This window comes from Molothrus ater, chromosome Z (assembly GCF_012460135.2).
Source record: "Molothrus ater isolate BHLD 08-10-18 breed brown headed cowbird chromosome Z, BPBGC_Mater_1.1, whole genome shotgun sequence".
In the NCBI taxonomy this organism is placed as follows: Eukaryota; Metazoa; Chordata; class Aves; order Passeriformes; family Icteridae; genus Molothrus; species Molothrus ater.
The window spans coordinates 33,806,097-33,935,288 of NC_050511.2; the positions used below are offsets into that span (position 1 = coordinate 33,806,097).

Sequence of the window (129,192 nt, forward strand, 5' to 3'; positions counted from 1 at the left end):
CAGCATTATGACCTTACTCCTTGCACAGTCAGGATTTTAACACAAACTTGCTTGTATTTTCAATTCCTTTGATTCTTTAACAGTTTGTATGTAGTCACTGGTTTTTAGATGCCTAAAGATTTGAAAGAGGAATGTAATTGCAGGAAAACCCCAGCATTATCAGAGTAGAAATATTTTAAGCAAATATTTCTTGTCCTTCTCCTCCTGAAAAGAGATAGGCTTTATTTCTAGGTCTTGTTAAAAAGCTGTATCTGACACTTTCACAAACCCACTCTTTCCTAAACAGGATTCAGATGTTGCATTCTGACTCTCTGTGAGCAATGATAAAAGTTAATAATTTATTCTTTGCTGTGATGAGATGGGTGATGTCTACTTACAGAAATTGCAGTTTTATAGCATCAGCTCTCTAAAGGAACATATGAAAATACATAATCCATTTGATGGAAGATTCAGGAAATGGTTACTTCCAGTCAGAATTATACTGAATAATAATGAAAATACATCTGCTGCATTCACAGGCTTACATTTGACTTCACCCAAATTTCAAGACTGGCAATATTAAAGTAAATGAAAAATGCAAGACTACCACTTTGCAGTACAATCAATTCTATGTTTTATCTCAGCCTGGCTGAGGTAAAACATAGAATGTAAGTCAGATAGAATACTGAAACAAATGTGAAACAGACATTAGCATCCCAAACAATAAAACACCTAAATTTTTTTATGTTGCTGCAATCTCCATCTCTGTCTCTACTCATCAACGACTGCAGATTTTACAGTAACGAACCAAGGCAGTTGTACTATTGCATCTCTTCTTTACACCTTTTTTTTCTTTCTCCCCACTCCATCCCACACCCCAGGGCTTTGTTCTCACTGTAGTTATACTTCTCTTTCCTCTCTAGTCACAGTAGCATTTCTTGCTGCTCAATCAAATGCAAGGCTCTTCGAGTGAGTGTGCTTTGATGTTAATTTATCTGTCCAGACACAGACCCAGCCTTGTAAATATCATTGGTTTAGCAGCATTAATACACTGATTAACTTCCAAGCATGCACAAAAGCACTGCAGATATATGTGTTTTAGTCCCTGTCATCTGTTAGGAAGGCTTTTATGCCCAGCAGTAAGACTCCGTACAGTGTATAGAGTAGCCTCCTGGTGTACACTGCATTCTACTGTATACTGCTTGACAATTAAGAAAACTATTGGGGCTCATAAAAACACATGCCTCACACTTGTTAAACTTTGGAACATCTCTTATTTTGCTGCTTATTTCTGTAGCTCCTCCTAGCTCCTGCTGTGGGTGAAAACCTGACAAAATTTTCATCGTGATGCCTAATTTCTGTAAACCACAGGCCAATGAGCAAACACAAAACAGACTCTGTAGACTGAAACAGGAGTTTACTAAATGATAGTTTGTCATCAATCTGCAAGTGGTAAAAGATGAGATATGGTGTATCCGAACAAATCAAAAATCTACCATCAGTGCAGTGTCTGGAGTAAGATAATGCATACAACAAAACCTAATGAATGAGGCAATTTTCACTTCAGACAATTCTACAGTTTCCCCATCAATTTTGCAAACTAAGTGACAGGTCTTGGAACAAATGGGTCATTCAAGAGACCCCAAAGCACTGGTACAGCTCCTAGAAAAGGAAGATTATACCCAGTAAGGACCAAGGACTCAAACTAGATTGTGAAAGTACTTTATTTCACTGTGAGAATGGGAAAGAAGAACAATGGGCCAGGCAAAACCCAAGAACTTGTAATTTCCTTCCCAGAGACAAAAAGAAATTTTAATAGAAATATACTGGGCTCTCCAAATGTGCTGTACTGTGTGCATTTTGTTTCTGAAATTGAGAGCATAGACTTTTCTAAAAACACCAAACCAATGAAGAGAGAGAGAAATGATCAACCATTTCTTACAGTCCAAAGGCTGAAGACTGAGCACAGATTTAGTTTTACCTTGGAAGACTCTCTTCACTTTAGTGTATGAGAGGAGGAAAGGAGGCCCCTTCCTCCTTTCTAGCTCTTTTTCTTTAGCATGGACTAAGACGGCCTTCAAATTTAGATGATACTGGAAGTTTTATAAAGCCTCTCAGCTGATCACAATTTGTAAAAAAAATTAAATAATTTTTTTTTTTAAGTTGTCTACCAAATTGGACATCCACTTTCTGAGGAGGAAAGTTTCTAGTGAGAAAACTGTCTTTGCTACTGGATACAACTACTGCTCTAGTAACAGTGACTCATGCTGAGAATTACTCTAGATATTGGAACTTACTGCTAAACTCTGTCTGGTCCAAATTCTCTTATATAACTGTTTTAAACAGCTTTATGCTAAGTAAGACTTCAAAACATTTGTTGCCAAAACACTTTAACCCATCCCAAAGATCAATGCTCATAGACATTAAAGACTTGGAAGGGTATCTTCTTGTTTTTCCTTTAAGAGAAACATGAATGTCTGATATTAGGTGAACATAGTTTTATTTTGTTTCCATATACAAAATTAGATGAAAATAGCTAACTTTAAAATTTAGATCAAAACTTAGTCACTCTAATTCTATCAGAGTTTTGTGAACAAGTCAACGCACACATTGACACCAACAGTCTATTTTCTCTCTCTCACTGAATTAGAAAATTTAAGAGTTTAAGGATCATCCACAGTTTGCATGAAATTCAGCACTGATTTGATACTGTAATTGATGTTATCTCTCTTTTATGCCTATTTATCTAGTTTTTCCTTTCCTCCACCCCTGTTCTCAGTGTACAATAAAGCTTATCTGGTATTTTAAGGGTAAAATGATTCATTTCACCATTTCTAAAAAAACAGTGCAATAGTTGTACTAGAAGTATCCCCTTCTGAAACTCAATGAGTCTTTACTACAAGACTTAGAAAAGTCCAAGTGGACAAATTTCCATATACATCTGGTATACCTAGAAGACAGGAAAGTTGAACACACATTTGTAGACCAAAGGTTTTTAAAGTTGCTTTTAGATTACCAAACATTTTTATATAAAACAATCAATAAAAATTGAAGTTTATCCCCTTTACATGCACCCCTTTTCCCTTCCCCATCGTCACCTGCCTTTTGTCAATAGTAAAGTTAACATTACACTCCCAGTCCTCCATCCCCTCCCCAATTGCACATTAAGACATGGACTTAAAAGAACAACAAAACGCTTCAAGTATGCTTCATGCCAATCATCAATAAGAGTCATAACATTACTGAAAAAGTACACTTATTCTTCAGAAGCCTAAGGAGGACTTCCTGCGGAGTATGATCAAACAACATTTTAAATAAGAAAAAAGCCCCCCAACCCAATATGTATCGTGCCCTTTCAAAAAGAGTAAAGTGTAAAATTTTCTTTGGACTTAAAGAAACAGTATTAAGATTTACCATCTGAATAAGAAATAACCCCAATAGTTTTTCAGTGCTGCACAAACTGTGCACATTAAACAGTAAGTCATAAAGATAGTACTGTTTAGCTCTACACATAGAGACTACATGTGGCATAATAAGCATACACATGACATACTGGCCAGTCTAGCAACAAGATACATTTATCAGTCTGGTAAACCTGAATAAACCTTTGCATCCAGAAGTAATTTTAAAATTATTATTTTCTCTTGTCCTTTAAGAATTTGAATTTTTCATATAAAGGCAATGATTTCATCAAGAAACCATCAGCAATATGAGAGCATGAAGCATTGATGTGAAACTGAGTATACATCCTCTCATTTGATCATGCATAAACAAGGATCCTGATTTCAAGAAATAATGGATGGTATGAAAGAATACTCATATTTATAGACAAGAAATTCTTCTGGAAACACAATAAGGTTATCAACAGATACCAAAATCTGCAAAGTTTAAAAAGCATATGTGCATGTATGTGTGTATGTATACACATATACACAGGTGTGGTACACGTGTATATATAAACACACATACAGATGATATCATACATGTATTTTATTTCATGTATTCATTTAAGTGTATAACGACATTTTTTCTTCTTTTCAAACAAAAGGTTTTAATTTAGCAGTTGTAAAAAAACCAACTAAATCAGAAAAAAATCCCCAAAACAAACTAAGCAGATCACTTACTATATGAACGAATAAAAATGTTATGCAAAAAGTTTTATGGTAGAAGTGAGTCACACACAGCAGAAGAGTGTTGAAACTCAAAGTAATAAATAGCTCCAAATTAAGAATTTTCTACAACATTTTCTTTAAAGACAGGACCAGTATTTTTTCTTTTATCATGAGCTCCTGCAGAACACCTTCACTCTAATATATATTTAATTTTGCAACATTTAAATGGACACAAAAATGTAGACTGCAAGAGTTGCCAGATTCAGGACAGTATACATAGCATTTTTTGTTAAAAGTCTTATTGATTTATTCACTGAGGCTAGACAGCAAGTCATATGAACCTATTTGGTGCACTTTTTAACCAGTCAATATCAGTAAGTGGATAGAATCAAGGACTTGCAGTCCACCCTACTGTGGTAGACAGGAAATGAAATACAGGACCACTGCTTGGTCACCACGTTTGTATCTTGTTTCCCAGAACTGCAGAGGTGGAATCAAGACTGTAGTGTTTTAATTGACTAAAGAAAGATAGCAAGAAGTGGCATTTCAATGTGAATAAGGTTACTAGGCTTGTGAAAGTACTGCATCAAAATAGCACACAAGGGACCCCACTACTTGCAATATCTGGTAGTGTCACTCAGTGACTCATTGACTTTAAGATACATGTATGCAATAATAAATAGATCAGTTATGTAGTAAGGCAGTGTGTTGAACATGCATTCATCTTGTGGACTTGAACACCACAGAGAGAGATACATGATATCATACACATTCATTAAGAACAAGTATTTTTGTTTGTTTTTCTGTGTTTGTTTTTCAAGGCTACCCAGGCAAACTCTTCCAGAGCATTTTCTTCTTGAGAAGAGTGGTCCTCTGAGTCTGGTCACTTTTGCTCTCCCTTATCAAGAGACTGGCTTTAAGGAAAAAAAAAAAGCTGAAGAGGTTTTTGGTTTTTTCCCCCTCCATTTTGGTCACATCATTCTGCATACATCATTTAAAGAACAGTTTTTGACACAGCCATATGCTGAATCCTCAGGAGGTTCCAGATGTTTCCAGATAACTCTGTAGTTTACGGACTGTGGTTTTGTCCAGTGAACAAAGATCAAAGTCAAAGGTTGTATTTGTGATATGAAAGTGTCCAGTTTCTTCTATAAGATTTACTATCTGAAAGAAAAGAAAAGATGCAATTTTTTGGAAATTCCAGCAGTTTTACACGCCTGCTGTTTGTATAAACAAGTACCATATGAAAGGCCTAACATGAGCCAAATTGCCCCAATACTTGCAGATTTAACCATTATCCTTATCATTCACTTCCTTTCTGACATGCATTATTGTTCAGATTATAGTATCTTGGTTTATTTTTAAGATCATCATCAACCATAATGTCAGCATACCCATCTGCTGTTGCTGCAAACATTAGCATTGACAACATATTTTTCAAATGTTCAAAGAAAATCTGCTTATTTTCTAATTCAGTTTAAAAAATAGGGGAGGAAGGGGCAACAGTATACCCTTAAGCTCAAACAAATAATTAAAAACCCCAGGTAGATCTCTGGAATATTTATTATGTGCATAGCTGCTAAGCAGGTTACATTAGGAAATAAATTACATAAACCTTTCAGCAAACGAGGAAAAGAAATAAATCCTTAGAGAGTCCAGTCCCTATAAAAAAAAACAAACAAACAAAAAAAAAAAAAAAAAAAAAAAAAAACAAAAAACCAAGAGATCTTACATGAGCTGTTAGTTCACATAGTAGTAATCACTTTTTGAGTAACACAGTTAAATCTTTTTTTTTTGCCAAATAAACCATGAAAGGACTCCCAGCAAGGTCATAACATCACTTAGGTTTCAGTCATTTGACATAGTCCCAGGCAATTGGCTCTACATGTCCTTGTGACCTCCACAGATTCTTTCCAAACTTAACCATCCTACATTTCCATGAAATCAACAGTAGACACCTAACTTGTGCATTTCTGCAGTTGTAACATTTTTAGTCATTAAACTGTAGTCTTTATTTTTGAAGAGTGGTCATACTCAACACAATTGCTATAAAAATAACTTCAGATATTTCAAGTTCCAGGATGCATACCTACCTCAAAAAAAACCACACTGAGCATCTTGAAAAAGCCAAAGCATTATTTGTCAGAGAGGGCTAACAAAGTGCCAACACATGGCTGCTATAAATCTCTTATGTGTGGTTTCATTCCAAGAGACAGACATGCCAAGGGCACACAGAAAAGCACTCCACCCTGCAGTGGCCTCTGGGTAGCTCATGGACTCAAATAACAACACTGCTCTTCTCAGTCCTTCCAACCACCCCTCGTGCAGCACTCAGGCTACACTCCAAATCCTGTCTGCAACCTCCAATTTGAAACACATTTAGTTCTGGGGCTTCCACATACACCTCCACTGAAACACTACTGCGAGATACTCCTTGATTGTTTTGAGCTTTATTACTCTGACTGCAATTCCTTTTCCACAGCTGGAGGAGATAGAGATGTATGCACACATGGGTTACAGAATGTACCTTAAAAAGACAAATCTGTTAGCAATAACCAACTTCACAAAGAACAATTAATTTAAACTAAGTATTTTGTAGATTTCCACCCTCCATGTCATTACATAAACAGATATTTTTTCTTCTCAGACCACAGAATTAAAGACTATGTAAACGATAAATGAAATATGAAATGTGTATTGTCAGGCATGGAATGACACAAGCAAGAACAGATAAAATAGAATGGATACAAGATAAAATAATAAAAGGGGAATGCTTGTTACAATAAAAATCTCCCTTTTCAATCACCCTTTATTTTCAAAGATGGGAAAATATAAAAATAAAATCTGCTTAATTTGGTTTACAGCTGCCCATAATTCTGAAAGCACCTGGAAAAAAATCTCGCTTTTATTAGCACACCTCTTGTACCTCTTGCTTTCAACTTCTTTTCCATATAGGAATTTTTAATCTAAAATTACTAACTTCATTTGTCCACTTGTTGATTCACAGATTCTTGCAACACTTTTCTATCCCCTACTGTTGTTCTGCAATTGACATGAGGAAAAAAAATAATGCAGCGTGAAAAAACTGATTGATACCAGAAGCAAACTTTGATACGTATTATTGTTCTCATTTTTGCCACTCTCTTGAGCCTCGTCTAAGAGAGAAGCAAAGGTAAGTAGTCAATCCAGCCTCCTTTTGTAAAGTCTGGAATCTATTCTTGGGCTTGCTATCTGAATATCCACTGATATCCACTGAGGCAAATAAATGGCTGCACAAGAAGTTTACAGAAGCAGTGGCCAAGAAAATACAGCTACATTTAACAACTCTGTCTATCGCTTCCTTGTGTTACTGTGGAAGAATACTACCCCTAATAAACCTCACTGCAATATACTTGATTTTAGAAACAAAGATTATGTGAAAGTGTTAACACATGTATTTTTAAACAGTGCTGCATATTTTAAGAAATGGATAAGGACTTCTATTGATCAAGTTCTGCTTTTGGCTTTTAAGCTCTAGGTCAAGGGAAACATAAACATTTTAAATATCCAGCCCCCAAGAGATACAGTCGCTATGTCCGGGCACCTGGCAAATGACTGAAATGAACCCCAAAGGCTTTAATGGATGTACAAAAATGAATCAAGATAAACCCAGACAGCCCAATGAAAAACACCTGCCTGTGTGCCAGTCAATGAGGAATTCATGACTTACAGTATTAGCATATGCATCCTTGTGCTATTCAGAAATTCTTCAAAAGAATAAAAGGTTGAGATTAGCTGCTAGGAAATCTGACAGTTGTAACATTAAAAACACGGCATTAAAATGTTTTATTCCAAAAGCTCAGGCTGCAAAGAACAAAAATATCCCATTTGTTCTGCTGTATAAGCTTTGCTTTTCTGCAGTAAATTATGTCTCTGTTTACATAATGTCTCTCCAGCTCAGTTTCATCATTATCCATCATAGTGTAACTATTTATCAGCCTTTAAACAAGCAAATGAGTGTGTTTGTATAAGGAAGCCAAAGTGCAACTAATGACAGTCATTTTTCAATTTATGGAGGGTTTTAGGCCATGTGATAGTTTCCAGACCTCCAAGCTGCCCCTGGCAGAAAATTCTAAGAAGATAGTTGCCATCTGAAGTTAAGCACCTTCAGAACATGAGCAACCTAGTTTTCAGCCATGCTACAAACTCCAATTTCTTCCTTAAGCCTGTGCTGCCTAATGCACTGGCTTTTGGATTTTTAACCAGCTGAAGATATGACTTCTGATGTCACAAAACAAGACAAAAAGTTACCAGAAATGTTGCTGCCTTTCATGGGGTCGTGCTAACATTTTCTTCACTGAAAATGCAGAGTTACAAACACTGCTTTAGCCAGCCAAATTCATTTGAATATATTGGATATGCTGCATTAATATCTGATTTCAGAAAAAAAAAGAAAAAGAGAGAAAGAGAGAAAAAAGAGAAAAAAGAGAAAAAAAAAGAGAAAAAAGAGAAAAAAGAGAAAAAAGAGAAAAAAGAGAAAAAAGAGAAAAAAGAGAAAAAAGAGAAAAAAGAGAAAGGCCTCATCACTGTGAATTCAAACCTCTTTCCTTACAGTGAAAGATGTGGTAGAGGAACTTCTTTGTAAACATGATTTCTGACCAACATCTGTCTTGCCACAGCCCAATATTCCTATAAAACCTGCTCACAGGACTGATTTCTTGGTCAAATGTTCTTCACATATCTTTTCCCTCTCAGGCAATTCTTGTATGTTTGTAAGCAGCACCTAACATCAGAATTATTTCATTATGTATCTGGGCACTTGCAGTGTAGTATCACATCTCTCCTGTCTTCTCTCTTTCTCAGCTTCCTTTAACAAAGTGTCTCAAAGAGAATGCCTCTATTGGGAAAGAGCCACATTCACAAAGATACATTTTTCTCATTTCTCAATTTGGCTGCATTCCTATTTGCTGTCATGCCTATGGACTTGGTAACAACTGAGATTGGAAAAAAATTTAAAAAAGAAAATCCTTTTCATGTCCCTCAGTGTAAGTTTAAAAAGCCCATGCTTTTACACTATATCAATGCCTTCACTGTTCTTTTGCAAGTCTTTGAAAGTCTCTGTGCAAGAGACTTACCTGCCCTAACATAAACTAATAAGATGACAGCCGCCATTCAGCCGCCAACACATGACTCCATCACCATTCCACTTCAACACCAACACTTCTAAAACTCTTGCAGCTGTCTAGAGTTTTCTGTTGCATATTTTTGCATTTGATCCCTCTTCTCATGCAGTAACCACAATCCCATTACGCAGTTTTACACCTTGATGTTCTCACCTTTGTACTTCTGTACTTCCTACAATCTCTATGTATTTCTTAGTATAGAAGTTTCATATTAATTCCTAGAGAATTTCTCAGCTCTGCATCTTTTGAATTTCTGTGCACACTGGAAGTATTTTACATTAACTACATAGCTGCAAAGCAGTAAGGACATTTAAGATGGGATGGAAGATTATTTTTAATGTAGAGAAGCACTGATTCTCTGCAAGTTATCCATTCAGTGTTGGGAAGATATTTCTATAAATGGATAAAATCATATGAATTAATGAGTTGCAGAATGTTAAAGGATTAAAGGCTTTAAAACTAAGCTGTGTTTTGTTTTACAGCACCATAGACCATCCACTAGTGCAGACAGCCTAATAGGTAAGTAATTTGGCTCTTCCACTGACTCCTGGTAGACTTCTGTAGCCAGCATCATGGTGTTCCCAGAAGAGCTGAATCCCTGTCCCAGCCTGCACAGCCTAGCCATAAATCCAGCTTTCACTGGGGCCGTACCAACAGCCTGCAAACGCTCTGAAACACGGGAAACAATCTGCAAGAACAATTTCCCCCAGGAAGGCAACACCAGTTCTACATCAACCAAACTTTCATAATGTAAATAATAATGTATAAGTAATCATGGTTTACAGCATTAAATGCCTCACTCCTAATGCAAGTTGTGAGGCAAAGTTCATGAATAAATGCTTTCTCTGGTTTGACAAATTGTCTCAAGAGGGGAAAAAAAAGTTTAGTTTAAAACGCACAAGAGTATACTGCTCTTTTTCATTTACTCAGACTAGGATACTCTAAAATTTTCAGCTCAGTTATGTTTCTCTTCACATGACTTTTTCCTTGTATTAGTAAGCTCCCACAAAGCTTACTATAACAGTACTCTAATATTAGAATGAACACAATTTAGGGGACAAACCCATTATTTTTCAAATAAAGACAAATAATTCATCACCAAATAAATGCTGCCAGTGAGAAAGACAATGAGGTGTTCGACTTGAAGGACTTTACTTACTTGGAAAGTATTTCTTAGGATGGCCTAATAATTCCAATAGGAAAGTATTTTGCTAGTCCCAGCCCCTTCTAAGATCAGGCTAAGTTGTGGAGTCAGATCTGGCTACTCCAGGCTTATCCTGTCAGGATTTCAAAAGCTCTAGACCATCATCATGGGAAAAAAAAGAGAAGGTTTCCTGCTTGTTTGTGTATTTGCTCTGTACAAAATGTTTTGAAGTTGATTTTCTTTTCCAAAATTCCACAATAAGCCACGTAAGCCCTATGGTCTGAAGGCTGTCCAAACAGCCCCAGTGAAAGCTGAGTTCATGTCCTGACTGTCCAGGCTGGGACAGTGGCTCAGTTCTGCACTGGTAACAGCAGTACTGGCCACTGATGTGAATCAGAAGCAATACCATTTGGAAGCTATGCGTTGGATAACTGGGGAAATGAGTGCTCAGGAAGCAAAGACAAGGTGGGATTTTTTACAGATTTTTTTTTTTTTCCAGATTCAGTTTTAATGTGAACTCTTTGAGAATCAATGAAAAATGTGAAGTGGATAGGGTGTTGCAATTCCTGTATCTTAGCCTCCTTCAAAATTATTTCTCTATGTAGATAAAAATTTGGCTCGGCTACCATTCTGAAAGCATGCTTTGGTTCCCTTTGTAGAAAAACGAAACTTGGGAGGCAACAGTACTTTAAATATGAAGGGTAACCAACATGCATCACTGTGTGTTATAAGATGAAATCTGACAAAGCTACCAAAATTCATCTTTAATTAAGAATGTCCTTAACCAAGATTTTCCTTTTCAATGACCTCTCAATAGTTTTCTCATCTTTACTCACAATATGGAGCCTGAAATAACAAAGCAGTTAATGCTGGAGTTTCCAAAATATTGTTAACATGCTTGGTAGAAAAATTTAACAAGTGGTTGCAATCTTTTAGAAGTGGCAAAAATTTTCCTCTTTACAACATCTCTAAAACATAATAAAACCATCTGTGCTAAAATTGCATCTACATTGTTGACCATGCTTACTGTTTAATCTTCACAATTTTCAATCCAATCCAGTACCTGACAATACCACCGAAAGCCAAGAATACTTTCTTTGCTCTTACCATTGCATAACCTTTCAATAAATTTGCAGCCTTTTTGGTTTGGACACTTTCATATTTTACGCATTCTAAGACTTCAGAAGATTCAGGGAATATATTATGTTTTTCTTCAAAGTGGGCTTTCCATTGAATTTTATATTTTCTGCTTCCCATGGGAAAAAACCCACTTCAATTGCTTCTGAGACAAGGCTGGTCATTTTAAGGAAAGAAGCAACAAGATTTTTATCAAATGACAGTGCACAGCTATGTCCATTCTCCCATCCTGCTTTCACAATTATTGATACAGCATGTTAAGAAACATAACAACAAACTGGCGAAAAATATATCTCAGGCATTTTTTTTTTTAAATTTGTCATTTAGAGAGACAACACAGTTACACACTTAATATTAAATACCCAAAACTGCAGTGTAAGAGGTAAAGGACTTCTATGGACTTTACAGGCTTGAAGGCTACGAAAATTGATAGCAGAGTTTTTAACCAATAACCTAAAAGTGATTGCAGAGTTTTAAATGAAACAAAATAGAAATAGATGTGACTTAAGAATTTCAATGAGTGCACTGTGATAGTGCATGATAATGCTTCTCACCTGCTGCAGTACATGTCTCTCTCTCAATGTCATTAATCTTCTGTGGAGCTCTACTAGTTCATCAAGATATGCCTAGAAAAAAAATCCCCCCCATAAACAACTTGTTAATTAAGTCATAGCAATGTATTCATAAACTTCAGATGTCTTCAAAACCAGTATAGAAATCTCATTTTAAATCTTGGAATCAATATCTTGAGCTGGAAGAGACCCAGAGGGATCACTGAGTCCAGCTCTTGGCTCTGCACAGGACAGCGCCAAGGGTCACAGCATGTGCCTGAGAGCATTGTCCATTCTCTGAGCTTCTTGAACTCTGTCAGGCTAGTGCTGTGACCATTTTGCTGGGGAGCCCATTCTGGGGACTGGCCACCCTCTGGGTGAAGAACCTTTTTCTAATATCCAGCCTCTCCTGACTCAGCTTCAGGCTATTGCCTTGGGTCATGTCACTGGTCACCATGGAGAAGAGATCAGTGTTGCCCCTCCTCTTCCTCTCAGGAGGTCTTCCCTCAGACAATGAGTTCTCCCCCTGCAGTCTCCTATTCTCCAGGCTGGACAGACCAAGTGACCTCAGAGGCTCCTTCCCCTCTAGGCCTTTCCCTATGTTTGCAGACCTCCTTTGAATGCTCTCTAATAGCTTTAAATCCTTCTTACAGTACGGCACACAGGACTTGAGATAAGACTAAACTCTTCTTTGAAGTGTATTTTTTATTAATAGTCTGGCATTCTCTAGCTTAATACAACAGAAATATAATTTTTTGTGTTTTTTTAAGATAATTCACACTGACAGAAATCTTCATAGGTGGTCATTATTTGCTGATAATCTCTGTATCTCAACTGTGCCAGAAAGCATCATAAGACTGGGGATGCCAAAACAGCATCTTTAGAAAACATATTCCATCTTTCTACATAAGAACCAAACCCAAAGACTCAAAATCAAATCAATCATTTTCTCTAGAGGTACGTAATTATTTCTTCTGTGTCAACGGGGAAAGAAAGACTAAGCAAGATAAATCCAAAGGTAAGTTCTAGCGCTTCTTCCCTGGGATGTTAAACATGTCTCACCTCTCCACCTTATTATCAACTTTCTCCTTCAGAAATGGCTACTGAGCCATTAAAAACTTTTTTTTTTTTTTTGCTTGTAAGCAGAATGAGATATGGCACTCAACCTAAGCAACCAAAATGCAAACCAAAATATCAGAGCACTAAAAATCTAGGTATTGCAGATAAAAATCTAGACACTAAAAATCTAGATGCTGCAACTTCCATCTTTTGCCTTAAATTATCATCACAAAATTGACACTAATACCAGTAAAATACAAGCGTTCAGAGAAACTTGTCCATAGTGGGCAATTGTGCTATGTTCGCTCACGGAAGGATTGAGAGCTCTTGCCGACAACCATTAGACAGATGTAAATCAAACTATCTCAGTGTTAAACTGTTACAGTTGCTTCATGTCACTTTAGTTAACATGCTTAATCACACTGCCACTTCCTAATGCACAGCCTTCAGAAAGGATTCTGGAAAATAGATTTTCTTTTTTCCCCTGATTCATTTGCGGGCTAGGAATACATCTGTGAATTTTCATCTACATCTCATTCCTCTGTGAAGCACAGCACAAACTTATGGTGGACAGTAGATAAAATAAATAGATGGAAGAGTCCCAACTGGTGAAATTTGCCAAATCACCTGATTGAAAAGAAGGAAAAAAATTCAAAATATGAGAGAAGATACAAGAATTATAGAAAGAAAACAGAAAAAGATTTGCATCTAAAGGAATTCAAAGCAAACATGTATTAAGATTTTCATTCTGTAACAAAGGTTGGTATTTGGTAAGCACATATTCTGGAGTAGTTTATTGCTACAGTAATATAGTATTTATTGCTATAGTAGTATCATATTCTGTAGGACTTTATTGCTCCCTCATTGTTATTTACCTTATCACAATCCCCATTCTTCATTTGTTTATCTGTTTTGTTTTGCTTTATTGGACTTTTCACTTCTAAAATCTGGAAAATAAAGAAAATTCTGTAAAAATTAAATGCATCACTGGATATAACTCTATGTGGAAAAATTCTGCTGTTAATAAAAAACAAACTCAAAACTGAGCTTTTCATTCTTTAATCCATAGAACTTACTCATACTTTTCAGAAAAAATGGTAACTTACAGCAGAAAAAGCCAACATACTGGAATGAGGTGATAATGATATTTTTAATCCTTAAAAGTAGGAATTTTACATCACTTAAAGCCTTCTCAACACTTTTTCCCCCCCTATCTTTGACATGCTGGGAGGATAAGAGGTGATTTGGCAGACACAAAATAATGCTGAGGGTGTCCCCAGTGTCTTTGAAATGAAACATTATCACTGTACTTTTCCTCTTCCTTTTTTCCCCCCTCAATACTATCTCTTTTCTTTGACAGCAGAGGTTTTCAAACAGTCCTTGACTGTTTGACTGTATGAGTTATAACTGAAAAATGAAGTGATGGGCAGTAATTACTTTTGCACTTATATGGTACCCTTCCTTAAATGCCTCTCACACCCATTTATTATCACTCATACAAGCCAAGATTGCTTCATCTGATACTGAAATAGATTCAAGAAGAGTACATCAACAAGCAGCAGGACACCATGCTTGATTTGAAACTTTTAGAACTAAAGGCAGAAATATTTGGGGGAAAATGAACTGTTGATTGTTCTTTACATTTTTTCAACAGACACACTTTTTTGAAGTTAAAAGAAATATCACCATATCATTCCTAACCTAGAATATAACCAGTTCTTCTGAAAAACATCAAAGAAAACTAAGTAATCACAGATAATGGGAGATTATGATTCACATTTCATTTTAAGTGAGACTAACATCACCAGCATGATTAACCCCAAAAACCATACCCAACAGCCACAACACAGGATAAAACTCAGTAATTAAAACAAGGAAATAAAGCGTGTAAGAACAAGTCCTCTAGAAGCCTTACTGACGTTTTCCCCCAAGTACTCTCTCGTTTCTCCTTCCCTTGGTACAAATGATTAAATTGCATATGTCTTCCCCAGGCTGGCCAGCATCTTAAAAACATAGCTGGCAGACAGCTATTTTCCTACCTAGAGAAAGTGACTGTAGATCTGAGTTAACCTTACTTGATTTAATTAGCCAAGAGTGATGAATGTTCAGATTCAAAACATACATTTTTGAAGAATAATTGTAGTAATTCTGTTCAACACCCTCTAGGGTTTTTTCTTGAAAAAAAACCCACCCAACCCTACAAAAAACCAGGACTTCAATCATGGATTCAGTACCTTTTAGACACATTTATAATTTTCACAGGAAGAAAATTCTTGGTTTCAAATAGAACTTTGTCAAGAACACAGTGTATTTAAAAAAGCAGTTTCTTTGCAATGCTCTTGATATGCAGCTTAAATTTAACATCTTAAGCACTTTACAGATGAGATACAGCACTAATCATGTCTGAGGAAGCTAATACAAATACAAACTCTGTCTTAGCTCTTCAGTTCTATAAAGGAACTTGGTTAACACAAACCTGATTTCATCAGTAAAAGATCATCCTGGCAAGCAGCACTAAGGTACCAAGAGGAGATTTCAAATGTAGCTACAGTCCACACAATTTGAATTCTCACAATGGTTCCCTAAATTTCCAATTTGCAGCCTGATTATAAAATTTAGCTCACTTAAAGAAATGGAAGAAGGTATGTGAAGCTTTGTTTTTTTTTTTAGTAGACACACAGCTATTGTTTGGAGTTTCTAAATGTGGAGATAGACCTTCTACTACATCACCAACGGGCAAAGGAACACAAAAGATGTGACTGAGTGGGCTGCTGATATTGAGACTTACAATTACTTAACAATTGCATTGGCTCTTTAGAAATCAGTCTTCGTTAAACAACAAGCCAACAAGACAGATTTTTTATTTTTCTTGTGCTTATGTGGTTAGTAAATGCAACATTCTTCACCCCTACAGACAGCTTTTTGACTTCAAGTCTATCTCTTAAATAAAACTTGTAACTTTTATATAGACAACTTAGAAGAGCCTACAGTGGTAGAAAATATGAATATTTTCTGGACATGAAATTACCGTCTCTCTGTGCACAAAGTACTTCCTAGTTTGTGGTTTTTTTCCCCCACAATGTATTTGAACTTAGCTAATATTTGGAGTTTGTACTATAGCTTGTGCTGGAAATCTTAATAGAAAAATAAAGACAAATAAATAATATCTGCCAGATAATTGAAGCAATTATTGAAAACAGATATATAAAAGACCCACCTATTAAGCTCACCCTCTAAACCACAAACTTGTGTGCATATAGACACATTTTAAATATATCACAACTGTAAGTAGCCAGTATGTGTCCTAACAGCTTTACATATGATGCAATTGATGCTGGGAATGAATCATGTCTCCTTAAAATAACTGAAAAATGGTGTATTTTATTTTGTAAATAATGTGAGTTTTTATACTTAATTTTATACTTACTATGGGAGAGGTACTTACTATCCAAAAGCTAATTCTCATTTGTCCCTGGAGTATTTTGCAACTCTAGGTAATTTACTTTATTTTCTTTGAAAAACTAAACTACCCTATGTTGCTACCTGAGAAATAACGTTAGCTCTTAAAAATCTAGAACAAGTACTCTGATGCAAAGTAAAAACTATTGTGTCTTCTACTGCAATAAAAAAAAATACTGTATCTTTCTAGATGAACACTGGTGGGAAAAAGGAGAAGAGATGCATCAATAAATTCTTGAGACTGATGCTAACTCTGTCTGCTGCTTATACAAATCCGAACTGCATTTTTTACCTGGCTGTTGCTGGTTTTCAGTACAGATGGTGCTGGATCATGACGCAGTGGTGAGGAAGCTGAGCTGCTATCACTGTCGCTGCCATCACTCAGACTAACCCTGCAGAAAAAAGAGCCACAGCATTACATCTGCAGACAAAGGGCTGTCAAATGGGGTGAGCCAACCTTGGACTTTGAGGTAGGGACTTACAATTACCAATCCCTTGCTAAGCAGGCTATTGTTCATCAAGGTCACATGGAAGAGAGGCATCTGAGCAGGGCTGCACTCTGGAAAAAACTCTTTGTAGCACAAAGAAGAAGGCTGCCTGTCTGCACTTGGCTGAGTTAACAGCAGCTAAGTTTACAGAAATGGTTAAACACCTACAAAATTCAACTGCTTCTCCCTATCTCAGTTCACAGCTATGTCAGAGAAGGAAAGTGGCCTTTAGGGATTCTTTTCTGCTCTCCTAAAAGCTTTCCAAACAGCTGTACATCCCACCTGAATACATGTTTTACTGAAAAGTTCCTTGTTTATTGTCAAAAGTTAACACAGCTTTTCCTGATTAAAATTAAAAAACTTAGCATCTCAGAAGAGGTCACAAAAAAAGCCCAGCTCCTAGTCAGTTTCACCTTTCATTCACTTATGAACAACAGAGAATATTTTTTGTTGGGAAAAAAACCCATTAGTTAATTGGGACAAAATGAAGTAGAAAAAAAACAACAGCCTTAAAGTTCCATCAAAAAACTGAAACAAAATCTCCACACAAGGAGACAAGCTGAGCTTGAAACAATCCTTTACACAATCACTGACAACAAGTTCTCAAACAGCTAGTCATCTTGGTCTTTTTCTCCTTGATTCCAGCTGCTAAAATACACCAGGGAAGCAGCTGCATTCATTAAAGTTTTCCTGTTATCTTCCCATTCGAGCAGTAGCTGACACTGCCACTCAGGTGCTGTGCTCTAACAGGAAAATCCTCTGAATTACATAAAGAACCTAATATGTAGAATGTTTGAGAGACGCAGTTTCAGTTTCTTCCATAACTTTGAACACAATTTGGATGGAGCTTCAAGCTGCCTGAACACCAGATGAGTTTTGGGATGCTTCTGAAGGTTGCAGCAAGGATGCAGAAGCTTCTTTTAAAAAATAAAAAATTAAAAAAGGTTTTTGACAGATGCTTGCTTTACCCTCTGATGCATTTTTATGCATTATCTACTCTATTCAGCACAGAATTTACTTGAAATTCAAATTTCATTGATTTGGATTCAATTTAACAGCTTAATGTAAAACTGGTAAGCAAAGAGGTCTTGTGACTATGTATGGAATAGCTTATTCAACAGTTGAAGGACAATTTTCTCTAATTTAGACCAGGGAGTAATTATAACTCCTCGTCTCAAGTCACAATCGCATGAAATTGAGTAAAGTCAAGCAAATGAGGATCATCATAACCGTATTGATAGTACAGGAAGAGTTTGTATCAGGAATGGCTAGGTGTGTTAGTGTTTAAAAAGGGCCCTTTTTTGTGCAGATGCTTTAGAAAGAGTGATTTTTCTGCCCATTTGCTACTCAGCACTCTGAGAACATCGGACCTTACTTTGTTACTAACAAGCACTACACGTCTTGGTCAGCAGGCCACTTTCAATCATGAGACACTCACCTTCGACTCCTGCCTCCTCCTCGTATATTTACAGGTTGTTCCAACTCAGAGTCATTGTCCTTGTCATCTGCTTCATCTGATTCATCTTCATTATCATCTGAATGCAGATCTTTCATTATAGTCCTCAATGGACCTAAAACAACAGAGACAATAAAAATCAACGAAGTTTACTTCCCAGTATTTTGGGCAATTTACCCAGCTTTAAAAACCATCTTCCCCACATAGTGTTGACAGACGAGAGTCTTAAAAATTAAACAAACCTAGTAATGCACTGGGGGATTATACTGCAGGGACCTGTCCATATATTCATGAATCTTTACTCACATGAGCAACTCTGTCAGCTTCAACAGACTTACTCTTGACAATGAAGTAACTCACATGTTCAAGTGTCAGAACAATTTGCACCCTGGACCATAGCTGAAGTAAGTAAAATACTGTCACAACAGGAGAAATTGACATGAAATATATGCTTACTAAAAGCATGCTTCTTTTGTATTGCTGGGGTTTAGTATTTTCTGCTTTTTCATTATATGTGAGTAAAGATCTACAAGGACATATTGATCAGTATTGGTACATTTGTTAGGTTAATCCATGTATGAGAGGTTGGTTCTAACAAATCACTCTGACTAAATTGTACTGTACAATTTTGTCTTCTTGGTTTCTATGTATATTACCTTCAGCTGTTCCCATTATTTCAGGGTCAATTTCAAGTGGAGTAACTACTTCACCCATGTTGATAAGTATGAAGTGCATCAATACCATCCAACACCATGTTATCATTTTTCCTGTATTAGCAAGAAGGTACGAAGCTTAACTTGCTCACAAAACTGCATTGAACTCAGTTTGGGTTTTGATTTTCACTCTTTTTACTCTAAGAGACAGTTACAGAAAGAAAAATATGTTTAATAGAGCGGGGAAGTGTAACACTACAGCTACTTGAAATAAGAATGGGCAAAAGCAGATTAGAAGAGGGAAGAAAGTAAAATGTGCCGGTGCCATAGAACATTTATCTATGACGTATAGCCCGTCTATGACATGAAGCAGCAGTTGAAAGCACCAGTGATGGCTGTAAGAACAGCAATTACTATTATGGTTGCAATTCCTTCAGCCCAAGAAACACAGTACTAACATGAACACATTGAGCCAGAGATGAAGCTTTCAACTCTTTATTTGCTATGGCAAAACTGAGTCAAGGACTGTCCTCCCTGGTCACTGCCAGCAGAGAAGGGAGACATCTGTCAGTCATACTCACAACAGGGTAATGAGTATGACAGTGCTCCCTTCATGGGGGAGGGCAGTTTTATGGACTGTTCCAGACATAGCAAAGTTCAGGCCATAGGCATTTTGACTAGTTTTGTGCAGGTGACTTCCAAGCTGTTGTTTGAAATGATTTATCACTAAGGCTGCCCTAGAACTTTCTGTAAATTGACACAATTTGGACAGTTCAGAGAAATGAGCCTTTTCTCTGTTTTCACACCCTAGGAAAGAAAACCATGGGCAAGTTCCTGGTTGACCAGACATTTTTATAGGTGACAGTATGGAAGTACATCTTGTCCAGGCACCCACAGCTGATATGTAGAAGCAGCAGAGTTGTGCTCCATTTTCTGTCCCTGTTTGAATCTCAGGAAGACAATGCTCAGTTGCAAATGACAACTTGTAGTCTGACTGAATAACTTACCATCTGACCCTTGAAGGAGGGAAAGGGCTTTTACAGAAGCAGTAATAAAGAGAAACTTGGACTCCTCAGATACATCCATCACTGACAGCCCCATCAGCATTGAACAACTTGTCATTCAAACAAGTTCTCACTTAGTGTAGGAGCATGTCTGGGAGTCTGAAAAGCACACTGCTACCTAGCTTTTCAGCAGACTTTTCTACCAATCAGCAAAGCATTAATTTTTAGGTCTTTTTTTTCCTAGCATGGATAGCACATGCTTCTGCTTCTTGCACATTTACTCTAAAATTCCATAACCACCTTTTTAAAGGTTTGTGAAGTTGTTGCCTCCTAAGATATCAGAATAGTTAAGGAGAAACTGAAAATTAGGAGTTGCGCATGAGCAAGTTTTCTTCGTAAGGAAATAGATAAATATCAAAGTAAGCCCCAAGGACAGAAGAACTTGAGGAACCTCAAGTTAGCCCACTGTTTATGCAAAAAGAGGTGAAAAAAGTTCATGCTGTGGTTTTTTGACACATGAGTGAGCACTGGAGTCTAAATGCAACCGAAAAAGAGCAACAGTCCTAGCAAGTAACTTCCAGGTAAGGGGAAAAGCATGGCTTCTGACCAGAGCACAACATACATCGTGAACATGCCATGGTATGCCTGGTGCTCCATGCCTTTGATATACAAATGCATGGCCTGGACAATAAACATGCTTAGTTTATTGGGGTTTCTGGAACTCCCAGAAGGAAGCAGAAACCACTATTTAATGCTGCAAAAAAGAGAAGATGCATAGACTATTTGCACTTCAGAGCTGTTGACACGAGAGGACAAATCTCCCATCTATTCTAGAGAAGAACTGAAAGACAATCTGTGATACCTCTTGTATATGATCCAGAAAAGATGGATGGGACCAGTCTGCTCAGAAGAAACTACTAAATTTTTTCCCAGCAAAGATAACAGATGCAGAAGTGGGTATCTAAGTCTTTTGGCTTGTAATGGACAGTTCACACCACTAATGTTTTTGTGAGAACAAAAATAGGGGTTCAGCAGGAAGTGTATCTGTTTATTGTTAGGTAAATATTAACTGCCTGAAGCCAGTCATTACCACCATTCATTTCAAGTTTTTGCCTTCTTTCACATGGGATAACACTGCCAGAAAACATCAGAATATCAGTACCAGTCACCTACAGAAAGGCACTAGGATAGATATGCATCACATAATCATGTACAAATCTATTTAAAGTCAGTGTGCCTGAGGCACTAATGTATTGTCATAACCCTAAATCAAGTTTACCATTGAGGAATATAAATGGCTAAAACAAACAATTTTGTTAAGTCAAAGACTGCTTTTTTAATGCTCCTTATCCAAATAATAAAACAAAAACTCATTAAGAATGTATCGGTTGTACAATCTTATAACCCGGGGAAGGAAGCCAACCAGGAACTAAGTAGTTTAATAGATCATGGAGAATGAATATCAACTTATTTACAGAAAACGTGCCTTGGCAAAGCGTCCAGGAAGAAAAATGCATTCTTCATTGAGTTTTAAGTAAACTGAAAGTATTATCCAGAAAACCAAAATTCTAACTTTAAATCTAACCATCATCCTTCCCTGCCATGTATTTGAAGTAAATATTGTGTGCTCTTAAAACTTCCCAGTAGTATGGAATGCTCAGAGCCTTTGAAAGGGTTTTAATAAATACATCTGTGGGTTTCTGTTGGCTGCCCATGGGAAACCACACTTTTCCAGGGCTTCAGATGGAGCCAGGTGCCATGCTACCTAACCCTGCAGAAGGACAACTCAGAAAGACAACCTCTATTGGGTTTATCCTCTGTTAAGTGACTGGCATGTATTCAGTCCTTCAAAACAACCAATAATCACACCCTTTTCTCAGATTCCCAGTTTCTTTCTCTCCTTTTATTTTGCCCTTATATCCACATCTGAAAACAACTTGCAGGAAAGTCTCTAAATCAAAACTGTGGCCAGTTCAGGCAGTGAAACACAGAAGAAAAGAGGTCATGAGATGCCATGAGTTCTGTTTTTACTGGCCCATTCATTTCACACATTCATTTCAATTTCTTTTCTTTTACTGATACCTTGTTGTCTGTTGTTTTGAGATGGTGTAAAACTGGAACTGGAACTGGAGCTGGAACTGGCAGGACTGGGCTGTTCAGACTTAAAAGAAAAAAAAAAGAAAATAAATAACATTTTAAGAGAAATTCTTTTGCCTAGAAAAACTCTTATGGTTAGTTACTGCCTAAAACATTCTGTCAAGAAAAAGAAACTGTGGGGCCAAATAGTACTCAAAGACCTTAACTTCAGGTGTCAGTGAGGCAAACATTGTGGAAATTACTATTACACTCACCATACACACACACTACTACATCATGTCTAGTTCTTTGCTAAAGTCTAACAACTAGTTTCCAAAGCCTTGTTTGAAAGATTATACAACATGAAAGCCTAAATGCGTTTATAATGGACCTACGGCATCTCTGTCATACTGGAGATGCAATGTTTTTCAAATTAGCAATGACATTGTGGAATTGAAAAACAAAAGACCTGAGCAGACCACACTAAATGCCAGAAAACCTCAGACAGTTTTCTTTTATCTCCCTTAGAAAATAAGTCTTAATATAGGGATTCATATGAAACTTTTATGCTATGACTGAAATTCTCCTAACCCTTTTCATATGTATCAAAACTCCGTAGACTGTAAATGTGATTGAATCAGAAGGTATGCTTGGTTACAAAGAGAAATTATCTAGAATTTACAAATTACAAAAGAGAACTGGATTTTTAAACAGGGCTATTAAAATCAGTGTGTATTATTTAACAAACAGTTCTACACAATTTTTTTCCTACTATTATTTAAAATGTGTAAATTTCCCTTTAGTTTAATGAGGAAGTCTATTACTTCATAGAAAAATTCTGTACTCTTTTACTCCTCAGTACTGAAGAGTCTTGCTTCCTGCTGCCAGGTTGCATGTCTCTATATACTTTCTGGCTGATTCTTAGGCTCAATGATACATCCTTGCACATTCATCTGTGTACATGAGACAAAGTATGAATCTGGTATGTGGGCAAAGGGGATGCTAACAGAGAACACAAAAGAAGTGGCCATACAGAAGGAACAATGAAAATCAGATTAGAAAATAATGGTCTACTATTGAAAATTAAACCTGCTTATACTTTAAATTTTATACAACTGTGTATCATATTGTGTTATCCAGGCTAACCAACATTTTCTGACTCTCCTGGCCTCATGATTAAGACAGAACAAAATTGTTCTCAAAAATGACAGCAGAAATATCCTGTCTGTAAAACTCAGTTTTCACTACCTAAGCCTAAGAGTTGCTTTTTCCCCATAAATCAATCTATTGTTGCCCTTCATAATAGAGCAGGCAGATTTACTGCCTTTTGTTGCCTTTTCTCACGATGAGAGATGCCTATTTGGGCAACAGAATACTTGAGAACAACACCATTAACATCTGCTCTCCTTAAATCAACATCAGCTCCAGTTCTCACAGACACATAGTCAAAATACAAACTCTGTACCTGACTGTGGGTGTATGCCACTTATTTACAACTGAATTAATCCTGTGCAACAAAACCCAACCCAAAAAACAACACAACCCACTCAGAGTACCAGGAGAGATTCTTACACACTACACAGCATCAAACCTTTTTGAAACACACTGCAGCATTACTTGACACTGCTCTGAAAAATCAAGCATTTTTGAAAAAAAAAAAAAAACATTTCCTTCCTAAATTTCTGAAAAACCTTACAAGATTTTTAGCTGTAAAATAATCATGATAATATGAAACAGACTGCAGTGATGAAGAACAAGTGTCCATGCAAACTTTAAAGACATCAGCAAACTAAGCTCAGTTGTCTAGCTGCAGGCTACTCTTAAACATCTGGTTTATCCATCAATTTCTGCTTCTTGCAGCAAAATTACTAGCTGAGAACTGGTTTCTGCAGATTTCCATTAACTGTATTTTTTCTTTATTAATTTCAGCATGAGCTTTAACTTACCTAAAATTCATTCCCTCAAAAAAAAAAAAAGGCAAATACTAAAAGGCAGTCATATTTGGCTTTCAAGTGCTACAAGTCTAAAAAGAAAAAAATCAAATAGGCACAGAAACTATTTAACTATTACAAGTTCACTACTTTCTTTTTTAACTAGCTTGCTTGAAATGAAAAAAGGAAGAAAGGCCTAATCTCATTCTCATTATAAGGCATAAAAATACCAGTGAAGTTGCTCTGTACCAAAATTTTCTCCCAGTATTAACTAATTGGGTCAATATCACAAGAACAAATGAATATAGATACATACAAAGTTGTGTATTTTCCTGGTAAAAATTTTGCTCTGCTTTAGCAAGATCATTTTGAAAATTCAAACCACAAAATCTTAGGAAACACATTGATCATCTAGACTTATTTTAAAAGGGTTCCTAATAACTTTGGAAACTATTTACTTCATTTCCTTAAACATCCCAATCTGAAAATTTATTCCAAGGAATATAGATTAGCATAAATATTAAAACTGTTAAGTATTGGAAATGAAACCATTTTGGACTGAGAAATCTGGGTGAGAACACATATAGAGGAAACAGTTGCTTTTAACCTAAGAAAGAATGTTATCAAAAGAAAAGATTTGCCTTTTCAGAAGGAACTAAAAAGATGCCTTCCATATATGAATATGGACTGGTGCCAACAGCACCCATGCTTCTAGTTAACAGTGGGTGTCTTTTATCACTTAAGCAATGCTTTTTGACACTTTTACAGATTGTTAACCCATAGACTAAGGTATTTATGGCTTTATGCACTTAGGCTTTCTGCTCTTATTCACTGGTTCCTAATCACAAAATATTTCTTTTTTAATAGGTCTGAAATTAACTAAAGCCTATCTTTCAACAATAAAAGTTTAAGATAGTATCAGGGAAGAGCTTCTCTCATATGACCTTTTCCTGTTTTACCAGGTTTCTCTTTCTACAGAGAAGCTAATGAGAGTTTGGGCCTGAACTGTTCATTAGTGCAATGACCCCATATGATATATTGCATTCTTAGTCTGCTTTGTTTTAGTGCTCTCACAGTGATGCACAGTAGACAGTGACTTCTTTATTAGGCCTGATTGAGGGATCCTGTGCTTTGAAACTGTTCAGAAAAAAGGCAATTTTCCTTGGCCCAAGTTTTCTGTAAAAAAGGACTTTTTTACCAGTGATTTTTCTAAATCACCTGCCTTCTGCCATTTTCAAATTCTTGTCTGCTTTTACAAGTAGCTCACTCTTGAGCTGCAAACAACTTTCAGGCAAACCCACCTGTTTATAGCAAAGGATATAATGGAGCTGTTTCTGTAATATTTTATGGTTGTCCCAATTTGTACAACTTCTTGGGGCTGTCTGGTCCAGGGCCAGTAGCTGGACTTAGATGATCCTTGTGGGTCCCTTCCAACTCAGGATATGATTCTGTGACTCTAAAAATAACCTCCATCATTTCAAGCTCTGTATTAATTCTTACATTAAGAAATATAAGATATCTGTATGTGGGTGACAATGGTTTTTCTAGCCTTTCCCTGAACCACTCTTTAAGGAAGCTTACAAATTGTTTCTTGAAGTAAACATGAAGTGGTGTAGCAAGATCTCATTTCATATCAGTCAGTCTACATATTTCTTTTTTTTTATGCACGACAATGTAGAGATGTATGTTTCCCAGTGCTATACATACTGAGAAGTCTGTACACTTGAAACTACTTATACAGCTGAGCATTGCTTCCACTTCCACTTTGTGCAAATTTAGAATTTCAGGGAGGAGGAACATGCTCCTGCAGGACAAGCCTTTTTCTCTTACAGGACTCCTGTACTTGCAACATCTACCGCCACTTAAGTGACCCGTCAGTGACCTCAGCTTTCAGTAGAATAATTCAACCTATCTGCAGCTCACACAAGAGGTTCCCACTGCACATCAGCAAACAGCTTTTCACTGCAAGGGTAACCAATCATAGGCACAGGCTGCCCCTGGTGATTTTGTCATCTCCCTCCCAAACAGATATTGAAAAGCTGTCTAGACAGGATCCTGGCACCCCAGCCCAAAGTGGCCCTGGCTAAACAGGGCTGAACAGGGCAAGCAGACCAGATGACACTCAGAGGTACCCTCTAACCTCAAGGAGTCTGTGATTCGTTGAATTTGAAACACAGCCTTAATTTAAAAAGTAGCATCAAGAAAAGGCCTTAATCAAATCTTTGCAACTATTTCCTCTGAACAACTGCACCAAATCAAGTGGGATTTGCATTTCCTTACAGACTGTCCTACTGAAACATGTTATTTAATTTTGAAAGAAAATCCTTTTCTTTCTGCATTGATGAATAGATTTTATTTTATCTATATAAATCAAAAGTAAATTTGAGACAATGCTAACATAAAAACTCACAAATAGTCTAGATTTAGAGAAGATTCATGAACAGGAGACTGAGTAAAAAATGTGGATAAAAATTCTTTTGCAGAATATCATACAATAAAATTGAAAGATGAAGCAGTAGTGATGATTGTTCTATAACCTGTAAGGCATTTTTCCTGAAAATACCTTAATGGAAAAGAGTGGCAGACACATAGTAAAGCAAGCAAAAAGTACAGGAGGGAAGATCAAGGTTTGCCTTGTAGAGTAGCTGAATACTACAGTTTCCATAGATTTCAGGACTACAAGATAATGAGTAAACTAAGGATAAAATAAACTAAAATTGTGTATGGCCACATGAGTATGAACATGGTCCTTAAACACAAGAGGCAAACTGATGGAAGCTCTCATCAGATAAGCCTTACCAAGAAGGATAAAGACTGTCCTAAATATGTAGGTAATGCTGGTGAAGACAGGGTTATAACAAAGGCTTTTCAAAACTGGCACTAAATGCTGTTATTTAGACCACCAAAAATGTGTGAAAAGACATCAATATTTGTCAAGAATTTATAAAGTATGAGCAGCGCAACATGGGAAATTTAACAGGTCTGTATTCCATACAAGGTCTGAATTAAGTGGGAAAAAAATGAGGCCAAACAATATAATATATACTTGTTTGGAAAGCAGTGCTCATTTTATAAGCCCACTGGCATGAAAGCCCTTTGATGACAGGATAGCAACTGTCCCTCTGCACTCTTTTAACTATGGAAAGGTCAAATGAAGCTGACAAGCAATACCCAGATACCGATTTTCTGAGAGTTTGACTTAACATTTTAAACTTTCCCTTTGAGAATTTCCACTTATTCTATACACAGAGCTGTCCTATGCCAATAAAGGAAATGTGTTTTGGAAAGAAAGAAACTTCAATTTTAGTACTAAATACAAGCCACAAAATTCAGTCTTGGTATTAAAGCTAAGGTGAGAGCTTCACTCAACTACTCTACATCTTCTGCTCTAATGGGATTAATAATGATAGAAGATAGGTGGTAGTTGTTCCGGCGAGCCCCTTCAGCTGCTGTGTTGGAAGCTAAGACTTCCCAACTCCCTTCTCTTATGCTGTTTTATCTACAGTGATGCTATGTGTCACCACTGAGAAGGACAGATGTTAATGCATTCACAGTTCACTGTTTAGGAAATCAAACAGACAGTCTGCTGTCACTTTTGGGGCATCAGGAAGGTGGATCACCTAAATTCTCCCAGATCTGAGGTTCTAATGTTAGGAGTGCACACACTCCTATTAACAATAGAACAACTGGAGAACCATTCACATGTAAAACTGCTTTTATGGGTTTAATTATGTACTGTGGTGCACTTCTCCACATTAGAAATTTGGTCTTCTCAGCAGGTACTCAGAAAGTCTGCAAATTCTCCTCAGCTCCCCTCTATTCTTATGTAGCTCAAACCTGTAGAACACTCCCAGCATGACCCACACTAAAACTTTACTATGTGGAAAGCTTGTTGAGGTGATACAGATCAAGCAAATACATACCTAAATGTAGGAAATGTAAGAAAAAAACAGCTTTTGTTTTTTCCTTAAGTCCTGCTGCACAGGGTCTTGAATTCATGTCCCAGAAAATGAAATGGTTCAAAATTTAACTATAAACTCCAGAGAGATCAAGTGCAGATCTCTGTTCCCTCTGTCAGTTTCACAGCAAGCCTCATTGTACTTACTCTTCCCTCAAACTTAACTTCTGGAATTTAAATTATCTGAAAAACTCAATTTTCATTTATTGTACATTCCAGTTTCAGTGAAAATCTGTAGAGGGAAAAATATAAAAATATATACCATATCCTAAAAAATTATTGAGTGTCTAAAACAAAACAGAACTCCTCAAATGATTTTTCAAAATGTCATAATTTTTAGCCAGTCTTGTGATACTGTAAACTTAACAATGATCTTTAGATATGATGTTTGGCAGCAACATGCTCTACACACATTTTTCTCTATAGATCTGAAACATCTCATAAAATGGTTCCTAAGCACTCGCTCTATAATTCCATGTGTTTGTCTAGTAGTTTCCACAAAAGATCATCCACATTATATACACACAGACCATACAACACTGATTCTCTGAGAGAAAACCTATAGAGCAGATTTCTATTTTCTTATTGGTTCTTTACTATTTACAGCTGACATATCTGCATGCTGTAACTTTGCCTACACAAGTACTTTTACAAAAAGAGTACTACAAAAAGTAATCCTTATTTAAAACTTATCTCTACTTCTCTGATTTAAAATAACTTTTGGATAGCGTGATCTGAGTTTTACATTAATAGAGTTTTGCTTCTGTTTCATAAGACATAAGAATATAACAACAAAGACAATCTCTTACAAAAATAAGAAAATGTGATAATTGCTTATATATAAAGATAATTTCACTCAAATCATTATAATGTAGTGTAACCTATTTGTAATGTAATTGATAGTTACCTGAATAGGTACCTTAAAAACTGTATGAAGTAATTAAAAATACTGGGCTGTAATTACATTATTTGAAATACTGGCTAAATTAAGATCTCATGTAGTACAAATCAGATCAATCTTGAGTTTTACAGTGTTCAAAGGATCAAAACCGTTGTATATGGCACAAACAAATAAAGGTGAAACATATCATCTACAAACTGTCTTCTTTAGCTAAAATTGTAACATTTAATATCCAAAATTTTATTTACTCTTACTAGCCCTCTCCCAAAGCCACGAAGAATGGCCAAATTTAGGCCACCAAGAGCACCAAGAATGGCTTCTCCCTTGGCCTTTTTCTGCCCTGAATGAGTAACTTTGCAACTGAATTACTGCTGTCCAGAATATTCAGACCATGGCACTTTACTTGATGATATTTTACTTTTCTTGTGGAAGACATGATGCAATAAGCTCTATCTTGAAACTACATCTTTTCCATCTACAAAATACAGATGAATTGTAATAACCAAAATCCACTAAAGCAGCATGGGCAATGGAAAAATATTCATCCACCTACTAAAATTGTCACAGCCTGTATCTACTTTTTTATTGCCACAGTTTAGACTGTAATACTTTTGCAGCTGATAATCTGAATTATGAAACACAGGTTACTGTATGTAACCTCCTCCGAAAATTTAGGTAATACCTAAAATTACCTCATACAGAGCAGCAAAATCACTTGATTTACTCTGTCCTAATCAAGAGTGTTCACCAAGTATGGTATTAAACATCCTAAGTTTTGCAATAGTTTTCTGACTAGGGTAATCAATGTTGAGGCACTGATCCAGTTACTGCTGGCCCCAGTTGCTATCCCCTGATGTGTGTCATCTTTTCCTCTGGGAGCTCAGGCACAGGTGGAGTTGCCTGTTAACTTCAGCAACAAAACACAGCTCTGCTGCTGATGGGGCACTTATTATCAGTTGCCTTTAAAGTCTCCTTTCATGTCGCTCTGAGATGCTGATACAAGTTCTGTGGATACGTAAACAGAATCTGTGAAGTGCAAACAGCTCCATTTATCCTTTTCTTCTGACTGTGTTGCATGAAACACTAATTCCTGCAACATAGGACATCATTTCCTCATCTTTGCCAGATGGCTTGCAACACACTATGTAAACAGTAAGAAATTCCTTCATGTGCAGGTAGCCACAGCAAGAACAGGTAACATGTCTCAACATAGTTCAAAAAACCCTACATACATGTTCTGGACACAGGCAGCCCCATCTTACTGTGCTACACATGTGTAAAGGCTGTCATTTTTATTAGGGCAAAGACAGCATTAATTACCAAATTTCCTGGTCCCTCCACAGCAGCACAATGTTAAAACAAATAAACAAATAAATCTGATCACCAAATAAATCTGATCAGGCAACTACTTGTTTTCAGCCCCAATGGGAATGAACGGAGTGAGTGCCCCCCCCGATCAGAGAGGGGCACTAGAAACCCCACCGACATACCCAATGGCAGATGAAGCACAAAGTACACATTTTTGTTGGGCAGATAAAGATTTCTATTTTCAAGGCAGGATGAAAGACTGAAAGGTTAGAGGCTTTCAATAGAAAGTGTTAAGTTTTAGTAGCAATAGAGCTGGATGTTTTACTCAAAGTTTTTATGGGTTTGGTTTTATTGGGTTTTTTGAGTTTGGTTTTGGTAGGAAAAAGCATGAAGTAATTAATTTTGCAACATCTTTTTCTAACAAAAATGTAAGGTGTACTGAGGTATTGACTCAGCCAACACAGTACTACTGAAGAATGACTCAGAGAATTAACACAAATTCACACTAACACACTTAAGCTTTGTAGCAATTTTTCTACTGCCGATATGGTGATCTTGAGCCACCTTCAATGAACACTCAAAATTTTATTAAAATTGGTTTCAGGTATGACTGCTCTTAAACAGCAATGGTTCCCTAGCAGAGAAGGAGTGAATAATGTTGTCAAGAGGGAAAGGCAGTGTCGGGTTCAGCTGTCTGTCTCTGCCCCGACACGGGTATTGTGGTTCTTGGGTGGCACGCGTTTTAAAGGACGAGTCTGGACTCTTCAGCTTTTCGGTCTTCGGATTGTTTATTATTTCTTATCTACAAAATTTTCTGTCTGCCCAACAGAGGTCTGATCTGCGAGCAGTCACAGGCACTCTCTGACCACCCACGGGGTGGTCATGTCTTTTTATACTAATATCTACGTACATAATATTTACTTTTATTTCCCAATGCTTTTCACTCATGTTAGCAAGTGCACCTTCACCATAAACCAATCCCCAAGTGCCAACATCACCACAGGAGATGGAGGACAAGAAGAAGAAAGAAGAAGGACGAGACACGCCCTGATCCCTCCATCTTGTCTCCATAACCCCCCTGTACCAAAAACCTTAAAGTCTATACTTCACTCTCTAAATGTGTCTCTTTTACACCTTTTACTCTAAAGTGATTCTCTTGTCCTCAAACTCTGGTTATTTCTGTGGATGGATCAAAATCAAGCCACCAGACACTTCTGGCAACATTCCAGGATTTTCGAGACCCCCAAGGGTTCTCCTGGCATCTCTGGACATCAGGAATGATGTGCTGAGATCCCACAAGGCAGCTGCCACACAGAGGTCAGGAAAGAAAACTGCTTGATTACATCTGCTTTCATTTATTTCCTCTACCAGGCTCACGAGCACACTTCAGTATTAGGAGACCAGAAACACACAGGCACCATCATCCTTGAGTCTGGGGCAGGCAAATGAGGTCCATCAGGAGCATCCCTTGCCCATTCCTAGAAGGCCCCCCAGCATTCCTCTGCAGTGTCAAACACGAAGCACAGCCCCAGGGCTCCACAGCACAGGGAGGTGAACAGCAGTCCCTCCCTCATCAGCAGGCAATGCACGGGCATGAGATAGGGTACACACTCACTGCAGCAGTGAGCTCAGTCTTTATCCTGTGTTAGTAGAAGTTAAAAGATTTTATTTTTTTTTTCAGGGGATGATTGAGTCTTTTAAATACAAAAATTAAATTGTGTACTTACAGTGTGTCCTGAAGAGTTCATGTTTGTCATCACCAGAGTACAAGCCTCTGAATGGTAAGTATTATCAAAATTATCTAATGAAGTTCATGGGCATTTGGCAGCAAACTTTCAAAAATACATGAGTATACCATGACATTTTGCCCCCCCTCGCCAAAAGAAGTGTAAACATATTGGTTCCACATAAAAACTAAAAGGGCATAAAAGCCTTGATTAGACCTAACTATTATAGATAAAACGCCAGCTGAAAATCATCAGGTGTTAGATTTTGTTTTAAATACATGCAGCCATTCTTCTGGATCACAACATAATTTATAGAAGTAGATAGATAAAGCACCTTCAAAGCAATGAAATCCTTATCAAGAAGATCTCACTTCATTATGATTAAAATAAAATATCTTTTCTTTAACATTTTATTATGTTGACTGCAATCCACCTTGGTGTCTCAAAATTGCCTTGACTTTACCCGGATTTGAGACAAAGTCTTTTTATGCCACAAAAACACTCCAGACAATAACAGTATTGGCATCCAATTAAAACCCTTACTTTCTGCAGGATAGCAGGTAAATAGGGTTTTCAGTGCTGAAGTGCAGAAAAAATATGAACCTGCATTTATGCAAATACTTGAGTTAATTCACTTGAGTCATAATGAAGCAGATGTAGCCAGCACTTGCAAATTAGTAAAATACTCTTGCCTGTATTAGTAGCTTAATAATGATTAATGTTAATTCCATGGTCAAAACGTGACATTGCCTAAAATTAAACAAAAACCCAACAGACTTTGCCTCAAGAAGACAAAATTTCATGGCTCTCAGAAGATTACTTTTGCAACCTGAACATTTAATAGTTTCTGCATAGTTTGTCTCCACTGCTTTATTTCTAAACTGTTAACATTTTTGTAAGCCAGTGATTTCCCAACACACACTGGTAACAAAACTGTCTCACTTTAACATCTCAGCTTGCTGCCCAGAGGATCTCTACCTTTCTATCATGCTGCTTCCTCATCCAGCAATAGTAATTTCACCATATACAGAACGGCCTAACATGCACCCAAGCTTTTGCGAGTGAACACAAAGCATTTTTCGCTTCATAGTAACACCTCATTAAAATAGGCAAAGTATAGCAGCTGAATGGTGCCATACTACAGTAGATGCTGATGGCCACAGAGCATACTTGTGCCTACTGCCATTTCTCTGAAGAGGTCTGCTTATCTTTGGCCACTGTTTCTCTCTGAGCATATACCTGGAAGGAAGCACCTCAGACTACAATATTTACCTGTTTGTCACTACCGAATTATCTCCTTGACACAGGAGTACCATGACCAACAATAGCACGTGAGTGTCTGGCATAGTTTTAAGAGCAGTGCTATTTCCCAGACCAGAAGCAGAAAGACTTCATTTAATTATCACATAAAAAGTAAAGAATGCAATAATATGACCATTGCAAACCCAAAGGGCCCAGTCCGCAGTGAAGCACATGATCAGTATTAACCCTGTTCTGCACCATTAATCATCTTGAGAGGCACAGCCACATTTATTTCACAAATAAAATAAAATCTATCTTTTCCTTTTTCTTTTTGACCTTTGGTAACTACATGAAAACAGCACATGGAGCTCTATCTCACTACTGTTCCTTCTGACTTTAAATATTACCTGAAAAAGCTCTGACTTTAGCTCCAAGCCCTGGCAGAAAGTACGCTTTTTCAGCTAACAAGGGCCTGGAGGTTTTACAAGACCATGGGGGTTTTCAAAGTGTTCTTCCACTTTTGCAATCATCAAATTACTACATCATGTGCCAGACTGAAAGTGGCATTTTATGGATTCCCTTAAAAAGGTACTCATACTCTACGACTGCTTTAGGACATGCAAGCAGTTAATTAAGTACAAAGGCATAGTCTGTGTGATCTCTACTGTATTTTCACTGCTCCGTAAAGGCCTTCCTGAGAAGGAGATGGGATTTTTTCCTAAAGGCAAAAGACCCACTAAAGGTACTCTGCTCTTAATAACTGAAACTCCTTACGCTTGAGCTGTCACAAATTGCTAGCACACATTTCTGCTCAGATTGTATTTCCATAGGCTTTGACATGCCAAAAGGCCACTACCATTACTAATGCAGCGACATAATGCAGGAAGGGAAAAAAACAATACATACCACGAGCAAAATAATCACTCCAGAAGAAATTAATATGTCAGAATTCAGTCCATTCATATGGACTCCCTAAAAAATCCACCAAACCACTGTCATGCATGGCAGACTTAAAGAGTTGTTATTCAGCTCTCTGAATAACATGGAGATACATAGAGAATATTTAATACCTGAATAGGTATGTATCATCTGCCTTATCTCTTTTGTGCCTTCCTGCTGCAGCAACTTCACCAAGAGCCATGCAACACTTTTTCCTCCCTACTCAGTCAAGCAAAATCAGCACTAATCAAGCAAGAAGTATCTGAGCATCCCTTCTGAAATGGCTCGACAGCTCAAAAAGGGCAGCTCCAATCACAGAAAATGCCTCATTCAGATCCAAAATTCGGTATTTCTCCATCTCACACAACAGCTTGCAGCTCACACAAATATTATAAGAATATCACCATATTTCAGTCAGGCAGCAAAATCAAGGTTAAATCTTTTTTTTTATCATGCTGCTGCACTGTCCCACATGGGAAGCAAACAGGTGGAGTTTTCATTAACTAAAACATCCTGTATTTGAATTTAAAAGCAAAATATTCAGAATTTTGAAGTGGACTGTGTTAATATGCCTATGCTTCAATAACACCATAAATCTGCATGCTTTTACTCAATACTTTATTTTGCATGTTTCATACCAAATCCAGCAAAATAGTTTTTCAGCCTTTATGTGTGATTTCCAAATGAAATAAAAAAAAATCTCATACTCTTGTGAACACCTAGTTGACCAGTAACACTGAAGTCCAATGTAGTTTAATTCACAGATGTATTTGAAAAGTGATACTTTACAAAGCATCATGAAGAGAAATGCAGACACTTGTTTTACTTACCAACAGCTCAAAGTCAACAGAAAAACAAAATTAAAATAAATACCACAGTTACCACACTACAGCATATGCCAAACAGAGCACAGAGGAATGACCATACATGGTCTTGGTCTAAGTCACACGCAGAACAACTATTAAACAAGGCAGAGAGTTTATCACTACAGAAGGGTGTGATTCCCTGCATTTCCCACTGAATTTTACAGTGATATTTGAAGCTCAAAAAAAGAGACTGACTACACAACACCAAAGGAAAGTGTCCAGCTTTCTGAAATACACCAGAGACAACAGCATGCTAACCTGTCTGGATTCTGAAAGGTGAATTTCAAGGGATAGCTCCAAGGGAAGATCAACCACTGGCAGACACTTAACGCTATATCTCTACATCCTCTACTTCATGAAGGCAAAAGGCCATGTTTCAAGTCTGAATGCCCATAATTAGGTAGAGTATGATGCCTGTGCTGTGAAGGGTTAAGCACACTCTACTTTTTTGTCTGAAATTCAAGCCCATTGATTGATATGATACACTCCACCCCAATTCACTGAACTTGGGTTGTATCCAAAGAAATGAGAGGAGCAGGAGCATTGCCATCATGTAGCACCATTCCAGCGGAACAACAGCTCTGTTTAATCATGCTTGTAAGATTCCTCTACTACAGGGACTTTTCAGAATATCATCCTTATTTTAAAATCCCGAACCCAGACTTCACAACTGAGAATTGATAATGGAATATATCTAATTATGAGAACCATCCTACGTGTGATGAGCAACAGCAAGAAACTTATTTTTGCAGTAAGTTCTACATTCTACATTGCGCCTTGTATTACAAATTTATCATGTTTTGTATGTGAAGTTATGCATATGCAATACCAGTAAAGAGAACAGTCACCATTTTGGAACTTGTTTGAGAATGAGACCACCTCTTACTCCCTCTACAGTGAAGAAACTTCAAAATTCTTAGCAAAGCAATTAATAATTTCATTCTATACAATGTATGAACATTACATTAATGCAGTATTATTATGTTTGCATAAATGTCATAAACAAAACTTGAACTAGTAAAAAGGCACCTGACTCAGAGTTAGTATTTTTGCAGTATTCTAACAATTTTCTTTTAGGTACTGATTTGTAAAGTAATTTGTTCTACCTAACCTATATTTGCTGGATTGGGTATAGTAATTTTGCTTTCTTGAAGACACTTACGAATAAATCTGGATACTACCAAATATACTCTCTTTGTTCATCAGGGGTACAATACCTACCACTGTAACTGTATCAGAGTAAGAACTAACAATTGACTTAATTTTACAGCATATTATTATGCCAGGATATGACACTAAAGAAGCATCTTACCAGCTTCAGGCAACTATATTTGTCAGTATCGTGAAGCCTTGACAGATCTGAAATTACCAAAATTGTACAGAAAAAGCACTGTCACATTTTTACTTCCATTACTCTCTATGTAACATTGCAAGTTTTTACTTTTTTCTTTTCCTTAATATGATTATGTTTATTGGATATACCCTTTATGGATCTAGCTGTGAAACTTCCTGAAACACTTAGAAGCTTACCCAATACATACAAAAAAGTCCAAACTATTTCTTCCAACATACAAAATTATCCATATTACACTGCTTGGTCACCTTTCACTAGGTTCCCTGGTTAAAAGTGGTAAAATGCAGAAGAACATCTCCTTGTAAAATTCTACAGACATTCACTAACCAGACTGCCCAGCTGTTTCTACCACAGCACTTGCCAATTGTGTGACTAAAGTACCTTAGGGGATTATTCTGTGTTTCACAGATAGTTTTTATTGAGGTGAGTATATTACTGACTTTCTAAATAGTATCCCACCACTGACTGGAGCCATACTCAGCCTAATTTATTAAAAGATCACAGTCCAAAAGGGGCAGACATCCTTTTTACCCATTCAGACAGGGACCACACTGTCCCCGAACCCATGGAAGACCTATGTGTTCCATGATCCACTATGTCAATGTTAAAATAGACAAGAGTCCAAACCAGCAGGATTTACTTCTCTTGGAGAGGACTTCAGCAATTTACTCTCTCAGTAATAGCAGCTTACAGACTTAGAAAACACTGAATCTGCTTTTTAGCTTCAGTACAGAATTAAGGAACTCCTTAGGGTACTCCAGGTCGCCTGCAGATGGACGATGGACTTGTGGAAGCCTATTAAAAATACAGAGGTGTTCTCATTATACCATTGGTAGTGGGCAAGAGATTCCAAGACAAAGAGAGAAACACCTATCAGCAACTAAAAAGGATTAGTTTTAACTACCATCCATATATCTTTCACATATCAGTTATTTTCAAGTTGCCACACATCACACACCTCTGCAGAACCATTTGTAGTTAAATTACATTTAATTTGCTTGTCTGAATTCTTCTGTCTTTAAAAAAAAAATGGAGAACTGCTGCAGCCAGTAAAAGTGTTTGTGCTCCTCTATGGCATTCAAAAACCTATTTCAATCAGCCTGCTCTACTGAGGGTATGTAGCATGTCTTAAGGCTAGTGAGAAATTAAAATAGAATATTCAGCTTTTTAAAAACAAGAAAAAATATTTCACACCAAGGGTGACAAGTATGTACGTTTTCAAGTTTGAAGACAAACTGGTTAATTATTTATTATTTCAAGCCATAATGAGAATACCACTCTAACCACAGAGTATCCCCTCTGTCATGCTGTAAAGCAGGGCCTGTTCTATTGTATACCTTCTAAATTTAACAGCCTTTGCATGCCCTAAGGGACCAGTCATTAAAAGGTCACTTCAGAAGTAAATTACCTTCTCCCTCACAGGAAGTATCTACAAAGTAAAAACCTAATGCTGACACCTCCTCACAGCAAGGCATTTATTGTCTGTTCCAGAGAGGGCAAGCAGGGTTATGAATCTGAAGGCAGTAACAGAGACACAAATCAGAAAATGGAATAACAAGAGAATTGAATAGGAAAAGCTGGGAAGAATTCCTCTACCATGCACACTACACCTCTAGCCATAAGAACAGATAATGGCACCAAACAACATTTCTCCTACCATACGTTTCCTTCTCTACATGTCTCTATAAAAAATGCTTCTGAAAACCAAAGTTTGCTAGGAGAATGATTAAAGTCCTAATTTTAATCATAAAATTAAAGAGCAAATCATATTTGAAACAGATGAGAAGGCACTGTAGATAAATATTTTCAGGAGAGCAAATTTCCATTAAAACATCTTTCTTCTTGCTAAGCCTACTACTTGGCAATAGATTCCCCTCATCAGAGTGAGATTCTAGGACCTTCTCCTCCACAAAATTAGTGTCATTGACAGAACTGCCTTTTTAACAAAAAAATAAGTAACTCTCTGATATAACTGCAAGCCTTTCCTGGATTTACTGAACTCTCTAATACCTGAAAAAAAGATTTAGAGTGTGAAATACAAGCATTTAAATCTATTTCCTGTTCTCTCAAAAGAAACTTGAATTTCTAAAGAACATCAAAATAGCAATACTGTTTATCAATATCTCCCATACGCTCACTGTCATAATGTTGACAATTAGTAAATGAATAGACTTGTATAGGGAATACAATTCAACTAGAACAAGCATAAGCTTGTACATGGCCATCATCATACTCCAGTTTGGACAATCTGCCAGTAGACAGCAAAAAGAAAGGGGAAAACACAAATTCGGTGCACAGTCCCACAGACTACAAATACTCAAGACAGCACTGAGTAAAGTACTAGGCAAAACCAAGCAAGCACTTACGTCAGATTTGGAGGACACGTTTTCCTCCACGTCAGAATCACTGGGATCTACAATATCATCAAAGGGTGGCAGAGTAGGCGTCTTCCTTTCCAGTGCATCAGTTTCAACTTTGACTCTCCCCACCTTGAGCTGAGATTTATCTTTTGTCTGTTTTTTGTCAGCTGAACAAGTAAGAATCAGTGGTGGGGCACTAGGAAAACTTTTAAATAATGAATCCGAGCTGGGTTTTTTTCTTTTCCTTGCAGAAGATTCATCAGTGTCCAGCATAGAGGGCCTTTTTGTGAGAGTCTTCTTTTCTTGCTGCTGCCCACACATTATGGTAAGGATAGGAGTGTTTTCAGATTTTGGTTCCTTGGACATGGGTTTGGGTTCCTTGAAGGCCATCTTAGGAACCATTTTTTCATCTCTAAGTGGTTTGTTTTCTTTGGGTTTCTTAGAGGATTCTTTGGAAGATTTGTTATGTTCCCTGGAAGGTTCTTTGAAGGCACTTTTTTGTTCTTTTGAGTCTTTAGAATTTTTTTCTTTGTGCTCCTTTGTTAACTTCTGGGTCTTTGAAAAACTGTTACTACTGCTGCTGCTATTTATATTCAGAATCCTTGCTGGGTCCTGCAAAGAGGAGATGCAAAATTTTACTTTAAAAAAAAAAAGAAAGAGCCCTTAAATCCTCAAAAGGCAGACACAATATGGACAAAGGATTGATATTAAGAACTTGGAACCGCAGGCAAGTAACCAGGAGTAGAAATAACCGTACAAGAACAGATAGTCCAACATTTGGTCAAAACATCTGTTACAAACTGGTGGAACATAAACAGTTATCACTGTCTGTCAAAAAGTTACAACAAAAGCTAGTTTTTACCCTAGGCATTATACATTGTAAGGTTAACATAGAAGCAGTTTAGGAAATCTTTATCATAACCATTACCTATGAGAGAATTAAAATCACAAAGAAAAATTAAGACATGGACCATATGATGTCAACAGAATTACAGGATCAGAGGAAAACATGATGACATTTCAGGCAAGTTTGACTTCTCTGCTGTGATCTTCCGAGTTTTGCCCGATCTTTTTCCTCATAAACAATAGCAATCCTGGGTCCAGCCTGGTTATGGAAGAATTGATTGGACAGACAACAGTCATTGCCTTTTTATGGAAAACCTCCTAAAGCTGAAAAAGTTTCATTCTTTGAATATACTGGCATCTCTGCTGAGTCTTTAATTACTTTTTTTTTTTTTTGATTGAACTGTTTTAAGTGAGAAGTGTTTCCCAGAAGGTAGTGACTTAGACATCCTACAGGAGAGGCCAAACCAGAAACAGCAGATCAGTATCTTCTGAGTATTCCTCACTCAGCTGAATCTGAAAAGTTGAAGTGGAAAGCAAGAGGTCACCTGCAGCTAGAACTGGAAATAAAGGAACAATCCAGAATGGGCTATACAGGATCCTTTCTTCTGACAACTAACACCGGTGAATATTTAAAAGACAAGAACAGTCCTAGCACCGCCCACTTTCATGGAAACTGCCAGTGAGGAGCTCTCAGTATCTCAAAACCACTCAGTAGACTAATTGCACTGTTTTAAACACTAAATACATGTCATATATATACAAGACAGGGTCCATTTTTATATTTCAGATCGGCAAAGTGACATTTCAATTTACAGGAACCATGGTCAAGTAATTTACACTGCTCACTTTTTCTTCCAGGCTGGTTATAAGCATTTCTATGTGTATGTTGCAACACTTTAATATGTATTACATACACCCATTGATTTCCTTTACCTATAAGAGACATGTATGTAAATGTGGTGCATCTGGCTGTCTAAAACTGCCACAGATTTACAGATCTGTAAAGAGGAAAACATATTTAGCTTATCTTCCACCTTTACTTAACCACCTTTTTACCCACAACATAGACAGAAGTGCACAACGCTTCCGCAGACAATACTGTATAAGTGCAGTGAAAATAAAAGACCAAAGCAGGACACAGCCAGCCTCATCCCCCACAGGGACTCAGTCATTTTAAAAAATGCACACAGTACAACTGCTCTGGGAAAAAAAATATCCAAGAAAACAAAGCAGAATTTACATGTTAATGGAAGTTGTGTCATTTAGAAAAGAAGACTGAGACTACTTCCACTGATGTGCTTCCTGTTCATAGATAACTACTTATAACACGTCCAATTAGGATGTGTTAAGTCAGAGTTTAATACTTTAGGACCTGAAAGGTCTACACAAAACATATGCAGAAACTGCAGTATCATTCTTCTCCTTCTGTAACAATAGGTAGAAACAATTAGCTAAAAATAATTTCTTAGAAATGTTCTTACCTTCTCATTATCTTATTTAGTGAAACAGTCACAGTGCTGCATAAATTATTCATGTTTTTATAAGATGCTTCTTGCATCTGTACTGCAAATATATTTTTGTGTCATATTTGATAAACTAACTATATATTTATATACCATGTATATCAACATTAATGTTGGCTGGAAGCATCAACAATGAACAATACTATAATTACATCTGAATATCTAAACATAAGGCACTTCCTGGATTCCCAGGCCAGCAATTAAAAAACAAAAATAAAAAAGTATACTTAGCACTCTGACATGTTTTACTTGAGTCATAAGACTTATCCTGGCATTCTTCTTAAAATTCTAAGATTAAAAGATTCTAAAATTCTTCTTAATTTATCTTAAAAATCTAAAAGTCTTCCATTTTAAGACTTTTTTCATCTTCCTACAACATGGAAGTTGATATTTTCATAGAAATCATAGTACAAATAGGGGACATACTTATGAGACTTATTTATAGCTGACATACTTATGAGACTAGACCCCTCTCACATGCTCTCTTAGAATTACCTTTTCTTAAAGGCAGCCAATCCATTGTTTTTATATCTACATTCATTTTCAAAGTAAACATACTATCTTTTCTTATTTCCTTAATTTCTGCAATGACCCAAAAAGAAGCAAACAATGACATAGAGGAGACAGCTATAGGAACATTAAATCTGTAAGACAGAAAAAAGTCAATATATATCCGCCAGTAAGTTCTGTCAAACCTGATGATGAGCATGGGATGCTGATGGGGATGAAAAGTTGCTGAATATTCATATAATGTACCAACATGTACTATGTATCAGCATAGATCTTAATAAAAATTAGAATGTACTTTCAAACCATTTTCTTATTAGAATCTGACAGTGTGTTTAAATCTTTCCACCTTAGTAAGTGTTGCAAGAAGTAAGAATAAATTCAGTAAAATAATACACTCTTTTCTCAACACTCTTTTCATGAGAAAAACTGTGATTGTGGGGCTTTGGCAGATAATATATCTGCACACCATAGCTTACATTTGTGTATTCATCAAATATTGAAGCAACTTAAGTCAATGTTAGCCTTTGATATGTTGCACAACAGCGTGCAAAAGAATAATACAGGCACATTGGCATGTCAAAATACCAGATGTCATCCTCAAGCAAGTAATACTATGTACTTCCAGTAAATCAAGATATATACTACTGCTCTATGAAAGGGGCTTACATATCCTTCAAAATATGTATTTTAGAAAGTACAATAAAAATCTAAAATTTTATCATCAAATAAAACCTGCACTACTCTGACTGTGGTACTCAACTCCTGTGCATATTTTGGCCAACACAGCTCATGTTAAGGCCCAAGATGCATTCTGGGAGCATAGAGAACATATTGTAGGCAGGACAGGTGACCAGAAAAGCTAACGAGCCATTATGCTGCCATGATCACGAGCCTGGAAATTGCTATCTCCTGCAGCCACCATGTTTGCCAGTTTCATCACCATCTTCTAACTTACAGGAACTACATAAACCATACCCCCAATCTGGAAGGCAGAAGACATCACCTCATCAAGAGAAGGTGAACTTTTGAAGTTGACTCCCTACCAGCTGGATTGCTCAGGCTTTCATGCTTCCCACTGTGAAAAAGGGTATGCCATACTGTGACAAAGGAGGAAGGATCAGCACCCTCACACTCCACTAGGTAACTTTATTTTTTTTATGGATCCCAAGTGCATGGAATAAGAGTTACAGGTAATAAACCAAGAAACTTTGTGATTTGGGAGGTAAATTCACTTTATAGACTGATCTGGGCAACGGCAACCAACTGTTTCTTGTGTTTTTGTGTTTCTTAACAAGCTCATGAAATTAAGTTTAAATCACAGAGTACATTGTCCTGTAAATTTGAGAGACACAAACGGACTGTGATAGCTGCTCAACAGGTAACATATTTGCAGATTAAAACACTTCTGTAGCTACAGGGTAAAAAATGATGCTGAACTGTGTATGTTACAGACCTGGGTGCTGACTTCACACCACAAAATGGAATTCCCAATTTGTTTTAATGTGAGATTTAATAAGCAGTTACTTCTGGAAACCATTGCAAATCTCAACTGCTGACAGATGTTAATAACCTAACTAAGAAATAGTTACACTGGGGAGGGGTGGGGGAAGCAGCGGAGCAGGGGCAGTTCATTATGAAGTCAATAAACTGAGCACATTGGCATGGCCTTGTCTACTGTACTCTGAGTTTAGACTACAAATTCAGTTCTAGTGATCATAAAAATGTGCATTATTTTCATTTCTAATTCAAAATATTATGCCTATTGAAATAATGTGTTCAAAATAAACCAATGGACTAGAATCAGACTCAAATATGCCTGTTGCTCTAAAGAGGAAAAGAGGAGAAAGATATCTAAAAGTAATTCCTTCATCAAGCAAATTCAGATTTCTGTTGAATACAAACTTGTTTATTACTGAATAGAAATACTAGCTGATTTGGGGGCAGGGGACAAAAAAAAACAAGAAAGAAAAGCCCAACATTTTGAGAGCCTCCAAAATTACTCCAGGACAGAAGATGAATTTACCTGCTTCCCACAAAAACCCAGCCCACCAAAATGTTATGATCAATGACATCAGAAGTATCAGAAGCAGATGGAGAATTACGAAGCTCACTGGTTTAACAGTGAAGGCTAACTCATAGCATAAAACAATTTATGTTTTTTTCTGATGACACACAGGAATAAAAGCTTTTGTTTTCTTTGCTTATAAAATCTCATTTCTCTACAGCTGATACTACAGGTCTTTTCAAAAGACATAATCATCCCCCTGAAAAACCTAACCAAGCTGCTTCTCTATTCTGTGCATATAATATTTCTATAATATAAACAGGCATAGCAATAGCACTGATCTAATATCTGTATACAAATATCTGTAGCCAACCTGCAGCTATTCTTACATTATGAAGAAATGTATGAAGTTTTCATATATTTCTGCCTGACATCTGTACTTCCAAGATTAAGGCTTTGTTTTGGAACTAAAAAACTGGTGCTCACTAATACTATGTCCATTAAATTAAATGAAAAAAAAAGTGACTTCAGAGATACAAACATCTCTATTTAATACATATTTCAGAAGAGAATGTGACAGAAAGCAAACTGACAGTTGTTTCTTACTTACAAAAAATACTGTATTGTATTTTTCATAAGTGAATGCTAGACCAAGAGTAACATTTTGTTCCACTGGTTTTATTATTGTTACTTGAATTCTTATCTAACCACACAGTTTATATGGTACTTTGCAGTGGCAAACAGATAAGCATAAGGTTCTGTTTTTTCCACACTCAAAGTTTAAAACTGACCTCAAAGTTAACTGTGGTATTCACAGACAAAACAAACCAAAACTAGACAGAGAACATCAAAGGCCTATTGCTGTAGCAGAAAAATCCCAAAGTCACCCAGTACAGACATCTGGAGTACACTTTGGCATCTGGGACAAGCAACTTGTGCCCAAGAACTATCAAGACTTTCCTGCAGCTCTTATTGTAGAGGCATATTTAAATGAAATCTGGACACTGAAGTTGTTCCATCACTGGCGTTACTCCAAATGACAAAACGAAAAATCTATTCATACATTGGCTGGAGCTTTCCTACATTCCAACCAGAACAAAAACACTAAAGACCAAAATTCAAGGCTTTTCAGCTCCAAGAACTTGTAACAAAAACCCTAGACTTTAACGTTCTACTAAAACCAAGGTTATCTTGGGTTTCCATTTCTCAATAATAGCTTATAATTCTCAGCAAGGCAGATATTTATGAGATAAAAGGACAACTGCTCATAAGTGTGTGTTCCATGTTGGACAGGGTAAAGCAATGACTGCTGGGGGGAGAGGAAAAATCAAATATCCACATGGACTGACAAAAACCAGTGTATTGATAAAACACCTCTTCCCACTATTAAAAATTCTAAGGATGGAATCCTGAAATGTGATGTATGTCTAACCTCCTCAGGTTAGACTCACATAGCTGCACGGTATGGGCCAAACTCTCTGCAGATGTTTGAGTTGCTTCAGCAAAAAATGAAAGATTTCAAGCAACATGGATGAGTGCAGCAAATACACACTTCACCCTCCTTCACTCCATCACATTCCACACTTGCCGATTTTCCACATCAGATGGAAGTTCACTAAATACAGTTTGGAAAATTACTTCCCAGGTTTACACTTGCTCACAAAAAACTGAGATTCAAGACTTACCATAGTGTACAGTTACTAGGCAGAGAATTAGTACAGGACTCAGTATCATGTCAGTACCGCCCTGAAGTCCTTCTAGAGGTGTTTGGGTTGCTTATTAACCCAAGCCTCAGCACACCTACTTTGGCATGGAAAGTAATGCATGAGTGAATCAACATTATAGCGGACTCTTTAGAAGTGATTGGAAAATGAACTCTAGAGACCTACTAACCAACATCTCACGAACCCCTATTAGAGATGGTCAAGTGTCAGAGTAACTCATGTTTGGGATCCAGTCAGATGGAGATACATCCTAGTGTAACCAGCAGCACCTTTGCTTCAGCACCAGGTGTACCCAGCTTCTTTCCTTTGAGGCATTAAGTACTCATTTCAGCATCCCAAAATAAGCACCTTCAGTTTAATCCTCAGATTAAACCTCAGCATCTCATTAGGAAAATAACCACACTTCCATATATTTTTCAAATGTTGCAAGACCACCTGCATTACAGATGGTGAGGCACTGGTGTACAATGCACACCAGAAAGAGACATGTCAAGGAACATTTTTTGCCTGCTCTTGCTTATTATGTATCCCTACCAGCCTTTCTTAGGCATACCCTTAATTCATTACCTGACAATTCTGACAAGGTACAAGATTCGGCACAGAAAGTGAACATGAAAGTTATTAATAAAAATGCATAGTGCCCCTTTAAGTACATGCGCTGCAAGATTAAGTGACATACTTCAAATCTACAAGATTCCACAAAAGAGAATGAAAAGCCAAACAATTTAACAGAATGGAGAAAAGGGTTGCATTGTATTTCTAAGGTGAATAAACAACAACATGCTCCTTTATCTTCCCATACCATTAGTTCAGTTTGTCAAGAAATTATCTGCTATTTCAGAAAGGTTCATTTGTATTACTCAAGAGGTTCCTTGGACTATACCTTTTTACATTTGAAGTTGGGGATTCAAAATTTGATGTCCTAGAGACCAATGACACATTGCTTTCTTTGAAACATCTAGGAAAGAATTAACCTCTTAAATTTAAACAAAACTAAAAATCCTAAAGAACACAGTTTCAAGTCTACACAAGTATCTTGAAAAATGCTTAATAAATGAAATTATTATCAGAGTATTATCTCACATTCTTTACATTTCCATAGATCACACTTCCATCACTGTAATCTTCTAACACTACAAGATACCATTGCAACTCCTTCGGGAACAGGAGGAAAACAACTGTACAAGTAATAAAACAAGAGAACCGTCACCAGCACCTGTTCTCACAGCCATCCTGAGTAAAGAAATGTCAAGACCTGCTATCATTAGCCTAGCAATTAAAACATTGCAAAAAACACATAGAATTTTTTTTTAATTAATTTAATTACTGGGAAAAAACACTTTTGGCTCAACTATCTTCTAGCAAAATAAGTCTCACCTTTGGCCCGTGAGATGATTTCTTCTTCACTTCAGAAAAAGACAGAGAGTTACTGGGAAGGCTGGGGAGATGAAGGCTCTGCCCTGAAGAAAACGATGTGCCATCTGACATTACCATCATCTGTTGTAAGAGGGAAAGCATGTCAGTAAAACATTACCAACAAGAGCAGAGTTTCACCTGCCTAGCAAATCACACTGGTAGGAGAATAAAAGTCCAACAAACAATATCCATTGTTCTTCTCAAGAGGGGGTAGTTTAATAAAATCACACTGATAATCAATAATTCATTTTCCCCAAAAAGAGTCTGTTTTTTTCCCATTATATTAACTGATAAGCAATCTCCCTGCCTGCATCCTGACTCATGAGCCTTCCAGCCTATCCTCTCTCCCTTCCCTGAGTGGCAGAGGCAGAGTGAGTGACCAAGTATCTTCGCCAAGATTAACGCACCACAAAGATACACTGTAAAAACAGATTGATGTTTTAAAGTAAAAGCAGTATATCTTTAATTTCAGCTTCTAACTTCAGGTTTCTGTCTTATCTAGAGTATAGAAAAATGTGTGCTGGTAAGCAAGCAGACAGTTTGCTGTTAAGAGAGTCTAGCTCCCTTTCTTGATTTTGAAGACTTAAGTACAGACAGATCATTTCCAGAAAGCACAAGTAAATCAGCTATTACTGAGCAGTCACCTGACATGTAAAGGTTATTCCATCCATCTCTGGGAAACCCAGTTAAGATCCTGTCTTCTGCTACAGTGCTGCTGTGTCTGGATTTTATGATTCCTACCACAGCCATTCATTTTTCTATTGTTTCAAGGCTCCAAATGCTAGAGACAGCTTACCTGTCTGACAAGCCCTGCAAAGCTGGAAAGAAGATGCAGAGCTCTATACCTGCAAGGAAACATGTCTCTCTTCCCGAAGGTTCCCATGCACAAAGTGACACCAGTTTTGTGGATTTCCTACGTGGTTATCCTTGCCTCTTCAGATGACCAAAACATCCTCTTACTCAAGGGACAGGAATGGGCTGACCCATCACATGCCTCATACACATTACATTAGAAATACTGGGAAATAAAGGACACAGATATGTATATTCCAATGTTACATCTCCAAGTCAGGATGATCTTTTATTGCCTACAGGTTCCTGAAGACAGGTTTTCAATTAAAAAAAAAATATTTAAACACCACTCAAAATGAATCTTGTTGCAGACCACTTTGCTTCAAAGAGACATGGTAGCTTGGGGAATATTAAGAGACATGTCAAGGTAATTTTTTTTTTTTATCAGCCTATTTTCAACACTCTAGGTAGATGCCAAAGGGAGAGGAAGAAGGCAATTAAGCTGTTCTGAACCAGAGTCTGACAAAAGCCAAAGCTCTGAAAAATCATCTGTCCAAAAGCAACGACATTCTTCTTGAAAACACAGCACTTTTGATTGTAATTAGCTATTATGAATCACAATAAGTGATCCTTTAGCAGGAGAAATACCTTTTTATCTCTATTTGCCAAGGTCTTTGGTTGCATTAAACTCAACTGAATACAAGAGAAGGCACAAGCTAACAAAGAACAATCAGCCAGTAGGAAAATCTATAGCTACGTGCGTACCATAAACCTGGGCAACATGTGGAAAAAATGCATATATTTAGCATTACTTTCTCTCACAGAGGATGTCAAATGGGTGTTAAATAGTACTGCTTTTTAAGTCAAACTCTGCAGTATTTTTTAAAGCCACAAATTTAATAGAATATATCATTTGTATAAAATCAAAGTCATTTGATTTTATACAATCAAAGTTACTTACTAATTACAGAGTTTAAGCAGATATTTTATTGCCCAAAATAGTTTTGTTCATACATTCATATGATAAAAAGATGCATATCCACGTAGAAGAAAAATTTAGTCAGGAGAATAAGGGTTTGCCCTGAAATTAAAACCAAAGAAACAAAATCTCTGCCAGAAATTCTTTCTCCTCATGTTTGAAGCTGCCATTTTCTCCCTAAAGCATAAAAGTCTGATCCACTGAAACAAACTCACTGAGGTTTTACCACTGCATAAATTTTCTTTTTAAAATTCAGAAACATTTCAGTTTAGAAATATTCATATATTCATGACTGTACACAGGCATTCTTAGAAAGCTGACTTTTTTTTCAAAGTGTATGGACTTCTAAGATATCTCAGTTTCTGCCAAGTATTTGGACCATTAACAGTCTCCATATTACAGACTACTTCAAAACAGGATGGCAGTCTACAGAAATATTTAGAGGGGTGGGATGAACAGTATAAATACCGTGTGAGGTTTGATTCGGCAAATCTAGTTACACACAGGAGAAAATAAATCCTGTAGTGGTTTTAGAAAATAAAATCTGGACATAGCAAACCATGAACCCTAAAAATTTCAGTGTATTCAATCCTGCAGTGTACTGAAGCCCTATAAAAATAGCAACTGTAAATTCAAAATTTTAATGTGATTACCAACGCATTCAGTTAAGACAGACTACAGACTATACCATCTTTGAAGCTGACAAAAAGATGACAAGAGACCAAAAGTCTCATGTAAAATTAACTCTTCGGCCCCTATGATAAAAAAGGCACACTTATCTTCCAAACAGATTTCTGACAGAAGTATATGCTCCTCCTTAAGTCCATTATAACACTAAAAAAATTAAAAAGAAATTACTTCGACCTCTCAAAGAAAGACATTAATATTAGTGCTAAATAATGTCCAATATGTTTGTTTTCTTTGTCAAGATTATCTATGTAGAAAGCCCCTATATTACCAACACCTTTTTGAATTAATATGCATTTATTTCCATTTTGGCTAAATTTAGGGAAGTGACAACTGTACATCCAGTTTAAGTTTATTGGAAGACCTCAGCTGAAAGAATTACAGCAATTTCTGCATTGGGTAGCTGCCCTTTGTCCAAGCATTAGTCAAACACAGAATCACAGGCCGGCACATGTACTTCTGCCAGCTTTCAGAGTAAGTCCCCATTTTCACACTGCTTCTACCACACTGGCAACACACACTGCTTGACTGTGGGAATATATATGTGCTTCTATTAAACCAAGGCTACACAAGGGAATGGTATGCTCATTCCCACCTTTTCCACCAAAAATGGAAAAGGTGGGAATGAGCATACCACAGCAAGACACTACTGCAGCAAGAATGCAAGCTCACTGATAGCATAGCAATAACTCTCCAGCACAGCTTATATGCACTTTCTAAACTTTTTTCCTTCTTCCTGCATTGCAATTACCCTGCTGTCTTACACCTGCCTAGAGATACAGCTCAAGAGAAGGGAGGCTGTAGCTCATGCTTCAGCCAGGCAGCAAAGGACACCAGCAGCTGGTACTTGGCTGGACTGGCAATGAATTGCTTCAGTGACAAAAGCCAGGAACATGACTAATTCTTCTTGATCTCTTCTAAAGTCAACAGCTAAGTGGGATCAGCCAGACTGGTGGAATAAGACATTGACTGGTGTCAATGAAGCAAGGTGAGACTACAGCAGTCATTAAGTCAGTTTAAACAGCCATATAACCACACTCTGAATTCACCAATATGCAAAAAATGAAATTCTAGTTACAGTACTGCTGTTCCCTCAAAGGTTTTGCTTGACTTTATTTAATAGAGCAGAGATCTAGCTAAACTCAAAGCTTGCCTTTCTTGGGGCAAATGGCAACAGTAATACCCTGTGTAAAAGTAGGGCATTAGTTGAGCTTGTTCACAAACATTTTAAGTGTTTTTAAAAAGTGTGCTTTATGATACTTGGCACTGGATAAGCACCTGAAAGATGGCCAAGGAGAACACTTGATTTCACCATTTAATACCAGGGTACAAATAACACAGGAACAGCAGAATAGACTGTATGGAGAAACATGTCAAGGGAGGTGATTGTCCCACTCTACTCTGCACTGGTGTGGCCTCACCTTGAGTCCTGCATGCAGCTGTAGCACCTCAGCACAAGGACAAGAGTGGGTGAAAGGCAGCTGACATCACTTGACTTGTTCAGCTTAGAGAACAGAAGGCTGAGGGATGACTCTACTGCAGCCCACAACTTCCTCAAGGGGGGCTGCTAATCCCTCTCACTGCAATCTAACTGCTCTGCTGGTACTGATATCTTGCCTCTAGTTCACCAAAAACTCACTTCACTATCCTTCAGCTGTTGAGCTTGCATTTAAAACCTTTGTCTACCAGTTGCTTTAAATGAAAAACAATTTTGCCAGGGCAAAAGAAATTCTACTTTTTACTCAAAACCAGTGCATAGAGGAGATCCACTGATATTCACACTACAGGGTAGGAATAATAAACCTGAAGTGACCAGTATCCATAATATCTGAGCTGTTGGCATCTTAGAAGCATAGAATGGTTTGGGTTGGGAGGGACATTAAAGATCATCTTGTTCCAATCCCCATGATGTGGGCAGGGACATATCAGGTTGCTCAAACTGCCATCTAGACTCCAAGGAATGGGGCATCCACAACTTATCTGGGCAACTTGTTCCAGTGCCTCCCCACCCCCACAGTAAAAAATTTCTTCCTAATATCTAACTCTCTTTCAGTTTGAAGCCGTTCTCCCTTTTCCTAACAGTACCTGCCCTCATACAAAGTTTCTGTCAGGGTATTTCTAAGGACATTCCAATCTGCTACTCAAGACAACTGAATGCTATGGAAAGAAAAACTGCCATGCATTTAATTAAAGTAGTTCCATGCACTTCTGAAAAAAGGAATGGATCAGGGAATGACTGTGCACTACTGATTACCATAATATAATCAGGAGCCCTCCTCCATAATTCCTCTTCCAGCAATTTGGGGAAAATTATGAAATTGCAGTACCTAGTGAATTATAATAGCTTGTATTAAACCTACTAACAATTGATTCTGAAGTTTCCTTACAAAAAAGAAAAAAATGATATTTTGGAGACAACATTTATCTACCAATACATGCTTGACAACTTGGAGTACCTGTGTACCCAAGAAAAACTTATTTTCAAAACAAAACCTTGCTTTTCATGTCCTTATAACACGAGGAATGTGGAACAATCTTAAAATGCTCCATGGAAAGCTGATCTTGTACTGCCCATTACTACAAATGCACAGAATTGCAAGGTGCTGCACCTGGGCCAAGGCAACCTCCAGCACCAGTCGAGGCTGTGGGACGAACAGACGGAGATGCAGAGCAGCCCTGGGGAGAAGGACTTGGGGGTGCTGGTGGATGGGAGGCTGGACATGACCCAGCCATGGGCACTCACAGCCCAGAGAGCCAAACGTGTCCTGGGCTGCATCCAAAGCAGCGTGGGCAGCAGGGCCAGGGAGGAGATTCTGCCCCTCTGCTCTGCTGAGACCCCACCTGCAGGGCTGCATCAGCTCTGGGGTCCCAGCACAGGAAGGACATGGAACTGATGGAGCAAGTCCAGAGGAGGGACCCTAACATGGTTAGAGGAATGGAGCACCCTTCCCATGAGGACAGGCTGAAAGAGTTGGCGCTGTTCAGCTTGGAGAAGAGAAGCTCTGGGAAGAGTTTATAGCAGCCTTTCAGTACCTAGCTACATGAGAACTGGAGGACAACTTTTTAGCAGGGCCTGTTGCAACAGGATAAGGAAGAGTAGTTGGAAACTTAAATAGGGTAAATTTAGACTAGCTATAACAATGACATTTGTTATAATGAGGGTGGTGAACCACTGGAACACACTGCACTGAGATGGAGTGGACACCCCATCCCTGGGAATATTGATGGTCAGGTGGATTGCGCTCTGAGCAGCGTGATCTAGTTGGAGATGTCCCTGCCCACTAGATAATGTGTAAAGGTTCCTTCCAACTGAAACTATTCTATGATTGTGCCAACCCTGACACATAGGATTCACAGCTCTACCACCACCCATATATATTTACTCAATCAGGAACTGTGTGAGCTAGCACAGGTCCAGACCAACACAATTTCCTTATTAATCCACATTAGAGCTCCTGCAGGTGAATGAGCCACCATCAAGAATCTGTTGTGGGTCTCCTAGTTTTTCATTTTCCTGAATGAAAGGAGGCCATCAATAAAACTGCAATAATCAGATCCACACCAAGCTACCTGTTGCAGATTCATTTACTGAGCTGCTCATCAAAGAACACCTTTGTACAGCATGTTCAGAACAGGCAGCGAGTTTTACGACAGTATGCTGCAGAAAAATTCCAACAGCATTTTCAGTAAAAGCTACAAGATACCTGTTAGAATTCTAGGAAAAATGAACCTTTACTACAACATTTCTGCAGCATTCATCATGAATTATACTCATCATGCATCAGTAGCAGACAACTGGACCTCTTTGGCTCTGAGTTGCCACACCCTGTATCATTTTACAGTGACGAACAGGTTCCTACACATCACTTCTTTCAACATTAAAGAGTACATCTGAAATATGGGGGGCAAGTAGTAATGATTTTAAATGACCACTAGAACACTAATAGCTAAAGTCATGATGAGGAAAATAAAGTATGAAAATGAAAAAAGTATGGACCCCAGCATGAGCTGTGCAACATGCGTATGTGGACCTATATTTCGAAATTCCAGAGGATAACACACTGCTAAGAAAAAACCTAGCAGTAATACAAGTTCCATCAAGGGTGAAGTTCCAAAATATAAATCACTAGCTAAACAATACAGTCATCCTGAACAACTATAATTTATAATTAAACAAATATTTTAAAAATTTTTAAAATTTTACTTTGCTTGAAAGTAAAGTTATATGTAGTTCAAGAAAATTCAATTATTTAAATATAAAAAGCACAAGATTAAAGATAATCACTTCCTTAGAGCAGCATTATACCTGAGGCTGGTTCTGGGTAGAAGCCAACTATTCCAACTGATACAGTGGAATTTGCCAGGAAATAGGGAGGATGGAGAAAAGAGGGAAATCCCCACAATTTCATCTTCATTACACGGATTATGAACATAGGTTTTAAAACTGGCACTATGCAGACATCTCAACTGACTGAAAAGACATTTCTCAAACATTAAATCATAAAACCACAAAGATACAAAAAACCCTCAAACAACAGAATGCAGTGGGTTTTGGCAAAACCTTCATTTTTACCTTGATAATTTTCTCTAAAAATTGCGTCCCTCTCAGAGTAAGTCTTTATCTCTCTCACTCATTAAAAGATTAACTGTCTTTAAGAAAAGAATTGTCTTATTACAGAAGCCATGCACTTACATTTCCTAACAAATTTTATAGAAAGCAACAATTTGATAGAAAGGACTCATCTGTTGCTAAATAGACTAATTTCTACTCTAAAAGTGACCTACTTCTTGCATCCTTTAAGCATGAAACCTCAAACCATTAACAGCCTTTTGCATTTGTAATAAAGCAGCGAATTTTACTATGTTTGCCCACAGTGATAACTGCTCTCTAAGGGGCAGAGAAAAGTCTTTTCCTTTAAGGAAAGAAAAGCCAGCTATTAAACTTTGTCTAGATACTCCTGGATTAAGCAACTAATTTTGAGTCTCCTGCCAAAAAGGCAGAAATTTTTAACTTCCAATGAAACTTGCAAAACAATACAAATATTTTTGTTTATGCATTTGCAACTATGAGAGAGAGGTCAGTATCAAACTGCTATCTTAATGTAGACTGAAAATATTTTCACTACTTTTTCCTGCAAGAATTGAAATTAAGTTATTTGTAACATCCTATTCAAACAAGTGATGCCTGAGCAAATATTTTCTTCCAGTGGGAAAATTTAATTCTACAATGTTAGGCAGCTATCATTCAGCATCTTCAAAATTAATTTATTTTTACTAGCTCACTAAACAGACTAGGTGTAATTTTCAATTTTTTCTTGCAATTGAAAAATATGGAGCCAAAAAAGCAATAGAACCTATGCTACTGACAATATAAAATACATAAATGGATTCAGACTCTATTTGTGTTTTCCATGGGATTCAGCACTCAAAATCTACTTCAAATTTTAAGGTTTTTCTCAATCACTAAAATTCCCCAGGGTCAGTTTTCTTCTGAAATCCATATGCAGCAACCCCCGTGCCAACTCTTTTTCGTCAGAGTCTCTCCTATTTTAAGGCTGAAATTGATCACAAAAGGTGACTGAAAAATCTAGAAAGGAACAACGACACAATGGTCAACACTTATTGGTGTTTACATGATCGGAACTTTAATCCTACTGTACCTGCTCAGGCATAATTTTATGCTGTGCCTAGAGGATGAACTGTGTAGGAGACTGCATGCATACAGTTCTTCCACTTCCAGTAGCTTGATGACTTGCTTGGTAAGACACAGATCAACTAAAAGTAGTCACCTGTATCCAGGGTATCCTTGGGGATTTCAAGCAACATGTTGCTAATCCAAATAGGTACACATGTATACCTGGTAGCTACGGATGATGAGGCACTACACTGAGTAAATGGTACAGAAAATTCTCACTGGCATCATTTGCACAGCAAACCTTTGTAAAAGGAATGTCATTCAGAACATATATATACACAAAGGTATAGAACCTAAGCAATGTATGGTTCCATTGAAATTGTCCAGTGTAATTTTGAAAATGTTTTATTTCTTTTTTTAATTACAAGAATAAGCCAACTGAAAACAGGTGAATAGTGGAGATGGATTTGAGCATAACAGAATCTTTTCAAGGGGCTGCGTGAAGTTCACTGTAAAAACTGTATCTTTGAAGGTGGAAAACTTTGCCAATTGGATATAGCCTAAGACGGAACCAAAGGTTTTTATTTATGTTCCTGATCAGAGAATCTCTGAAGCCAAATCAAATCTTTCTTCTAAGGCCTGAAAATGTAACTACCTCTTGGAAAAGAAGTCAGCAAGTTGGTGAACTCCCAATAATAAAGACTGACTGCACATTTATGCTTCAATTCTGGTGATATCAAATAAAATGCTAAGATGCAAATATTCCACAGAACTAATCTACACGATTAGTGCTACCCTAAATGTCCTGCTCACCTAACTCAAGTGCGACAGTGGTCAAGCTGTACTGCAGTTGAGTTCTGACTTTTTAATCACTTGTGGTATCCCAGTGTTACTCTTACTCTCTCAGTGAGCTACAGGATAGCCAGTCAGACCTTACTGGACAGGAAGGATGGAGAAGGGTAACAAAACTTTCTTAGCCTGAAAGACAGAAGAACAGTGGCTGTAGCAAATAACCTGGACTAGTTCACATTTTGGAGGCCACAAGGTACATGTGTAACAGAAAGGGGGAGTTAGGAGCATCCAAGAGATAATTCAAGGAATTGCAGCAAAAGACAAACACAGAGTTAATACTACACTGAATATAGCAGCACGCAGGTACCAGGTGAGCCTACACCTCTCCCTCTAGAATATTACTATTTATAATATGCATATGTTTATGCAAATAAGAAATAATCATGTTTTGTAGTTCACATCAGTCAGCCCATGTAAAAATGGACAAAAAGGAATCAGATCTGGGTTTCAAGGTGCATAGAAATTAAGCAATTTAGACCATTATTTAAAAGCATGTAAGCAAAAGTCCGCCATGTTAAAGGATTTTACTCAATGCTACCACTCAGTGTTTTACATTAATATGGCATTTCATTCATTTTGAAGGACATGAGCTTAATTTTGCCAGATTCCTTGCCTATCAAAATTCAGCAACCTGTTACTGTTATTTTTTTCTTGAATGTAGCCACAAGCTAGAAGTATTAATTGTCTAGACTTATCTGTAAGTGCAAAACCTATCTCATACTTGACTACCCTGTAATGCTTTAATGCTTTTCTCAGCCTAAAGCATGGAAATTACAAATGAGTTAATGCTCTCTGTAGAACAGACAACAGACTGAACTCACACACTTTGAAGGGAAATTCAGCTTTTCAGGGTTTCTACAGGATTCAAAAAAGTTTCAAAAGTATTCAAAAATACTGTTTACAGTATTTCATAAAGCATAATGGGCTTTTCAACACCAGGAGATGTAAGCCCTTCAGAGAAACTTTTAGGGACAAGACAAGACAGAATGCTATTACATTATTTCTGTCAAGCTGACCAGATAAACTTCCAGGTCAGAAAGTCCACAGAGGGATGCAGAAAACTGATCACTTAATGAGAAGGTATTAATTTCTTAGAATGAAATTGGAGGAATGGAGAAAAAGAAAAAGCCATGCAGTCTGAAGCATCCAGAAGACAAAAAGCAATGAAGCTATGTATTTTAAGAATGACCATACTGGTCATTCCCTATATTCAGGGAAAGAATTTGATCAAAACATGCCACATTTTGTTGTTCACACTTAGGCAACATTCTTGCTTTTGTTAACTCAAGAAACCTAAAATTAAAAGGTTCAGAAAACTACCAATAAAAAGGAAGCTTCCTATTTTAACCTTTTTAACTATTACTCCTCAACTCCAAATTCTCTGCTGGCATTACTTAAATTTCTTACACTTGTGCTTAAAATTTATCAATCTTATCCAGTCTGCTGTTAACAAATATTAAAGCAATGGCTCATGAAGTTTTCCAGAATGCAATCTCGATGTTTTATTTGCAAAAACATTAAAAAGACTCTTGCACCTTATAAATGCAAACAGAAAACACTGCACATGCTTCTATGTAAATGTAACTATAGCTGTAACAGTTCTGTTCTTCAGGAGGCCAACAGGTCTTTCAGACTATACATGCTACTTAGTTTTGCTTTGTTTTCAAAGATTCTCTTCAGCAGACTGAAGATTCTCACACTAGCTCCCTCTTACCTCCAGCCCAGAACCAGGCTGGTTCAAAATAAAGATAGGCACTGGCATTACACTTAAAATTTCACAGCATGAAGGCTTTCTCAACATCTCTATCAGTGACTTGGTAAAGGAAGCAAAATACACTCATGCAGTCTGCAAATAACAGTCAACTGGAAAGTGAAGCATCTGACACTTCACAGCAAGCAGAGCTTGCAGAAGGGACCCAGGCAGTCTGGAAGAATAGGCTAACAGTAGCCTCATGAAATAAAATGAGGACAAATGCCCAATAGCAATAACTACCCCAACAAGGCAGAGCCCTGCAGCCAGGAGGCTCGGGCTGTAACACAGCCTGGGCGGGCCATGAGCTGAGCCAGGGCCCAGGCAGCAACAAGGCGCCTGGGCAGCAACAATGGCCATCAGTGTCCCAATTCCTGTGAGGTGGTCACAGCCCTGGGAGCCAGGGGAGGCTCAGAACTATATCCTCTGCTTGGGTTTTTGTCAGATCCTATCTACACACAGTTTGGATCTCTTAACACAAACACCACCAACAAAATAGTGGGAGGTAAGAGGAGGTAACTGAGACCATGGGGCTGGAGACTGCAGCAAGAAGCAGCTACAGGCCTAGGGCTGGCTCAGGTGGAAGGAGGGATGGCTTCAGGGGCATCCAAGGGGGCTTGAGCTCCTCCATTCCCTCCCATCAGCATGGCACTGATCACAGGGAACAGAGGAGACACAGGCTCTTCACAGTGGTGTGTGGAAGGAGGCAAGAGGCAGCAGCCCAGCCTGACACATTAAAGGCTTGGGCCCATAGCAGCAGAGCCGAGCCCAGGGAGAGTTTCACACCCAGCAAGGAGGGGTCAAGTCCTGAGCAGACCTCATGGCTGAGCCTCCCATTGTCCCTGACAGAATGAATGACGCTGTCATTGTGTGAAACACAGAACAGTTTCACAGACAAAGCGTAAACCTAAAGGTTTGGCCTTTTGGGCTCTCTCATCCCTCCAAATGGGCAAATTTCCTTTTGGCTTTTTCACATCACTTAATTCTGGCAACACATAAAGAAGTCAGTACATTTTTCTGATTCAGACTGTGCAACATGTTACATAGATTTAAGAATGTTTGTTTATAGTTAAGAGTTTTGACTTGTTCTACCTTATAACTACTAAATTCATTTTGCTTAATATAGAACTATAGAACCTCTTTCAATGAAAGATGTTTTATTTTCTTATTACTTCCATCACACTATGATGTTTTTAAGGAATGCACATGCTCATTTGTTTACCCATTCCACTTTAAGACATGTACCAAGCTTGTGTATGAAATTAATCACAAAAACACTTCACTTAATTTCACTGTTAGGTCAGTCTTTCTCATTGTACTAATCATGCACCAGCAACAAGCAGCAACATCTTTATTGTGATGGCTTTTGACATGGGTGCAGGACTCACCCCTCCTGCCTTTAGCAGCTTTCTTCTGAATTCCTCTGTCGGGTTGTTGAATGTGAGCTTTTCACAGCGGAGGTGATTTACAGGTGGGTGGCCTTCAAGGTGCAGGAATAAGTCATAGTCAAATCGAACTTTCTTAGGTTCTTCCTGAGGGTTGAAAATAACCAGATAGAAACATCTAGCACCAAAACTAACTAAGTTGAAAACAAAGGCTACATAAAGACTGTCAATTAAAATTAAATAATTTTAAATCATTCTCTGTGTTCTCAGACACACAAGGTCTTACCAAATTACGGAATTTACCAAATGTCAGCTGAGCTACAGTAAATCAGAGAAGCTCCTATTAGCCCATGATAACACAAGGTAAAATGCATGAATTTCATGAAACCCTGACAAGGCTTGCTTGACACTGTTAAGTCATGTTTGGCCCAGGCTACAGATAGGTACATAGGCAAGTATCATGGTTCAGCTGACACAAGGTAACTCAGTCAAAAACACAATCACATTTCTGAGCCCTAGAGAGTACTGAACATAGTGGAGTAAGTTTTGAACACAAATTTCTCCACAGCAGCCAAACAACTGATTTCTTCGCAAGTTATAGAAAGGGGGAATTATGAATCTGCTGCAACCAACTACATTTGATCTCCTACTTACAGGGTCTGCTCATTTCTTAAAGAAACTTCATTGTCTTGAACAAGTGGGGTCAGATAGATTTCAAGTTTCACAAGAACTTTCAAGCAATTAAAATTCTCTGCCATTGCAGTGAAAAAATGAAATTGAATGTTCCCTGTACCAATACAGAAAGAGAAAAAACACAAAAGGCAGATTTATCTCAGGAGAAATTACCAGTGCTCTAGTGCCCTGGGAAAGCCTCAGCTGAAAAAGGAAAGTAGCTGCATCAAACAGACTTCAGTATCTTCTATCTTGTAATACAAACTAAGTCCATTTTGTGTTACACATTTACACAGTCCCTACTAGAAGCTGTATATGCATTAAATGCTTTTTTAAGATACTATCAAGCAGCCCTTCCTCCAAAGGTCCTGATGTGCAATGGAAGTCACCAAATCAAGCCTTAGGAAAGAATTAAAAAAAAAAAATTCATCTTGAAAAAAGTTTCAGTAAAAAAAAATTCAAGTTGAAAAAACCATGAGGGAAGGGAAGGAAGAGATACAGCAAAACCTTAGCACATATCCAACACTGCATGAAATTAAAATACATGTTCTGTTCAGTGACAGATGCTTTAGAAATTCACATTAACCATGCTGAATTTTGAGATAGGAGTCCAAGTATGGGAAGAACAGAAAACATAGAAATCTCAGTTATTTTGAAAGTTAACTCAGAAGTTTCAAACACTCAGCCAAGAGACATCCTAATCTGTCCCATCTCTAGACTTAGAGCACAAACAATAAAAGGAGACCTGAAGTTGTCTGTTTCTGAAGACAAAAGAAAGCAGTTCCCCTAGATGAACTTTTTTCACAGTTCTGACAGTTCATAGAAATGAATGACATCATAGAAATAAATGACATCATTTTCAAAGGCAAACATGGATGATACTTCTTGTTGTTAGAAATATTAACATGATTTTGTGCAGAAAAAAATTGAAGCAATTTATTCCCTGATCTGCTTAGAAAACAGCAATGTTGCTATAGGCAACATGTTGGTACCAGCAGCTTTGCCATAAAAGCCAAGTTGTAATAATTCATGAACAGTAGTCTTCAAACAATTTTCTGGAAAGTCAGGTGAACATAACCAGTGAATAAAAAGCAGACTTACTACACAAATGACCATCAGTACCACTGCACTGCCATTATTTCAAAATGGAGGAGATAGAATGTGCTGCAGTTTATGAGCCTTCTCCTATATGAACTGCATTTTCCAGAGTAGGAGTCTTTGACCTAAAACCATTCTTAAGGACATTGTTTCAATGACTAACAACCATAGCCTGCTGTTGCTGAATTTGGGAGGAGAGCTTGGTTGTAATTTCCATAACTCTTTAAAGCTTGGAATATTTTTCTATAATGGCGAAATATATATATTAAATTTTCCACCAATTTCTGTTTAGTCCTAGAACAGGATCCTCTGTGGCCCAGGTAGTTTCCTGTACCCTTCCTTTCTCTATCCATGAGGGTATTTTCTGAATCAGAAATTCAGCAGCTGTCTACCTTTAATAAATGATGACGGTATGTCTCTCCTTCCTCCTTCTGTCTATGTCTTCCTTTTCTGTATTGGAGTACCTGTGAACTGCTTAGGGGGGAAAGAACAGCTGAGTCTGGAAAAAGTAGTAATTTGCCTGCTCAATTTTTGTGCCACTCTTCCTTTGTATTGCACCCAGCCCAGGGAAGCACATGCTGCTGCAGCTGTGTGACAGACTGACTGACTCACAGTCCAACTGTTCCTCGTTGTATTACATGAGACCAACAAGGGGTGAGGGATGTTTGCAAACTTCCTAATTCCACATGTTGCTTGAGGGTAAGGCAAGTTGTAATCACCGCTGCCCTCTTGATCTCAGTCTAAGCCACAACTTCTGCTGGGGAACACCAGAGACTTGTTGTCTCCACACTCAAAAAAAGCAGCCACAAGTCTGGTGGAAAACAAAAAGAGAAATATTGGGCAGGAAGCTTTCTGTAGAGATGCTCAATGATTGACTCACTGTCTTCTACTTTGTCTGTGGGATGAACATCATCTACTTTGTCTGTGGGATGAAGAGACTGGGCTGATTTTCATTAGATTTTCTGAATGAATCAAAACAGTTTCCCTAATAGTAAAAGGGCTAAAAAGCATACAAAAAAGTCTGATCAATTCACTGACCCAGTTCTGTTTCATTTTCAACAGCAAACATGATAAATCAAGACCTGCTCTTACAGATTGATACAGGGAACATGTCAGAATTACCTATTCAAAACCTAAAACTTCCAAAGTGCCTGAACAGAATTACCCACACCTCACACCTTAACAGGGCTTTCTGTGAAAGATAAAACAATACACACTTAAAGACACCCATAGCTAACCCCAAAAGAAATTTTAGGTGATCAAGGTTTCAGAAAAAGTCTTTCAAAATGCATTTCTATTTTCTTTCTCTTTTAGTCTTTTACAAAGTATTCAACACAGTAAAGATATAATTTTGACTTGATTAAAATAGTAATTTCATTATAATCTTGATAATATAAAATAAACACAGGTATCTTTGAATCGTGTTAAGTACCATAACAGCTCCAAGGCACATGACATATAAAGGGAACCTGAATAACTTTGTATATTAAGGTAGTGTGCATTAAACTTGGCAAGATTTTGCTCTTTAATTTCACACAAATCCAGTTCTTTTTATCTGTACTAGTTATTAGTAATGCAGACCCCGTTATGTACAATTAAAGAAAACCTCTGTATTTGCTATGTGAGAGACTCACAAGAAGTGCAGCAGCTACTTAGGATGTAAGGTATCACAATAGCATAAGTTTTGCAGAATGGCACTAGATTTGGCTTGAGGCTGGTAATGTTGAATATAATGAGTACTCACATGCAGTCTAAAATAATGTTTTTTAACAGATAAAGGATGCAAGATTAAAAAAAGACTGTTTTGAAAGATCAAAACCGGAACCAATTATAAAGATTTGTAGTACTAAATAGTACAATGTAATACTAAAATAGAACAATTCCTTCATTGCATAATCAACATAATCAAGACTGGTGTAATTTCCTCAAGTTTAAGTGGCTCTTTAAGCATTAGTTAAAGTCTGTCCACTCTTTAGCAGGGCTAGTAATTCTTCTCAATAATTATATTATTCTTCTCTTTTTCAATAAGGCAATTTTAATTTCAAAGAGTTATCTCCTAAATACTGTCCACCAGTAGTCTATATTGGATGCAATATTATTTAACTTCTGCATCAGTGCCTTGGATGAAGGGGCAGGTGCCCCCTCAGAGAGTTCACTGATGACACAGAGCTGGAAGCAGTGGCCGATACCCCAGAGGGCCGTGCTGCCCTTCAGAGGCTGGAGAGAGGGGCAGAGAAGAACTGCCTGAAATTCAACAAAGGCAAATGCAGGGTCCTGCACCTGGGGAGGAAGAACCCCGGGCACCAGCACAGGCTGGGGTCTGATCTGCCGGGAAGCAGCTCTGAGGAGAAGGGCCTGGGGTTCCTGGTGGACAGCAAGCTGTCCATGAGCAGCAGTGTGTCCTGGTGGCCAGGAAGGGCAATGGTGTCCTGGGGTGCATTGGGAAGAGCAGTGCCAGCAGGCTGGGGGAGGTGATCCTGCCCCTCTACTCAGCCCTGGTGAGGCACAACTGGAGTGCTGTGTCCAGTTCTGGGCTCCTCAGGACAAAAGACACATGGAGAAAGTCCAGCACAGGGTGACAAAAATGATGAGGGAACCTCTTTTAGATGGAAAGGCTGAGAGAATTGAGTCTGCTCAGCCTTGAGAAGAGATGACTGTCAGGGACCTCACTGTTAACAAGTATCCAAAGCACTGTTAACAAGTATCCAAAGGGAGGGTATCAGATGATGGATCCAGGCTCTGTTTGGTCATGCCAAGCAATAGTACAAGGGTCAATAGGCACAAACTGATGCACAGGAAGTTCCACCTGAACATGAGGAAGAGATTCTGTAACGTGCAGTGATCAAGCACTGGAACAGATTGCCCAGAGAGGTCATAGAGTCTCCCTCATTAGGGATATTCAAGAACTGTCTGGACACAATCCCGTGCCATCTGCTCTGGGATGACCCTGCTTGAGCAGGGATGTTGAACCAGATGACCCCATGTGGTCCCTTCCAACCTGACCCATTCTGTGACTCTGTGAAATACAATTACGCAATTTTACATGTTACAGTAATACTGGGTTGAGAAACAGCATTGATAAAGATAGTTTTAAATATAATTCTTAACCAAGTTTACAAATTGAAGTTCAAAACTTAAAAAAACCCCTCACTTCAACATGATTTTTTTTCTTATGAAAAACATGAGATTCCATACCTTGTTTTTGAAGTAAACCTCAATTGGTAAAATGAAACCAGCATATCCAGATTCTTCAACTTTGTAGGGTGGGTCCTTGCACACTGAAACAGAGAAAAAAACAGTATTTAACAAAAAAAATTCTGAAATTCATAAACAAAGTACACGAGTAAATCTGTGACAATAGTTCTACGTGGCACTGTTAAAAAACTGCACACTTGCAATAGGATAGATCTGTGCACAACTCAACCTGAATTTTGCAGGCAAATTTTTCTCGCCTGCATAAAACCTCCACTTTATGGATAGGAAATCTATCTCAAATTTGAAAACTTTATTATTGGGAAAGGGGGGACATAACACAGCACTTCATCATATAGTGAAGAACATTAGGAAGGTTAACTATGGTATTATGTTTAAATAATATCCAGATTTTCCTTAAAGGATTCAGACTTCAAGAACAATACTGTGCGTATTATTATAATACCATAATACCATCTTTTTCTCAGTTTAATTTCTCAGTTTAATTATTTTTATTTTAGCTATAATTCTTTTAGGTTTTAGCTACTTTGAGTCCCCATGGTACTGAATAGCAGATCTCTGAAGAAAGTGGCACTAGCTGTCAACTCCAATCAGTGACAAAAAGTAGATTGTTACAAAACTTGGAACAGAAGCCATCTCTGCCTTCTCCTGTTTGATTGCATAGCAGTCTCATTGTCTTCAGTCTCAGAACTCAAGTCTATGTAACATATGAGCACAAAGGGAGGCTAAGCTTGAGAAACCATGCATATAACTGAGTTCAACTCTGATGCTTCCAAATGCTGCATGTATGACATGCTATGTATGAAAAATCATGTCTATGGCACTACCATCTCACTGAAGGTTTCTCCACTTTAGGCTGGTAGAATGATGCAGTTTATAACACAAAAGGCTGACTTCATCAAAAGCATCTCCTCTAGCTCTGTGAACCTAGCTGACTGGAAAAAAAATTCAAACTATCAGATGAATCACAACTTGCTCAGACATATACTCCTTTCAGAATTGCCTGGTAGTTTACAAAAAGAATGTATTGCAATTAACTGTACAGAAACTGGTTACCAAAATTATTCTTTTTAGCAAAGCACCACAGATAGGCACTTAAAATCCTTTATCATCCTGAAAACATGACAAGGCCCATCAGACACACCCAGGAACATAAACACTCTTATGTTCCCAATAGTACAATTAGTACTGCAGCTTTCTGAGGACGTGCAAGCTTGGCTAATCCCCAAGCAAACAAACACAGTGGAATTTTCTACTTCTACCTTGCCATTCTCCTTGTTTACTAGCACCAAACCCCTCAAGGGTTAGGGGGATCACAAGTCCTTGTTCACCAACTACAGTTCGCTATCACTATCTCATTCACCACATGAAGTTAACAAAAAGGGAAGAGGGAAGAAGAACAAGAGCAATCTCTGTTTACATGGTTCTGCAACACAGTTCTCTTGAAGATACAGAAGTTAATTTGTTTCTCCTATCAGGAAAAAAAAACCAAAAACAAAACAGAGAAGCCATAGTTCGTAAAGTGGGATTTGAAAGGTTTTGAAAAAAAGCATTATGATGACTGGTCAAATCTAAGAGATTGTTTCAGACCAAGGTCTTCAGTTGGAAACTGGAAGAACCTCCCAGAAGTAGTATTTCCCTTAATATTGGCACATCTTCTCCTAAGATGACTTGGCAGCATTTGAAAAATGTAAATATTATAGTCCTAGTTAAGCACAGAGGTTACAGTAATATGTACTGGCAATTTCTCAGTCAGTGATAAAGGAGTGTTCTTGCTCCTCCTCAACGTGAGGAGAAAGCCTTCACAATATTTTTTGAATGGTCACACACAGAAGATTGAAATCCACTTATACAAAAATGGGGAAAGATTACACAAATCAGATAGAAATGCAGAGGCTTTAGAAACAGTTATTTCAGGCTACATATTTGTGATGTCACAAACATCACATCAACTTCTTCCTGAGCATTTAACTGGTCCAGAAAACCTCATTAGCATAAATATTTTTCATTGCCTCTCTCATTAAGCTCTTCCTGCAGATTTACACAGCTGTTTGCCACGCTGAATAGTACCTTATCAAAGTCTCTCTCTCTCTTCAAAGACTCTGAAACAGCTCCCAGTTTTGACAAAGCCTGGATAATAGGCTGCAGAACAATTGCCTGGAAAGTACTTTGGGTATCTTCCCAAACTGAAAGATGGGCTTTTAACACAAGGAAAATTCTAGTCTTGTGAATGAAACCTTCCTGAAGAGAAAAAGAAGTGATTGAGCAAAGCTCAGTGCTATTGTGTATGTGCAGACTGCAGCTATTACATTTTTCTTGCATTTTTAGTGGGAGCCACCACTGACAGAACATACTGACAGAAATGGCATTTCTGTGCACTCTGAAACAGCACTCCCTGGGCTAAGCCCTTTTTGTTTTATTGAACTGTCAGAAGGAGTACCCAGGGCTGCAGTGACATGTGGTTTAGCCAAGCCAACAGGAAATCATCCTAACAAGGCATGCTGACCAGAGAAAAGAGAAGTGGCAAGAGTTCTGTAAACCGCAGAAAAGGAAGTAAGAAAAATAAAAAAACTAAAATCGCTCAGGAGAGGAGAAGAGGGGGAAAAATCCCAAACCTGTAGTGAAAAAGGTAAAGAGAAACAAATGGAAATTGCAAATGTAGACCAACAAACTCAACCAACAACAGAAACTAGGAACGTGTGATTTTGAAAAAGGAAGCGCCCTAACAGATTTCCCAAAACTTGCTAGGAAAAAAGTGACTGTGCTAAATGAGGTACATAAGCAGAAAACACTACCTTATTACAAAAATCTGAGGGACAGAGGCATTTTACCTCTGACTGCTCCTTTCCTTTAAAGTGGCACCTAAAAATCCATTTCAAGTACAAGACCAAGTGTCTTGAACACCATTTACCACTAAGACTTTATTATTATGGTCAGATTTATTTTTCCTAAGGAAAAAGCTTGTATGAACCCAATTTTCTCCCTCTCTGCTGTATCTTTTGTCTAAGTTGTCCAAACTCAAGGCAGTCTCTACAACAATTAAAGCCCTGAAGGTTCCCACAGACTCAGCTAAAAACTGGTGTCTGATAAGGCAGTTCCAGGGAACATGACTGAGATGCAGGAAGAAGCAGGCAACAGCATACAGAATAACAGAACAATTATAAGTGTTTCCTGTCACAAGTGTTGTAGGTCCAGGAGAAGATAAGTAAAAAACATAAGCAAAATTATACATATTTCTTTACATGCACTGGCCACAGAATAAAATATGGGGAGTTTGTTGCCTGTGTAAGGCAAAATAAGGAGCTTAGCTCAGCTGATCAGAGCATGGTGGGAAAAACACCAACATTGTGCATTCAATCCCTGTTCAGGCCCCTTAAATGTTGAACTCAATGATCCTTGTGGGTCCTTTCCAACTTAGAATATTCTGTGAGTTCATGGTACTGACCTGTTATTGTATGTTTGCCATGATCATCTCTTCTCCCACAAACAAAAAATTTAGTCCTAATGTATTTGCAAATACATTTGCTAAACAGATAAATCAATTAAAACTATTTTAGGTGCAATTTTGAAATAAAAATAGGACCTCATGCAACATAATCATAATGCTGAAGTCTGTCCCTTATGTTCACCATGTTTCATTGTACTGTGGGGTGAACATCGCAGTAATAGGCAGTAACACTTGGTATGTTTAAGGCCACAGAATGGAAATTAGATCAAACGGGTCTCTAACTATGGCTAAATCTATTGTGAAATGCTGCACAGGAGCTTGAACACAGGTGAAATCAGATGACTAGTTAAGTTGTAAAAAGATAGAGGGAATAGAGGAAGGTGTAAAAGCCAGGTCCTAGGATAAGAAGGTGGAATGATGGTTTGCCTTAACGCTGAAAAACCATACACATGCACACATGTACAACTGCACAGGGGATGAATTCTAGTCCTGCACACACTTCAGGTGATCATCTACAGTATACTGTCACTTAACCTCCTGTGAGAGAGGACTACTCAGGCACTCAGCTGCAAGGCTAGCTGTACTACAAACACTTCATGAACAGGAATAGTCAGAAACACACTGGTTATGCTGATGCGTTCATTTTGAGCTACATTCCTATACAAACAGGTTCCAGTAATTCATAGATGATGAGAAGTTATGGAAACGCTCTTCAAACAAAACCTGCCTTCCAGCAACTGCAAGGTATCAATGGGCATCAGTAACAGCAACATTATCACTACTACTACTACTAGTTTTATTAATAAGGATTTCTTCTCAATAATGATCTGTTTACATTACATTGCCTAACCATACTATCAAGAGGCCCTGCAGAGAGACCTTGACAAATCAGAGGGCTGGGCAATCACCAACTGTATGAAGTTTAACAAAGAAAAGTGCCAGATTCTGCAGCTGGGATGAGGCAACCCTGGATATGTGGAGAGACTGGGGAATGAGACACTGGAGAGGACTGCTGCAGAAAGGGACCTTGGCAAATCGGGATATTCCATGAATCTGTGACACTCATTCTGCACGTTAGAAAGAAACGAGAGTGTTCAGTTCTCATCCAGTGCGTTCTATAACTAAATTATTTGATAATGCCTGCAGAATGAGTCACCCAAGATCACCGAAAGGCAGAAAAGCATTGATGATTACCTGTCCCTTGTTCTATCAGAATACACCTTCTATACAGCTCACATAAATTGCTTAAATCCTTTATCTCACATGATTTATTTCTTTATTCCGCAAGTGAGGCACTACTTTTTTCTTTCTCAAATGCATTCCCATGTGTTGCATGGGACATTATGTCTGATGTGTTGCATCAGACATTAACTGACACTGAAGGAACAGGTGCAATCAAGCCACAATGCCACATTTTACTAACAGTGACTACATTGAAGCCTTTCGACATAATAATAACAAAATTCTAGTTAAAGCTATCTTTCTTAAAAGCTTTAACATGCAATTCACTTGCCAGTTTAACACTGTTGAAGACATCATTATGAATAGATTTTTTCTTTATTAAAAATACAGTCAGAATGAACAAGTTAAGGCAGAAGCTCCCTTCAAGCAGATTTCAATGCCACATCAGAATAATGCAGAATAAAGTCTGCAAGAATTCACACATATTTTATGCAACCTGCAGGATACTTCAAGTGGGTGCCTGTAAGAAGTGATGCCTTAAAGATAACTGATTTAACAATAAGGATTTTTGTATGAGTATCTTATAGATATTTGCTCATTATTTGCTCATACTGGTCACACTCTGACCCACTATTTCATCTATTCAACACCACTTTCCTTAAAAGTCGCAAAACCAAGGGGTGGCATTCATTTTCAGAGGAAGGCAGATTTTGGTACCAAATCCCTCCTACAACAATAACTCAGCTTTAAATATTCAGCTGTGATTTTTTTAAAAGCTCTTCAACTCTGCTATTCTGCAGCTCACCTTGCCAACTTGAAAGGTCCAGTATATGGATTCTTAAAAAAAACCAAAACAGCCTGGAAGAGAATGACTCTGTTATCTTCTATATTCAGGCACATCTCAGCCATTAATATAAAAAAAAATTCTAGGCAGGTTCAAACCAAAACTGGAAAAAATTACTAAGATGAGTGTGGTTTAAATGGTACATCCAAGACTAGGAATAAGGATAGTCCATTTGCTTCACACCTTTTGCTGACATGTACTTCATGAGAAAGATAAAACCCCAAGAAAAAAACACCAAAGGCACTAGAAGTTCTAAGACTGGGCTCTCAGCACTGGAGTACATTCTCATATTGTATAGAATCTACAGCCCATGGGATTTTCCATTTCACGCAGAAAAACAGGTCCCACAATTGCAAGATTTGAAGTAATTTCTTTCTTGGTTATTAATTATATAGCTCTTCTTCCCATTAAAGACTTTGCACAGAGAATATTTTTTCTTAACCTCCATACAGATACTTAACACAAATCATATATAAATATATGACATAAATCTCATTCTCTATTTTAATTTCATTATGCTATGCAAGGATCCAACTGGGAATAAGCATTTCAGAGCCAACAAAGTTAGTCTGTATAGCAGTGGTGCCATAACTGTGTCAAAATTTTGGGATAAAAGAAGTTTTACAAGCAAGCCAAGACTTTTTTTTTTTTTCCATCACACTTCCATCCTTCATGGTTATTTCACTTGACTCATTGCAGAATGAGTAATGAGTAAGGCTGGAAGGGACCACAAGTGAATGTCTGGTCCAACCTCCCTTCTCAGGCTGGGACATCCTAGAACACACGGCACAGGATTGTGTCCAGTTCTTGAGTATTTCCAGTCAGAGAAACTCCGCAACCTCTCTGGACCTTCTCCAGCAGCTCTGTGTCTCTCTTGTCCTGAGGAGCCCAGAACTGGACACAGCACTCCAGTTGTGCTTCACCAGGGCTGAGTAGAGGGGCAGGATCACCTCCCCCAGCCTGCTGGCACTACTCTTCCCAATGCACCCCAGGACACCATTGCCCTTCCTGGCCACCAGGACACCTGGACAGCTGGCTCATGGACAGCTTGCTGTCCACCAAGGATGCCAGGTCTTTCTCCATAGAGCTGCTTTCCAGCAGATCAGGTCCCAGCCTGTGCTGGTGCCTACAGTTATTCCTCCACAAGTGCAGAACCCTTCAATTTCTTTTGCTAAATTTCTTTGTCCTTCAGATATAATATACTGAAAAAAAAAATTGCCTGTATCATCTACCTCATTACCTTCCTGAAGCTGTTCAGAGTAGGCATACATAAGATCATGAATGCTATAATCTACCTCCCAAAATTATTTTAGCAATTGGAGAGTGGGACTAAGAACAGGAAACAAAAAATATCTCTTTCAACCACATTCATACCATTAATGGAAAAATAAAAAAAAGTCTGTTAACTTGAGCAAAACACTTGAGATGTATTAATATGACATGAGGTTAAACTATCAACGAGTATTGCTAAGGCTAGAATAATTATTTATGGAAAACATTAATCTGTCTGTTTTTTCTGCCTGCCACCTAGCATTACTTGTGTAACAGAACAATACAAAGCTCTGCAATCAAATATACCCTGAAAGGGAGAGACTTGTAGTTTGTGTGCAAACATGTTTACAATTAATATGATGTAAATGTATGCTTCAGGCATAAACTGAGTTTAAGCACTGTGTTTGCATACAGATGATGCAAAGGTTGTATACACTGGCATGCACATAATTTATCACAACAATTACACTATTAAGCTGATAGGAATTTTGAGGGGAGAAAACAACCATGTGAGGATAGGGAAGTGGCATATAAAACTACAAATTTCTTCAACCAGAAATAGTTAAAAATGCAATGCTGGTTCTGACCACTGTAGCATGCCTATAGCTTTATTCTTCTCCTTAAGAGAGGCAGAATAGAATAAACTATTTCAGTTGGAAGGGACCTACAATAATCATCTAGTCCAGCTGCCTGAACAGTGATGACACTGTTCAGTGTTGACTTTAAGACATAGTTCAAGTATGTTGTTAAAGACATTGCCCAAATGTCTCTTAAACACTGACAGCTTGGGGCACTGCCCACCTTTCTAGGAAGCCTGCTCCAGCATATTTGACTGTCCTGATATTAAAAACAAATGCTTCCGAACATCCAGTTTCAACCTGCCCTGGCACAGCTTTGAACCAAGCACACAAATCTCATCACTGGGTCCCAAGTAGAAGAGATCAGCACCGCCCTCTCCACATCCCCTCCTCAGGCAGCTGTTCAGGGCAGTAAGGTCACCCCTCAGCCTCCTCTCCTCCAAGCTAGACAAACCCAGAGTCCTCAGATGCTCCTCACAGGACATTCCTTCCAGCCCTTTCACCAGCTTTCTTTCCCCTCCTCTGGACACATTCAGGGACCTTCCCACCCTTCTCAGAGGGGTGCTGGGGCCCAGCACTGCACACAGGACTCGGGGTGAGGCGCAGCAGGGCTGAATCCAGCGGGATGATCCCAATCCCAGCTGGTGATGCTGTGTCTGCTGCACCCCGGGATGGGGTTTGCCCTCCTGGCTGCCCGGGCACACACTGCTGGCTGGCAGCTAACCAAGGCTTCCAGTTCATCCTGTTTGTTTCTCACACTGCATGAGCTGATGAACAAGCATTTCAGATACAATGAAAGATAAATATTTTTATATATATACATATATATATACACACACACTGAAAGGTACAGTATATTAATTCACAAAAAAAGCTAGCCACTGATACATTTCTTCACAAGCTCTGAGTGCTACATTCTACACAGCTGACAAACTCCCCTTTGCACATAAAACAGAAATAGAAGGAAAAGAAATACAGATTGGACCATAAAGGCAGAAAATCTTCAACGTGGCACATGGTCTAACCCTGAATAATTGGTTTTGCTGTAGGCCAATTTCAGCATGAAGTGAACAAATAGCTTTTAAAAATATTTACCTCAAAAATGGCCATATTAATTAAATTGCATTTGCAGTAATAATCTGATGGAAATCTGTAAAACAAAGTGATCAAACTGAATTTTAAGAGATCATAGGTGTCTTAGGCAAAAACTCTAGCTAAGTGTTTTCTTACACATAAGAACCATTCATCATGCAATACTTCAAGTCTGCTCTTTTGAAAAGAACAGAAAAAAAAGTGGACAAAATTGCATTTGCAAATTGGTATTTTTCTTTCAAAAAATGCCACAACATTAATTAGAAAGCTATTGATGGAAATATTAGCAAGGTTTTACTCATTTATATGCTACAGAATAAACAATTTCTTCTGTAATCCCTAGCTCTACTTGTTTCTGAGAGAAGCAACACAGTGTTGTTTCCAATTTTCCAGTCCATGACGTCTTTCCAATTTCACTGTTGAGTTGCAAGTATTCAGTAATAAGGAAATAGTTCTCATTGTAATTCTTAAGGAACACTTTTGGGGGTCATAATATTTTAGTTATGCAGATCTTGGAAAAAAAAAAAAGCTTCCTAATGACAATTACATAGGCAAACTGCTAACATTAATTTTTTTGACCAAATACCCCAATCTTTGTTCAGACAGCATTATCACACCAAAAATTCTTCTAAAATCACTGGAAAAGCTAAGTTTTGACTTTGTGAAGAATAATTCAATGCAAACATTAAACTTTTTGCCCTACACAATGTATTTATCTTGCTTTGGTATGCCTCTGGAACATATAACATATTTTCTCCATGTAGTGTATTGATTAAATAACAGCTTGGAAAACAAAGTAGAAATAATTCAGTGTAAACATCTTGAATAAAAATTAGAGTGTGTACCACCAGTGAGACATACAGGAAACAAGTAAGCTTAAACACAAAAAGACTGCAGAGGAACAGAAAACTGCACTTTTCTTCAGTTTTGATAAGGGGAATGTAAAGATTCTCCTTGAGTGAAGAAAAGTAATTCAAACCTGCAAAATTATGCCTGTATAACAATTTCAACCTAAAATACATCCTCCATTTAACATTAGTTTATTATGCTTTCAGGAATTAGAGTAGATATTGTCTAGAGGACATTAAATTAGTCAAAATGAATCAGCATTTCATACTAGCATATCATGTGCTTTCAAAGTTTTTTAGTTAAGTTTTTTATATAAAAGCAGATTTTCTTGCTTGGAGAAAATTTATCCGAAGTATTATTTCCCGTAGTAGATGGGCTGATTGACAATAGTTAACTGCACAAGAAAGGTTTTTAAAATCTGGCATATTTAATTCTGGAGGTTTCTTATCTTTCTTATTTTTTATTTGATGGGGTTTTTTTTTTGTTTTTTGGGTAACTGGTTTTGTTATCTGTTTTACCCCCAACAAAGTGGGGGGTAATTACCTGAAGCTGTAATTGGAGGATTAACCCTGACATGTAAATGGCCCAAACTTATAACTGCATGAAAACTTGTGATCATTATCTATCTTGGGTGTAGCCCCTCTTGGAGGCTTCTGACTGTCCAAGGTGTACCTGTTGAAGGCCTTGAATAAATACCCACTTTTATTCTCTTAATCTTGTCTAGCTTCTGTTTTAGGTACCCACTCCAAGGCATCAATTGTACAAGCTGGAAAGCAAAACAGTGAGAGATTCCAAGTTAGAACTGCAATTGTATAGGAAAATATAAAAGCAAAAACCACTCTCTTAACCTGACAGAGTCAGGATGCAACCTGACACCCTGTTGGTCAGGGTGTTGGCAGCAGTCTGATTAAATGGTGGCTGCAATCCTGAAGTGATCAATGTGGTTATAGCAGTGGTCCTGTAGAAGGGTCTGATCTTCCTCTGAAGGTCCAGTGGTGGCTATGGACTCTTGTCCTCTGGGAATTCAGTGGAATCCAGTGGCCATTTGTGGTGTTCCAAACCTCAGATTATATCCAAGTAGGAATGCTTGGTTCCTCCCCCTGGGCACAGCATCTCACAAGACCTTGAAAACCCATTAGCAGAGATAGCCCCTGGAGGGAGTTATCATGGATTACTCATGGACGAGATAACACTGCCCCAACAAGGTTTTAACAGTTTATAGAAATGGTGATAGAATACAAACTTTTTGGTTACATCTTACATTGTCACCTAAGACAGTGGTTATTTTTTGGGGTTTTTTTTCACTAGCAATTGCCCTAGGAAACTGTGTGAATACATACATTTTTTATTTTCTTCCCAGTCTGATATTCACAGATTTGAGAAAAGAACACCCCTAGAGCACAGTGTGCATGCAATTTATTTTTCAGTTAAGAAACAAAAAGAAAATCTATGTGTCTTTGTTTCCCTAATCAGAGCAAAACTCTAAACAGGCTTCATTTTTCTGTATTTTTTCAGAAGCCTAAGGCCTTCCACCAGCCAAGTGTTTTAAAAATATCATGATATATCAAAAACAGGCGATGTTAGTTTTTAAATTCATGATGATCCTAGTAATTTAATTTCAGAAAGGTAAGCACAAAACTCAACAGACATCAGTCACAAGTCTGTCACATTTTTGGAGCATCTGTCTTTGACTTTCTTTAAAATTGCCTTTCAAACTAGAACTCCAAACTAGACAGTTAACAGAAAAATTGCCCCTTTTTTTTCTCATGTGACAAGATATTCTGCTGCCATTTACTATGGTTTCCACTGCAGGTAGGTAACACAGGAGCCTTTGGACACTTCTGGAGATTTCAAAGGGAATGCAGACAGCAAACACCTAGACCCAAGGACAGCAACCCATAAGTGTAGTTAGTGAAGGGTAAAGAAAGTACAACTTGTGGCTAAAAAGCACACATCCTCATTCAAAGCAGGTGGAAGGGGAAGATTTAATAGACAGCAGCATCAAAGTCTCATTGGTGCAGAAGCTGGACAAGTAGCACCTCAAGCTGCAAGCTCTGGGTTGGGGTGTACAGGCACTGGAAAGGGTTCCTCCTTGCAGGTGCTGCTCTCCCCTACCCATACATTTAAGGGAGCACTCTCTATCTTATATAAACCTACATGCACCCTAATACTTGTCCTCTAAAGCAGACCTCATAGCAAGTGAGGCTGAACCCCTTTTGTGATGTGGCCATCACACATCTCCTCTGCAGCAGCAGCAATCAGCAGCCCCCCACTCAGCCTGAAAACAACACCCAGAATCACCTCCTTGCTCCACACCACCTAGATGTACTTGTGTTCCCCATGTGCTTCCCTGCCACCAGTCATAGTAAGGGCTATCTCTGAATAGCTTGTTATCTGAGATATTGAACACCACAACAAAAAAAAAAAAAAAAAACCAAACCTTTTCCTCAAGTAAGAAGATTACAGTGTCAGAAAAATGCCCATCCACAGCCTCATGCTGAGTGAGCACTGAAGAACCTTCCCACAAGCAGCATCCAACATACTACAAACAAAAATAAAATTGAGACTGTAGACTCTCTGGTGCACTTTGGTACAAAAAAACTGAAGTGAAGCCAGTAACACACCAGTAAGAGCCCCACATCTGAAAGGTGCAGAGAACCTTGAGGTAGAGCAGAGTGAAATGGCTTTTGTTCCAGCACACAACTTTCACATCCATCTTCAGGAACTGACTACTGTCAGCAGCAGAACTTCAGCCATGTGCTTCAGAAACTAAAAATGCTTCCATGGCTGTTTGCTATGCCATTTTAGAGAGACTGATATTACAAGAAATGCTAAAGGAGATGGAATAAATTAGTCACACCTAGAAATGCCTAAACAGGCTTGCTGCAGGTCTTGAGATGAGAGATATGTAGATCTCTGCTATTTAATAATTATTTGCTTTAAGAGTCCTCTAAGCCAAACCTTGCTAATATAAGTAAAAGTAGGATTAAACCAAGAGAAGTAATCAAAGGACAGGTATTGAAAACATACTTAGTAAATTAAACTATTTTTAGAATATTTCACCACTATCTTCCAAAATGTCCTGAAGTTACTTTATGAAGACTATTTACTTATGTACACAAAAGACAGCATGACAAAAAAAAATTAAGCTGTATAATGGTCCACATAGTAGCAGCAATGGAACATTCTTCATTTTCCTCAGTTGTTTACATGCCTCTGAGGACAGAACAAAGGACCAAACCACCATCGGCTTGAGGGTAGATTTTGGGGAAAGGACAAATCAACAGCATCTTTTCCTTGCACTTTGCTTTAGTTAAGAGCAAAAATAAAGACAGACAGACGGAAATTAACATTGAGCCATTCTCCCTTCACAATTTTTCCTTCACAAGCAATCACAAACAGACTTTCTTAAGCTTTCCCACAGACAGAGCAAGCTGAAGTACTTAAGGCACCGAGAACAAGAGTAAGCAATAGTAGGGATGGCCACTTTACAAGCAGTGGTACACAACAGGAGAGAACTGCCCAGTAATAAAAAACCCACAGTAAAGTCCATTTTAAACAAGGCTAAAAGTTGAATGTGTGGTCAAGACAGTATAACCAGCTCCTACTTGAAGACTTCAGAACCAAGTAAAATATCAGGGTGGACTGGAGAAGTAGCACATAAACATAATATACTGCAGGAAAAAAATCTTTGTGGAACAGAGTGAATACATAAGACTCACCCCAGCAATCTTAATTTTATTTATTGAACAGGCAGACTGTTTTGACTTCCATCATTCTTAACAAGGTATTTTTCAATATGAGTGTTATTTAAAATATATATTAGTGACTGAGTGTAAGACAGGTATCCTACTGAGAAAAACCTTTTGATAAAAGAGAATTATGATATGTTCCACATGAGCATAATGAAGACAACCAGCTGATTTAACATAGATTTTTGCATTTAACAAGATAGTAACAAATGGTAAACAATGTAGAAAGACATATAAAAAGAATTTTTAAAGACCTGCATTTAAATTGTAATTCCATTTTAGGTAACAGTCATTTAACACTTAATCTTCTTTATGTTCATAAGTAGGTTATCTCAGTAAACTGAATGACTGGCTATTTCAGTTAAATATGTATCTGCTCTTTTGTGGTGTTACATAATTACTCTGGGTAACAGAGTTGCTGTAATACTCAGGAGATGTTAATTTACCCTCATCCTTTAAAAGATTAGAGCATAAAAACCAGGAAAAGCTGAGAAACCTCGAAGGAAGTATTAAAAAGCATAAATTGCAACACCACTGAGAAGAGCTAAATTAAATCTGTGACACACTTCACTCAAGTAACATAAATAGGGTGCATAATCGTGTTAGTAATTACAAATGCAACTGTCACAGCCTCAACACACATAGAAAAATAAACTGTTTAAGATAGCCCCAGACACAATCTTTCACAAACAGATGAGAATCATTTTACTCAATTTTTAGTCGGAACTCTCATCAAAAGATTCTCACAGCACTTCTCTATAATAAGGACAAATTATGACTTTGGAAGACATCAGTTACCCAAAGAGGACACTGAACAATATGTGCTAGTAAATATTTTCTTGGATCTTCCCAACCCTTAAACCACCTAATCCACTTAATCTCTATTTGCTGTCATATCTGTACATGAACACACAGCACCTGAGTGTTTCAAACCTGTAATCACTTTAAGAGACAACAGTAAGGCTCATACAAATACATACAGTGGCTAGAAGAAACATAGGAAAGTGCAACAATATGGTAAAGAAAATGCCACTGGAATTTTGTCACTTTCTGAAAGTGGCATGTTACCAGCTTCAGGAACTAATTTCAGTCCCATCTTAAAAAAAAGATACTTCACAGCAGCAATCCTGCAAAAGCAGCAGTCTGTGGCACTAAACACACTGCACTTCAGACTTATGACATCCCAGAACAGATTCAAAGATTTGAGCATATGTGACAGTAAACAAGTGTTCTCCTTCATAGGACAACTTTAAATCCTCTAGGCAAGAGGTGTATGGCACTTCTGTACTGGTTCTGGCTGGATAGAGTTACATTTTTTCAGTGTCTTAAAGGGGGCTACCATAAGCAGATTATTGTTACCTAGCCTCAGTTAACATGCTGGAAGCTAACACACACAGAATTTCCTGTGAACCTACAAGCTACAGCTTGTGAAAGTGTTTAAGCTTAAGTCTATGTATTTTCTACAATAAATGTTTACTAAGTTAAAGTCATCAATCTCCATTTTAATGTAAACATTGTAACTATTGAACCATACAATTTTCACATTTTTACCCTGACTGCTTTTATAGTAGAGAATTTACAGGGAAACCCCCCAAGGTTCATCTGCCAGTGACCTAAGCATTTGGCAGAGACTTTGGAGTAGGTAGGGCTTCAATACCATTAATTAAATGAGTAAGTTCCATGGAACTAAAAAATAAAAAAAAACTGGCCTTACATTAGTATATTGACTTGCACTGAGCACTTTCTTTGGTTTATTTCTGCTCTTTTGTCATCCCCTAACCAACCATCCACTCAGAAAAATGGGTAGGTATGTACAAAAATCCATACATCTGCCACTGCTGTTTCCTGCATTAACAACCCTGAAAAAAAATACAGCTATGCCTGACCTAGGTGCTCAGACAACCATATTCTTACACTGAACATTTGGCAGCTGCCTATATATTTTAGCCTTTGAAAGCACACATAATTGTGTAGGCAATGTGATGCCTGGACTTCAAGTCAATCCATCCAATTCCTCTAAGGAGACTAAATCTGCATTAACATCCTCAATTGGAGATTAAAAAGACTCTGTTTGTCTTTCATATGGTCTTGCAGAGTTCCCCCAAAATGCCTGAAGTAACTGTCTTATAAATACATATTGTTTTTAACATTCTTGGTCCCTCAGCTTGGGGCTAGGAGTTTAAGGGGTAAGGAATAACTTCATGCTGATTGCCTGTCCCAGAACAAAGGTAGTGCCTAGAAACAATGTTCTTTGGGAGCATAGCATGAAAGCTTCTCCCACTTCTTTCCCTGGAAACAATTTCTTTTAGCAAGTAAAGAAGAGAAGAGTTGCTTATTAAGTATTTCTAAACAAATCTTTTGGATTTATTTACTTTAATGCTCTTACTAGGACAGCTCATTCATTTCCTATTGTCTGCTTCCAGCGGGCACAAAGAAGGATCATTTTCCCCACACTTTTAAATGAGAATATGTTTTTTTTAAAATGGTGGAGCTGGTTATTGTTTGATACACAAACAATTGGGAAATAATCCAGATTAAGGGTTATGACTGGGAATCAGTTACCTAATTAACTTCAAATAAAATGCTTCTAATTAGTTATTCACTCAGAAGAAACGTGAGGATATGGAGTTATCAGTAATTCCTCCTACCTCCGAACTCTCATTCTTTGACTGTGATCATTCTTACCTTTTGAAGTTCTTGCTTTGTTCACTTCCCACTAAATGTTGTTAATGTTGATATATTTTGAACATGTGACATGTTCAAGCTGATATTCTCTACAAAAAGAGTTCATTTATCCTCTTACTCCTAAGGAAACATTACCAGGCTTCATCAGAAAGCAAAGGAAGATCGACAAACTCTGTGTGCGCTTTTGTTTCCCATTCTTTCTCATCATCACAAGAGCAGAAATTCAGAAGAATGGGATTCAACATTTACTCTTCTGCCTCAGAGGGGGTCAGTAAAATGACTAGAAGGAAAGCAGTCTGTTCGTCCTTCCCTAGATCTGCTAGGGCCCATGCTGAGAAAACAGAACATTAGAAGAAAGCAGCGTGATTTTTCAGAAGTTACAGAAAAATGAAAAAGCTACAGTCTTAGTGTTGAAAGTTTCACACAAGGTAACAGACCTGTAATACTGTTTCCCTCATCACCTTGTCAGACAGTGGCTACAAAATGGCAACAACAGAAAAAACAAAAGAACGCATACCATTAAAGTTTAAATGCCTCACAAAAAGTTGGCAAGTTTGACTAAGACAGAAAATCAGTTCTCAGAACAGCCCTTACTTCATCCAGATTTTGTATGGGGTGTGGCCTGTGTGCCTTGGGCATCTTCACCTGTTCCCAAGGCTTTTCTCCAGGGTGTTTTGTGGGGGAAGGATAAACCTCCCACATTTCTGAGGACTTAGCAAGTGTTGATGAGTATCTAGGCTGATGGGTTGACAGGTCAGGAAGAGGGACAGTGGAAAACACCAGTATCAACCCCTGTGTTGCCTCTCCTACGCTGGTGGCACTAGTTTGGGTCTGTCCGCGTTTCCACAAGGTAGTAATTTTCATAAAATATGGAAAAAGTTAACATCCTCAAGACTCTTGTTGCTTTCAGAGGAATATGTAAAAGTGATAAAAAAGCCTTGGTTCCTTAACAAAAGCAGTATAGATTACATGTTTCTTATTGCCAGCTATGCTGATTAAGATTTACTTATGCATTGCTTATAGTATAACGTAAGTTTTAATTATTCTGTTCTCACTGAATTTGATTGCCTGCCTGTCTGCTCTTTGCTTACAGTAAAAATTCCTTCAACAAAGCATTTGTATTCTGATCATCTTGTGAATTACACTGGTTTATTTCCCCCTCACGTTCTATAAAACACAGTTTTCCCACAAGAGCCCCTAATATGTACCATCTGTATCAGGATGAAATTCCCAGAGGCTAGTAGCTTATTCAGCTTGTGAGAGTCTCCTTGGCACCTATACATTTTTCCATGGTTAAGTCAGCTGTTGGAGTAAATTAAGTATTGAGAATACATTTAACCCCCTGGAACTCGAACTTAGGCCACAGCAATTACAAGTACCTATGATTTTTTAAGAAGTTTATCATTGAGTTTTGTCATCAGTAACATGACTAGCATTCCAAGTCAAGCTAAGAGAAGCTTGAAATGCCAAGTTATTACTCAAAAGAAATTAAGAACCTTCATTAGGGAAACTCCATGGAACTACTTCCCCCCCAATCAAAATATGGTGCTTCATTGAACTTTTTAATATTTTCAGTGTTTTTTATTTTCTTTAACACAGTATCTTAAGTCTACAATACTGTAGACACTGAAGAATTTTCAATCACTTTAAGACAAATTGAGTACTAACTTAGTTTACATATAAATGTTTGACCAAGGAAACTAGTGTTATTGGCAACAACTTTTAGAAGATTTGGGTAGAGGCAAGGGGATGGGAAACATTTTGTTTTATGCCATCTACAAAATCAGCAGCAGAATAATGAACAGACAGACACTGGGGACTGCTGACTAACAACACATGGCTTTACCCATAAAAACTTTCCATTTTGCTAGACTTGACAAAGTTGAACCTGAACCTGTCCTCTTATTCAACATTCAAAAAAGGCACAAAATCAATCAACAAAACCAAACAGATCTTTCTGCCCCTAAGCTGCTCTGAAAATAACATGCCCTCTAGGCAGCAATCACCTGACAATTTCTACTACTCCTTTCAATGGAGTGTTTAAAATTCTGAGCTAACACTTGGGGATATATCACACAACTGCAAGTGTACATTTTGTCAGTCTTAGTACTGTTAAGCATAAATGACAAAGCACAGTTTTGGATTATCAACTAAAAGACAACAAACCGTTTCTCCCATTAACATTAGGGTTGCTTTCAAAAAATAATCAAAGCATCTAAGGGGGAGCCCTTTAAAAATAATGAAAAAATATTTAGAGTACTGGTTCTCAGAATAACAACAATTTGCCTTGTTTCTAAAACAACAAATGAAAGACAATGAAGCATTGACTTCAAGAGGTGGACCACTGCAAATACAGGATGTGAGTGAATTGCAGCTCAAGACCTGAAGTTACCACCAGACAATTAGCATCAATAAAATGAGGTCATCCTCAGAGAGCTAGGTACGTTATACACACTGGTATGCTTATTACACAGGTTATTTCATAGGGACTAATTCCCTTCCTCTAGAGTGTGACAGCACTAGAGATTACTAATAGATTTCCTGGTTCATTTGAACACTGGATCAACTAGAGGCAATTCAGTTTCTAAGTAGGACTTCTTTACAAGTCTTACACTAGCACACTGCTCTTCTAGAAAACTATTTGCTCAAATATTCTTATATGGTTAAATATATTTTCCTAAAAGTAAAGAAACTTTCCAGCTCCTGATAAAATTCTTGAAGGGGAAACCAGAATCCTAAGCAATGGTGACTACATTTCAGTTACACCCTTTCCTATGAAACCTTCCGTTAAAAAACTGGGATTCAGCTCACTACAGAAGCAGAAGGTTACTGCAATTGTTTCAACTTCAACTTTCAACTAAAACCAAAGAAACTGCAATTCTTGGCTGACATTAATGGGAGATCAAGATTTTCAAGGGAGAAACTGTTTTTTTCATGGTTCTTCTTGTTGGGGTGAATTGTATTTGCACAGGATAAAGTCATACTGACTCCACTTTACATTGGTTCTTACTAACAGGTGGCCAAGACATGTCAGTGGAAAAACATTGGGAAGCAGATTTTAATCAGGATGTACAAGAAGATAACTAATATGACAAAATGAAAGCTATTTTGATGAATAGCTTTATATTAATTTCTTTATTTTATGAAGTCACATTCAAGAAGCCCTTTTCTTTTTCTTCAAAGTTATTGAGTGCAATTTGCAGAAGTATTATTTTCAGTGGTTTATATTTTAAGGGGGTTAATGCATGTGAACAAGAGAATGATTCATCACAAGGGCAAATCAGACCAGTGAGAAGTTTTACATTTGGCCATCAACATCCATGTTTTCTAGCCAATGTGAAAGACAGTAAGTGGGTCAGGATAATTGCTTATAATAGCCCATACGACAAATTGCTTAAAATAGGACTATTGAGCTGTGATACTACAAGCAAAAAACATTCACAAACTGAAAATCATCTCCTTTGGGAAAGGACCAGTCACTATCTTTTCAGCTAGGATTATTGCAGCATTCATCATTTAGGAAATCATAACATGCTTTCAGAAATTATCTGGTTTTCAATTAAGACATCAGCATTGCTAGAGGGATCACACAAGCTACAGTACAAAACAGTAAGGCCTATGTCCCCTCAGGTCCAGTAAAGCTTGGTAAAAAAAGGAAGCAGTTTTCTCCTCACTTTACATCCTACAGATGCACTTAGGTAATTCCAGTTCTTTGGTTTGGCTAATTCTCATGCACCATGAATATTATTACTGTGAATTCACTGCTGGCTCACTTGTCAAACATGCCCCTATTAAAGTATTCCTGATTCTTCTTTTCCTCATTTACTTTCACAAATACCTCAAACTTTCAGTAGCTCATTTCAAGCCTCAAAATAAAATTGATGTACAAATGTGGTTTTTAATGCTTTCTCATTTTTTGCAGTCATGCCTGCATGCGCTAATGTCTGCAGAGAGAAAGAAGGTGTCTGCATCCTCATGTCTGTGGAAGTCTAAGTTCTCTCTGCCATACATCTTAAAGGCCAGGAATAGCAGATTGCCGGAGTGCTAGGTGGATACAAAGTTGGATATTGTTTCACCTGGGAGACAAGAAATCCTGCTCACTCTTGTTCAACAGAAAGCACTCTGGGAAAGGTTCGGCTAACAGCCAGCTAAAAAGCAGGTTGTGTGGCCAGAGAACAGGTTGTGTAGCTGCCGTGTGCTTGCCTCGTGCGTGAGGCAGTGATTGTTTGGAGAGGCACATGGACACCACATGGTCAGAGAGCTGACTGGGAAAAGGACACAGCAGCAGCAGCGACACTGCAGTGGCAGGTAGCCAATGCATGCTTGTTTGGGTTAAATTTAGAACATAAAAGGGTTTGTTACAGTAAACAATCTTCTTCAGAGCAAGCAAGGAGGTCCATGTGTCTTGGTTCCCCACTGCTAAAGTTTCATGATTGTGCTAGTTTAAACTTTACATATAAAGGCAATGAAAAGAAAAAAATTCACTGACTTGGTTTCGCCCACCCAAAAGCATGGAGCCACAGGTTTCATATTTTTCTTCCACCTTTAAAAGGCATGCTTGCCATGCAATGTAGGCCTTGCCTCTTTTACAAAGGTGCTAATAACAACCATCCTTAGATGCATCAAAGGAAACATTTTTTCCTTTTCTAGGGAAGACTGCAGAAGGTAGCCTTTCAGGGCCATCATTTGCACCTTGCACATCCTCTCACAGGTTAACAAAAAATGCAAAACATTACTTAAGTCATATTCTCCACTTGATGACTAATGCTGATGGAGAGAACATTCCTTTTTCTCACCTCTCTACCTCACCACCTATCAAGCTGACCCCTATGAGTATATTAAAATCACAGCTGGTATTCTCTGGGTGCAATAGAATGCACATATATGGGAGATGTTCACTCATTACATCTGCCCAAATCTTGAACATTTTTCCCTAAGATCATCAGCTGATTCTCTGAACCTTTACCCACAGATTTTGACAAGGGACACTGTAATATAGCTTTGAAATAAATGCTTTCCAAGATAGAACAGTGCAACCAAAACAGTAAGAAACCACCAGGTACTCATTGATACTGATGGTAATCAGCTACCAAATTGAAGGTCACTCGGGAGAGAATATGGATGGTAAGAAGTTAGGCAGATTGATATTGAATCATATTATTTGCACAGTGACAGCCTGTGGAAGCCCCAAAATGCCTCTGTGAAGTCCAAGTCACACTACAAAAACATAGGAAGGTATGGGTGCCAATTCAATAGGCTTATGTAAACAGAAAAAGCTGCCATGAAATTTCAACATTTAGTTTCCAGTGACATAAGCCCAAGCTAATTCAGTTTTGATTTTACTCCATGTCATTTTCTAGCTGACTAGAACTATCAAAACCAGAAACTGGTAGAAAAATTTGAAAATCACTTATCACATAGCCACCACAAGCCCAGAATATTTTTCACTCATTCACCTTCATACAGAATGTAGGTTACATCTTACCTTTCTAAAAAACACTGGCAGTCAATTTAAGCACTTTTGTGTTTAGTCAAAAGTAACTTGTCTGACACAACAATTTCTATCCACAAGGTCTGTAAATGAAGAAGAGAATCTCATCTTCCACAGATGCAAGAGAACCACACAATAAATTAAAAGAAACAATGCAGGAACTTATCCCCTGCAAGGTCTACAACTAGCTCAGGTCAAATAAATTTCTTTGTTCCTTTACTGCAAACACAAAAAAGATCAGAAACAGAAATACCTATAATAACGGCACTTTGATTTGCTCACGTATACAAATGGCAATGCACAGGTGAGAGGAAGAGATGTTAATCTGCCAGTCTCTATCTGTGTGACATTTTCTATTTTTCTTCTAGTTAGTATTTCACTATTTGTTGTATAAGCTATTTTATGTCAAAAAAATATGCATATAGCTGACTTAATGCTTCTTCTGGCTCATTTACAACCACAAGAAGCTGCTAAATATAATTGTGCAGTCTCAGAATTAGTAATTTCTCACCATTGCTGTAAAACTGAATTAAATGATGGCACTACAAGAGTTTAACACAGTCTTCTAGTGGTTGTTGACACGATGGACAAGACAGCACATGCACATACTCCACTCCTCCCACCCCACCACTGCAATCAGTGGGTCAAGTGCTAGGAGAACTACACACCCTCAAAGGTAAGGGCAGGTATCTGGCAGGCAGTCTCAGCAGAAAATTGTATGATTGCATGCACTCAGAGGAGCATCACAGTAATTGGTGACAGTGATTTAACTGGTCTCCCCGATACTTCTGTAATTTGAATTGATTTAAAGCTCTATTGTTTCTACATCTCTCTGGCATGACACTTTATTCCCAGATTCTCCTCATTGACAAGAATTTGAAGGGAGTTCACAATACACCCTAGTTCACAGCATCATGAGACATATTCTACATAAAGTTACTAAGCAGAAATCAGAAGTTAACTAAAGCATAAGGTGAAACTCATCTACTTTGAACTGGCTATTTTTACTACTTACCTAATTCTCACACATAGTAAACAAAAATGTTCTAATGACACAGATTTTCTGGCAAAATATAACAACACCTCTCAGTTCAAGACAAGAGGGTAAACCAGGAACACTGTGCCTTCTACAGCCCATTTTAGTCTTGAATATAAAAAAATAGAAACTGTTTTCATGTCTTAATGCAAACATTGCTTAATCTACAGCATATAGCAAAGGGTGATCATACACTGCCATCTGATTCTCAGTTCTGACTAAAAGGCAAATTTCAATGGTTGTTCCCAAATCACAAATGTGACTATGTCAAAAGACAACGTAAAACTTGAATATATAAAAAAAAGACAGTTTACCCTACTGAGGTTTCTGGGAAACAATCAACCCTCCCAGAGATTTAATATTTCATCTTAACTAGGCTGTTTCTTCTCTCCTTACTACTTTTCATACCAGAACACAGATCCTCCTCCCTCTTTTCATGACAACGTATTTTCTACTAACGATTCATGACCAGCTGCTTCTACAATGAGGAACATGAGTGGCCAACAGTTCTTGGAATTGTAAGCAAGCAGAGGGTCCCTCAGCATATCAAAACACCATCTCTCTTCTGCTGATAAGTTGGGAGACCTTACTCAAGCCTTCAAACACCAGTGAACTGTAATGAAAAAGAAATTGACAATGAAGATGAGACCTCTGTCTGGAGAAAAGCTCCATTCTCAGTTGTGACTGTTCAAAACTCCAATGGAAAGGTAGCAAGAACTGGAAGGGGAGAGTTTTGTCTGTTATCACCTTTCCTAACATTACATCATAGAACTTAAGATATATGCATATATAGAAGGCAGGAAGAATACAAAGACAAAGCAAAATTCAGTCATGTGATAAATAGAGAACAGGGATGAAACCTGAAGAACTCTATTCCCTGTTACTAGTTGAGCAGGTATATTATGCAGTGGATGCTGAAATGTCTAAGAACATTTGTGCTTCCATAATGCTGTTTTTTTCAGGTTTTAATACTACTGACATCTATATAAACTGGTAAACAAATCCAATAAAAATACTTCTCCTTACTACTTACACACTCTTATTTGGCCTCTCATTTATAAGGTATACAGCTAATTATGAAAAGCTTACTAGTACAAAATAAATTGTTTTGGCTTAAAACAAACTAACAGAAAAGAAAAACCTCTATAAGGACACCAAAGTATAGTTAAAACATGAGATATGTCCTCTTGCTCTCTGATTTCAATAGATATTTTTAGATGCATAAAAGCACATTTGTCTCTGAACAACTTTAGCAAACAAATCACAATCATAAATTCTGTAGTAAAAAGAAGTGCAGAGGACTTTAAAATAAGAGCTGAAGTTTTGTTTTTCATTCCAGACATCAAGTGTAACTGTATACTTATTACACATGTTCTTTATTTCTCTGATCTGCAAACCATTTTGGTCAAATCTTCAAAGCAGGTATTCAGACCCAAGGTCACTACAAACATACTTCTCTGTCTGTAAATCAGTTTTGGTACATTTGTGGAGGATTTTCAGTTTTCTTAAAACCACAATAAGGCTTTTCACCATGTCAAATTGTTATTTCAAATCTCTTACTGGCCTTTATTCCAGCCTTGTATTCCAGCCTTGTAGGCCTTTGTTATTGCAGTCTAACTGCTATCTTCCAAAAAGACTATTTGAAAAAGCTTATTCACAGCCACTTAGAAAAACTAAGCAGGAAAAAGTGCTAGCATTGTGTTTTGAATGGCACAAAGCATGAGAACATGCCTCTAACCAGACTCTGCAAGATATGGGCAGCTAATTATGCTCTGACAACTCTGATGCGACCTCTGACTCACAGGAGAAAAAACAAAGCATAAAGACAAATCACTACAGAAATCTATGTCCTCACTGCCCCTTTCCCATGCACCAGATTTCACATAACAAGCAATCTAGCCTTTGATTTAACTACTTATGAGCCCCTTGTACCATCTCTCCTCCTAATCCAAAATCAGCCTTGTCAGGATGCTTTACAGGGCTAGCAGTTCCTTTCTTTGATTTCATATTACCTCTACTTCTCAATTAATCTTTTATCTACTTCTGGTTTTATTACTTCCTTCTCCTATTTAATAAAGACTCTACTCTCTGGTAACTCAAGGTGCTTCCCCAGTTTTTCTTTCCAGAGAACTTCTATGGTACCTGTCACAAAACTCATGTTGCCGACACAAAGAGAAAGAAAACAGAAGCTACATTTAATGTGTGAATTAAAAAAATTACAATAAATACCTCTGGTAAGGAGAAAAAGCCTCTATTCTGTTGCTGTTAAAACCAGTTAGTAAACAGACTGCTTACATAAACACACAGAAAAGAAAAACTGTGAGAATATCCACCTTGTGTGTGAAGTCCCTTACCTCTGAGTGGAATTGTGAATTCTCTTCTTTTTATCAATAGTCCTATTGAATTTTCAACTCATACACTCTCAGCTCTTGTTTACTTTCCTGGAATGATCTAACAAAGAAATGCTGGGATTCATTTCTTCCAAGAATTTGCTCTCTTTGGAATTCACCTTGCTTTCTAAGGATTTTAATTTAATTTCACTTCATTGGCGTTTAAACAATTTGACTTATGCTTGCACTACTCTACACTTCTTATCCATTTGTCTGTTTCTGGAAGATAAATATTTATCACTCATAGTATTTTTGAATCAATAGAAATACCTCTAGAGCTCATAAAGCTCAGCAGCTTAGGCACGAAACCCTCCTTCTTATAAGCAGACACCAAAATGAAAAAAAATTTTTTTAAGAACTAAAAACCTGAGAAAGAGACACTCTTACCACCTCATTCCTCTTCTCATTAGGTATCAAGCCCTCATGTGATCCCCCTTTCCACCCCTACACTGAAGGGCAAAGCAGACTGGTGTGGGAAAGGAAACAAGTCTTGCCAGGCAGCAGCGAGACTCTGTATTCCTTCACAAATACTGCTGCTGGAAGGGAACCGAGAGGTTTGCTTGACACCTAAGACTGCTCCTTAAATACACCACACACTTCATAAATACCAAATTCCATCCTCTTTAACAGTAGAGGTCACAAAAAAAAAATAATTAAGCTAATTGAGAGAGCAGTATTTCATGACAATGTTGACAGTACTTCTGCCTAGTAACTCCACTGCCTGCAACACTCCTATTACATTCCAGCATGAGAAAGCCCCACACTATTAGCAGAGTAAAATTCAGAAATGTGAACTAGGTAAAAAAATGACTAAGTTTTTGTTCAGAATGTTAACAGATCTTACTTGCATGCTATTATTTTAAGTCTAAATCGAAAGACAGAAAAGGGAGTTTAACTAGGAATTTCAATTGGTTTGTAAACAGTTTAAGGTCACATAAGGATTACTTCAAGTTGTCTTGATTAATCTAACAATGCTTACAGAGACTTGTTTCGAGAACTAAACATTGTAACAATTTAAAATGTTTAGTTCAAAAACTTAGGGATGAGAAGTGTTGAGAGGGAGTGAAAATCAGTACTGATTGCTTTCTAATATTATGGTGCTTGAGTTATGTCCACAGGGAAAATTTTATTTTCACTAGTCACAGTGATTTAACAACCACTAGACTTTGTGGACACACGAGCAAGTACTAAAGGAAATATAGCGAAACAAAGAAATTCAGACACACCCCCCTGCAATCTGAAATTCAGTACGTATAACAGCTCTTATTTTGATTTCTCCTTTTGGAATTAAACAAAGACAGTGTTCATACATTATGGAAATAAATACTTACTAAATCCAAAGGAACAGCACAGAGGGTACAATAATTCCAGGTGACAGTGAATTGTCTGAGTTGCCAGACAATTATCTGGCCCAACAACATATGTCACTAGAACTCAGTTCCCCAGTTAAATCATTTAATAAATACTAGATTCTCCAAGTTTGTATCAAAGGCCACTGTATTCAACCCATTCACACCAGGGAGTACTTCAGCCACTCCATACTCTCTCAGATGATACAATTAATTGCTGCCTCGTAAGAAAACTCCCATCTTCTCTGCTTAACTCCAACTACTAGCTGCTTGAAACATCACAGTCACAGCACTTAACTGGCACCACACCAGCGATACCACAGCTGCTGAGTAACATTCCTTACAGCCCCTCATTATAGGGGCATTAGGAACAGCAGTCAGCCTGACCCAGCTTCCCTGCCCAGCGTCCTGTACAGCAGTTTTCAGCTTGCCTCAGAGAGCTTCTCGTGGCTGGTGCACAACCAGCCTGCCAGTTCTGTCACTCACCATCTCACCAAAGATCCCTGATGAAACAGAGCTGCAGAAATGCTCAAGTCAATTGTGTTTGTTCAACTTTGCATCGATCATCCCAGCAGCTGGACTAAGAACTTTGAAGGGAAACACTCACAAAAGAAAGTAAAATTAAAGCATCTCAAACAAAACTCCTATTTTGGAAAGTCTGCCATAAATACCCTGAAAAACCAAAATCTGATAGAAAAACCCTGCTGGTTCTGACCAGCTAAACTTCTGCCAGAGTTAAAACACAGGAAAAAAACAAAACTGTAAACTCCAAACATACAGATGCATAACCTACAGAAAGCATGAATTTTTGTAACTACTCATGAAAAAGACAAAGTCCTGGCATATGTGTCACATACAAGAGGAAATAAGTGAGAGAATCAAGCTTTTTTCACCTTCAGTGTATTAACTGAAAGTGATTCTACTTTTGATCATTCTTGGTATACCTCAAACTTTAGCTCCATGCCAGTGTCTGAAAAGTTATTCCATTTTAAGAAGATGCCACAGCTCCCAGAAATATCTTAGTGACAAATATTTAAGATAAAATATGACTTCAATAAACAAAAGAGAAGGTGTGAGAATAAATGTTATTTAGTGCAATTATAATTATGTTGCATTTGGCTTTCTGAGTGGTGCTGTGACTTCTTGAGCATGACTGCAGAAGAACTCCTATAACAGGCACCTTTTTAGTGATGTAGTTTGCTTGAGTCAAGCTCCCACCCTTCCCTACTGTAAGGAAAGCTTCCCATCACTGACTTCACTTTTGTGATGCTGTACATTAACATCACAGCTGACAAAATCTCATGGATTGGGCAGCTGACCATCTGCACACTGAAAGGGTTTATCTCGTTTCATTTCTTTCACTTAGTCTAAGATTGCCACAAAGATACTGGGCCTAAATCCTCTCCATGGGACATCAAGAAAGGCTCCCAAGAAGCACTAGCTGCAAAGTCTGCCTCCATCCCATAGTATGCAAGGCTTGTTAACTAATACTTACTAAGGCTGTTTCTCTACTTCAGTCATAAGTTGCAGTAGGATAATAAAACTAGTGGTTATGCTTTTAAATTTTTCAAAGGGAGATCTCAGACTGTGTAACACTGCTGAAATGCAAACACTATTCACCATATAGGAAGTTAACAATGTCTCTTCTCAGGACTAGAAACACAGTGCAGGCTTCCAATGAGGGTTTAGGAAAGGAATATATAATGGGAAGAATGTATCTTTAGAACTTGCATTTCAGTGGTTCTAACATATAAATGAAATTGTCTGATGATATGTAACTACTACTTAAGTCCTACAGTTTTAATGCATTCTTAGTATCCACTGAAATCAAGAGATTCCTTTGATTGAAAGTCTATGATAAACTCCTAAGCATTTAATAGTCACGTCAAAAGTACCTTCTACGCAGTTAAGATTTACTATAGGAGAGCTTTAGTCAGCTTCTCAGTTATTAGCAAGCTGCTATACTTCTATACTTCTACTTCTCAACCTGCAGCAGTTGAGAATTAAAAGACCAGTGCTAAGGAAAGCACCAGATCTAGTGTAGTCAAGGATAGTAAGCAGTCACTGTTCACAGAACAAATAAGAACGCATTAAAAATCTCCCTGCCTACTTGTCCTCATTCTGTGTGAAAAGTGATCCAAAGAGTCATCACCAGGTGATCAGTGGTCATCACCAAAGTCATCAGAAAATGCAGCCAGTCCCTATTGCTCTTTACAGACTTGACTGCATGTAGAAAGCAGACTATTAGCATACCTTTACTAACTAGTCACAATTAGCACACTTTTACTAACCTCAGATCACTAAGTGACTTCAGTACCTCCTGTCTCTTCGGGTCTGAAAAAAAGGTGCTGTAGATCAAGCAGAGATTGCACTATACATAAATTCTCATGACAGTCAGTCAGCAGAAGAGGCTTTTACAGAACTGGTAGCCCAAAGAAAATATTGTAGTTACTGAAACTGACCAGTGAGATACTGTAGTCTTCAACGTCCTGAGAAAACTGTAAATTGTGCTGAGGTTCAACTATGATGAGCACTTTTGGAAGTGAAAGGAACAAAAAAGACAAAATAATGTCACCTGAGGGACTAGAAACATGACTGGGCTATCACATAAATCAGCAAAGGCCCAAATAAGGACTGTGTGCATGCCTTTAGGGTTTGGTATGTGAGGCAGAACATGCCAGTCTCACTGCACAAGCACACCACATGCTGACCTCAGCTAACAAAGCAGTCCACTCAGCCTGCTGGTGTTCCAAGAGAAATACATTTTTCCTTAAATGTCTGCTGGGCTGTTGAAAAGATAAGTTACATAATTTTCTATTGAAAGAAGAGGAATCAAAACACAGAGAGAGGAAAATAACAATGGGAGGAAAATTTCTGAGAGGAGATCATGGGAGAGTAATTGGTCACATGCTTGTTCCATACTCCCTCTTTCATTTGGGTGTGCAAACACACACACAAACACATTTACACAGAAGAATCCTACAGTGCTTAGGAAAACTGGGGGTACACAGTAAGCAGAGCTTTTTCAAATATAAGTCATCAATTGTACAAAGAGGCCAAGCTGAAAAGTGCAAGAAAAGGAATCTAAGGGATTATCTGTGGACAGTCCATGGGCTTAGTTTCATGCACAAAGGAAGCAATTCTCTCCAGGAAACACGTAAGATTTGCAGCTCCTGTAGCTAAAAATTTTTGTATTTGCTCTTTATCCCTTCCCCTTGAACAATTTCAAAGTATAACCACATATTACTTTGCTGGAGTATTATCCTCCAGAAAATGAGCTAGAGACCTTATATCCAGACTGGTCTCATAGTGGGAACTCTGGACTGAGTGCCCAACAGAGCTGGACTCTCCTCCTGGTTCTGCCACCAGACCTTCAGGACAATTTTCCACCTCTCCATATCTGTAAAGAGAGATATATGTCTGTCTCTCCTGTGAAATACTTTGATTTCCATAGTTTAAATTCATGAGCCAAATCCTGTCATGGCTGAACCCCACCAAATCTTAGCTGAAAACTAAAATAGGTATCAATGCTTTTACCCTATACTGTGCTCAAATGAAAAATCAGCCAGAAAAATCCACCTTGTTCCTAAAACTTACAAGCAAACCTCACTGAGACCTTCCCTCCAGAACACCACCATCAGCAACATTCATAATCACAAAGATGAGGAATGAGGAAGGAAAGAGATATGTCAAGACCCCACTACTCCTTCCCTCCCTTTCTCTCCTCCCAAGGGCCAGTAAAAGCCAGCAGTAATCATCTGCCAGCAGAAGAGCTGGATTCCCCAAGCTAAGCATACTGAATACAAAAGGCTAGATGAGAGCTGCCTGGTAAAGCTTTAAGTGTGCCAGAAGAGCCCTCCTTGTTTTGGTTTAGAAAAAGAGCTGCACCAGAAATGCCACGTAAATCTGGGGAGCACCATTCTGGTGTTTGGTTAACCGCACATCACAAGCACATGGGCCCTCCTTGCCACAGGTGAGAGGTTGTGAAGACAGAATAAACGTGACCCCATAGCAGCCCCATGCAGCTGACTCCAGACAGCTGACTGGAGAAAGGGAACATAACAAACAGAAACAGACTGCTTTGTTAGGTACTTGGAAGCAGTTTTATTCCAGATTTTGTGGACATGGGCACTTTTCTGAAACGCCACATATTCGTCACAAAAGCTAACAAACTTCTATATTTATAAGGACATACAAAGGTAATGCTTGGCAGAGCTTATTTATGCATTGGATTTAATGCTACTGTCTGTGGACTCCTGCATGTGTGCATTCACGGATAGATCAAACCTAAAATAAATTTACCGTACTACAACATGTGATTATTACATGACAAGCAGAGCTGTTGGATGAAATCAGTCAGGAAGTTCCAGTCATTGAGTCATATGAATAGCCATATAGCCCACACAGAAAATATTAGAGAAAAACAATTCAAAACTGAAAGTGGTAACTCTCTCTTGTGTTGGAAAGCAATGGGTCAATAGATACAACTGTTCTGAGACACAAGTGACAGAACTGGCACTCAGAGTGTAAGAAAAAAGCCCACACCTCTGTTTAAAACAGAAAGAAGGATCCAGTTACATTTTCATCTCCAGCCCTCCCCTCTAGGCTGTTGCTGGTTCAGGGGGAACACCTCTAATGGCTTTCTTTGGTGGGATGGGGGGCAGAAGGGGGGATAGCCAGCTTTATGCCCACTGCCTATACTGAGACCAGTAATTTACTGCTAAAAACAACATGAAAGGCAAAAGGCACTTGAGGGTTTCACTTTGAAATTTATCTGTGTAAAGGTTATTTCTAACAGTGGTGGTCACTGACTTTCACATTCAACCTGGAGAGAGCGTAAACTCTCTTCTTTTATCCTGTAAGGTTATTCAACACCTCTTTTTCATTCAAAACTTTATTTAAAGTGTTTCAGATCACCAAAGAAATATGTTACAAACCGAAGTTTTTAAGATAGAAAAAAGGTCACCGACTAGTTTAGGCTGGAAGAGATCTTTAAGAGGTCACCCAGTTAAACCCCCCGCAATGAGCAGGGACACCTTCAACCAGAGCAGGTTGCTTAGAGCTCTGTCCAATTTGTCCTTGAATTTTCCCAAGGGTAGGGCATCCACCAGCTTTCTGACCAACCTGTTTGGTCACACTCTTTACAAAAAATTCCTCATTTTTAATATAAATCTACCCTCTTAATGGCTTAAAACCATTACCCATTATCCTATCAAAACAGGCCCAGTTAAAAAGTCTGTCTCCATCTTTCCTACATCTCTCTTTTGTTTCAGAAAATTCTATATTGCTTTGCTATTTTGTTAATGCAGTCTAGGAAGGCAGCATTACAATACTCCTACTACATTTTCAACACTTCTCAAAGCTCAAAGAAGGATCTGTACAGACCACAAAGCAAGCTTGCACACAACAGTTCTGTCAACATCTGAACTCAGCTTTCCTCTGGATTGATTCCCTAAGCCTGTACTTCCCTGTCTTGAACACTTCCTGCTGTCTCCAAGCTTCTGCCAGGGCAAAAAGCCTCTTGGTGGTTTTACCTCCTCTCCACACAGGGCCTTGTTTACAACTACAATGTGCAGAGGTAAGGAATTGCTACCCGCCAGGATCACAGATTTTTTTGTACTTATCTCTCATTAGATACTGAAGATGCCATAAGTACCAAGTAGTACATGCTCTTCCCAGAAGATACTGTATCCCACTGTAGACAATCTGTCCCCAGCTTCTGATGGTTTACTCTTCTAGCCTTCCAGACAAAACTTTCTGCACTCCAAATTCCTCCCATTTGGCTTAACCTCAGCAATACTATCCAAAAGTTAAGACAAAAATCTGGTACTCACAAACCCTGTAATTTCTCCAAATGCCTCAAATACATTTTCTGTATCAAATGTAAAAAGACTAGGTTTGTTTTACAATTAAATAAATTCTGGGATATAAAAAAAAATCAGAAAAGGGAAGATCATGAGAACTTTTTCAACTCTTGAGCTATGTTTATGCTAATAAATGTACTAATTACAAAAAAGAGCAAAATGGACTACTGCTTTTTTTCCCTTAACACATACAATTCTGAAGTGTGTGTGTGTACATGTATCCGGAACATTAACACAATTCTGAAAAAAATGAGTCACACTACTCCACAAACTGGCAGCAGACCTGAGCCTACCTCTGTAGAGCATGCACAAAACCAGTCACATGGAGCGAAGAAAACACTGCTTGGCAGGATCCTCACATGTTATCTCCTGTCTACATGCAAATTTTACTTGCTCTTGTCACCTCAATTAACAAATCAAGACAACTCAGACTGAGGCTGCCCACGCTTTCTTCCATTTGTCAGTCCTGGCTAACAGCTTTTCCTGAATACAAGCCATATCCATAATAGCTCCCTGACTACCAGGAAAGGTTTCAATGTTTTTTCTAACACACAGGCTAAGGTTGGAACACAGAGGTTGGAAAGGAGCATTGCTTCTTGTAATGAAGAAGTTTGAATACACCAATGTAAATATTGTACACATTCCCACTTTTCTTGTGGCAATTTTCAAAGTCATGGACGGTTACAATTGGAAAAAATGGACATCTCTAAGTCTCTGTCATTTCTTATATACTTAGGCTATCAATTCACAGCATGTCTTTAGGAAGGCTATCTTCATACTTTCTCAAATCAGCTCTACCACAATACATTTGGGTGAGGGAAAGACAGACTTTTTGCACATTCTCTTACTCTTGTGTCAATTTTTCGTTAAAATATCCACTTTTAGTTAAAATATCCTGCAGTAATGTTAACGTGGGAAGCCAAGGAACATCTCGTATTTCAGAAGCAGCTAAAAAGACTATCCAGCAAAAATACCAGCCCCTTAGTAAGTATGTCTGCCTGAAACAAAGCCAAGTTTCAACACATGCCTATATGTTTTAAGCACATGTATTGACTAGACTTTTCTTTTTTTACATTATAGAGACACAGCTGTGAATCAGTCATATCAAAAGGAAGAAAGGAGACATAATAAACACTGAAAACAATCAGGCTAATCATCAATGAACTGATGAAAAAACAAATGAATTTGTAAATCTTTCACAAAAAGATAAGTTTCACCAATCTAACACCAAACCTAAAAATCCTATCTGTCTTAAAGATGTTAACATCAGCACTATGTTTCACTGTACATCATTACCATTAAAAAACACCTGGAAGACTTGCAGCCAAAACTGCTGTAGCTCCCAACTGTCTAGGGAAAAAAACCCATTACCCAACACAGCCAAAGATTTTTCAGAGTATACTACACTATAGAGGTTGCCACACATGATTTTACTGACAAACTCTGCAAATAAACATTCCATTTCTTCTGTACGTAAAATCATTCAACAGTTTTTGGCTTGTACATCAAATCATATGTTCCAATGCTATATTCATCCAAATTTTACACTGTTTTCTCTTAGCCTGTCCTGCATAAATTCAATCTCATTCCTGAAAGATATACATATCCTTTCTCCCAGCAAGAGGCTAAGGCATGATTTAGTCTTCTATCAATTTAAACACCTATTTAAATGTTCTATGTTTAATGCAGGGCACTGAAGCACTCCTTTAAAATTCACTTGCTTACTCCTCCTTCCTTTCCTCCCCAAATTCAGCCAAAAGCTCATTTTAACAACAACCTGAGCCAGGTGAGCATCAACAAGACACAAAAGACTCTCAAACACATAACTCTCAACTAATTGCAGGTATTCTGGTGTTACCTAACATAGAAAAACAAAATCAAAAACTGGGTGCAGATTTATCTTCACCCCCCGTACAAGAAACTGTGCCTTACAAGCACAGAATTGTAATCCTATAGAACACTGTGTTTTTCCTTCTAATCCTTACATCTTCCTTTAATGTAAGGGACTAAAAATCATTTGCCTTTTTCAAGGGTCAATCTTTCAACTCTCGGCAAATCTCAAGGGTAGCTTCTCATACACAGTTAATCATTTAAAATGACAGGCAGGAAGAAAAAAACATTAACTAGAATTACTAACAAAAGGAAAGAGGATGAGAAGCTTTTGGATTTGTAATAGTTGGAAAACTTCTTTTCAGACAGGAAATACTTTAATTCCTTAGGAGGTGAATTTCAGCATCAAGTACAGCAAAGAAACAATCCAGGGATAAATTCAACTGACTTACAAAGAAGGATGTAAAGGAAGAGAGAAAAATAGAAATTTGTTTCAAGTATAATTAAGATGCTGTCACATTTGAATGTACTTCCCAAGCCCTCCCTGAGAGACAGCAGTGGCTCTTAAGTCATCCTAGAGATGTGAAATCTCAGTAACTTCAATATTGTCCATGTTTATATTTACATTTTCTTACCTTTTTCTTTAGAAAACCTTCCAAAAAGCCTTTAATTCTCTAGCAACAGATTTATCTTCTGTTCCTCTTCCAGACCCCAAATTTTCCTATGCAAAGTAGGAGAGTCTCTTTTGTCAGTTGTAGCAGGAAATGCTGACACACAAGATTCAGAGCCATAAGCACTGTAAGTCAAAACATTCTAAGCAAATCTTCAAATCACAAAGGACTAAAAATCACATTTCTCTAGTGCTCTCTGTTCACGCAATGGAACACCCCATACAAAAATCCCAAGGCTGATGAAACCAAATTGCCTCTCAGCTCATTACCTCTTCTTCAACCATAGCCAAAAAAGGATGTCAAGAGAAAACAATAATAAAAAGGAAAAATACAGTCAGGCTTCACACACACATTCTCTATTTGAAATCAGGCATCACTGAAAATTACAAACAAATTTCAACAAAAAAATGTGAGCATTTGCCCAGAGTTTCTGGATGCCTATCCCTGGCAGTGTTTCAAGATCAGGCTGGATGGGACTTTGAGCAAGCTGGTCTAATGGAAGACGTTCCTGCCCATGGCAGGGGGTTTGAAACATGATTTTTAAGGTCCCTTCGAGCCCAAACCATTCTGTGATAAGCAGTAACTGCTACATTCTAACTCCCTGGTCACCTTTCCTAGTATAAACTTCTCTCATCACGTTCTGAAAACCAGGAAGCTTGTGACATCCAGAGCATACTGCATCCATCAGTTCCACAGTACAGTTTCTGTCAGAGTGCAAACCAGGAAGAGAGCTTTGGGCTGCATGCATAACTTCTTTGCTAATATCAGGTCTCTAGTTACATCTTCTGCTATATCACAGAGCAGTTGAGGTTGGAGAACACCATGGAATTCCCCTTTTTGTCCTGAATTCTAGTTAGCTTCAGTGTCTCTTCTTCCCACCACTTCCAAGCAGAAAAGGTTTCTCAAGTACCCAAGCAGCTGAAGCTCAAGCATCTTAAAGGATGGAGACTCTGAGTAATGTCATCCAGCACTTGACCTTCTGCACAGTTTTGAAAGAAAAAAAGAGGTCTGGTCAGTTCAGACGGAATTTCCTGTATTTCAATGTGTGCCCATTGCCTCTTGTCCCACTAGTGGGTACTCCTGAAAAAAGCCTGTTTTCCTCTTCCTTACATCTGCTTGTTATATAAGGTAACTCAGTGCAGAACTTACCACCAAAATAAAAAAACTATTCCTAAGTATTTCTATGCTAACCATGTGTAGCATTCCCTCAGCTTCATTACATTTTTTACAGTTACATCTAAAACGCATTTAGTGCTGGATGTTAAATTATAATACATACATTGGTATGTCAATTATTATGTTTAAGGACATTAATCTAATTCAAACACCTTCCAACATCAAGACCCAACATCATGAGCTGAAGTCTAACACGCACCTCTTTCAGCTTTCCAGAGAGTAACCCCACAAGTCAGTTATTTTTTAGGGTCTATAAAAACGTACCCGTAACATAATACACCTGGGTATTTCTCTGTTATAGTATTACAATGACAAAGCTTAAATATCATAAGAATTTGATAGCAATACCTGGCTAGCTGTTTTGTGGAAAGCCTTCTGAAAGAAATTAACCATACAATGAACTAAATTAACAGCACAAACTATAAATACTTCAACAATAAAACATTTATTTACATCATAGTAACCCCCAAACAACTTCCAGGAAGTCAGGAAATCCAAAGTTGCCTGTTAAGTACAAAATGAGTTACCTCTTCAGCACAATTTCTCTCTATGAAATGTTAGCAATAATCTATTACTTTTCTCTTACTAACACTGGAGTATTGGCAGATGAGGAAAGGGAAGAAAAAGAACTAGCCCGAAAACCCAGATTTCAGAAAGATGTTAAAGGAAGGTTTTTGGGTACTGGAAAAGGGTTGAGGAAAAAAAAGTTAAACTATTCTAAGAATAACATTCAAAACAATCTGCTTCAAATTATAGTAATCAGCAACATTTTACATATTTTACAAATCAAACAGTATAGTCAATTCCCAAATAGTGTACTGTGAGAAAAAAAAAAGTGCCAAAATTGGTAGAATCTCTTTTTTTCCAAGGCAATGGGAAAAGAGAATGACAGAATTAAAAAAAAAAACAACCAAACAAACAAACAAAAAAAACCAAAAATAACAACTTCAGGCCTGCAAACACTTAGGCAAGTATGCAGCTCCATGCATGTGCCTCAGAGTGTTTTACCACTGTGTTCAAGAATTTGTCTTTTCAGGCCTGAGGTGTTGGAACTTTTGATGTTTTTTAAGAGATACCTAATGTTTCATAGCAAAGTATTTTAATAAGGACACAAAAGCTTTCATTAGGCTAACAATCTTAAAAAAAAAATAAAGAACTTTGACAAATCTCTCAAAATATATAAAAAATACAAGCCCATGTGTTTGACTTTTAAGATATCTGAGGGTGCCAGTGGGAGGGAAGAGGAGGCTGCGATTTTTTCAAAACAACATCCAGGTGTTAAAGCACACACCTTCATTGAACTCAAACTGCTGTCCACAACTGCTCATAACTGCAGTAAAGGCAATTCAGACCCTTCTTTTATAAAAACTTAAGTATCAGAAGGCAGGATTAGTTACATACACAGCATGAACAACTTGCTTGCCAATTTAATCTAGGAGACAGTGTTGTCACTGACATCATACAGAGATATTAAGAGCTTTGACCTTTCCCTAAGCAGATAGAAACCCCCAAAACAGCATAATAATTACAAAGCTTTCCAGGGTGAGGAAAAAGAGGGAAAAAAAGCCACCCAAAAAAATCCCAAACAATAAAAAACTGAAATTACAACACCTACCTAGAACAAAGGAAGTGAAAGAAAAAATCTGCTTGAATTACAATGTGTTAAATTACTAACAAAATCTTATTCATCTTATTCAATTTTTTTTTTTTTTGCAGGATTTCCTCATGATACTTATCTCAGACCTGACAAAGAAGAGTGAATTTGCACCTTCTAATTTTTTGTGGAATATTTTTCTCCCCTGGGTTCTTGAAACAACTTATCTTATTGTTAAATCAGGTATTTTACAGCCAGTAAAAGTATGGGGTAAGTAACAACCTGTTGGATCCAATCAAAGAAATCTCCGCTCTAGTTTTTCATTCATTGTCCTTGACAATCTCAAACTCTCCGAGGATTCAAATTTCTAACAATGTGCAGGAATTTCTCTCTCTCCACCAAGCTGTAATGCTACAGAAGAACCAAGTTCACCAATGTTTGTAGACAGGCATGGCAGTTTCTGTGTCTCACAAGAACGTTAATACAGAACTGCCTCTGCAGTCATGTAAGCCAGAGGAAACTCAATTGTTTAATGACTGTGGGAAAGACTGCTTTGCTTAACACTGAACTAGGAAAAATACTCATTCTAAAGCTCCTGGTGAGTCTATGCTCACCACTTGTCCCACACACTTCCCCTGAAATTTGATTCTGGACAAATGCCCTGGTACATCTTCCCTCTGCAGAATGAAGGCGACAGAGAAAGCCCAAGCACTTACTATATATGCTTTCAACAAAAACCACCAACCACTTCTCTCGTCTTACCTAAGGCAATTCTACAAGCAAGGAAATGCCTGCAAAAAGCATTTAAAATTTGGACAGTGGAAGACAAACTTGAGCTAACCACTGAGGACTATCAATGTTTTGGATAACAAGACCTTTTACCTTTTTATTTTTCATTTGCACTCCCATTGATTTGAAGGCCATGCCTTCTCAAGTCAACCCATTTAAAAGCTTTCTAAGGGCATTCAGTTGCACTGACACTCCAAGTATTCAACTTCTGAAAAATCCAAGCCATTTGTTTCCAGCTACATGCTATGCTGAAAAGGAATAATTAAAATTCCATTAGAGAAGGTCAGAAACAGTTTAAAGATTCTTAATAAATGCCTTATGAGCAGGTAGATTTTAAGGGCTTGTATGACAAAAGCTTGAAACTTCAAATTACTTTACTGCAACCTGAGAGGCATAGTGTGCAGCACAACACCACTGACTTCAATTGGTCCCTTAATAAAGCCAGTTGAAATAGTCCTTTTGAAAAAATTGTCAGAAAATTTTTTCATGTGGCCCCATTCATATGGCTATATATACAAGACAAACAAATTGACCATTATGAGAGAAAAATTTTTGCGCATGTGGTTTAAAAGCTGCTTCTTCTCTCACCTTGCTTAAATGAAACATATGTATTAACCCTACCTTGACAACACCAGAAATCTCCATTGCTAAAATCTATCCTGATGTCACAGCCTGTCTTTTGAGCACTGCTGGCCTGGAAGCAAGCAAATGAAGAAGACAGCAGACTATTCTACCTTTCCAGATACTCAATGAAGACAAGAGTTGTCCTTATTGGACAGAAAACAGTCCTGGTACTTGGGCCTACTCTCAGCAACACAGGTCAAGGACTTTCTTTTGTTGTCAGTAAGGCAGCAAAATCTGTCATCTAAAAGATCACAACAACTAACGAAGGCCACAACCTTTGGTTTTTATAAATTGTTTTACATGAGCATAAAATCATGCATGCTGAAGCCAGCAGAAACATGGGATAGGACTCTAGACCCATGTACTAACCAGTTGCTGCTCTACAACTCGGCAAGAGTACTTCATTTTTCCCAAGCAACTGGCATGAGTCTTTAGGTTTGCATTAAGAAACAGTGTTTGGAGTATTATAGTCCAACCATGTCCTACCATTGTCAGGAAGGCAAAAAACACTCCATGATGCTAAAAATGCTGTTCCTTGGCTAGGTGCTGTGGAATGGTGCTTTAGAAGTCTGACATGCCAACAAGTGCCAGAAGTACCACTGGAAGTGCTGCAGCTTTAAGCCCGGCCCCTTCAGAATCAAAAATTTATTTTACTTTCTTGGATCCAGAAGATACTCTTCTGCTGTAGAAGAAAGATTTCACATCCACAGAGAACCACTCAACTTCAAATTTCTACCAAACTTGTGCTGACTGTATGAATCAGGAAGTGATGAGTTATAAATAAAAATACTCACTATGAGAAATAAAAGTTGGCATTGTTTTTATGAAGTTAAGACTGTTGCCAAGTTATGAATTTCTTTGGGAAAATGAACAGGTGGTTCAGCTTCAGTATGGATCAGCACCTCTGTAGAGTGTTAAATCTGTGGCTTCAGTATACAACTGTCAAAAGCATAAGAAGTAGTCGGAGTCAGTGCTGACCTTTTTGTTTATCCTTAGATTTAACTGGATGCAAAGTGTTACCTTTCTCTATCACAGGCATACCAAATCAGTAATCACATTTGTCACATTTTAGATACATGTCTACCTTAAACCACAATGCTATAAAAGCCTACTGAGTTATGAGCCTGTAATAGAAAGACTTCTGAGCACTGGGCAGGCAGAGCTCAGCTCCCATGTCACTGACAGACTGCAGCTTACTCTCCTTCAGTATCTCTCCTGAAGTAGCTTCTCCTTCCTTTAGTATCCCATTCAGCTAACAAACACTGCTATCACTGTGCCAGGGTGCCAAGTAGAGTCCCTTAAAAGACCATGCTGAACTAAGTGGCATATCTTCAAGAGTCACTGCAATAACCTTCATCTCTGGCATCAGATTTGGGGACAACAAAAAAATGACTGCTCATTTTGGTCAAATACTATAGAAGGAAAGATGTTATGAGGTCATTTCCCTCTTCCCCTGCAAATATTGAACCCAAGAAATACTCTGACTGATTTATTTGGCGATTTAAGATTACCAGTTGAGAAACCAATTAGACAATTTAAATGCTCTCACACAAAAACAAACCAGAGTAAAAAAAATTCAAGACACAGAACATAAAAAGCATAAATATGAGTTGCATGGATACCACAGATACCTGGTGTTAGACCAGCTTTGGCATGACCACACTAGAAGTTTTTAAACCCCTTGCTTAGTTGGGCAGTGAAGTCTCCTGGAGTACCACATGGCTTTCAAAGTGGTAACCCTGCAGGCATTCAAATGAAGAGGGTATTCACTGCTCTTCAGAAATGTACAAACTCTAAAAATACTAAAACAGCTCCCTTTTCTGGTCTTCCTTATCTTACTCCTCTGAGTAAACAGAGTATCAAGGGCCACTTCAAGAAAAACAATATGTATCACTGGAAAAACTAAAGAAAAAAGCTTTTTAAAATATTACATTATTGTCTTTTTAAGTGAAAAGAAAAGCTTTCTACTACCCTACTCTTATTACAGATCTGAGTGATTCCTAGTTGGCAGATAACCATTTGTCAGCTAGAGTGGAAACTTTTGTCTAAGCCTTGCAATTTCCTCTGGTTCTTAAAAATTAACACTGCAGTCTCCTGTAACTCCCAAACATGTTGCAAAGTCTGCAGGTCTTAGAAGTTAGTGAAATTCACTAAAAGCACAGTTCTTCAGCAAGTTAAAGCTTCTTGCACAAAAGTGTGGGAGCCAAGACCACAATATATCAGCAGCAACATCAAAGTAATACTTAGGCATTCAAGGAATTGAAGGATGTCTTTTGTTTTAACACAGTAAATCATCTTATGTGACAACCTTTCACTGAAGAAGATGAGCCACCCATTTTGACAGCAGGCTGCACCCACACCTACCAAGTCACATATGCACTCTACTAAGTTGTTAGCTGTATGCATTAATCCAGTTGTATTTACAAGAGCTCTGAAAATAAAATCCATTGTCTAAAACCCAGGACAGTAACCCTTGAAAAAGGGGAAGATGAGAAGACAGTATTAAAGTGGCGTATTGAGCAACTCCAGAACAGCTTATTTTCATCCTTAACTAAGGCACAATAAGGTTAGTCATAATGCACTTCAGCTTGGTAGATGAGCTCGCAAGCTGCAAATCACTTTCTGCAGCTGGAGATCTTATTTTATAGATGTTTAAAAGGGATCATGTTCAGGGTTTTTTTGCCATAAACTTTACACAGGAAATAATGACATACCAGCAAGTACAAAGAAGTGGTATAAACAAGACCTCTTGTAAGGACCCATTACCTTTTAAAGTCTCTCAGGCAGTCTTGGTGCTCACAGAAAGAATGGGTGCACTTCAGATTCTTACCCAAGAACTGCAATGCATACACAAGTGCAGGATACACATCAGCAAATGGAAAATAAACTCCTCTGGGTGCCTCAACTAGTGCACAGAGACCAAGATCATCAGAAATGCCACATGATTGTTAGTTTAGAAGCTGAGAATGGGGACAGTATGAAATGAAAAACTCACAAAGGCACTTCACCTTCCACAGACTACATATAGTTCCTTTGCACAAAGATATCAAGGGGAAAACTGCTACCAAATGAGACCACAAAAGCATGTAAAGTAGAATATACACAGCAAATGCACCTCCTCCTGTGGGCTAGCTCACAGGTCAGAGATGCCCACAAATCACATCAACTTTTAATTTAATTCTGTTTCACAACAACACAAGTCAGATCTCAAACTTATTGAATACTAGGAGCTTGTTGAAAGTGAAATCATTATAGCCATGATGCTGCAGCAGATGGCTGGAGAGTCCCCCTTCACATGCCAGTTGAGTTACATGTGCCACAAGTTTGAAAGCTAATTGAGATACATCCACAGTCTCCACCCTGTTACCGCTCCACAACTGAATGACTTTCTAACAATTTAGAATGCAAATTACATGAGAAACAACTTAAGCTACACAATGCCTAAAGCATCAACTGCACTGTCAAGTTGCACCCAAGTAATCTGAAGTGATATATCCTCTAACAACATAGTTTGAATGGCAATTCAATTCAGGCTAAATATTAAGTTGTGCAATTTCTCACACCTCATTACATAGAAGTATTTGCACCAGGTATTTGTCTTCCTTCTTGGATCAACTGTATGGTTTCCATTTCTGGCAAAGCTTTTCAAAAAAGCAAATGGAATAAGTATTCAATGCAATACAAAGTTCACAGAATCCAAATCCTCACCAGCTACTATTAAATAATTCCATCCCAGCAAGGACATTATTACCTCACTGAGAAGCCCAAGAACTGAACCTTGAGCACTGCTTTATAAGAGGAGCAATACTTGTCAGGCCAAATTACTAGCAAGACAACTCAAATCAGGAGACAACATTCAAATACCATAAACTAAGAAATAGGTATGTCTTAAAAGCAAGATTTAGTTACTGAAAAAGACCCAGTCTGTATGACAATCACACCTACAAATCTTCAAGTGTTAACAGATGAACATCAAAGCTGGAAACCAACTAAAGGTATAAACAGAGAGGCTAAAAGCCATTCAGACAAACAGCTTTAAATCAAGAGATCTAGAAGGATGTAGATCTCTAGACAAATCCCTCAGCTTATTAAAATGATCAGTCACCTCCAGATACCACAAGACAAAGGCAAAATAAAGAAATCAGTCTTTTTAGTGACTGAGTGACAGGAGTGCCACTGGTAGCAAGATGAATGGCATTAATTCTTGAGATAAAAATCTCATTCAAAGATTTTCAGAGTAGGAGCTAACAGGAATACTAAGATTTGACAGGGCAGGCCAGTACTAGAAGTGCCAAACCTTGCTCACGTATCAAGTTAAGTCCCATAGCAAATAGAAGTTTCATTGCTTCTTAAACAATATCAGCATTCCAAAAGAAATCAGCAGCTTTCTAGAACCAGAATGAGATCAGAGAAAGAAATCAGGTGTGCTTAATCTACTATAAACAGCTTGGGTATCTGCAGGCCTACACAGACCAGCAAAAGGATGAGTACTGTACAGAATTGTTAGCCTCTGCCATGCTCAGCAAGATGTACTGGGTCATTGATTTTTCTGGATCTCACATTTTCATTTTTAAGTTGGATAATTTTTTCATTCCATGGTCTGCTGCATTTACAGAGTATAGACTATTCCCAACTAAATGCTCAAAAGTGCTTGCAACACTATTGCCTTGATGCCCCTGTATCCTGGAATTTTCACCTGCTACCAACTAGTTTTGTTACTTTACAAGTGACCTGCAGTTCTACTGTGTCTACTTCAGACATAGAGACACAGCAACAGCTCCCCAAATCATGGCATTAGGTTCTCCTAATGCCAAGTGACATCTCTTTAAGTGCTACATTTTTCTAAGAAATTATCTTTCAGCACTTGCTCTTACCACAAGCCACTGAATCATAACCCAGAGAACACTTCTTTACATCACTCCCCTACACTGGGGATTACCTTACATATATATCCACATGTTTAGTGTACCCAGTACAGCCAAAGAGGCATCCAGAGCTTCTTAACCCCTGGTTTCCAAATAAGAGTACCAACACTTCAAGAGAGCTTCCCCAAGCAACCAAGAATGTATCAAACCACAGTTTCTGCTTGGCACACTTAACTTTTCAGTCACAAATGGAAAGTAATTTGGAGCAAGACTTCCAGAAGAGAGCAAGGGCATCAAGTCTACACTCACAAAAGAAAAATAACTAATCCAAATTTGCCAGAAGTGAGGTCACTTGGACTACTTACTCATACTGATGCATAAGTTTGCATTAATTCTCCTTCTGACTTAGTAATAAATAAGTTCATATTAATATGCACATTTTGGATAGCATGATCTAAATGCACTAAATGAAAAAAAGGTGCAATTTCACAGCGAAGTATAGTATTAAATATCCTCAAAGTAGACAAGGTCCTTTTTAAGTTTTCTTCAATAGAAAGCTTTCTAAACCCTGTTTCCTTTTTGTTCCTTTGAGAAAATGGAGAAGCAATTAGCATTTACAGCTTAGTTCCTGCTTCCAAAATACCCCTTTAACTTTTTTTATTATTTTTATGGTGGATATAAATCGCACCAAATTGTTAAATCACAGCTATTTTCTATGCTACCTATACAAATAGGGCTGATTTCTGGCAAGCCATAAAACAATTATGGCTGAATTCCTGTAGCCCTTTGATATTCCAGCTTGCCTGTAGGGCTTCAAAGCCATCTTTGAAAGTGCAGCGCCAAAAATCTAATTTCCAGAAGGCACAGAAGGAAAATAAGGCATATCAATTCCCACATGCTCAAACATGAACACACCAAAACCTTAGCAGTGGGATGATTATGTTTGAAAGTGACTTAGAAGAAACACAGGTAAGATATAGCAACAGTTTAAATCAAAACTGCTTCAAAGAAGGCAAAGATACAGACACCTTGAGAAAGAGGGCATAAGGCACACTACACCTGATTCCTCAGCACTTTCTGCAAGTTGGGAAGCACATTTGAGCATTCAGCTCCCACCCCTTCTTGTGTGAAAGCAAAGAAAGGGGTGACAAATAATCATAATGTATAAAAGGAAATGCAGAAACTGCCCAAGTCTGCAGAGGAAGTAAATGTACTTGACAGTACTGATACTGCCAGTAACAATTTACAAATACCTAGAGATTCAGCAATGACAAGACCCTGAGAATTTATATAGGTGTATTTTACATTTGCACTATTATTATTATTATTATTATATTTAATATGGAAGGGTCTCCCCCTCATTTAAGCTGGGGAAGCTGTTTGTTTCTGTACCAACATGGTTTCTGATAACCACAAAAAATCTCTGAGAAAGGCAAGGGGACAAGAGTATAATCCTTTCAAATAACTCCAGCAACATTTCTGCCTTTTAACATGGAATTTCAAAGAGATTCAACTGAACAAACTGAAGACTGATTACTATTTTTCTTTACGTGAGAGAAACTTTCATATTGGCCAAAGAAAACACTATTTTAGTAATATAATTCACATTGGTGTAGACACACAAAAAACACAAAACATCTTTAAACTTGCTGCTATTTAAATGTCTGCTGTTTTTTAGTCAAAGATAAAAAAATTTTGCCAGTAATTCCCACTGTGCACAGGCACACAGTATGAATGCAGATAGAGAGTCAATATTAAATCAGAATTATGGACTCTCTATTCTAAGGTTGTATAAATGAGTACATGCAAAATTTGTATAAATGAGGCACATGCACCCATACCACACTTTTTCTTTTCAAAGAATTAATGCACGTTTTAGAGGTGCTGCAGAAAATTAGCATCATCCAAAACCACCAAATCACAAAAAAAAACCAAAAAAAAAAAAAAAAAAAAAAAAAAAAACCAAACAAAAAAAAAAAAAAAAAACCAACAGACAATGACAATTTATTCTAAATTCATCGTCTTAAGAGTAAGTACCTCCCTGGTGATCTCTAACAAATTGTTTGGTCAATAAAATGAATACCAAAAGAGGGAGAGTAACCTTTAATATTTGGCCTTTCCTGATTGGTGCCCACCTCCCATTCTTTTGTGGCACTTTTGAAAAAACATGCTTCTCATGATCACTTAGAATTTTCCCTAACTTTTATGAAGTCCACTCTTCTTAACTTTGGCAACTAAAATGGCAAAAACCCTTTCCATCCCATACCTGGCCACTGCTGGAGGCATCCTGCACATAATGTGTCCCTTACCTGCTGTTAAATCATTGGGCCCCCAGTGGGCCCCCACACTGGTTTAGTGAAAGTGATAACAGAAGTGGGTTAGACACCAGCTATGTAGTATTAATGTACAGTACAACAGGCTACATAAAAATGAATGAAAGAAAACTCTCTCCAGAGAGCAGGAAGACAAAGCCTTATCTTGTATGCCAGTCTTAATCACCATTATTTTCCTTTGGTGTTTTTCATGCAAAGACAAAAATGTCAGTTTTCTTTATTTCAGAATAAAACTGTTCAGTAAAAGGATGTTCCAGAAATTTTATGAGTTTAGATTAAGGGATTGAAGTTTCAAGGCAAGCAAACTGATCTAATCACTAGGTTAGGTTCCAAAATCACAAAAAAATCTATAAAACTACAATATGTGTAAACACATTTACAGATTGTGTGCAAGGTCTATACTTAAAATAATACATACATATCAATGCTTATTAAACTGATTTCAAAAAACAGAGGTTAATTTAGATTTTAATCAAGAAAATATTGTTGTCTAGATCTAAGAACAGACTACAAAGAGGAACTAAAACCAAAATATAACATTTGTCTAGAATACACATATTGACAACTTCCCAGATTTAAACTACTCCTAAATACAAATTTAAAAAAAACAAACAAAAACAAACAAATAAGCCCAAGCCACATTTTAAGTACTCCATATTGAAACATAATAGCTACTTTTGATCGTATGCTTAAAATGTCAATCTTCAAGTAGTTTATTAGTATTTCAACTAATGTAAATTTCAGTTCAGGCATTAAGACAAAAATGTAAGGAAATATCCCTGCAGTCCAAGATCAGTAATCTAATACAACTGAACTTTTGTTTCAACACCTGCAAGGTCTGCCGCGATTGTTTGACTTTGTTTCTATTATATCACAAATTCAAGGAAGTAACCTAATGTAGATCTGCTTCATAGAAACAAATTTGTTTCTATTTAGTTTCCAGGCAATACCCACTCGAAGGGCAGGGCTAGGATGGGACAGCAATGCCTGCAGAAGCAAACAAGTATTTTACTGATGCTGGCTACTTTATTTGATTTAGGTTCAAGGGCTGGTCTTGGTGTATTTGCACACGACTGCCAAAGGCACTTAAAGAGCTTGGATGGAGTTGCTTAAAAGTAATTTATACACAAATACCTTACAGTATCTTTAAGTCAGCTGTCATATCTTTTATTTAATGAATTACCTAGGGAAGAATTTATACAGAGAATGATAAAAGCCAATATCCTTACAAGAAAGGATAGCAGGTAATTACAGAAACTGGTTGGAGGGTTATTACCTCCCCCTACTCACACAGAGAGGGGTTTAAGAACACAAGATAGGGAACACATTTATATGTTCTGGTTGCCTTTTTCTTAAGCAGAAGAGTCTTACATTCAGACCCATCTCAAAAAAAAAAATTACTGCCTGAGAAGTCTTCCTAAAATATCTCTACCCTTCAAATAGAAATGATAATGCGACTGTATGGCTATATTGCCATTTCTATTAACCTAACTGTAATGAGTAATGAGTAGACTACAGGTTATGGGTAGAATACTTTTTGCTGAAAAGTCATCACAGCAATATTCTGCAGAAATAGGCTAAAACACAGCACAATTGGAAGGGGCCAAAAAAAGCCTCACCAAATTTAAGATAGGCCCTTTTGTTTTAGAGTATTTACTAAGTACAAATGGAATCATTTACAATACTCACAGAAGCCACACACTTAAAAACACTTCAGACACATTACTGACAACCAGGCAAGGAAATAACTTGAGTGCCAAAAAGACTTAGTCTTAACAGTGCAGGAATTTTATCACAGAAAGGAGCAGACCTTTGCAGCTCTACAAGACAACACCTTAACAGTAGCAGGAAAACAGATTAGGAACCTTCAATATATAGAGAAATTTACAAGAACTGTATCATCTGATTTCTGTACAGCAAACAAAGATTACTTTGGCAACCTCTAAAGGAAAGACTAAACAAAGCAATTCATTAATGAAACACACCTTTTGGGGTTTTTTAAATTCTCAAAATATATATATATACTTTTAATATATGTTTCTTATCATTGTCTCTTTATTCCTTGTTATTCCTTATGCCAATGCCCAGTTCATTTTTTTTTTAGATATCTGAAATTTACCTGTTGAGAACTTGTTTGTATAGTTAACCGACCTGGTCCAAAACTAGTTCAACTGCACTTCCATCCTCTAATCAGCTACTAAATTTGGGGAACAATCTACATAAATACTTTCCACATTCAGTCTTCAAACACAACAAAACCAGTCCACAGCCTTCCTCCCCATGTCTTAAAAACTCCAGTGTGGATCCTATATGAAGTTATCCACTGGCAGTAGATATCCACCTCCGTCTCCTCGTTGGCCTGTCCATTGGGGTCACTCCCGTGTGTGCTGCCTGTCATGCACAGGAGCCAGGCCCTGGAATGCAGTGCCTGCTGCGCCAGTGCTCAGCAAAACAAAACCCCCATGCCCTGTGAGACACAGGTGGAGCAAGCAAACACACACTATGCACAGGACACAGACTCTCTGCAGCACCTCTACTTACTAAGCACTCCTCCAGGGAAAGGCAGGAAACTGGAAATTGGGTGCAAAGGGCTTGGCATTGGATCTGGCTAAAAAGAACTAATCTTCTGCTTATTAGTGTCCATTTTTTTCCCCTAGCAAGAGCTTATGCCACAGAGACAAAACACAACACCACCTAAGAAATACTTCAAGGTTGGACAACTTTTTTAAACGTGAAAACTTTTCAGCTTTTTAGTGATATTTAAAGAAACACTTCGTTAGAGCTATTTCAAAGCAGTACTCATTAAGACCTTTCCACAGAAACAAGTCAAAGACTACAATTTCAATATACTTTACTCTTTCACATAGTTTTGCTTTTCCTTGTAGCCATACTAAGTCATTTTAAGACATCAAAAGCATCCAGAATTATATTGTGCTGTAAGAGGACTGGGCAAGAAGAAAGCTAACAAAACAAAAAATACCTAACAAGTCAAAAAAAAAAAATCATCTGGCATCATCCTAACTACAAATACTTGCCCTGGAATATTACACAAGATCTGTGCATCTCCACGTTCAGAGAGCACACAAGATTTCAGGTTTAATCCACCCTCTCCTTCTTTTCAGTAGAAGATGGTGCCAGTGCTGTGATGACACAAACCCCCACCATGTAAATGATTTTTACCAAGTTCTTCAATAAAATACTCACTTAGAATTTACATTATGCAAAATTAAGTGTGCATATTTTTTGTTATTGTAGAGCCTGGTGCATGATAACAAGAGGAATTAAACCTTCACTTACGCATTTAATACCAATCAATCAAAATTTATTACATGAAGGGCTGCTTCAAGAACAGCAAACATTCTTGGACCTGCCATTTTTCCACACAGATGATGGAAAACAACATGATTGCTAGCTTCTAGCCCACAACATCAAGTAGTTCTATTTACACTGAATCTCCACATTTTTCCTTCTTGCATAACTTGCCCTTTAAAGTTTGCACACGAAAGGTAAAATATTGTCTTCCTCTAAGTATACAAGTATAAGAAAGTATACTAAGTATACATAGTCCTCAATTTCCCCTATAAGCCTACACCTTGTCTGTCAACCCCTATTTCAAGATATATGTTATGTTCACATTACTTCTATCTAGAAAGGGCAGAACAATTAGTGTCCCACTGAATTGGGTGGAATTCTTCTGTACAAGCTTTAGAAAAGCAGTTGCAAATAGTATGTTTAGATTTGCTGCAAACCACAATATATCCTAGGAATCACCAGCAAAATCAATCCCCCTCACACTGCTCATTCAGTTCTACTCTTGTATTGCTTTGATATGTGTAATAATTCACTTTGTTATCATAAACATTTGAAAATAGAAACAGCTATGCCAGTATTTACCTTTATGACCAAAAGTCTTATGAAAAACACATACATCCTACCCTGTATATCATGTGAGTTTTTAGACAGAATTACAGACAAGTAACTGCAGTCATTCCAATGCAATTTGTAAGCATCAGCTGCTCAAAATGCGTCGGAATTGCATTTAAAAGAAATTACATTTGATCTATCTGTTAGATGACGTTATAGCTGTCAAGACCTCTGTTACCACAGCATGCACAAAGTTTAAAATCAAATTCATACAGACTCACTGGGCTCATCCAGGTAGCTCAAAGAAACAAACCTGTACTCCTCTAGAAAGCCAGAGTCAGTGCAAGAGTTTGGCACAGTATTAACAGTGTGATACAGCCCATACCTGGCATACAAGGGAGAGGAATAAGCCAACAATACTGATAAGAGCTCTGATGACATATATAAATAGATTTAATTTTAAAAATCAATTCCCACACAGATATTTAAGTAAGTATACAAATATTTTATATAGCAGTCTGTTATTCCAGCCCTTTACATATAATAAAAGGCACATCAAAAAGGCAAAAATCATACAAAAAGCAAACAACATCTTGAATTACAAGCTAAGTGTTTTACAACTAGATGAGAAATCATAATTTTCATGCAAACGTATACAACTGTTAGAATTTGACTGTTCCTTTGTCTTTATATATGTCTATCAATCACTGCCAGGAAGGAAAAAAAGAGGATGGTTGCCTATGAACTAAAGACTGTTGGTTTAAAATTGCAGGTGTTCATCACAAGAATCTCACAAAAATTCATGTAGTCAAGCTTCAGCAGCCTATAGATTTAACTCGGGATTAAACACGTATAAACTAACTGTGTTTTCCCGCTACTGCAAGCATCATCCACAAGCTTTACATTCATGTTGCTGCCCAAATGTATCAAGTTGTCTTTTTTACAGATTCTATCAGAACAAAGGACAGATTAATCCTCTTCAACATGTATTTCCAAAACCTGAATTAAAAACTATAAAAAGCCCCAAAATCAAACCACAAAAACTGAATCCTAACCACACTGCACAACATTGTTACAAGAATAGCCTTCATACTTAAACAGTACCACAAAAAAAATACTAACAAATCTATGCCCAACATTTTACAACTTACTAAATCTTAACAATCGTGCCTGCAGTTCATATTGCCTAACCTGTAACTGTAAATAATACATGGCTTAAACATTTCTGACACATTTATTTTTCTAAGGATAAAAACTGTACAAATGTAAATAGAGTCATTTGTTTTCTTAAAAAATTTAACTAACTCCAGTTTTAATACTGAGGTATCTTCTCCCTCGTCTTACTAAAAAAAAGTGATAGATTTGATCTTACACAAAATAATCTGTTTTTCTCTGCTTCAAGCAAGTAGTATTCTACACATCCAAAAATCTTTTGCACAACAGTCCTGAAACTACACTTCCTGCCATCTAAAATCTAGAAGAGCTACAATCAATGAATATTAATATTGTAGCTTTAGTAAGAAGTAACTAGAGTTTCTTAAGACTAAAAAACTGTTTCAACAATGAAACACTATACAAATTTAACCTAACATGAAATAACGAAGGATCATCTTTTATGACTTAAGAGAGTCAGAACTGATTGGCAGTTTCAGACAGAAATCAGCATTTGCCCTTGCAGAAACATGCCTACAGGGAGAAGAAATGTAGGTAGGAGTAGCAACCCTTCCATTAAATTAAAATAAACACACACTGAGCACATAATTCACACAACTAAATCACCTAAAAAACTGTGCAAATAGACTAGAAAAGTTTTTGACACCGGAGGATGCAGCAGCCCTATTATTTCCCAGTTTTTTCCACGCTGTTTACATCTAAAGAAAGCCTAAATATGGGCTTTGAATGTGATTATTCTTTGAGTCACACCAATGAGGTGAAATTATTTATAAGAAACCAGCTTTTCTGTACCCATAGTATCTTAAAATAAAAACCACCAATTATGTACTGATGTCACTCATGTAAATAATAAAACGTGATAGCTTCCCTATATTGAAACTCTTTACACTTTAAGTCTGCGAATGCCCTTTTGAGTTCCTACTGGCTGAATTAGAAAGTGCATCTAAAACCACTGATGCACTCTCAAAGCCATTCACTTTCATACTCAGTAGCAGCAAAATTAAGTCTCAAGAGTTTCCTGTTAAACAAATGAAGTTCTTCACTAGATATCAGTCATTTCATGTGACCATTCTGCAGCTAAGAGCCACAATTGACCTAAAAGATGCAGTATGAAACCTGTATCTGTTAGATTGATGAAAAAGAAATTCCTGTGTGCCTATCATACTTAGATGGTTAAGCTCAGGCAAATTTAAGAGGGGAAAAAAAGCAAAGAAAACAGACCTAAAACTGATCTAAGTTCTTACAAGTGTAGTTAAATATCCTAATAAAATACACATCATAAAAATGGTTGCCTGTTTAGTAATCTTGATTATCTGCCTGCACTAGCTTGTTTGAAAGGAAAACTTCAATCATCTGGGAAGAATCTGCTTATGGGTCCCTATCCTCACATCACTCGGTTCACTAAAATTAATAGAGTTAAGAGTCTCATTGACTTTAAATGGAGCACAAAAAGGGGTTTTTTTCAGCTAAAAATCTTGAAAAGGAAAAATAATTTAACAAGAATAGCAAAAGGCATCTTTTACGGTAACTAAATATATTTCAAACTGTTATGATTCACTGAAATCTCATTCTGAATCAACAGACTACCTTAATGAAAACAACCAATGCTGGAAATGTGAACTTTCCAGAAGACAACTGGAGCTGGTCCTTCCTGTACTAGAACACCAAGCAACTTTACTTCCACCACTTTGTCATATAATGGTAAAACGTATTGAGCTAAGAGATGCACTAAGCAGAGCTGCTCTTGCTCCATAGAGAAAAGCAACATCTCCTACTTTTAAAGTTACAACATTCCAGTGACCAAATAAAAATTTTCACATTGACTAAGCTATTAGCACAGAAACACTGCCCACCATTTTTTTTTAATAAGAAAAATTTAGTTTGTCAAAAAGTACCACAGAGTAACAGAAATTTAACCACTCGGAACACACTAGTTCCAATGCCATTTTTGAGATATGCTTACGAGTCATCAAAACACAAGAGATATGTTTCCTTATCCAACTGAAATACTGTGAGAGTAAGTCAGGCAACTTTTGAAGAGCATCAGCATTTATAGGGCAAGAAGAAGAAAATATTTCGACATTGCCTAGCATCCATGCAATTAATGAGACGTATTACAATGCAAGTACAACAGCTCCTCTCTCAGAGGCAGTATAGCAGTGGATCAAAACTAATCGCAATCTGATGACACACCTTGTTTCACAGACGTGCTTTAAAATACTTCTACACATAGGCTGATTTTCTTCACATGAACGATGAAAGATAAGCAGCACATGCTTTGAAATATAGGTAGAATCTTAAAAATTCTCCATATCTTCTCTCAACCAATTTACATCAGCAGACAAGATTTGCAAACAGCAGAATTTGCATGACGATCCTAGTGAGCTTTTGTCTTGCAAATACCACCTGAAATTGAGTCTGGGCATGACTCTACTCTCTATAATGTGCCTAGCAGCCCTGTTGCCACCCGGCCCCTCCATCCATGAAACTACTTATGGAAATCAGACAGCAGAGCAGGCCATTGAACAGGATGAAGTAGAAAGGACAAATCACTGCACACTCCTGTATGCTCCACCATGCAAGGATAAACTTAGGCACTCAGTCATCATGAGGCAAACAGTAAGCAATAAAACCACCATCTCAAGCTCAGGATTTTAAGGTGAGACAGACTGAAAGATGAAGAATACTATTTTATTAGGTCACTCAAGCTTATCTACACTTTGTCCACTGTTGGTCACCATTACCCCTCCATCCTGCCAACACACACAAATCAACCTGCTCTGCACGCCAGTGACTGAGCACCACCCCAGTAATGTTGCCACCTTAAAACTAAAGCAACTTTGGGATACAGGACCCTGCTTGCTCTGTAGCAACTATTAGCAGAACAAACACTTGGACACACCTTTGCAAACTCACTGCCAACATCCAGTATTTCCAAAATTTCTAGCATAAACAGATAAGCAAAGCCATAGTCGTAGCTGGCAAACTGACAGTTTATCCAGCTATTCTCATAAATTTGCAAAGCAAATGACCTGGCAATAATTTATCTCCCTTGCCTCCCATAGTAGCCGGAATTACTGTGTCTCTAATAAAAAGTGATCTTTATTAACTTTATGAGTTAATAACACCTATCTTAGCTTGTTGATTTATTATTTTCAAATTGATCCATGAGCTTTACAGATAGACCCAATGAACTAAACTTTTTCCTAACATGCATACAGCTCAGAGCAGCCACTCTTAACATGAGACAAAAAGAACACTTATCAGATAACTAGGTGTTATTATGGCTTGCCAGTATACTAGTACTTGCTTTTGATTAATCTTATACACCTAAATTCAGCATGCTAAACCCATGGCTCAGGAAAAGTTTGTGAAATTACTCAGTATCTCAAAGTGGTAAGTTATCCCATGCTAAAATAACAAAGTATATAACTGCAGACAAAGTGAAAACAGGTAGTTTGACTAACACTTCAAACATGCATATCATTCCTATTAAATATGCAACACTTGAGGTATCAAACAAAACTAGTAGCACTGATTTACAGAGACCAAAAAAACCACCTTAGAATACTTTTGTCAAAAATTTTATCAGCACTTCTAAAGTAGAAAGACAAACTGCTACCACTTAGAAGGCATACATTCCCACCACCCTTTCAAACACTTTACAATCGCAGAAAACATTCTAAGTAATTCACACATGGATCATTCCCCCAATGTGATTTCAAGAACCTGAAATTTCTTCAGCATCAATAGTTTCAGGAGGCAAGTAAAGCCCATAAGTGAATGGAGTGCCTGCCATCCAGGTTACAATCTGCTGAATGAGAGCGGCTGCAGAGTTCTCCAAATCCAAGGCAGGTACAAGCACTGTACAAGAAGTCCCCTCCCAGGCTATACAAGAGGGCATCCTTCCCAGCAGTTGCCACATCATGAAAATTATGCTTACAAACAAAACCCCAAAATAAACACTCTAAAACAATTACTTAAATGACTGTGTAACTGAACTCAGCAGCTGGAGACAGAAAGCAAGTAGCAAATGATATATCCCTCGCTTGCAAATGTCCTGAACTATATTCTTATTAGCAAGCTCCACATCACACCTAGCAACCAAATTTGAGAAGCAGAATCATGTTTCAGCAAGTAAATAAATATAGCAGAGATAATAAAAGCAGAGAGGACCACCAAAAACCCTTATGCAGACTGGGCTTCAAGTGTTAGATGACACATCATCTAATTCATTGAATATGAATAATACTATCTCAGCTATTTAGGCTTCTTAGATCTGTTCTCAGGAGTTTTTCTGCAAAACTATTTAGACGGATTTAAAGTCATGTCTTTTGCAGAAGAAATAGAAGAAAGCAAGAGGAAGACTCTCCAGGACAAGCTAGGCAATTTAATTCAACAATAAGACTGCAGTATGTCATACAATTCACTGAAAACCGTTTGTGTAGTACTGCACAGATTTAAAGAGATCCAAAAAATACACTGGCAGTATGAAAATAAAAGACAGTTAATAGCCTGTACTTCAGAGGATAAACTCTGGAGATGAAATAATGTAATTCTTACACTCTGATGCTTAAGAGAAGGAAAGTATTCTAGAGAAAACAGAGTCGCTGATATAAAAAAGTCACGGCTTAGTATTTTCCAACTGAGAAACATTAAATAAAACTATATGTTTTTATCCTACCACAAAGAAAAGCTTTTTTATCTCAACACTCAAAATTTTCCTGTCTTTTGCTCCATGAACATTCAATTTATCCCCCCCCAAGCTCCATTTTATGACAATGTTGCTCTAAGGAACTGGAGAAGTACTAGATGCCAATAAAGATAACAGATCAAATGAAAGATAACGCCTAAGTGTTGTGTCTGTATAGATAAATAAACCTGCTCACTTCTTTTATTTGTACTGCTACCTCAACCAATCCCACTGCAATAATCAAGACAAGCAAAGGCTCAGGAAACAGATCTGAAAACAAAAGGCTTCTTACATGTCTCCCAGCCAAACTTGGATGGGTACAAATGCACCACACATGCACTACTAATGCACCTTTTGAGACTTTTTTATGTACTCACAAAAAGATGAAACCCAGGAGATGAACATGCAGGGTGTTGAAGGAGTCCAAACACAAGTACCAAAATCAGAACAGCAACACATGTACAGGCATCCTTATTTCCAGTCATACAGAACATCGGGAGAAAACAACACCAGCCAGAAGGAAGTAACACGTGGGCAAAAATCGCCAGTGAGCACCTACGCCTGGACAGAAGCTAACTCCGTGCCACCCACCACCAAGAGACCAGGAGTCGGGACCCAGACCTACGGCCGGACCAAGCTTTGCGACCACAGGCGCCGGGAGTGGACATCCCGCGGCAGCAAGTGCGTGAGGGGCAGAGAGGAGCCCATCCCGACCCCGGACAGCCCTACAAGCGGCGGGATAGAGCCCCGGCAGCCCACCACCGCACTGGCGACCGCTTTTGTTCTCCACCGAGACCGGCACAGTCCCACCGCCTGCGCCCGCTCCGGGCCGCCTCCAAGCGCTCATCCCAGGAGAGACCCCACTACCTCTTTTCGGCCTGGGGAAGCTCTCGTGCAGGTGAAAGATGACTTTCTCCACAAAGTGCTGAATGTTGCTGTGCTCAGGCCCTCTGACAAACACCATCCAGTCGTGGGTGAAGCCCTCCACGGTGGGTTTCTTCCTGACCTGGGCTCGGTGCCCCAGCTCCAGCTTCACCTGGACGGCACACTGCGGGGGAAGAGGCGGGGAGCGGCCGGTGAGCGCCACAACGAGCGGAGATGGGGCTGGCGGCCGGGGGGAACCGGACCCATCGCGGGCAGTACGCGGACACACGGACACAACCGTACCACAAACACGGCAGAAAGGATTTGGTGGGGGGAGAGTTGGCAAAACCAGCAATGCACCGCTGTAACAACAAAAAAACGGCCCCGCAGGCGAGGGCGTAGGACAGCCCTCGGTGTCACCAGGAGAGCGCGGGGAGGCGACCCGGGCCCGCTGTCAGGGACGCTACGTCCTGCTCTCGGCGCCTCCGCGCTCTCTGCCCGCGCTGCGGCGGCAGGACCACGGCTCCCTCCAAGTGCGTGCGCGCGCCGCGCCGCCACCGGGAGCAGCGGGAGGCAGGGAAAGCCGCATGCGAAGAGAAATTCCCGGTCACGCCAGCCCCTTCCCAGTGGCGCCGGGCAGCGCGGGGCGGAGGGCTGGAGAAGACCCGCGCTACTCACTCACCGAGCCGGCCATGCCTGGGGCGCCGGTTTCGCCGGGGCGCTCGCTGCCGTCCCCCACCCCCACCGCGCAGCCCTAATTCATGAGGACGTGGAGGAGATGGCGGGCGCGCAGAGAAGCGGCGAGCAGAAGGCAGGCATCCTCTGTTGTGCTGCTCCGGCCGGCGGCGGCTGTCGGCTATGGCTCGCGGCTCCGGCTCCCCGCGCTCCCGCGCGCGCTCCCCGCGCTCCCGCTCCCCGCCCGCGGCAGCCCCGGCGCTCGCCCCAACCCCGCCGGCCAGCGCAGCACCCGCCGCGCATGCGCACCGCACTCCTGCCTGACACAGTGCGAGGGGCACAGTAGTAAGTGCCGGGGGCGGCACCGGCCCCGCGCGACAGCCAATGGTGCGCAAGCCCCTCCGTGCGGCCCCACCCCCGCCCCGCCCCGCCCCGCCCCGCCCGCCCTTAAAGGAACAGGTTTCGGCGCGGCCGGCACCCGCGGCACCGGGCCTGGCGACAGCTCCGCCGCAGGCGCTGCCCGCGCCAACAAACCCCTCCGAAAAGCCCCGATGAACCCACTTGCATAAACAAAGGGAGGAGGATAGCAAGGGAATGCCCGACTTGCACAGGGACGGCAGGTGATGATGGGCACGCAGCAGGCAGGAAATAACAAACGCGATTCTTCCAACACGTTTGTAGCGCCAGCCTCTATTTCTACCTGTAACGGGCTGAGAGTCTCCTAAAACACGTCTACTCCCTCAAATATTTCCATATGTCGTCCGTGTATGGCTGATAACGTGGGGTTTCCTGCCAGGGGAAAATACCACTGTGGAGATGAAGTGATTGACTGTGAACATCTAAATCACGTGCTGACGTTCGTGAGATGACTATTTTTCAACAGCCATAAAATTGTCAAAAAATTGCCCGTAGTAACTTCTGGCACGTGGAAAAGTGATTTAGTTCTTTCGGTAACTGTATTTTTGACAATCTTCGTCATGGCTGTGCTGGCCCAGTGACTGGACACAGGAATACCCTTCCTGGGCCTTGCAGGTGTCACCGAGAGATGGCGCGCCGAGCCCTCGAGGTAATATCATCATTTGACCTCTCCAGAGGACCACGATTTCTATCTTCTCTTTTCATTTCGGAAATGAGCGCGCATTGCCCAAAGTTTAGCATGATTTAATAATTCCTTCAAAACTACAGAGCTGCATTTCCTTTTCTTAAAGATGTCGTAAGCCCTAATTAATAAAATCAGTACTAAGTATTGAAAAGGATGAATACAATTTGTAAAAATTCCAACAGTTACAACGTGACTTTAAATGTATGTGAATATCCATGTTTTAAAATCCTGATGTGTATATCTGAAACTTCACATATCTTCTAATAAATTCTAACCTTGAATTAGGCAAGCCAGCAGAAATAAGAACTCCTTCTGAGTCCATAAATGCACCAAAGCTGATCCTGGCAAGTTTAGAACTTTGTTCTTGAGTAAGGACTGTGGATGCAAGGGCAGAGAGGCTGGACCACCACCACCAAGCTTAATGCAGAGTGCTGTAAGCTGTCAGGAGCCATCTGAACAGAGCATCATCTTCCTAGATTGGGATGCTACTGGAAGGAATGGAGCTGGAATGTTCTCTGGAGTCCTTCAACACTGACTTATTTCTTATGTATTTCGACAAAATTATTTGTCCTCTTGACTTGAAATGGGACTGAATCACTACAAGCTGTTTTCCTATGACGCATACCAAGTGTCAAAGTAGAAATGCTTCTATTACCTAACTTCATTCATTCTAAGTGTCTTTTTAGCTAATTTAACTGAGACCACTCGGTTGAGTAATCATTACTCAGAAACATCTGCTGATTCATGCTCAAATTTGGAAAAGGAAGTTGTTTACTGTTTGTCAGTTATGAAGCAATGTTGATTTTTAAACAACAAAAAAACCCAAATACAGCATTTGTATTCAAGCTGAAGGGGTTGAGATGCAATTACAGCTATGATTTTAAAATATAAAAATTTCATTAATTCCAAATATAATCTTTGTCTGACAGGAGCAAAATCAAAGAACAATCTCGAGCTGTTAAGTGACAAACTGGTGCAACTATTGACTTCATTTTGGATTAACAGTTTAAATAAACATTCTTTGATCTCATTATAGCAGATGGATGTAATTGTGTGCATATGAATGTGCAAAGACACTGGCTTAAAGAACTACAGAGTTATAAAGGTGAAGGCAATTTTCTACAAGTGCTATACAGTACTGCTTATACAAGGTTTACCAGGGAATAATTGCTCAGTTGCTGGAAAATAAGAGACATTTAAGTTATGTTCTTAGAGGTGTTTAACAACCTGAATGTTTATGTAATCAACTCCTGCAATGCTAAAAATGCTTGCAATTTTTATGTGTGCTGAAATAACTGATACAATTGTAGGCCTCCTGAAAGGCTCCAGTTCCTGTGTTCAGAAGTCTTCAGTCACACCTGCATCAAACTGGACACATGATGCATAGATCCCAGATCCCTGATTTACATGGAACACAAGTCAACATTTCTGCTCCATATACAGGTGTGTATAGAGTGTAGAAGTGTTTGTGCAGCATTACATCTGACCTAAGAGGAGCTGTATCATAGCTGTACTGTTTCAGTTGTGTGGTGATTCCACACACGACTGAAAGGAATTGCTGCCTTTCTGTATTGTTTTCTTACACAAAGCAGATATGTCTTATGCCACAAAAAAGAAGACTGTTTCCCAGCTCATTTGGATACATTTATTGTCTTCAATATTTTAAACACAGCTGTTTTAAATTTCTATTTGAAGTTTAATTTTTGTGGCCCAAGTCTGACTGACTCTTAAATAGGCCTTGTTTTCAAACTTTTCAAAATGAAAAAGCTGATATTACTGGCTATAAATTGAACCACTGTGCCTTTTAAATGTATCATCAGTCTGAATTTCTCTATATTTGAGTTCTTTTCTTATGCAGACAATATAAAAAAATCACAGCCAATCTTGATCCAAGCCAGATATTGATTACAATGGCCTTAATCAGAGCCAAAAAGTTAAAATAACCCTACAGCTGATCTTACACATGCAACAAGAAATATGACTTACAAAGTTTCTTTGTAATGCCACTCTGACTGCCAGGATCTAGTGGCAGAATACTATGTCTGGATTGGCTTTCTTCGGTTAGCTACAAATCATGAACAAATGCCAAGCAGCCTGAGCCAAATGTATGCCTGTTTCGAGGTTTTATCTGCTTGTTAATTTCTAACCACAAATCAAATGGAAAATAAGCACTTCGGATAGAAACATATAAACTCCCTTACCAATAGGAAGGATCTGGAAGACCAAGGGCTGCATGATTTAGAAAACAATATAAAACCATTTATAATTCACCACTGGTCACCTCAGAGGAACATAATAATAACAACAGAAGATAAATGCAAAAAGGGGCCTTGGCTGTGCACAATATTACAGTATAAAATGTTGCTTGTTTTTTTTTTTGGTCTCTAGGGACACATAAGGAAATTCATCGAAACTGGAAAAGTCTTCTTGAAAGACCTACAAGGAAGTGTTTAGGGGTTTATTTCCTCACAATGGTGGTGTCCCTAGAGGAAATGCTCCTATTAGTCAGAGAAATAAAGTCAAATGCTCTACTCTGTTTACAGCTGTGTAATGACTAAGTTCAGAGAACTTGTTTTAGATTTCTCCAGCCATAGCCAGGACAGTCTGATCATATGTGCAAGGGAGCTGTTAGGGAGTAACTTCAATGAAATCAGTGTTCTCAATTCCTGGCCTGATAGGAAATCACTCCATTAGCCATCAGTTAAATATAAAGCAATTATGTGACCATCTTCACTCTGCATCAGGTTCTTGTGGTGGCAGCAACCTCAATTTGAATCCAAGTTATGGCACCAAAAACACTGTCATGGATTGACCCTCTCTGTATGCCAGGCACTTACCAACGTCTCTCTCTCACTCTCCTCTGCAGCTGGACAGCGGAGAGAAAATACAACGAAGGGTTCATAGGCTGAGATAGGGATAGAGAGAGACTACTCATGAAATATTGTCATGAAGGAAACAGGCTTGAATTAGAGATATTAACTAAATTTATTACTAACTAAATCAATAATGAGAAATAAAGTAAGACCTTAAAACACCTTATTCCCACTCCTCCCTCTTTCCCAGCTCTAGCTCCTTCCCCCCAGCAGCACATGGAGGCAGGGAATGGGGTTATGGTCAGTTCATCACATGCTGTTTCTCCCACTGCTCAGGAAGCGGACTCAGTCTCCTGCTCCAGTGTGGGGTGTCTCCCACGGGAGACAGTTCTCCATGAACTTCTCCAATGTGAGTCCATCCTATGGGTAAGTCCTCCACAAACTGCTGCAATGTGGGTCACTCTTCTACGGGGTGCAGTCCTTCACGGACAGGCTGCCCCAGCCTGGGTCCCCAGTGGATCACAATTCCTCCCAGGAAATCTGCTCTGGTGTGGGCTCCTCTCTCCCCAGGTCTGCAGGTCCCTGCCAGGAGCCTGCTCCAGCACAGGCCTCCCACGGGGTCCCAGCCTCCTCTCAGGCACCCCCTGCTCAGCTGTGGGTCTCCTCCACAGGCTTTAGGTGGATCTCTGCATCCCTGTGATCCTCCATGGGCTGCAGCTGCTTCACCAAGGTCTGCACCATGGGCTGCAGGGGAATTTCACCTCCTGTCCCTCCTTCTGCACTGACCTTGTGTTTGCAGAGCTGTTCCTCCTCCCTGGCTGCACTTATATCTGCACAACACTTCTATTTTCCTTCTTAAATCTGTTATCACAGAGATGTTGCCACCATTTCTGATTGGCCCAATCTTGGTCAGCAGCATGTCCATCTTGGAGCTGGTTGACTTTGGCTCTGCCAAACATGGAGGAAGCTTCCAGGAGCTTCTCACAAGAGCAATCCCTGTAGCCCCCACTACCAAAAACCTGGTCATGCAAACCTAGTATACCACTATTAGTTACCATTAGTTACCATTAAAAGTTGACCATTATCTAATTCAGGAATTTATGCATAAGATGACCACCATGTCTTGGTCATAGAATATTTATGTTATTCTACAGCTTCATTACAAGAGTATCAGAAAGGTGCAAGACTACACTATCTTCACTTTCATTGTGAGAGCCATAAACTAGCTGAATCTTTATTCCCAGTATCACTAGAAAATGAGAATCTGAAATGGCTTAACATTACCTCGGTGCAAAACTTCTAGTGAAAACCAGATTTTTAAATCAGTGATAAGTACTCATATCGCCACTGGGTCTTAGCTGTCCTCATCTTTAATGAATCCTTGATTATGTCTTCACTGATTCGGAAAGTAGTTTTACTCCAACTTTATGGATGGCAAATTGAAATAAACAGACTAACTAAATTATTTAACCTGGAAAGAAACAGATAAGGTATGATGGTTGAAAGCAGTTAAACACAGTGAGAAGAAAGTTTTGGCCCTGAAAAAAATAGAAAAAAAAAAAAGAAATAGAAAAAATCATGTAAGCAAAAGTAGTATTCGAGAACAGAGAAACTGAAGTACACACCTAGTTCAACATTTGAGAGAACATTGCAAAGTTTAAGGAATATATTACATATATATTTTCAGACATCTGGCCTTAGGAGCTTGATAGGCACATTTCAGAAATCTAAACAAAAATCATATGAATATGATACCTATGAATATAGCAACTTTCATTTATGAGAAAGCTGTAAAGCATGATTGGTCAACATACAGGAATCAGCCAATAATCACAGCATAGTGAGGAAGCCAGAAGTAATTTTTATGAAGTTGTAGAGGGGAACAAAACAGAATTGAGATGGCTAGACATGTTTTGCCAGCTGCTAGAAGGGGATCAATGAATCTGCAGCCTGTATATTCTGACTTGCCATTCAGGATTCAGATACCCTTCCATATAAGCTCTCTGTGGTCCACTGAATTCAACAGATTTTACTAGTAAGCAGGTATACTTCATTTACACTTCTCCTAATGGTAGGCACCCCTCAATGAACAATGAGTTTCCTATCAGAATACTTTTCATCACCATGTGTCATCAATTCCAGACACTTTTACATATATTTACAATTTCCAATAAAAACTTCCCAGCTCTCCAAAAGATACAAATGCAAAAAGCATGCTATCCTGATTTACTGCAATTTCCACCTTTCAATGCTCTGCTGCCTCACCCATTCTCCATTATTTGTTCCTCAGACAGCATATTTAAACTGACCAAAACTATACATTTTATCCACTTCAGACTGCAAATACATACAAGTATGTGTGTGTGTGTGTGTGTCTATGTGTAGAAAATAAATATTATATATATATATATAAACATAGAGCAAGAGCAATAGTTTCCCATCACATCATTCATCAATGTTCTGCCCTTGCATCCCCACCTCAAGGAAATCCTTGAGAGACTACGGTAAAAAGGTGCAATGATTCTTATGAAAATGGATGCCAGGAGTCTTTCAGGGGAATTCTAGAAAGAGATACATTCTAGAAAGAGATACATTCGCTGTTCAGGCTCATTGTCTCCAGGCTAAACAACCCCAGCTCCCTCAAGTGCTACTTGTATATTTTGTCCTCCAGACCCTCCAACAGCTTTGCTCTCCTTCTCTGGATACATGTTCTGGCAAAATGTCTGCTCTATAGTGAAGGAGGGGCTCAAAACGGAACACAGGATTCAAGGTCTCACCAGTAAGAGGATGATCACTTCCTTGGTCTTGCTAAAGTCACATCATGACTTGAAAACACATACTGAGTAAATCTAAACAAATTAATAGTCTTGTTAATCTCTGTGACAACAATTGGAATACTCATGTATTTTAGTGACTCCTGAGCAGTCTTCTTGTAGTTTTGTGATATTAGCTAATGTTCATTTAAAGAAAAAAAGTGGAGGCATAAAACAAAAATCTAAATCACATCCTTAACTTCATTACTTCATTACTTAGGTTTTGCTTTGCTGCATCATGTAAATGAAAGTAGAATGTAGTTTGTTATTTTGCAGACTAGAGAGGTTCAGCTTCTATTACTGGTCCTTGGCTGTTCATAGTGTATCTCATTCATTGTTATCCATGAGAGTATGAAGATGAACCACCTAAAAAGTTACGTCTGGATTGTGCAAAGGAACAACAGTTACATCTGCCTGCAGTTTCCTTGAAGTGTTCATCACCTGCTCATACTAGTGATGTTTGGCCCCAGTGTAACTTTTCAAAGTTATATTATCCAGCACTAGAAGTGTACTCATGGGCACATAGTGGCAATAAGGTTTGAGTTGTGTGCTGTTTCAAAAGTATTTCCGCCTTGTGTGGGACATAAATTTGTTACAGTGTATTCCACAACAAGAGGGTGACTTCTTTCTAATATTGTAACTGTTGTTGCCACTGATTTAATAAAATCAGATCTAGTTGGACAGAGTAGTATGAAACCAGTCTCTGGTGAGGTCCTAATTTCAGTGTTATCACCCCACTAGGTATTCATTTTCATTCATGAACAAATATATTAAAGGGCTTTGTAGGATCCATGAGCCTGAGAGTGAGAACTGATGCCAAAAATTCTTCTATCTCTTTAAAAACTCTCTGCCACTCAATACAATCCATGGGACACTGAAATAGTTCAAAAGCGCAATTTTCTTTGTCAGAAATATGCCTCAAACTTTCTACATTACCCTTCAATAAAGCAAGTGCTGTACAAACTGTCAAAAAATGCCATGGGCCTTGCTTGCACTACTACAAAGTGACTTTTTATCTATGAATTCCTACAGGGTAAAGTTCAGTTTGGCATTTCAAGCCTAATCTTGTGAGTTGCAGAGTTCTCCCTGGCAAGAGTTAAGCAATATCCACTCTTACTTATCTCAATAGCCCATGAGGATACAAATCAGGGACTTTTTTCTCAGTTCTGCCCTCACACTGGATTTGCATCGAAGTCCATGGAAGCTCTGCATGGGTGGAGTGATGGCCCTTCATAGCTGACTACTGTTTGGAGCAAAAGCAGCTGCATTGAGAGTTGAATGTATTTTAGATCAGTCTTCTTAGTTATAATGGCTAAAGACTTAGCTGACTAGGCAGGTCCATTTGCTAAAATCGTATTTCATTATCAGGCTCAAGAGATTTAAAATAAATATATTTCAATAGTGGTAGGCTTTGCTGCTATTGATTTCTGCAATATATTCTTAACTGGAACTTTTGTTATTTCTCTGCTTCATGATTAAAGCCAGAATTGCTTTCTGGTTTGGATAAAATTCCATGTAAGAAATGAGA

General features: G+C 38.2%; 1 protein-coding gene across 1 annotated transcript; it reads right to left on the reverse strand.

Moving 5' to 3' along the window:
• Positions 1–1,685: 1,685 nt before the first annotated feature.
• On the reverse strand, positions 1,686–121,129 carry MLLT3 (MLLT3 super elongation complex subunit). The gene is made up of 12 exons (XM_036403653.2): positions 120,944–121,129; positions 120,265–120,445; positions 63,936–64,018; positions 58,974–59,117; positions 46,852–46,971; positions 38,873–39,478; positions 22,287–22,365; positions 18,530–18,662; positions 16,896–16,995; positions 14,020–14,091; positions 12,089–12,160; positions 1,686–5,255 (listed from the first exon to the last, which is right to left on the reverse strand). The coding sequence occupies exons 1-12, from the start codon at positions 120,953–120,955 to the stop codon at positions 5,124–5,126; spliced, it is 1,734 nt and encodes a 577-aa protein (XP_036259546.1). The 5' UTR covers positions 120,956–121,129; the 3' UTR covers positions 1,686–5,123.
• Between the last annotated feature and the right edge of the window lie 8,063 nt (positions 121,130–129,192).

Coding starts and splice junctions, on each gene's coding strand:
- MLLT3 (XM_036403653.2), bottom strand. Junction 59,118..63,935: donor AGGTTTACTTCAAAAACAAG/GTATGGAATCTC, acceptor TTCAACCCTCAG/GAAGAACCTAAGAAAGTTCG. Junction 16,996..18,529: donor GGAGGAGGCAGGAGTCGAAG/GTGAGTGTCTCA, acceptor TTTTTTCTGCAG/GGTTAGTCTGAGTGATGGCA.